The 121,896-nt window shown below is 55.6% G+C and overlaps 3 protein-coding genes across 9 annotated transcripts; all 3 read right to left on the bottom strand.

Moving 5' to 3' along the window:
* Positions 1 to 6,936: 6,936 nt before the first annotated feature.
* On the bottom strand, positions 6,937 to 39,707 carry GPAT4 (glycerol-3-phosphate acyltransferase 4). Of its 6 annotated transcripts, none has more exons than XM_070069676.2 (15): positions 39,521 to 39,707; positions 26,184 to 26,305; positions 25,101 to 25,284; positions 24,321 to 24,966; positions 13,792 to 13,861; positions 13,295 to 13,595; positions 12,321 to 12,395; positions 11,667 to 11,756; positions 11,453 to 11,546; positions 10,988 to 11,103; positions 9,925 to 9,980; positions 9,648 to 9,733; positions 8,406 to 8,534; positions 8,225 to 8,304; positions 6,937 to 7,514 (listed from the first exon to the last, which is right to left on the bottom strand). In XM_070069676.2, exons 4-15 carry the CDS (start codon positions 24,483 to 24,485, stop codon positions 7,406 to 7,408), a joined length of 1,371 nt encoding a protein of 456 aa, XP_069925777.1. In that variant the 5' UTR covers positions 24,486 to 24,966; positions 25,101 to 25,284; positions 26,184 to 26,305; positions 39,521 to 39,707; the 3' UTR covers positions 6,937 to 7,405. The 6 variants fall into 6 exon arrangements, with proteins under 6 accessions (XP_069925777.1, XP_089182049.1, XP_017205863.1 ...); XM_089325923.1 differs by having other exon boundaries at positions 26,068 to 26,305; positions 39,521 to 39,575; XM_017350374.4 differs by lacking the exon at positions 39,521 to 39,707 and adding an exon at positions 27,170 to 27,389 and having other exon boundaries at positions 26,068 to 26,305.
* An 18,945-nt stretch (positions 39,708 to 58,652) lies between these two features.
* Positions 58,653 to 69,423, bottom strand: GINS4 (GINS complex subunit 4). Its single transcript, XM_070069675.2, has 8 exons — positions 69,289 to 69,423; positions 69,016 to 69,114; positions 65,008 to 65,094; positions 63,804 to 63,917; positions 61,338 to 61,435; positions 61,151 to 61,239; positions 59,456 to 59,546; positions 58,653 to 59,364 (listed from the first exon to the last, which is right to left on the bottom strand). The coding sequence occupies exons 2-8, from the start codon at positions 69,109 to 69,111 to the stop codon at positions 59,268 to 59,270; spliced, it is 672 nt and encodes a 223-aa protein (XP_069925776.1). The 5' UTR covers positions 69,112 to 69,114; positions 69,289 to 69,423; the 3' UTR covers positions 58,653 to 59,267.
* A 5,412-nt stretch (positions 69,424 to 74,835) lies between these two features.
* On the bottom strand, positions 74,836 to 91,863 carry GOLGA7 (golgin A7). 2 transcript variants are annotated; one of them, XM_089327369.1, is made up of 6 exons: positions 91,759 to 91,863; positions 91,392 to 91,524; positions 85,746 to 85,898; positions 79,588 to 79,689; positions 78,545 to 78,608; positions 74,836 to 76,134 (listed from the first exon to the last, which is right to left on the bottom strand). In XM_089327369.1, the coding sequence occupies exons 2-5, from the start codon at positions 91,500 to 91,502 to the stop codon at positions 78,561 to 78,563; spliced, it is 414 nt and encodes a 137-aa protein (XP_089183495.1). In that variant the 5' UTR covers positions 91,503 to 91,524; positions 91,759 to 91,863; the 3' UTR covers positions 74,836 to 76,134; positions 78,545 to 78,560. The 2 variants fall into 2 exon arrangements, with proteins under 2 accessions (XP_089183495.1, XP_051688264.1); XM_051832304.3 differs by lacking the exon at positions 91,759 to 91,863 and adding an exon at positions 91,708 to 91,746.
* Positions 91,864 to 121,896: the final 30,033 nt, after the last annotated feature.

Raw genomic sequence — 121,896 nt, 5'->3', positions numbered from 1 at the left:
TGGGTGCAGGACCACACGAATCAGAGTGTGGTACAGGCCCTCCCCACCACCACCGCCACCAGTAAGGGCAGGCAGCTCTTCTCAGCTACGGGACGAGCAGGTGCACAGGGGCAGGTGCACAGGGGCAGGTGTGAGAGCCCGGCGGGTCAGCTGCTGCTCTCTGGGTTCTGGGCCCAGAAAGAGCAGATTATCTTCCTGCAAACCCCTCCCCCGCCCCGCCCCGCCCCAAGGGGATCCGGCTCCAGGGCAGAGACCTGAACCAGGTGCCTGCTGGCACCGTGGGATTTCATAGAAGTGAGCTTGCTTTTGTGCTGCGTGAGCCTGGCCCGCGGAGTGACCTGCTGCATTCCCCGGGCCCAGCACCCAGGCCCCGCATGGCCCTGGCCCCGGAGGCACCTGGGTCTGAACCTCCCGGTCCCTGTGGACATGGCCGTGCAAGGAGACCAGGGTGGGTTGGACTGTGTGGGTGGCACCCCCTGTTCTCAGAGCACTCATGAAGGGCTCAGGGCAGACCTGGAGCACGGAGGGGGCTGGGCACAGGTGAACCTCCAGCACCTGTGACTGTGTGACACAGCCGAAACCCAGCAGTGAGCAGAGCACGGCCCCCGGGCAGGTGCCAGGCTAGACTGCCACAGGCCAACAGCCAGGACACACGGCGGCCACGACCAGCAGCTCCAGACAGGGAGCCAGGGAGAAAGGAATTCAGGGGGCTGGCACTTTGGCACAGTGGGTTAAGTGTCTGCAGCGCCAGCATCCTATATGGGTGCTGGTTTGAGTCCCGGCTGCTCCACTTCCCATCCAGCTCTCTGCTATGGCCTGGGAAAGCAGTAGAAGACGGCCCAAGTCCTTGGGCCCCTGCACCCATGTGGGAGACCCAGAAGAAGCTCCTGGCCCCTGGCTTCACATCGGCCCAGCTCCAGCCATAGCGGCCATCTGGGGAGTGAACCCCAGATGGCCACAATGGCTGGAGCGAGCAGGCTCGAGACATTCCGTGGGCAGGTTCCCAGACTGGAAGGACGATGAGGCTGAGTTCTCTGCTTGGTGGCAGGGGAGGGGGCGGCACTGGAGGAGGCGGGGGTGGCCCTGGAGCACTGGCCGTGTCTGTACCCACGGAGACCCCTGGGTTTCAGGTCTCCTCCTCCCTGTCCACACACAGGGGCCGAAGCCAAGTCCGGTGCTTTCCCTGCCTTCCTGGTGACAAGGACAGGAGTGGCCCCCCCAGGGAGCGGGGTCGAGGGGGAGATGGACAGACGCCAGGGCCCTCGGGTGCCCTGCTCGCACGCATCAGCCCAGGGCCTGTGAGTCGGCTCTTGGGTTGGTTAAGGTTTGATTGTTTTTCCTCTGAGAGGCCTCGGCTGGCCGGAGTTCCTGGCGGCCGTTCTGTGTTCCAGAACAGAAGGCAGCGCTGGGCTGGCGACTCTTGGCTAAGGGCTGCGCTGCTTCCTGACGGTGGGCACGGGGTTGCAGCCGCCGGCCCTGGCAGCATCCTGCTGGCGTCCCAGCCGCTCTCAAGGCCCCCAGAGCCTCCCCCTGATCTGACCCACAAGTCCCCCTGATCGGTGGCGGCGGGGGGCGTCTCTGGCCACAGGGATCTCCCCCCCATTGCTGTAGCAGGCTCTCTCGCCCCATCTCCCCTGGCGCCGGGCTGGGAGCAGCAAGGGCGGTGGGAAGGGGCACCCCGAGGGCTTGGGGCCCCTCAAGTCCCTCATTAGGCCTCTCCGGGCCGCAAACAAACACCATCAATCGTGCAAAGTGAGTGGACGCACATTCAGCTGTCCAAGCCCCAGAATTAATGTGTGTCAATAGGAAATCAGTGTTTACCTCTGGCTCGCCCTCGCCCCACCGAGGACAAAAAGCCAGGGGCGGGGACCTGGAAGGCAGGGGCTGCGGGCTGTGGAGGGGACGGAGGCCCTGGGGGGGCACTGGGGGGTGCATGTGCATTCACACCCAGGGGCACACTCTGGGCACACCACATCCCTCAGGCTGCCCAAGCACCACCAAGCGCCGCACTGTGTGTGGACCCGCACACAATCCCTAAGCGGCTCACACGCAGGCCGTGCAACCTCCTCTCAGGTGAGGAAGACACAGCACCCAGCAGGCCGGCGTCCAGGCCACACAGGGAGGAGGAGGACCTGAACTCGGGCCTGGGCTTCCCCAGTGATCACACACACACATGCACGCACACACACACATGTACACATGCATGCATATGCATAGTAAATGCATATGTGTACACACTCATACATGCAGACATGTGCACTCATATCACACACAATGTACATGCATGCACGCACAGATACACATATGCACATATGCAATATATGCCCATACATGTATATACATACACGTATATACATACAACGCACACATAGGCATGTATGCACAAATATATGTTGTGTGCACATTCACATTCATACACATATTCACACACATGCACACATATGCATGCACACATACACACATCACATATATACATCTATACACATATATACACCCATACACACATACACACACACAACATATACACACATAGAAATAAATACACACACATGCCCCCAGAAAGGGGTCCAGTGTGGAGAAAGCCCTTCTGGGTCAGCAGTCTTGGCTCCCAGGCCCTGGGAGCGCAGGTGGAGGGAGTGGGGGGCAGGGAGCACTGGGGCGGGGCCGGCAGCCAGCGTGTTGGGGCGTGTGCATGCCCGTGTGCCCCAGGAAAAGAAACCAAACAGGCCCGATAAGACCTGCTTTCCAGAGCAAAGCGCCAATTAAACACCAGGCAGATGTGAGCAAACAGAGCTGAGGCGTCGGGAGGAAAAATCGATACCAGATTATGCATCCTGGCCCAATCATATCCCGATTAATACGCCGCGGGTGGGGCCCGAGATAAGTCGGGGCGGCCCCGCCCCTCCACGGCCCCGCCCGCTGCAGCCCGCCTTCCTGGGAGGGGCTGGGGTCCCTGGGGCCTGGGGGAGGCGGGCTGGCAGTGGGTGTGGACGGAAGCAGGGAAGGTGGCGGCATTTGGGGGGGTGGGGGGGCTGCTTGGCAGTTAATCCCCCTCAGAAAACAGTCAGGGGCTCTCTCTGCGGGAGCCACCCCCACCCCGAGCCCCTGGCCGCTCTGTCCCTGTCGGATTCCAAGCAACTCCTGGCTGCTTTTCCAGGGGGCACAGGAGACAAGGGACAGGCGGGTGAGGCGGTGGGAGGGGCCGTCCAGAATGCTCCGTGGGGGAGACTGAGCTGTAGGCTGGGGTGCAAGGATTAGGCTGGGGGCCGTCTAAGTTCAGTCCCTCCCCGGGGTGGCGGGGGGGGGCAGGGGGAACATCACACTGGCCGTGGCAGTGTCTGGCTGCGTGTGGCTCAAGGCTGGCTTGAGCCTGGGCACGGGGCTCAGATGCGAGGTGCAGAGCAAGCTGGGAATTCCCACAAAATTCCCAAGGCCCTCTGGGACAGGGAGAGGAGCAGAGACCCAAAGTGGAAGGGAAGGGTGTCCCTGGACCCCCCCCCCCGCCCCGACCCCTGGCCACAACTCCTGCTGCGAGGCACCTGCACATTCTAGAAGCAGGAGCCCCCCCTTTTCAACCCCGCGCGCGCGCGCAGCGGGCAGAGGAGGGTTCCACGAGAAACGAAATTTGCTAGCTGAATATTTTTTAGACATTTTGCAAGATGCACAGCCTCTTTGACAATTTTTAATGTACTAACTGCCTGGTCCAGTGAGCTGATTAATTGGTGCTGCGGAGATCAATAAAAAACAGAAAATTAAAACAATTTTAAAGTGATTAAGTAGTTTAACACCTGTCTCCCGTCACGTCAGCGCAGGAAGAAAAATAAAGCAGGTGTCGAAGGGGCCTCGTGCAGCGGGAGAAATCAGCGCCCGACGCGGGCCGATGACAAATCGCGGCTGCGGATCAATCGGAGCGCGGAGCGCGGGGCGGCCCTGCCGCGGGGCTGAGCACCGACCCGGTGGCCAGGGAGGAGCCAGGTCTGTCCCGGGGTAGGCGAGAGGGAGCCGGGCCCGCAGTGTAGTTGGGTAGGTGGGCAGAGGGCTGGGGTCGGGTAGGAGGGTGGGGACAGCTGCCGCCCCAGGCTGAGCGTGCAGGGTGCTGTCCCACGTGCAGGGGGGTAACAGCTGTCCTGGACCCCAGCTCCTCTGTTCTGGAAGCTTCCTGTCCCACGAATGAAGGCCCCGGCGCCCCTTCTGACTCCTACGCCACCCTCACGCCACGCCCCAGTCCCCGCTCCTGCAAGGGATTTGGGGGCAAGGGATTTGACTCAAAATTCCCCCCAGGGGAACACAAAGGGGTCCAGATGGCGCCTCTCCAGTGCCCCCACCCCCACCCAGGGCCAGCAGGTGCTGTGGGATGAACCCCCGTCCCCCGACAGTGTCCTGGGCTGGGAATTCCCGGTCTGGGTTCCGTGGCCAGGCTGCTCCACATCAGAGCACCCGTGCGGGGCCGCGTGAGTCCCAGGGGTAAGGCTGTCAAGCTCTTCAGAGCAAATCTTTCATCAGGACGCGGCCAGGCCTTCAGCCACTGGCTGCGCTGGTTACAACCAAGCATCCCTAGGGCAGAGGCTGCTTGGCCAGGAAGGCCGGCTGACAGGTCCCCGGGGTGCCGGCACGCAGAGGGCTCTGGGCTGTACACCTGCAGGTCCCCGCCACAGCGCCCCATGCCGAGGAACCCCGGGGAGGGGAGGAGGGTGCTGACAGAGACAAACTTCCCCAAGTCGGCTGTTTTTGTTTCTGTTAAAACACAATTGTTTATCCCCCCTCCACGGGCAGGCAGCGTGCGGTGCCGGCCGGCGTCAGGAAGATGTATGGAAAGCCCGGCTTCAATTCGGCATCCCTTTTCTCCCAGACAAACACGGTCGGATTTTAATAAATCAAAGAGCCACGCTGTTTAATAAAAATTTATTGACTTACAAGTGATTATTTATCAAAAGACCATTAATAGCGGCTCCCGAGATGATGTGGTGCTGGGTGGTGCTGAGAGACTAATAGGAAATCGATGCGGCTGGTGGGCGAGGATGCATATGAGTAGCCCACCCCTGGCCGGCGGCCGGCGCGAGCTCACCCAGCAAGCTCACCAGCGCCGGCCCCCGCTGCAGGGAAAAGCCCCCTCCTCTTTATTTATCGTTTACAAATGAAATGATCAATACTTTTAATCTAGAGCAAAATTTATTAACTTTCCCATCGGAGAGAGATGTTATTGACTGGGTGGGGGAGGGGGGAGGGGAGCCGGGCTGCTCGTGCAATGGAAGACGGATGGCTGCTCCGTGGTCTCTTCCCCCGGCCGGCAGTCGGTGTGCGTGCAAGCTGCCCCTCCAGCCGGGACCTCCCAGGCACACAAGCCAAGCTCCCCACGTGCCAAGGGACAGCGCAGGTGCGGACGGCCAGGCCCACCACGGTGCGCAGCAGGTGCCCCAAGGACCTGGTCACTAGGGCTACACTGTGGCATACTCCCCTCCCCCCACCCGCCGGGCACAAGGCCTTTTTAACCCGTGCAGGCAGTGGAGGCGGGCGGATGGGAACCTTCCCAAGCCCTAACAGAAGCTCCTTCTCTAACGGGCTGGTCTGTACAAGCTCCAACAGGGACCTGCACCCAAGGCGACACCTCCCGGGCTCGTTCTACCAGCCCCGACGACTCACAGAAGCCGTGGATTCAAACCGACGGTTCTGGGGATGACAGAATCGCCAGGGTGGATGTGTGGCCTAGTGGTTAACCCAGCACTCAGCCACCCCAGTCCACACCTGGGTGCCTGGATTCAACACCCGGCTGGGGCTCCGAGGCGAACCCTGGTGGGCTGATGTGCTGAAATCTGTCACCCACGTGGGAGACCCGGGTTGAGTTTCTGCGGCCCCCACCCCCACTTCAGCCCTGGCCCAGCCTCAGCTGCCAATGGCAACGAACCACCAGAGGGGAGCTCTACCTCACATAGAAAAAAATACTGAAGATTTATTTACTTATTGGAAAGGCAAGAGTTAAAGAGAGAGGGAGAGACAGAGGTCTTCCATCCGCTGGTTCACTCCCCAGATGGCCACAACGGCTGGAGCTGGGCCAGGCCAAAGCCAGGAGCCAGGAGCTTCTTCCAAGTCTACCTGAGTGACAGCGGGGCCGTCTTCCACTGCTTTCCCAGGCCATAGCAGAGAGCCAGATCGGAAGTGGAGCTGCCGGGACTTGAACCGCCACCCGTGTGGGATGCCGGGGCTGCAGGGGTGGCTTAACCTACTGCACTACAGCACCGGCCCCTCAGATAAAGTTTAAGCCAGAATGAAAATGAGGCATTTCAGAGGTGGGAGGGGCCTTCTCACTGAGCCCACGTTCTTATTTACGAATCAGGAAGCAGGCGCGGGGGTGTGGAAGTGCCACGATGCCACCTGCTGCGGCTCCAGGCCCACCAGCACCCCCTGCTGGCAGCTCAAGAGCGGGCACGTGGTGTGGCTCCAAGTGCCAGGGGTCTCTGCATAGGACCAACTCAAAGCGGTCCACCAGGGCATGGGAGCAGCTTTGCGGGAGGGCCCGGGGCCCCCGCCCCTGATTTTTAGGATCACACTGCAGTCAGCACCCGAACACCAGACCGCCACCCCCTAGGCTAGACCAGAGTCACTTTACCCCAGCTCTCCGCGGAGGGGCGGGCTCCTCTCGCAGGGCAGGCCCCGGGGGCGACCTGCAGGCGTGAGGGGACTGGTGGGGCGTGTGCGGGTCATCTAGGGCTGGGCTCAGAAGCAGGTGGCCCCCAGAAGCCGGAAGTGATGGGAGTGTCAGCGACCGCAGAGGGAGCAGAGGCCCGTGCAGCCCACGCCACCCCCGCCTTGCTCTCGCGGCCCCCTCCCCTCCACGGTGGGTGCTCGCAGCGGGCGGCTCCTGCCGTCACCCAGGGGCTCCCACAGCGCAGAGCAGCGCGCCCGACCGGAGCACGGCAGAGACCATGCAAAGGCCCTCGGTTCGTTCGCCATCCGACTTTATTGACCGATAAACAGATCTGCAGGCCCCCGCGGCACCCGGCCTCAGCGCGCCCCCACGCCCCACAGACCTGCCCCCCACACGGCCAGGCCAGCTTCCCCACAACAACCCTGTGAGGTAGGTATCACCGCCCTCCCCCTCTGGGCCTGCGCGCAGGCGGGGAAACCGAGGCACACTGACCAGAGGCAGGTCACACGGGCAGCCCAGGTGGGCCTGCAGTCTGAGCACGCGTGGCTCCGGCCCGCGGTCCTGCCATCCGCCAGCATCCTCCCATCCGCCGGCAGCGGCACAGGGCCGAGAGCCCGTGCGGCCCCCAGTGTTCTGATGGCGGCCCCAGCCCCGCCCCCGCCGGCGCGGCCGCACCACACGCGCAGGTGGAGAGCTGACTTTAATGGCATTTGTCCCGGCACTGGTGGTCAGGCGTGCGCAGGGCAGCCGGGGCGGCGGCTCTCAGGAGCGGCTCCTGTCCTCCTGGTTGCCCACGATCATCTTGCTGTACAGCTTCTGCTGCTCCTCCTTGAAGGTGTCCTTCACCTTCTCCCTCTTCAGGCCGCCGTCCCTGCACAGGGAGGGGGGCTGCCGTCAGAGCCGCCGGGGCGCCGCGGAGAACACGGACACGGCGGGCAGGTGCACCGGCGCCCTGGCAGCGCCCGCGGAGCCCCCTCGGCCTCAGCGCGGAGAACACGGACACGGCGGGAGGGGGCCCAAGCGGGAGCCAGGAGGAGCTTCCGGCTCTGGCCTGGCTCAGCCCTGGGGAGGGAACCCCCCCTGCTCTGCCCTTCAGGCAGATGAAAGCACATTTCAGAAACCCACGAGTGAGCAGGCGAGGCGCACGTGCTCATCTCCCGCGCGGGATGGACCCAGAGCCCCGGGCTTGGCACATGAACCCTCGCCGCGGGCCTGCGCCTTCGCGGCCCACCCCGGCACCGGCGGAAAACTCGAGCTGCAGGCAACGTCCGCGAGACGCAGCGGGGAGCAGCAGGCCCACTCCCGAGCCCGGAAGCCACGGGATCCGAGTCTGAGTCTCCTGCGGGCTGCACCCCGCGCCTGGCGCTTCCTGGGCCCAGCCTCCTTCCCCGCCACCTCCTGTGGCTGACGGGACAAGGCCCGGGCACCTGCGGCCCCGGCGCCATCAGAGCAGTGTTAGGGCCAACGACCAGACCAGAAGGAGCCTGTGTCCCGAGAGGCGCCCCCGCAGGGGTGCGGGCTGGGCTGGCGCCGGAGGCCTGCCCGGGGAACCCGCGGTCCCCAGGCCCATGGCGCACTCACCACAGCAGGTCCACAAGGCCTCCCTGCCGGGCAATGGCGGACTTCACCCTGTTCGCAAACTGGACGGCATCCTCGTCTGCCTGTGGGGAGGCGGGTGGGGGCGATTGAGCGCAGGCTCGGGGCGGAGTGGGGCGGGGCGGGGCGGGGTGGAGCGTGCAGGGCGGCGCAGGGCATGGCGCACCTCCCGGGTCATGGGCGGCAGGTACCACACGCTGCACACGATGGCCCAGCTGGTCATCATCCTGAGCAGGTAGGTCACCATCCCGTACTTGCTGCTGTTCCAGAAGGCATCCCCGAACTGAGGGTCGTACTGCAAGGCGCCGGAGAGTGGGCGTGAGCGCCAGCGTGGGAACGCACGGACCCACCCACTCCGGCCTCGGCCCCCACGCAGGCCCCGGGTGACCGGGGTGCCTAGGGAGGGAACCGGTGGCCCCTCGGGCAGACCCCCCGGGACAGCTCTGCGGCCAGCGGCTCTGGCTGGGCGAGCCTGTGCTGCAGCTGCCGGGGAGGCTCCCGACGGCCCTCCGCGGACAGACGCCTCTCGCCTCCTCGGCTTCGCGCTGACTCAGGTGCGGGCGGAGATTATATAACGTTTCCAAACAGCCAGAGCCAGGGAGAGCCGCACCCGGGCTCCACCACACCCACACCTGCTCCATCCCAGCCTCCTCTCACACCCACACACAGGCCTGAAGACCTCTCCAGCCCAGCCCAGATCCGGGCGGCACTCGGGGCTCCGGGCTCCAGCCTGGCCCAGCCCTGGCGCTGTGGGCATTTGGGCGAGCGAGCCAGCAGACGGAAGCTCTCTGTCTCTCAAAATAAATTAAAATTTCACAATCAGTAGATAAACAGCTGGGCCTTCCAGCGGGCAACCACATGAGAGAGAACGTGAGGAGTCCTCCCACAGGCCGGGAAGGGCCCGGCCAGCCAGGCCTGGGCGCCCCGCCCCACCACGAGGCAGGCTGGCTTTGAACCACATGGTTTTCTAGGCCCCGTCTCCGGTGTCTCAAAGTACACTGGTAGACACCTGGGAAAGGAGAAGGTCGCGGTTTGGGAGAGGAGCTGCAGACAGCTCAGTGAGTTTACCCCGGCAACCAAACAACCGGGGCAGTGAGCCTTCGGCCAGGCTCCCGGGCGGCACCGGGAAAGTGCCGGCGGACGCGGCAGGGCAGCAGGGCCGAGAGCTCGCACCCACGAGCCGGGCGCCGGGCTGAGGCCGAGGCTCTGCTCCTTCTCGACCCTCCCGACACCCTCACGGTGCGCTGGTGCTCGGACAGAGGGAACGCGCGAGCGACCTCCACTGCCCGGGGTTCCCGACGAGGGCCTCGGACACCTGGAGGAGCAGCCAGGGGACGGAGCTCGGGGCAGGCAGCGGGGCGCGGGCAGGGACCGGCCAGAAACAGGAGCCTCCCCCGCGCCCTCCTACCTTGATGGCGACAGGGTAGACGGTGGCTCCGACCTCAAAGCTGCCCTTCTTGAACATCATCACCGACGTGTTGTTGATGCAGGTCCCTGAGAGGCGGGCAGACAGGGTGGTGCCGGCTCTCTGGGTTTCAGGAGCAGCCAGGAGCCGGGGTCCTGACGACTCCCCAGGCAGGACGGGTCTGCACCCGACCCAGAACAAGGGCTGTGCGACTCGCCCTCCCCCGCAGGGGGGGCCAGGGGGGTGCCGTGCTGGGGGTGGGGGGTTCACACCGTCTCACCTTCCGGGAAAATGAGGATAGGCAGCTTGCTTTTATCCTGCACGTGTTCAGTCAGCCTGGAGAGGAGACAGGAAACAAACGCGTTTACAAATAACCTGTTTATACACGGCCCTGTCCTTGCAGCTCCACAAGCTGAAGCCCATGAGCAGTGGGCCTGTAAGGGCGGGGACCGTCAGATGACACAGGGCAGGTGTTGGCACGGCAGCTGCGGCGCTGCTCGGGACACCGGCACCCCACGTGGGACTGCCTGGGTTCAACCCCGGCTCCAGCTCCTGACTCCAGCGTCCTCGGAAGTGCACCTTGGGAGGCAGCAGGGACGGCTCGAGGCCTTGGGCCCCAGCCCCAGGCTGGGAGACTCATGGAGGTCTCAGCTCCCGGCCTCAGCCTGGTCCAGCACTGGCTGGTGCAGACATTAAACCAGCAGAATGGAAGATCTGTCTATCTCTGTCTCTCTACCCAAAGAATAAATAAAACTGTTAAAAAAAAAAAAAAAAAAAAAAAAAGAGCGAGCCAGCAAGGGTGCAGGGGAGCACAGCACGAGTGACAAGAGCGGGCTGTGGACCTGCAAGGCCCATGGTGCTGGCGCGCTCCGCGCCCACCCACCACCCACTCGCCAGGCTGTGAGGCCGCCGAGGCCCTGGGCACGTGTGGACTCCCCGCCAAAGCACCTGCTGCTCCTTGCGCATCTCCCGGGCCCTGGCACAGGCAGCACCGGCCCAGCGCTCCACCCCACAAGCAGAGAGGGCCCGCGGGACAGGCAGTCTGTCCCCGCAGCGGGGGTCTCAGCGCCTGCGGCCCCTCCGCCCACCCAGCCTCTGCCTCACACACCAGACCCCTTCACTCAGAGCCTGAAAACAGGGCGGGACTCTGCACCGTCCACTGCCTTAGGGCTATTCCCATTCTGTTGAATGGAGAAGGTTCCTAACAGGGTGCATGCCACCGAGGCTTTACGTTCCGCATCTGCTAAGGAGCCGGGACACTGCAGCTCTGCCGTGGAGGAGTAACCTTCCCGGCACCTAGATCTCCCCCACTGTAACCCGGGACCAGCCGTCCGCCCACTCACCTCTTGGCCACCAGGTGGCGGTCTTTGACTTCGGAGCGCTCAAACCAGACGTGCGGGCAGGCCTTCACCATGGCTCTCTGAATGACGCCCATGAGGCCGCCGTGTACCTGGCCCACCTGCCGCGGCCAGAGGAAGTGTCAGCAACGCGTGTCCTCAGACAGGTCCCCACCCTCCCACCTTCCTGCTACCTACAGCCTCCTCACTGTCGAGCAACCACGCCTAACACACCCCGAACCTGACTTTTCTCCTCTTATCAGTCAACACCAGGGACGTGCGGCTAAAAACAGCCAAACACTCTGAAAGCAAAACCGCGAAGCTGAAACGCCCCACCCCCACCCCCGCCCAGAACAGCCAAGGCACAGTCGCCAGCCCCTCTATCCACGTGCCTGGGAGCCCCAGCACGCGTGTGTGTGTATGAGCCCAGCTCCGCCGGGACCCCCGAGCCGCCAGGCACCAAAGCCTTACCATGGCGTAGTAGCCATCACTGGCCAAAATGATCACATCGATAGGAGACGTGTGATTGGCCACACAGATGCCGCCGTTTCTTGGTCTGTTCTTCCTGGGTTAAACATACAAGGTAACAGGACTCACGTGAAATGACTCACGTGGAGCTTGGCCACGCCTCAGCGCAGCGCCAGCCCTCACCGCGGCGCGGAGAGCTCCCACGGGCGGGCCTCACCTGTCGTGGTAGGTGATGATGGCCGTGAGGGCGCGCACGCAGATCCGGTAGCACATCAGGTGCACGTGCTTACTCAGGAACTCCTTGAGCCTGCAAGGACGGGACACGGGCTCTGGGCTTGTCACAGGGAGGCTCAGGGTAGACGCTGGCTCCAGCGCTTTCCCGCAGAGCGCCTTCCCACGGCACCAGCACACGCGGCTTCCGGGACTTCAGGCTGACACAGGAGGACACAGGGCAACCACGCGCTCCCGCACCAATGGCGGGCAACTCACACCCTGCAGGGCCCCGCTCCTCCTGCACCCTGCCACGAGGCCACGAGGCCCCGCGGCCCCGCCAGCCGCACAAGGAGCTGCCCAGGTGAAACTACCTGCGTCTCAGGTCTGCTTTTCAAGTCCGACCTATCTGCACAAGGGAACGCTCAAACCCACGCCACGCGCTCCAGCACCCACCGCCACCTGCGTTCCTGTCTTAGGGAAGCGTGGGGCTGGCGGGCAGTGGGCACCCAGCGCAACACTGTGCACAGGGCCACGAGGAGTAGCAGGTGAAGACTGGCGCCGCCAGCGGCGTTACCACTGGGTTCTGTGGCCTGGCCTTCCGCCCGAGCCGCCACGCCCAGACAGCGCCCTTGGCCGTGGCAGCGTGCACTACACTCACCGCCCGTTTGGCAGGTATCCCACGAGAGTCGTGCCAACCACCAGAAGGCCAATCCCGGTGAAAGCAAGAGCGACCCTGTAAGAAGACAAAAGTGAAATCAGGAAACAAACCCTCGCACCAAGTTTAGGACTCACTGTGTACACACCGAAGTTGGGGGCCGTTGTCATGGCTCAACATGCAAAGCCACTGCCTACAACGCCTGCATCCCATATGGGCGCCGGTTCGAGTCCAGGCTGCTTCACTTCCGATCCAGCTCCCTGCTAATATGCCTAGGGAAGCACAGAGGATGGCCCAAGGGCGTGGGCCCCTACACTCGCAAGGGAGACCCAGGAGTTTCTGGTTCCTGGCTTTGGCCTGACCCAGCACTGGTGTTGCAGCCATTTGGCCAGTGAACCATGGATGGAAGACCTCTCTGTCTCTAACACTGCCTTTCATATACATAAAATCAATCTTTAAAAAAACCCACAACAGCGAAGTCGACATCCTGAGAAGCAGTCCTGGGTCTGAACCCCTAAGCGCCAGAGCCGGCTCCATCTGGAAAGGTGAGCGGGCCTGGCGGGGGCACACACAGCCGTGACTCCACACTGACGGTGACAGTGGCCTCTGCAGCACTCAGCGGACGCTGTCTCCACAGCTGCAGGCCGCAGTGGGTAGGGGGGACGGAAAGCCCTGAGACTGGCCGTTCCGCCCTCCGGCGCCCGCGTACCCGCTCTGGGAAGCACCGGGAGGTGGAGCTCGAGGGACCCGGCGTCTGGACAGCCTACCCAGAATGGCACGAGGCACAGAGGAAGCAGAGGCTGGAGTTGGGAAGGCGTGGGCCAGGCCCGGGGAGGAGTAGCCAGAAGCGCACTGTGTTCCCACCCCGCCCTGGGGTTCACTCCAGGCAGGCGAGCAGAGGCTGAGGGCCTGCAGGGGAGCCACACGGTACCCTCTCTCCTCCCACAGGGCAGCCCCAGGAAGAGGCCCCGCCTCACCTGAGCGGGAGGAGGAAGCAGTAGCGGACGAGCACGCCGAGCCCCCAGAGCACGGTGAGCCGCAGGCTGATGTACTGGAAGTTGTAGTTGGTCCTGCTCAGCAGGTTCCAGGACTCCAGCTCCTCCGCCGAGAACCGCTTCGTCACCTCGTCGTCCATGATGGTCTCCATCCCCTTGCGGCAGAAGTAGAAAATGTCCGAGAGCTCAAACTCGGGCGTGTTGTCCAGGGCCTTGCTGCTGCCGCTCCGCCGGATCTCCTTGATCTCCTCCTCCAGCGACGTGGGGTCCTTTGCGATGATTCCTGCAAAGCAGCGTTCCGACCTGCTCTCCTGCTCCCTCCCTTGCCATGCTGTGACACAGCCGGGGGCCCTCACTGGAGCCAGCACCGTGCTGTCTGGACCTCCCAGCCACCGGCACCGTGAGCTCTCTCTAATGGACCCCGCTCAGGGCGTGTGCTCCAAAGGCGCCCTCCAGGCCAAGGGTGGGGGCCGCCTTACCGTTGGTGTAGGGCTTGTACAACTGGTGGTTCTTCTCTTTGGCTCCTCGCTCCATCCTCAAGGTGGCCCACTGGGGAGGGGCAGAACACAAGGCAAAGAGTGAGATCCCCTGCAGTGAGCAAACACCTCGTTCCACAGTTCCCTTCTGTGGAAGCCGAGCCGGGAAGACAGCCCTCCTCTGCAGCAGTGCCAGGCATGAGCTGCCGCACCAAGCCCGTCTCTGGGCTGATACTCCGTGCGCCTCCCACGCCCCTTCTTCCCCGTCACACAGCACTGCTCACGAGAGCAAACCCAACACACTTCAAACCCTGCCCGCCACCCCACTGTCCCCGGACAGCGACACCTCCGCAGTTCTCAAAGAGAAAGGACTTCAGCGACACAAACGCTTGGATGCCCACCAACAGGGGCAGTCGTCTAACAGGAGACACCCACCAACAGGGGCAATGGTCTAACAGGAGACGCCCACCAACAGGGGCAGTCCTCTAACAGGAGACGCCCACCAACAGGGGCAGTCCTCTAACAGGAGACGCCCACAAGTGAATGCAGAGAGGCCGAGAGCGTCTCAGCAGTGTTTAGGAGGGGAAGGACACGACTGGCAGACTTCAGTCTAGTTCCGTTCCCGAGGTGAACAGGCACTAGCTGTGCTCCTTGGGCATCTCATTCCAGCTCTGAATCCTGGTTTCACTGTGTTAGAACAGGACTGAGGCCAGCTCAGCGCCCCACACCACGGGGTCACGAAGGTCAAGGGGCCCAGCAGGAGACACACTGGGAACGGAGGCCCCTCAGTATGCTCGTGGATGCCCAGTGTATGGATGCCAGAAGACAGCCAGAGGCGGGGTCTCCACCTGCACAGGCGCTCCCGCCCCGCTGCCCAGGGCAGCCAGGTCCGCAGAGAAAAGCTCTCTGCAGGCTGGGAAAGACGCGGCACCACGCAGCCGGCCCACAGCCCGTGGTGACGCAGGCGGAGCCTCGGACGCCAGCAAGACGCTCTGCTGCTCCAGCCAGGCCACAAGCAGGGCGTCGGCCCTCACCTGGGGACTGTGCAGGACAAGAGGTGGCCTCCAGACCCATCCACAGGAACGAAGGGCCACGGCAAGGAAATCATTAACTCATTTTCTAGTTCACATATTTGGCCATGGAGGCTTTTTGGTTCTATTCAAGGATGATGTTTTCTAGAAGAAAATGCTGCTATAATTCCTAAAATGGAAGAAGGTGTGGCTTCCTGGGACCAGGGAATAGGTGAAACAGGGCAACAGAGCTTGCAACATCTTCAGTTTCGACCAGAACTCTGTGTCGGTATCTAAAGTATTCAGAATCAAAAAACCGCTCTCCTTGTGCAAACCTACGACAGCTGGGGGCTGACTGGAAAGGTATCTGTTCACTGAGGTTCTGCACCTCTTGGCCCTACTACCTGCTGAGGAGTAAACACCCCCTTGGCCTTCTGCTGCTGAAACCGCAGAACTTGAGAAAATGCTAGTGTTCAGAAAACAATCGTCCAGAGGCCCAAGGGTAGCGGTGCAGAGGGGCAGGCTGGGAAGCACAGCTGTCCCCGAGAGCCACCTGCTGAGGAAGGGCAGGGCCCTGGGAACACACTGGCACCAGATGTGTGTGTGGGGAGGGGACAAGAAGGGGTCTCCCCCACACCAAGCAAACCTTTTGAGGCTCCGCCTGGCAGCCCCGCAACTCAACCTACCCGACACCGCCTGCCTGCAGACAGCGTCAAGACCCCACAGGTTAGTGGGGTCTTCAGATGCCAGTCACAAGCCCCCAGCTCATGACCTGTGCTAGAAATGGGGGGTCCCCCGCCCCAGGTGCCATCAATTTTCTAGAGCAACTCACAGAACCCAAGGAGATGTTTTACTTTCACCTACAGTGTATTACAAAGGGCACAGATCAAGAAGAGATGCAGAGAGAAGGGTGGGGGCGGGGGCCCGGAACCAGGACCGGGGAAGCTCGTCAAGTCCTGTCCCGGAGTGTTCACGGCACCAGATGGTTTCCTTTCCAGCTGCCCCGCCCAGGGGCCAGCGGGGGGGGCCACAGTTCCAACCCTCTGACCACTTGGTCTCTGCATGACCAGGGCCCCTCCCAGGATACCTCGTCAGCTCAGACTCAGGCGCCAGGCTTCCATGACTCCACGACGGCCTGGAGGTTTAGGAGCTCTGTGACAGGAACCACGACGAGGACCAGTCTATCTCATCAATTTTCATTTATGCTACTTGTTTGCAAGGCGAGGGAGAGGGAGAAGGACAGAGCGCCAAGAGAGCACGCTCATCCACGGGTTCACTCTCCTCAAGCCCACCACGGCGGGGCTGGACAGGCCACACCCAGAGTCTCCCGAAAGCAGAAGGAGCCATCACCTGCTGCCTCCCAGGGTTGGAAGGGGGATGAAACCAGGACTGAGCCCCGGCTCTGGGATACGGGGATCCCACGTGGGACGTAACAGCTGCGCTAAATGTCCACCCCCATAAACCCCCTCCCCCACCGGCCAGTGCACCACAGCCACGCCTGATGCCCACACAGCGGGGCTCCCCGAGCTCTCGCTAGAAGAATCGGTGTTTTCAGGGTGGACGGGTGGGCATTTGCAGCTCAAGCAGCTCCTGGGGAGCCCACACCCCACGTCGGAGCGCCCGGCTCCAGTCCAAGCCCCTCTGCTTCCAATCCAGCTTCCTCCTGCCCATGTGTGCTCTGTGAGGCAGCACCGGTGACGGTTCAAGTGCCTGGGCCCCTGTTACCCATGTGGGACACCAGGACGGAGTTCCAGCTCCTGGCTTCAGCCTGCACCAGCAACAGGCTGCTGTGGGCATTTGGGGAGTGAACCGGCAGATGGGAGGTCTCTGTCTCTCTGTGTCTCTTTCAAATAAAAACATATATTTTCAATTTTAATTTAAAAAGAAGTATCATTTTCAGATGTCTGGAGGCAAATTAAAACCCTAAACCCAGAGCGCAGGTCCCTGTGGAAACCACGCCCTCCCCGAGGCACGACGCCAAGTACCCCTCACCAGCTCCTCCCAGACAGGAGGGGCACTTCAGAGGCACTGAAAACACTGTGCTCTTGGGCGACGTGACCCCGGAGAGACAGCGTGGCACCGGCTTCCGTGGTGCTTCTCTGCTCACTCGCTGGGCCCACCATGACAGCGCAAGTGCCCTTGCCTCACTGCAGAGGAGGCGACCGTCACAGCCGCAGGCTCACCTCTGCAGCCCCACACACGCATCCCCTGCCCTGCCCAGCTGCAACCTGCAGCGGCCTCCTGGCAAAACGACATCCTCATTCTGGCCGCGGGGAGTGGGGAGCGCCAGCCACACCTGCCAGAGGCATCAGGCGGTGCACCTCCCCGGCCCTGCCTCATTCCCAGTCCTGCGGCCAGGGTCACCAGTGGCTCTCAGGCTTCCCAGGGCTCGTCACGGCCCCGCCTGCTCTGTGGAAAAGGGCGCTCTCCTGCACAGCTGCTCCTGGCCTCACGTCCACTGCCTCGCTCTCCAGCCCGCCCCAGTACAGCAGCTATGGAACTGATTCCCTCTTTCCCTCCCAATCCACCCACACCCAGGCAGCCAGCGTCTGCATGTGGCACCTTCTTGCTCAATAACTGGCCAAGGCCTAAAGAAATGTTTGGGGGGCCGGTGCCATGGCTCACTTGGTTAATCCTCCACCTGACGCACCGGCATCCCATATGGGCACCGGGTTCTGTCCTGGTTGCTCCTCTTCCAGTTCAGCTCTCCGCTGTAGCCCGGGAGTACAATGGAGGATGGCCCAAGTGCTTGGGCCCTGCACCCACATGGGAGACCAGGAGGAAGCACCTGGCTCCTGGCTTTGGATCGGCGCAGTGCTCCGGCCGTAGCAGCCATTTGGGGGTGAACCAACGGAAGGAAGACCTTTCTCTCTGTCTCTCTCTCTCTTTCTCACTAACTCTATCTGTCAAATAAAAAATTAAATTAAATTAAATTAAAAAAAAAAAAGAAAGAAATGTTCGGGACTGGAGCCCATATCATCCCTCCTCCAAGCACAAAGGCTCTTGCTCTGCGGAGCAGTGTGCTCCCGCTAAGCAGGGTTACACTTTTTCATCTTACCTACTGTGCTTCTAGAATGCTCTATCCTTTTCCTGTTTAGGATCTGGTGCAGGAGTGGGCACTGTGGTGTAGTGGGTTAAGCTGCATTTACATACTGGAGTTGGAGTTCCGCTCGCTGTTTCTGATCCAGCTTCCTTGCAAATGCACCCTGGGGGGCAGCAGGCAATGGCTTAAGTGCTTGAGGCCCCCACACCCGTGGGAGACCTGGCTGGGAGTTCTGGGCTCCTGGCTTCAGCCTGGTCCAGGTATAACTGTTGCAGCCATTTGGGAGTGAACCAGGGAATGGAAGATTCCTCTCCCTTTTAAGTAGTTGAAAAATAGATATGTTAACATTTTAAAAAGATCCATTTCAAATGTCAAATATTTTACGAAATGTTCCCTGCCCAATTCCTGCAATCACAATTAGTTTGTGCCTGCTTATGTTACTGGCATCACATTCGGAGTTAGCTTTTACACGTTTTTAAAAGATTCACTGACTTGCTTCCTTGAAAGGCAGTGTGACAGACAGACAGCTCTGATCTGCTGGTCCGCTCCCTAAATGGCACCTATGGCCTGGAGCCTGAATTCCATCTGCGTCTCCCGCGTGGGTGGCAGCGGCCCACGTGCTTGAGCCGTCTTCCGCGGCTTTCCCAGGAGCATCGGCAGGGAGCTGGACAGCAGGTGGGGCAGCAGGGACTCAGCTGGCGCTGTGACTTGGGTTGCAGGTGTCCCACACAGAGACTTAACGTGCTATGCCACGACGCCAGCCCTGCACACACACTCGTGCTGCCAGACGGCAAGCCCCCCGGGGGCAGGACGGGCCTCCTCCGCCTGTGCGTCCCAGCACGGTCTGACAGAGCACCTTGCACTCAGTGCCCGGGCGAGACAGGCGGTGAGGCTGCATCTAATTCCTCAGCTCCGATGATTTCGCTTCCCTGAGGTCTCCACATGCAAACAGACCTGAAACAAAACCTAAAAGCACTGCCTATCATCTTTCCTGACCCAAACAATCCCCTCCTGCAGTCTGTCCTCCACAAGGCTACGTGGAGATCACACTGCCAACGGCCTGCTCCCTGCGACCACGCGACGCGGGCATCCCTGCAAGCTCAATGACGCAGCTCAGGTTTCGGCACCCGTTAGGGCTGCCTAATCCAACCCGTCACGGGCCCGCTCCCACCTCTTCGCCAGCCCTGGCATCACTGACCGGGCCACAGCAGGCCTCTCTTCTCCAACCCGACCGGCCCCGTCATCGGGCAAACGCAGGCCACTTCTGTTCACCTTTCTCCTCTCCTCTTCCCGCTCACTAGCATCCGAAGCACAGACAAGCAGGCTGCTCTCTGCACACACAGTCTCCAGCAACTCAGCAGTCACAGGGCGCCGCGGAGCCAGGCGTCCCAGACAGGGAGCACCAGAGACCCCGGCCCCCACGGTGGGTTCACAATACCCAGCCAGCTTCCTGCTCGCAGGGTGAAGCAATCCTGGGACACTGCCGGCAAGCGGGAGCTGGCCGGCTGTAACGGGCTCTCCGAAGGTCATCTGGTACCATGTGAAAACGGCCAGAGGCAGAACACACTCAAACCACCACAGCCCCGAGCGTGTCCGCCAGACGTGCTGTGGGACATGGGGAACCTTCCCTCCAGCGCTAGGTCAGCTGTTTACCTACTGCTGTTATGCTGCTATCACCCCTAACCACCGGCGACTCCACTCCGGACCTCAGACTGCCCGGCTTTGGGCGGCTTGATGCCAGGGGCCGCAATCCTTGGATTGCAAGTGAGAGAGAGAGAGATCACGTGTCCACTGGCTCTCTCCCCAAACACCTACCACGGCCATGGGGCGGGAAGTCAATCCAGGTCTCCCGTGGGGTTGACAGGAACCCAATCGGTTGAGCCATCAGCATTGCCCCCCACCCCCGCCCCAGCATGCTTCAGCGGGAAGCTAGTTAAGAGATGGAGCCTGGAATGGAACCCAGGCACTCCGGCATGAGGTGCAGAGCCACAAGCAGCATCTTAACCACGAGGCCAAATGCCCAGCCCCGTAAGTGTGTATTTGTACAATATACAGTCAAAGGGGAGAGTCATGACATTAAGATGATCTCCAAGGGCCAGCATTGTGGCACAGCGGGTTAGACACGGGCATCCCACACCAGCAGCCCTGCTTCTGATCCAGCTTCCTGGGAAGCCCAAGCGCTTGGGCCCCTGCCACCCACGTGGGAAGAGATCCTGATGGCGTCTAGGCTCCTGGCCTTGGCCTGGCCCAGCCCTGGCTACTGCTGAATCAGGGGAAGTGAACCAGGGGGTTTAAGATTGATCTTTGAGCTTTCTTCCAGCTCTAAAATTATGAATACTTCCCCAGTGTAGAAAGGAGTGAAGACGCAAAGACAGAAAGTCTCTCCACTGCAGACTGCGTGTCTGCGTCTCCCCGAGGTGGGATGCAGAGCGTCGTGGTGTTCCGAGGTGAGGTCTCGGGGAGGTGATATGGTGTGAAGGCAGCATGCTCACGTGCGGATCAGAGCCCCGACAAGCTCCTTCACCCCTCACCCCTCCCACAGCAAGAAGAGACGGCTATGAGTCACACAGGTTCCCAGCCCACTGTGCCCTAACAGTGGGCTTCCAGGCCTCCAAACTGGCGAATGTGTCTCACAGCACCCCCCCCCCCCAAGTCTACAGCTGTTATAGCAGCCCAAACTGACTGAGACCCTCCCCCACTGAAAACCAGCGCACACAGCCACAGGCACAGGTGTGGCTGAGATGCACACACGGAGACACAGATGGGTACTTTCCAAGGCCAGACACCAGCCTGGCCAAATCCAGCTTACACATACCACCACCTCGATCACACAGCACTCAGGTCTCTCTGGCCACTGCGAGCCGGGCAGAGCAGAGGATGAAGGCCTGATCCTCCTCTGGGGACATTGTGCCCCTGCTGACAGGGGTGGCCCTCTCCCCTCTGCAGCACAGGGCCCAGCTGTCATAGCCAGGAACCTCTGAGTACCTGGACACTCCTCTGGGAAGTAAGATGCACGAACCTCAGTTCTGGAATTCTAAATCTCAAGGTCCCCAATGTATTCATGCTATGCCCATCCCTACTTCTAAATCCTGGTGGCCCAAATCAGTGCTTTTCTTTTCTTTTCTTTTCTTTTTTTTTTTTTTTCAGCACCGCACTGATCCGATGGCAGGAGCCAGGTGCTTCTCCTGGTCTCCCATGGGGTGCAGGGCCCAAGCACTTGGGCCATCCTCCACTGCACTCCCAGGCCACAGCAGAGAGCTGGCCTGGAAGAGGGGCAACCGGGACAGAATCCGGCCCCCCGACCGGGACTAGAACCTGGTGTGCCAGCGCTGCAAGCAGAGGATTAGCCTATCGAGCCGCGGCGCCGGCCCCAAATCAGTGCTTTTCAAGACGTGGCTTCAAACAGTCTCTGATGGCTCAGGCTGACACATCCCACAGACGGGCCCATACTACACACTGAACCAATCTCCTGCTGTGTAACTGTCATCCACACTGACAGTCACAGAACGGACATCTTAAAAACACAGTCTGACCAGAAGGATGTACTTGGCTATAAACTCTAAAATGTTACATGTGGGGGACCATTTCAAGGTGGAGTAAGGAGTACACATGGATCCCGGGCCTCTGTCCTGCCCGAAGTCAGCCAAGTGAAGCTTTAACGACAGCAGGAGCCCTGGGCTCATCATTCTTAACAATGTCAACTGCCACAGCCCATGAGAGCAGTACTTGCTCACACAGTGACCGCAAAGGCAGGTACCACTGTCACGTCTGAAAGGCCTGCTCGCCCTCCACCTACTGCATGTCTCTCCGGCGGCACAGGGCCTAGGCAGTGATCCCGGGTTCCACTAAAGACTTTCAGAGAACTGAATTCAAAAAGCACAGTACGTGCAGGCATCCCATGTCAGACTGCTGGGTTCGAGTTCCAGCTCTGGCTCGCATTTCCAGCTTCCTGACAATGCAGACCTGGGAGGCAGTGGAGGTGACTCAAGCCATTGGGCTCCAGCCAACCTGTGGGAAGCTTGGATTGGGTTCTGGGCTTCTGGTTTGAGTTTGGCCTGGTTCTGGCCACTGTGGGCATTTGGTATGTAAATCTCTCAAACTGAAAATAAACAAACATTCCACATTAGCAAAATAGACAATCCAAAATACCGGATCACTACTTCTCAAATTTTTTTCAAATTTATTTATTTGAAAGAGTGATAGAGATGCGAAGACACAGAGATCCTCCATCCACTGGTTCACCCTCCAAAAGGCTAAAACAACCAGGAGTGGGCCAGACCAAAGCCAGAACCCCTATCCAGTTCTCCCCTGTGGGAGGCGGAGACCCAGGTATCGGGGCCATGTTCTGCTGCTTTCCCAGGTGCGTTAGCAGGGAGCTGGGTCAGAAGTAGAGCAGCTGCGACTCAAACTGGCGCCCCAATATGGGATGGGGCTTACCCTTCTGTGCCACAACGCGAGGCCACTTCTCAGGTCCCACGGGCTTGTGAATCATCTGTATCTTGTTGAACGGCAGAGCTGAAATCCCCACCCCCAACCAGCTCCCAGGAGACACTCGTGCTGCCCATCTGCAGCCCACTCGAAGCACAGGGATGAGCACAGGTCGGAATACCCGCAGCCGTATCAGAGGATCTGGTTTGCGTGCTGGCTCAGCCTGAGAGTCCAGCTTCCTGCCAAGACACAACCTGGGAGGCAGCTTAGGCACCGGACCCCTGCCGGCAACACCAGAGGCTTAGATTCAATTCCGAGTTCCTGGCTTTGGCCTGACCAGGACCATTTCGGGCATTTGGGGAGTCAATCACCAGATGGAAGCTCTGTCTTTCAAATAAATAATAATAAATACATGATACTGATAATCCTGAAAAAAGTACTCAAATATACAGAGGTGGCAGTGGTTCTACACTGTGAACAGTGGAGAACAGTGGAGCTGCTTACTTTCACCTCAAGGTTTCACAGTGTAACAGAAATCATATTCTTGGGGCCCGTGCTGTGGTGCAGCTGCTAAAGCTGCCGCCTGGAGTGCTGGCATCCCATGTGAGTGCCCGTTCAAGTCCCAGCTGCTCTACTTCCTCTTATTTGTTTATTTATTTGAAAGTGAGAGTTAAACAGAGAGAGGAGAGGCAGAGAGAGAGAGAGAGAGAGAACTTCCAGCCACTGGTTCACTCTCCAATTGTCCTCAACGGCTGGAGCTGAGCGATTCAAAGTCAGGAGCCAGGAGCTTCTTCCAGGTCTCCCATGTGGGTGCAGGGACCCAAGGACTTGGGCCACCTTCTACTGCTTTCCCAGGCCATAGCAGACAGCTGGATAAGAAGTGGGGCAGCCGGCAGCTTTACCCACTACACCACAGAGCCCGGCCCCTGCTCTACCTCTGATCCAGCTCTCTGCTATGGCGTGGGAAAACAGAAGATGATAGCCCAAGTCCTTGGGCCCCTGCACCCATATGGGAGACCCGGAAGAAGCTCCTGGCTCCGTATTGGCGCAGCTCCACTGTTGCGGCCAATTGACGAGTGAACCAGCAGATGGAAGACCTCTCTCTCTCTCTGCTTCTTCTTCTCTGTGTAATTCTGCCTTTCAAAAAAAAATAAATTAATTGTTTTTTAAAAAAGAAATCATGTTCTTGTAAGGATATTAAATGCCAAAAAGATAGAACCCACGATTCAGTGATGCTCACAGACACACTTCCCACTGAAAGTAACAGTGCCTACGGCTCCCTTAATCAGAGCCTCCTTGTTCACTGAAATGCAGGTATTTATTCTGCCTACTAGAGCTATAAGGAAGCAGAGGAAAATGAAAAAAATTAGTCCGCAAGCTGTAAGACAGCACATGAACAAACACGCTGTGCTATTTTTACTGTCGCAAGTGTGTTTCTCACAGTCTACCAGGTCTTGGTGGGTAGCTTCTGAAAACAGACGTTGGAACCGTGCCATCCACTCTCTGGACAGCTGCACAGACCCCTTCCAGGAAACTGCCTGCCTTGCAACGTGACCAGTCCTGCTCCAGGGTGCACTCCGGGAAGTCCTGACACACGTCGAGAAACTCACTCTCCTTTCCCTTCATTTTTAAGAAAACCAAACTACCTACAGGGCCCCCTGTTCATTCTTCTGGTCTGAAATGCAAGAACCTCCTTCAGACGAATGCTTGGGAGAGAAAAGGCCCTCCGGCACCAGTCAGGGAGGGGACGGGGGCAGCAGATGCGCCGCCACGCCACTTAAGAGGGGCAGAGTCTCACGAGGTTCCGTCCGTAACCCTAAGCCCCACTGTCTTTGCGGTCAGCAGGCAGGCGTGGTTAGCTCGGCATGAACCCCACACACTGGGAGCTCAGCTCCAGAAAAAGACCGGCGAAGGCTTGAGAGACACACGTCTCGTTAACTCTTTCTCCTCAAAACACCGCTGCCCGTTCCCCCACCTTTCTCCAAAGCCCACAGCGCTCACAGCCAGCCAGCTAAGAAAACGTGCCCTCGCCTGGGAAGCAGCCTACTCACCGCGAAGATTTTCAACAGCGTTTTCATGTAGAGCTTCCGGATGCCAAAGGAGACTCCAAAAACGGCCGGGACGATGATGAACACGAGCAGCAGGGTGAAGAGGACGGTCAGGGAGAGGCCCAGCAGGCTGACGATCAGGCTATCAAAAGGCAGCAGCAGGAACATGGTGGAGGCCCCGCAAGGCTGGCGCCCCCCCACGCACACAGCACAGGTTTCAGAGGGTCCTTCCCGACAGCGCCGGCCGGCGACAGCGAGCACGTCCCTGGCGGGGGGCACACTCCATTCCACAGCTCACATGGCTCGCCGGCCTGGGCAGACGGCGGGGGCGGGGAGCGACAGCAGGGAAGGGCCGCAGGAGGCAGCCTGGGAGCGCCGGGTCTCCCCCGAGCAGACGGGCCGAGGAGGTGACCGAGGCAGGGAGACGCATGCGAGGCCAGGCTGAGCGTCCGTGCGAGCGAGAGGCCCTGTGCCGCTAGCCCACTGCTGCTTCCAGAGGTGTGTTTTTCCTGTCCGAGAGCATCTAGCAGCTAAATCTGTCCTGCAGGTCTGTCGGTGCCAGAAGTACCAGGAAGAAAGATCCTGATCACTTCTGAGGAGGTGGGGTGACTGCTGGCGCTTCACACAGAAGGCTTCTGAACTGGAGTATCTGGAAATTAAATAATCGTTTTACTTCACAGTTCCTCCACAGGCTGCGAATCGTGTCCACCGCGGAGCGTTCACATCTGGCCGCGCTCCCCTTGGGAGCAGCTCCTGGCGCTGCGGCTCCCAGGACCCTCCTACCTGGAGAGCTACAGTCTGAGCCAGCAGGACGCAGAGGCTGGCACACAGTGGCGCATGCTGCCCGCGGCGAGCAGGACGCCGGACGCGTCTGGCATTGGCTCCCTCTCGAAAGTCTTCTCCCTAAGGCCCCCTGCACAGCGGTGACCTGGGCTCTTGGCAAAAAGGTGCTTACATGCTGCCAAAGCTGGGGGTGGAAAAAGAGACAGCGTCAGTCACGCCGGCCAGAGGGAGAACCGTCAGGACACTGGGGGGCAGGTGCGGGGAGCCTGCCTTGGGGCCGGCGTGTCCAGTCACCAAGGTCAGGGGACCAAGCCGGCACAGACTGCACACACACACACACACACACACAGTGTGGTTTTCAGCTCTAATGATAGGATATGCGATCACCCACACTATAAAATAGAAACAATGTGTGTGAAAGATGCATTTCAAAAGATAAAAAACGCCGGCGCCGCAGCTCACTACGCTAATCCTCTGCCTGTGGTGCCGGCACCCCGGGTTCTAGTCCCGGTCGTGGTGCCAGATTCTGTCCCGGTTGCTCCTCTCCCAGTCCTGCTCTCTGTTGTGGCCCGGGAAGGCAGTGGAGGATGGCCCAAGTGGTTGGGCCCGGCACCCACATGAGAGACCAGGAGGAAGCACCTAACTCCTGGCTTCGGATCGGTGCAGCGCACCGGCCATAATGGCCATTTGGGGAGTGAACCAACGAAAGGAAGACCTTTCTCTCTGTCTTTCTCTAACTCTCCCTGTCAAAAAAAAAAAAAAAAAAAAAAAAAGAAAGAAAGAAAGAAAGAAAGAAAGAAAAAAGATAAAAAATGTATACTCCGAACAGCAAATCTCCCTCCCACGAGCTCTCCATAGCCACAGCCACACTGCCAGGCCGGTGGCCCTCCCCAGGCGGTGCACACGCTCACATACACAGGAACCCACGCGTGCCCTCCCACCCGCCTGGCAACACCCTGTTCTTCACCTCGTTTCTAGTGTGCTACGGCTGAGTGTCTGTCTTTGGGGGTGGGGTGAGGGGCGTCGGCACACACCACCCTCACTTCTGAAAGCTGTGGTTGCAGGCGGACCACTGTAACTAACTTTGTGAGTCAGTGTCTGAGGCTGCACACTTCGCTGTTACACACAGCGTGGCATGAGGAACTGGCGCACACGGGATTCGGCACACAAAGTGCACACAGGAAACACACGTCCAGGGCAAGTTCCTGGAAACGGAATTACGAGGGAAAGGAAATACACGTTTTGACTTTTCCAAGACACAGTCGCACCTTCTATCTGGAGATTAAATCCCTCCAGCCTACCTGACTGCACCGGCTGCTGGATTTTTAAATCCCACTATTTCAAATATCTCACACAAGTACCTCAGTGTTATGTCACTAACTCCAGATCACAAGTGACCGACACAAGCGCTGAACGTGGAGTCACTGTCCAGTCTCTGGCTGCACATCCATCACTGCAAGCAGCTGTTATTGAGGTCAAGACACTGAACGGATCAACGGGTACTGACCTCACGCACAGTCTACCCAGCGCCGTGCAGAACTCAAAGCCTTTGGCACAGCACCTCATCTGGTTATCCGACACATCAGGAGGCTGAGCGAGAGGCGGACACAGACCCAGCCCTCTCCCCCGCGCCCCCCGCTCCACATCCCGCAGCCAGTAATCCAGTGCTCACCAAGGACATGACATTTCGGTGGCCCTGAGTCACACACGTTAGTTCCTATTTCTGTTCCTGTACTTCTTCCACTCTCACGCGACCATTGCTAAGTTACCGCCTGCCTGCACGACAGGCGCTAACAGGCGGTGTAACATCCCATCCACTTACTTCTCACAACTGTCCGGGGGAGGGCCTGTCATCACTGCCACTGACAGACTGAGGCTCAGAAGCGTAAGACACCCCCGGGGCCACGCAGCCACAAGTGGTGTGGCAGGAACCAGGATGAGCCCCGGCTCGTTCACACCTATGCTGTCCCGCAGCCCAAACCACCCTGAAATAAAGGACACTTCCCCCGTGCCCTGCCCGCTCCACCGCGCTTCCCTTCCCGTGACTGGAGGAAAACCACACGGCAGACCTGATTCTTGCATCAGACCCTGGTGTTCTCGGAATCCAGGGGACAGAGCCGCGCTCCGCTGTTACACACTGTCCACCCGGCTGACTGCTTCCGCCAGGCGGGAAGCCACGCTCCTGCACTCCTTCCGCCTGTCCAGTCCCAGCCAAAGCCAAGGGCCACACCAACCTACTCTCCCCTCCCCGACCCCCAGCTTCCCGAGGGAGAGAGGCAGCAGGAGCCCTCTGTCCCACTGCTCAAGGTCACCACGAGTCCCACGTGCCCAGTGACTGACACTAGGCCCCCGTGCCTCCCCCACCCCAACTCCGGCTTAGACTGCTTTTCTTTGGATCACAGTCAACTGAGAATTCCCAAGGTGATTCTGGGGTCATGTCCCCAAAACATTAACTAAACACATGTAGCAAGAAACTCATTTCTTTACCTAGCCCAGCGGTTGGCAAAGCATGGCCAGGAGCTAAATCTGGCTACAGCCTTTTTCACAAGGCTCACGAGCTAGGAGCAGCTTTCGGGTCTTTAAAGGCATGGGAAGGAGGTGCGACAAACCGACACACCACGGCCGGCGAAGCAAAGCCTGAAGGCTGAATGTTTACTCTCTGGCCCTCTACCGAGGAAGTGACTGCTCTGCTTGCTGCCCCCACCCCAGCTCTTGTCACTGAGTGCAGCCTCTGGAACGGGGAGCAAGTGAAGTAGCCAAACAAGGCATCCCGCCAGCACTCAACAACCTGCCCGTGATTCTTAGAAGTAGAGGAAACAGCAAGCGAACTGTGGACAAGAAAGTTCTCTGGGGCTGGCGCCGGGGCTCACTTGGTTAATCCTCTGCCTGCGGTGCTAGCGCCCCATATGGGCGCCGGGTTCTAGTCCCGGATGCTCCTCTTCCAGTCCAGCTCTCTGCTATGACCCGGGACGGCAGTGGAGGATGGCCCAAGTGCTTGGGCCCTGCACCCGCGTGGGAGACCAGGAGGAAGCACCTGGCTCCTGGCTTCGGATCGGCATAGTTCCGGCCACAGTTGCCATTTGGGAGGTGAACCAACACAAGGAAGACCTTTCTCTCTTGTCTGTCTCTCTCACTGTAACTCTGTCAAATAAATAAATAAAAAATCTTAAAAAAAAAAAAAAAAAGAAGAAGAAGAAGAAGAAAGTTAGTTCTCCACCATCTTGCTGGGATTGGTGAGAAATCATTAAGGCTTGGGGCAACTGGTGCCGTAAGGCCCCCTTCACAGACTTCCACATCTACGGGGTGTGTGGTGTGTGTGTGTGTGTGTGCACACCTGGCCCTGCCACACCAAATCCACCAATCTCCAACTCAATCAATAGCTGGCAGGCCGTTTTCTAAGCTGCTAACTCCACGTGGTCCAGGAATGACGCCGAGACATCCTAATGGCCCATGGCAGCAGAGAGGTGCTGAGGCCCATCGAGGCACCATTTCCAGGTAACTGCTGGCTCAGCAGAGCGCAAGGTGGGGCAGCCTTGTCCTTCGACCTTGCCCAGCCCTGCCCAGCCTGATGCCAGACCAAAGCTCCCCAAGAGCCCGGACGTTCTGAGAAAAACAGAAGCAGCAGCCAGTTCTGAGCCTTTGAGGAAGCCTTCACCCTAGGCAGCAACGGAGCCCCTGCTGGGTGAACGCAGCTCCCCAGCCCACTCGAGGGCAGACAACCACAGGCAGAGAGTACGTGCTGGACACTGCTGGGTGTCAGTTATAGCAGGGAACAAACCAAAGAAAAATGGGAGAAAAAAACGACAGAGGGAAGTCAACGCAGATGGAGCAGCAGGGCCAATTGGAGCCAATGGCAAGGCAGCTGCTCTCAGCTGGCCGTCTGCCACACATCCCTTCAGGGGACACACTGTCATAACCTGGCTAGAGGTGACACACGCCGACCCAAAGGTAAGACGTGCGGCATGACCTCACAGGACACATGCCTACGGAAAGCACACCCAGCACAGCCTCACACCCCGGGCCCCAGGAAGTGCTGCCGTCTGCCATTTCATTAGATCACAGGAAACCCAGGGGACTGCCATCAATTCTAGGTACCAAACTTTAAGGATGACGCGAGCCCTCGAGCCCCAAAGCAGTAAGCGCCCAGGATAAAGGAGGACTCAGAATTACAATTACAGTGAGACAGCCAAAAAGTTCTGGTAAACTACTGCAGTGGAGAACGAGAAAACCCTCCAACAGCGCTGCCTGTATGAAAAACAACGTACCTAAGCTTAGCTCCAGCAAGCCTGCATGCTGAAATGTACCCTCGATCGGGGGCAGGTGCTGGCTGCCGGGGGAACAGGGTGGCAGTGTCTGCAGAGGTATCTGGTTGTGACAATTCGGGCTGGGGGCGTCACTGGCACGGGTGCACAGACGATGTTCAACGTCCATAATGTACAGGATAGCTATCATGACGCAGAGACGTCCTTCCCCAAGTGTCAACAAGGCCGAGCACGAGAACTTCTGTGCAACTGTTAAACTACGTGCACAGTGACAGTATGTGCTAGGTTACTGAGTGCAGCACCGTAACACCAAAAAAATAAAAACCAATGTCCATGAACCGAGGACACAATGGAATGCTGTCACCTGTTAGTAAGACCCACTCACACACACTGATCAGAAACAGCACTGTTCCCAACAGCACCGCCTGCGGGGGGGGCGGGGGCGGGGGGGGGGGCGGGGGCGGGGACGGGGGAGGGGGAAACCCACGGGTTACAGGCATTTGTGAAGTGTCTCTGGGGAGACACAGGACAGGCTCCCACTGCTGCCTCCAGCATTTCTCCTTTCAGAATCTTTACGGAACTGCAGTTTTCCTTCTGAATGGGCACTGCAGTCTCCTGGCTCCTCCTTACTAGTAACTCAGCGTGACTTCAGGTAACTCGCTGGATCTGAGTTCTGTTAGCAACGTCTGCTGAGAGCGCCGTTGGAACCCTCACAAGAAGATGTAAAGCTCTCTTCACACAGTGCCCGGGAAAGGTAGAGCCTAAGACGCGTGGGCTGCTACCAGTGCTGTGCTAGGCCCTGGTCACGAGGAAGAGGATGCTTCCCGAGAAGGACTGACAACACCGGAAGGGGACATCTCTTCCAACTACCGCGTGACAGAGCTGACAATCCTCAACAACAGCTGGGCCGTGCCCATCCAGCCCCAAAACTGCACGTGGCCTGACCGGCAGGCAAACAGAGCCACAGCCAGAGTCTGGACAGCCCGGTGCAGGAACCCAGGGAAAATGCTTGATGCTTAAAGACGGCGCACTGCGCGAATGCCACCAGTCAGAAGGCAGTCCCTGACTCCAGGAGGCGGGGGAGGGCAGCGGCCCGCAGAAGGCACGGATTCTCTACCTGGGAAGGCCCTGAGGGCTGGGGGAGGTGGGGGGGACTGAGACCACCCCCAACCTCCTATCTGATCACAAGTAACACGCATGCTGTTCTCTAACTGCAAGCCGTGGAGGAGGGGCAAGCCTTCAGCCCAGCAGTTAAGACCCCGGTCAGGAAGTGGCGTCCCACTTCAGACCTCCCAGGTTTGTGCCCTAGCTCAGCTTCTAACCAATGCTCGGCTTCCCGCCAATGCACACCCCGGGAGGCGGTGGGGAGGGCTCAAGCGGCTGGGTTCCTATCACACACTGAGCACCTAGCTCCTGGCCTTGGCTGGCCCGTGTTCAGCCACTGTGGGCATCTGGGAGGGAGCCTGCTCTGTTAATTAAAAGGCAGGGGCGGGGTGGTGGAGGACTACAGACAGAGGCACAGGAGAGCTGAGAGGATCTCCCGCCACAGGACAATGGGAGCTGGCAGAAGCCGATCAGTCCCGGAGAGCACTCGGGCAGATCAAGCCGGCAAAAGCAGATTTGCCGGACACCTGCTACGGTTTAAAGACTTGTCCCCAAAGTCTTAGGTTCACTCAGGTGGAAGAGGCTGCAAACATAATCCAATTAGTGCCCGGAGGCGGGGCTTTGGACTGGACTGAGTCAGTGCCACTCCATGACTGGGTCCAGAGAGCGTCACATGGAACCAGACCGACCCAGACACGCCGTGAGGAACGACGCGTGCCTCAGCACAGACCACCTGCACAACACCAGCCTGAGCGAAAGCAGCCAGTCACAAAGGCTCACTCTTTCTGTAACACATTTACATGAAGCGGGCAATGCAGCGACAGAAAGTGGCCTGGTGGTTGCCCGGGGAGGGCAGGACAGGCAGAGCGCTAAGGGGCTGATAGCGACAGGGCATGGTGTCTTTTCCAGATGATAAAAGCCTTCTATGATACACCTGGTGACAGCTGCAAGTATCTAGGAATAAACACCAGTGAACTGTAGCTTTAGGTCAGATATACAGTGTGTGAACTGTACCTCAACGAAGTTACTAAAAATAGCGTAGGACTGAGTGACATTCAAACCAGGCTGCTTAGGGACAGGCCTTGTGGTGCAGCACGTTAAGCCCATGCTGGGGACACACCCATCCCACAGGACAGAATGCCACCTTGAGTGTTGGCTGCTCTCCCATCAGGCTCCCTGCTAAAGCACGTGGGGAGGCAGCAGAAGATGGCCCAAGTGCTTGAACCCCTGCCACCCTCATGGGAGACCCGGATGGAGTTCCTGGCTCTGGGCTTCAGACTGGCACAGCCCTGGCTGTTGTGGCCACCTGGGGAGTGAACCAGCCAAGAGAAGATATTCTCTGTCTTCTCTCATTCACTTGCTCACTCTCTCTCCCTTTCTGTGTTTATGACAAAAATCAATCTTTTTCCAAAAAGCAGGCTCTTTCGAGAGACACTCCCTTGAGCTGGACTCTGCAGGACGGCAGGCAGATGATGGGGACTCCCTCTCTGAAGAAGAGCGCCGTCCGTGTCTTCCCTTGCAGCTGCGGCCCCGGGCGTGCATCCGCACACTGGCTAAGACGCCCCCTGCTGCTGTGCTCGGGCCTTGCAACCTGGCTGCCAACAGATGTACACGCTGGGAGTCAGGCAGCTCGATCCCTGCCACCCGTGAGACCTGGACTGAGCCCCCAGCTCCGGGCTTCAACTTCATTCAGCCTCTGGCCTGAAGCCACCATGGGCATTTTGGGAAGTGAGTCAGTGGCTGGGAGCCGTCTCACAAGTAAATAAATAATTAAATAAATGCATCTTTACATTGTGGACTTAGTAAATCACACTAGTCAAACACACAGACACCTGAAAAGGCTACTTGCAAAGCTAGCCCTTGTCTCTTCCCAGCTTTGTCATCTCAGGTGAACAAAGTCCACCTTCCGGTCTTCTCATCTGCACAATGGGGTTATGCATCCACGGTAGTGCTGTGAAGGTGAATGTGACACTGTGGCACATGGAGCCATCAGTGTAGTAGCAGCCGGCACAAGTGTTCAATAACAGACGCTGCTATTAATCACCACTCTACAGCTGGTGGCAGGAATAATAAAATGACGACAAACCACAACTTTCTTACTGCTTGACCACTGGAAATTCTAGTCCAACCTCCTCATTTTACGGCTCAAGTAACTGAGCCTTGGAAGGGTTATATGAGTAGGACAGGTTAAGAACTGGCTAGTCACAGAGGCAGGGCTGTAATCAGCTCTGATTCCGGGCTAGGGGTCTCTGTGCTCCCCAGGCTCACCCCTTGTTTGCTTTGGGTTATACTTCAGAGAAAACCCAACCATTTCTCCTGTTTTACTCAGACCCAAATGTCCCCCCACTGTGACACACACAGACACAAAGGAAAGGTATGCTGGGCTAAACTGACAGCCAAGTGTATCAGGTGTAATGGAACCTAGGAAATCTGCTTTGGGGCTGGTGCTGTGGTAGGTTTAGCTGCCATCTAGAGTGACAGCATCCCATATGGCCACCAGTTCGAGTCTCGGCTGCTCCATTTCCGATCCAGCTCCCTACTAATGGCCTGGGAAAGCATCAAAAGATGGCCAAAGTGCTTGAGCCCCTGCATCCACGTGGGAGACCTGGAAGAAGCTCCTGGCTCTGGCTTGACCCAGCCCTGGCTGTTGCGGCCGTTTGGGGAGTGAACCAGAGGATGGGAGATCGATTGCTCGCTCTCTCACTCTCTTCTTCCCTGTCTGTTAACTCTGCCTTTCAAATAAATACATCTAAGGGGGGTGGAGTTAAAAAATTAAAAAGGAAAACAAATTAATTTGCTTCAACAGGATCCTGCTGCTGTGTGGGAAAAGCACTCAGGTTTCCAGGGCGACAGGGCAGCAAACAGAACTACTAGGTTAAGTGAACCTTAAGTGCTGAAAACCAAGAATAACACACTGCTGCCATCGGAGCTAGATGAAATAAATCATCCAACACAAAGCCAGGATACAAGAGGCCAGAGGAGGGATGACTCAACTCACTGGGGAGAGGGAGAAAATGATCAGTTTCAGGGTCTCAGTCTTATCTGAGGTCACTGTGACCTCCATGAGTTACAACTGGATAATAAGTAACCCAGTGCCAAGCTGACCCCAGGGCAGCCTAACAGTCCCTGAAGGCTGGCAAACAAGAAGACAAGGGCTATTAGGATACTCAGGGCCGTTCATCCACTTAGGAAAGCACAATTTGATTTGCTGGGGCTTTAAGATCCAAGACATTTCATTACTCAACCTGACCACTGCTGATTGTTCAATTTCAAAATTGCTGTTTTGGGACCTGCGCTGTGGCATAATGGGTAAAGCCACCACCTGCAGTGCCAGGATCCCATATGGGCACCAGTTCGAGACCCGGCTGCTCCACTTTTGATCCAGCTCTCTGCTATGGCCTGGGAAAACAGTGGAAAATGATCCAAGTCCTTGGGCCCCTGCACCCACATGGGAGACCTGGAAGAAGCTCCTGGCTCCTGATCGGCTCAGCTCTGGCCATTGCAGCCATCTGGGCAGTAAACTAGCAGATGGAAGGCCTCTCTCTCTCTCTCTCTGCCTCTCCTTCTGTTTAACTCTTTCAAATAAATAATAAATAAATCTTTTAAAAATATTGGCGCTTTTATGTTTGAGTATCTTAAATGTAACTGGTGTTGCTCCCCGTCTTCGTGGAGGAACGACACAGGACCCTGCGCTGTTCTTTCGTCTGCTCGGCCCTCCCCGGGTTTGCTGCTGGTTCTTCCCGGGTTGGCTGCCGTCCCTCCACCTCCGTGGAGGGGCGGGCCCCCTGCCACTTTCCCCACTTCCGCAGGGGAGCGGCACACCACCGGCCGGCTCTCTCGGGGGCTGCACAGGTGTTCCTTCAGATAGATGTTCCCCTTAGATGTTCCTGGTGCATGTTGTCTCTCTCCTCCTTTATAGTCCTCTTCCACCAATCCCAACTCTGCTACCCACACGCCGAGTACGCTGCTCTCCTCCAATCAGGAGCAAGTCCTACAGTTTATTGGTTGAACTGGAGGCAGCTGTGTAGAAGCTGTTTCCTCCTCTCCCAGCGCCATATTGTGGGAGAGCAGATGCATAGAATAAGTCTTAATTCCAGTAACTTAGTCTAGTCCGAGTTGCTCCCAGTTGCTCCCCACAACTGGAAGTAACTTTCTGGCTTCTTTCTTTAAAAAAAAAAAAGCCTTTTAGGGGCCAGTGCTGTGGCACACAGCAGGTTAAAGCCCTGACCTGATGCACTGGCATGCCATATGGGCGCCAGTTCAAGACCTGGCTGCTCCGCTTCTGATCCAGTTCTCTGTTATGGCTTGGAAAAGCAGTAGGAGATGGCCCAAGGGGCTGGTGCTGTAGCGTGGTGGGTTAAAGCCCTGGCCTTAGGCGCTAGCATCCCATATGGGCTCAGGTTCAAGTCCTGGCTGCTCCACTTCTGATCCAGCTCTCTGCTATGGCCTATGAGAAAGCAGTAGAAGATGGCCCAAATCCTTGGGCCCCTGCACCTGCGTGGGAGACCCGGAAGAAGATCCTGGCTCCTGGCTTTGATCAGCCCAGCTCCAGCCAGTGTGGCCAATTGAGGAGTGAACCACTGGATGGAAGACCTCTCTCTCTGTCTCTCCCTCTCTCTGTAACTCTGTCTTTTAAATGAATAAAATAAATCTTTTTAAAAAGTCTTTGTGTCCTTTCTCACGCAGACACACATAGGATCCTAAGTGCTATCTGTGCATTTTGATTTGCATTTCCCTAGTGCCTACTGATACTGGCGTTCTTTCATGTGTTTAGCTGCCATTCACAGCTCCACTTCAAGTCCAAATCTTTTGCCGATTTCTTGCGAGGTTATTTTATTACTGAGTTTGTTACTAGTTATCTTAAAAAGTCAAGCTGTTTCTACCCAACGACTGGGCAGTATTATTTAAAATGAGAAAGTAATACCACTGAATCATACACTTAAAAAAGGTTCAGATGGTTAAACAAAAGAGAGAGAGAGAGAGACTGATTCCCCCCCCCATACACAAACTGAGAAAGCATCTTCATCACAGATACAAAATTTGTGACATCAGACCTCTGAGCTCAACTCTGTAAATCACTAACACATAAAAAAACCCACTGACCACAACCACAAATTCTAACCTCAGAACTGAACATTACCAAGCAAAATAAAATGCTTCTTCATCCTGCGTTCTGCTGACAGGGATTCTGTGCTGTCCACAGGAGTAGGCACTGCCCACACGTGACCCCGGAGCGCTCGAGACGCGCCGCAAAGGTGAAACACACCCCACAGTCCCATGTCTTAGTAAGAAAAACTGCACGTGAAGAGGCCCCATCTGGGATCTTTTCATTATGCTAAGAGTTTTATTTTATTAGTCAAGAGGCAGAGAGGGGCAGACAGCTCTCTTATCCGCGGAGGTTCACTCCCAAATGCGCAGACTGACCGACGCTGGGCCAGGCCAGAGCCAGGGGTGCAGCTCAGGGCCTCCACCGAGTGGCAGGGCCCAGTCACTCCCAGAGTCTGCAGTAGCCAGGGCTGGAGTCGGGAGCCAGAGCCTGGGATCAAACCCTGATGACCTGATACGTGATGTAGCTGTCTTACCCAGGAGACCAAATGCCCACTGGAATACTTCTTATACTGATTACATCCTAAAGTGCCATTCTAGACAAAAGGATTCAATATATCACTTTCACTTGCTTTAGAAAGCAAGTAACAACTGTCTGGTACCATGTGATATTCTGACATACCCATACACTATGGAATGACTAAACCAATATAATTAACCCATCACTTTACTTTTTCCTAAAGGAGCCACTACAACATTTGAAACTACACGTGGCTTACGTTGTTTCTCTATGGGCAGCTCTGATTAAAAACTTTTTCAAGTAAAAGCTTGAAAATCATGTCTCTCCAAGTGCTAAAAACAAAGCACGTGCGTGAACACTGTCTCCCCGCTTTCTCTGAGTGGTGCGGCGAGCCGTGCAGTGAGCAGGGCTCAGAGGCACCAGGAGTCTTCAGGTCTAAGTGACCACCCACGGGCCTCCTGCACTTCAACTGTGCTCAGCGTTTAACTGGAAAAGTCAACAGCAAGGTACTCTGCTCCTACTTGTTACAAAGCGTTTTTCTAGTACCACAGGTGCTCAAAACCTGAACACAGAGAGGTTCTTCAAAGGTAGCCAATTTATTTGGGAAGGCCATTGCGACCGGGAACAGGTGCGCCACAGTCAACTGGGGGTGTACTCAAGCAGGCTGAGGCAAGGGGAAGTTCTTAAAGGCAAAAGGAGAGCATCACACGAATTATTTTTAAATAACAACCCTTGGCTGGCCAGGTCAGTCACAAGAGCAGTGTCAGGCCAAGACCACGCAGGCAACTTGGGGGCAGGCACCCTGCAAAGTTACTTGATTCTGACAGGAGGCTGAGTTCCTGGCAGAGTATCCTGTGACAGGTCTTGCCAGCATGGATAGGTGCATGGAATCCCACGCTACACGGCCGCCCCGCCTGGCTTTACTTTGCTATTGGCAGGGTTTGACAAAAGTGACTCCATTTTCATTCTGACAGCTTCCACAAGCTCCTGAGCCTCGAGTTAACAGGCGTAATCCAAACGTCCCAACTACTATACAAGGCAAAATAAAGAAGGCCCTAGGAAAGGAGCCAAGCCCATGTGACGGCATAGCAGGTGCATGTCTCAGGAGAGGGAGCGGCCCGGAGACTCCCACCACTCACAGCCCGGACACACGGGCTGGGCTGGGTGCTGCTCAGCCAGGCTGTCCCCACCAACAGGGATGGGACAAGAAGCAAACAGCAGGCCCCAAATCTGCAGCACGGCCCCCCCAAAAATCTCCAGAAAGCAAGGGACTTTTCTTTAACAGATAACTGCTTGTAAGACACACACAGAGGGGGAAAGTGGTGCGCGGTTTAGTGGAAACCACATCGCAAGCTAGGCTGGAATTCGGACAGACGCAAAATAAACACACAAAACACACTGCCCACGCCTTCCGCTGCCCCCCACATTCAGGGGAAATGATTTGCCGTGACACCCAGATGCTGCTATGTCAAGGGGTATTTCCATAAACTGGATGTGCACAATCACTCCTACGTAAGTCACAAGTTCATGAATGTCCGTTCTAAACATGCATTTGCAATGATGCTACAGCGTACGAAGAACCTGAACTTACAATGCAAACTCAAACAAGCCTGCCTACCAGGAGTCACTGGCTCACGGCACTCCTTGGAGAGAAAGGTTACCCCCAATTTAAGGGGGATGAGAAAATTGGGGGCTGGCATTGGAGCGCAGCGGGTTAAGGTGCCACTTACAAAGCCAGCATCCCAGATCAGGGTGGTTCAAGCCCTGGCTGCTCCGCTTCGGACCCAGCTCTCTGCTAATGTGCCTGGGAGGGCAGCAGGAGATGGCCCAAGAGCTTGGGCCCCTGCCACTCATGTGGGAGGCCTGGGACCGCTGGGCAGTGTGAACAGTGACCAAGTAGGTGGAAGATCTGTTTGTTTCCACCTCTCTCTCACTTTTTCAGGTAAATAAAATAAACCTTTAAAGAAAAAAAAGGGTAAGAAAATTGAGGAACAAATTCCTGAAACAACAACAAAAAAAGCACAAGCCGTGGTCCCCCAGCACCTTTTATTAATATTCCCTCAGCTTTCAAGAGGAAAAGACCAGGGCCGGTGCTGTGGCACAGCGGGTTAACGCCCTAGCCCGAAGCGCCAGCATCCCATATGAGCGCAGGTTCTAGTCCCGGCTGTTCCTCTTCCGATCCAGCTCTCTGCTATGGCCTGGGAAAGCAGAAGATGGCCCAAGTGCTTGGGCTCCTGCACCTGCGTGGGAGACCTGGAAGAAGCTCCTGGCTCCTGGTTCGGATTGGTGTAGCTCTGGCCCTTGCGGCCATCTGGGGAGTGAACCAGAGGATGGAAGATCTCTCTCTCTCTCTGCCTCTCCTCTGTGTAATTCTGACTTTCAAATAAATAAATCTTTAAAAAAAAAGAAAAAGAAAAGAAAGGACCGGGGAACCCTTTTATCAAGTAGGTCTGAATGTTACCTAGATCTCCTATAGCTTGTTCTTATTCTCAATGTGGCAGACCGTTTCTAAGGTCAGAAATTCCCCACGCCGCCTCAAAACTGCTTGGAGCTCGTCGTTTGCCCCACGTTTGGCTAAGTGACCGCGGCACACTCCCCAGTTCTACAGCTCTGCGTGCATCCAGCCCCTTCCAGAACCTGAGTGTGGGGTCCCAGCCCCCCTGCGCCTTTCTCTCCCCCGGAGGAAACCTCGCGAGGGGCAGGCGCTGTGGCAGAGAGGGCTGGACACCCACCTGTGGATCCCGACAGCCCAAGGCATCTCCGTAACCCCGGGGCCCCTGGAAGAGTTGGTGAGGACGTCCTGACAACCCTGCGGCAGATCTGAGACGACTTCCATCCTACCTGTCCCCCACCCACCCCACCCGCGGCAGGTGCACCGCCAACTCCACCGTCACCCGGAGGAGGGCTCACCCCGAACCAAGGTCCCGGAAAAAGGACCGACAGGCGAGCCTCGGCTGAGCCTCGCTCTCCCACGGAATCCTCCACAATGCCAAGTCCACTCTGGGGCAGAGCCGCCGCCCGCCCGAGCCGCATCCACCGCGGCGGCATTCCCGCGGGCACGGCCCTGCGCAGAGGTTCTCGGGTGGGAGGTCGGCTAGAATCCGGGAACACCGCGCGGGCCCCCCAGCCCCTCAGCCGCGAGTGGAGGCTGCGCCCCCGCGGGAGCCGCCCGGGGCCGGCCTCTCCCCGGCCACGCCGCCGCGGGCAGGGCGCGGGCGCGGTGGGGAGGCCGGCCCGGCCGGGCGGGCGGGCGAGCCCGCGGCGCTGGGACGCCCCCACCCAGGCCGCAGGGTCGCGCGCCGTCCGCGCCCGCGCCCGCGCGACCCCTCGCGCCCTGAGGGCCGCCGGGGCCCGGCGAGGCGGCGGCGTGTCCGGACCGCAGGCCCGCGCGCGGCGGCCGACCGCGCACCCCGCGCCTGCCCAGCTTCCCCGACCCCAGACCCCCGGGCCGCCCACCGCCGGGAAAGGCCGGGCTCCCGCCTACTCACCGACCGCCAGGCGCCTCCGCGGGACGCTGCCTCCCGCCCAAGCCGCCGCCGCCGCCGCCGCCGCCGGCAGAGAGGCGTGCGTGAGGACGTGCGCGCGCCCGCCTTTGTCTACGCCGCTTTGACGTGACCCGGCGCGTCCCGGCGCGCGCCCGGGGCCGCCTAATCTCCCGCGGCACTCGCTCGGGGCGGGGCCTGGAGCAGGGGGCGGGGCCGGGCGGGGCCGAGGGGCGGGGCCTGGGCGTGGTCGAGACGGCCGTCCCTCCCCGCCCCCGCCCGGGCCGTGCGGGCGGATGCTCTGCGGGCGGCGCCCGCCGGAGTCTGGTGGGGGGAGGTCGGCCGTGGCCGGCGAGGAGGGGCAGCGGTCACCGCCGCACGGTGTGGTGGGGCTGCCTGTGTGCGGCGAGCTTGCGCACGCAGGGCCCGGCGCCCTGCAGCTCCAGCTCCCCAGAGTGTCGTCCCAAGTCCAGCCTTGGCGTGTGTCCTGTGTGTGTCCACCCTTCTGCGTGGCCTGCTCCCGCTGCCTTCCCGCCTGCAGAGCCAGCCAAAAGCCCAGGAGCAGCTCGAGCACCCGCTGGCCTTTACACGCTGTCGCACAGTTCTCATCGTGATGTTTGAGATTAAAGAGTGGCTCGCGTGTGTGACGGGCTCCCCCAAAATGGCACTGATGCATCCTTTGTCCACCCGGAGGGTAGGCTTGGTTGTTGGATGTCAACGCACACTGTGAGGCTGTGCACACAGCACTGGCACATGCTGCTATTTTTTTGTTGTTTTTAAAGATTTATTGTATTTATTTGAAAGGCAGAGCTACAGAGAGAGAATGGGAAAAAGAGAGAGAGATGGATCCATCTTCCATCCACTGGTTCACTCCCAAATGGCCGCAATGGGGCAAGGGCTGGCCCAAACCAGGAGCCAGGAGGTTCTTCCGGGTCCCCCACGTGGGTGCAGGGACCCAAGGACTTGGACCATCTTCCACTGTTTTCCCAGGCCATAGCAGGGAGCTGGATCAGAAGTGGAGCAGCCGGGAGTTGAACCTGTGCCCATATGGGATGCGGCATTGCAGACGGTGGCTTTATCCACTGCGCCACAGCCCCAGCCTCCAACATGGGCTTCCTTAGTGCTGAAGAGGAAGCCGACTTGAACCAACACGAATGGGTGCTCAGCCTGGCGGCTGAGACCCTGCCTCCCACATCAGAGCCGCGTGACTTCCATTCTCAGCACGGTCCTGACAGCAGCTGCTTGCCATCACACACACCCCAGGGACGGCGCAGGTGAATGGGTCCCTGCCACTCACCTGGGAGAGCTGGATTGCACCCTGCCCCTTGGCCCATTGTGGGCATGTACGGGTGCACCTGTGGGTGGGCGCTCGCTCTTGTCTACCTCTAGATTTTGCTTGTGAAACTCAACGATCCAGCAGATCTTTGTCAGGTTGATTTCCAGGTGTGAGGAATGTAATGCGACAGGTGAATTGGACTGGACATGCTAGAAAAAGCTAGCCGCAGACCAACTGCTCCTACGGGACAAAGCCTCCTGCTCATGGCGTGGCCAGGCTCGTGTCCAACACCAAATTTCTTGTCACTGTGAACTAGGATGGGAAACTCACTTCTTTCCCGCAGAACGCTGTGGACAGCTGAGAAAATCCGATGACGAACAGTCCTTAAAATAAGGGAATCACAGGATTTAATGCCGAACCCCTACCCCGTTGTGCCTCTGCACTGACTTCCCAAAAGGCACCCACGATCCCTGTGCATGCCATGTGTGGACAGCATGCCGTGAAGTGGGAAAGACAGGTGCTCCCGCCGCAGGGGAGTCGTAGCACACCTGTGCTGTACCACGTGCCTCAATTGTTTGCTGCATGACCAGTGACTTCCGGGCACCTTTCTAAGCACCAAGAGAAAAAGTCAAATAAGGATGAAAGAACGTTCTTGTGGGGGGGGTAGTTAAAGTGGTAATGCACATAAAATATACCATCTCACCCATTCCTAAATGTTCACTGTATTCACATTGTTGCGACTCTTCAGAACTTTTTCATCTCAAAAATGAGAGCTATGGAGGTGGCGCTGTGGCATAGCGGGCTAAGACTCTGCCTGTGGTGCTGGCATCCCATAGGGGTGCTGGTTCGAGTCCGGCTGCTCCACTTCCCATCCAGCTCCCTGCTAACGCACCTGGGAAAGCAGTGGAAGATGGCCAAGTTCTTGGGCCCCTGCCACCCACGTGGAAGACTGGGAAGAAGCTCTTGGATCCGGGCTTCGAATTGGCTCAGCTCTGGCCGTTGGGGTCATTTGGGGAGTGAAGCAGTGGATTGAAGACCTCTCTCTGTTTCTCTCTCTCTCTCTCTGTAACTCTGCCTCTCAAATAAGTAAATAATAAATCTTTTTTTAAAGATTTATTTTATTTATTTGAGAGACAGAGTTACAGAGCAAGGTAGAGACAGAGAGACAGGTCTTCCATCTGCTGGTCCACTCCCCAGATGGCTGCAAAGACTGGAGATGCACCGATCTGAAGCCAGGAGCCAGGAGCTTCTTCTGGGTCTCCCACGTGGGTGCAGGGCCCAAGGACTTGGGGCATCCTCCACTGCTATCTCAGGCCACAGCAGAGAGCTGGATTGGAAGAGGAGCAGCCGGGACTCGAACCAGTGCCCATATGGGATGCCAGCGCTTCAGGCCAGGGCATTAATCTGCTGTGCCACAGCACCAACCCCTCTTTTTTTTTTTTTTTTTAAAGAGAATTCTGTACTCTGTAAACAGAAGCTGTCCTTCTCCCCTTTCCCAGGCCCGAGAAATCAGCGGTCCACTATGCATTAATATGAATTTGGTGGCTCTAAACACTCCTACAAGTGAAGTCAGGGTTCGTCTTGCTGAGACTAGATCACTTTGTGCAGCTTTAAGTCCTTTAAGTTTACTCATATTATTGCACGTGTCAGAACTTTCTCCTTTTTTAAAAAAATTAATTATTTTTTCCCAAAGAAAACTTTTATTTAAGGACTACAAACTTCATGCATTTCATCAGTACAACTTTAGGAATATAGTGATCCTTCCCACCATACCCGCCCTCCCACCCCTCCTCCTCCTCCTCCTCTCTCTCCCATTCCCAGTCCCTTCTCCACTAAGATCCATTTTCAATGAACTTTATACACAGAAGACCAACTTTATACTAAGGGTTCAACAATTTGCACACACACACACACACACACACACAGTTCCTCAACGGTAGAGACAAGGGCTGTTCAAAGTCATTGCATTTTGAAGTTTATTTCACTTCTTCTTCTTCTTTTTTTTTTTTTTTTTGAAATTTTAAACTAACTTTAAAGAAGCACCCAAGAATGATACATCTTTTGCTAGGACTTAGACATATTGTAATACAACTCTTTGAGGACAGGGGTCCTGCATTGGAAGTTAGTGCACAGTGACTCTTGTTAATTTAACAATTAACACTCTTATGTAGGATGTCAAAGATCACCCAAAACTCTTGACATGAACTGCCTAGGCTATGGGAGCCTTTTGAATCCCCAGACTCTATCAGTATTTAGACAAGGCCATAGTCAAAGTGGAAGTTCTCTCCTCCCCTCAGACAAGTACCTCCTTCTTTGATGGCCCCTTATTTCCAATGGGGTCTCACAGAACTTTCTCCTTTTTTCTTCTTCTTCCTCTCTTATTTGTTTTTTAATTTTTAATTTTTTAAAGATTTATTTATTTATTTGAAAGGCAGAGTTACAGAGAGGCAGAGGCAGAGAGAGACAGAGAGACAGAGACAGAGATCTTCTATCTGCTGATTCACCCCCCAAATGGCTGCAATGGCCAGAGCTGTGCTGATATGAAGCCAGGAGCCAGGAGCTTCTCCTGGTCTCCCATGCGGGTGCAGGGGCCCAAGGACTTGGCCATCCTCCACTGTTTTCCCAGGGCATAGCAGAGAGCTGGACAGGAAGTGGAGCAGCCGGGTCTTGAACCGGCGCCCATATGGGATGCCGCCACTGCAGGCAGCGGTCCTACCTGCTAAGCCACAGCACTAGCCTCCCTAATTGCTCTTGCTAATACTTCCAATACCATATTGAATTAAAGAGTAGACATCCTTGTCTGTTTCATTTGATGTCTTACTGGCCACTGGTTTATAACTAGGAGGTATGTTCCTTTTATACCTAATTTGTGGAGGTTTTTTTCTTTTTTTATCATGAAGAGGTATTGAATCTTTTTTTTTTTTATTTTTGACAGGCAGAGTGGACAGTGAGAGAGAGACAGAGAGAGAAAGGTCTTCCTTTGCCGTTGGTTCACCCTCCAATGGCCACCGCTGCAGCCGGCGCACCGTGCTGATCCGATCCAGGTGCTTTTCCTGGTCTCCCATGGGGTGCAGGGCCCAAGCACCTGGGCCATCCTCCACTGCACTCCCTGGCCATAGCAGAGAGCTGGCCTGGAAGAGGGGCAACCGGGACAGAATCCGGCGCCCCAACCGGGACTAGAACCCGGTGTGCCGGCGCCGCAAGGTGGAGGATTAGCCTATTGAGCCACGGCGCCGGCTAAGAGGTATTGAATCTTATCAAATGCTCTCTCTCTGCATCTATTGTCGATGTGATGTGTGACACTGATTTGCGAATGTCGACCTCCCTCATATCTCTGGGATAAATCCGATTTGATGGTGGTGCATGGTTTGGATGTAGTGTTGGATTTGCTCTGCTGATATTGTTGAGAATTTTTGCATCCATGTTCATCAAGAATATTGGTCTGTAGTTTTCTTTTTTTATTTTTCTTTTTTATTTTTGACAGGCAGAGAGGATAGTGAGAGACAGAGACAGAGAGAAAGGTCTTCCTTCCATCGGTCCACCCTCCAATGGCCGCCACGGCCGGCGCATCGTGCCGATCCAAAGCCAGGAGCCAGGTGCTTCTCCTGGTCTCCCATGTGGGTGCAGGGCCCAAGCACTTGGGCCATCCTCCACTGCACTCCTGGGCCACAGCAGAGAGCTGGCCTGGAAGAGGGGCAACTGGGACAGAATCCGGCGTCCCGACCAGGACTAGAACCCGGTGTGCTGGCGCTGCAAGGCGGAGGATTAGCCTAGTGAGCCACGGCGCCAGCTGGTCTGTAGTTTTCATTTTTGGGGTTGTGTCTTAGCTTGATTTTGGTATCAGAGTACTGCTGGCCTCATAAGAAGAGTTTGGCAGAATTCCACATTTTCCATATTTTCACTAGTTTGAAAAGTATTGGACCAGCCGTTGCAGCCACTGGGGGAGTGAACCAACAGACGGACGACCTCTCTCTCTGTCTCTCCCTCTTACTGTAACTCTACCTCTCAAGCAAATAAATAAAATCTTTAAAAAAAGAAAAGAAAAGTACTGGAGTTTGTTCCTTTTTAAGTGTAGAGCTCAGTTGTAAAACTACTGGGTCCTGGAATCCGCTCTGATGGGAGAATTTTCATTACGGTTTCAATCTTGGTATTTGTAATGGGTCAGTTTAGATTTTCTGTCTTCTGATTTAATCTTGACAGGTTGTACGTATCCAGGAATCTATCCATTTCTTTAAGGTGTTCCAATTTGTAACCATATAATTATTCATAGTAGTTCCTCATGATTCTTTATATTTCCATAATATCAGCTGTAATGTCCAATTTTTTATCTCTAATTTTGTTTATTTGAATTTTCTCTCTCTCTGTTAGTCTGGCTAAAAGTTTACCTATTTTGTTTATCTTTTCATAAACCAGTTTTTTGCTTTTGTTTTGTATTTTTGCTTCATTTCAACTTTGCTTATTTCTACTCTTTTTAAGATTTTATTTGAGAGGTAGAGTTACACACAGAGAGAAGGAGGGGCAGAGAGAGAGGTCTTCCATCCACTGGTTCACTCCCAATTGGCTGCAACGGCCAGAGCTAGACTGATCCGAAGCCAGGAGCTTCTTCCAGGTCTCCCACATGGGTGCAGGGGCCCAAGGACTTGGACCATCTTCTACTGCTTTCCCAGGCCACAGCAGAGAGCTGGATGGGAAGTGGAGCAGCCGGGAATTGAACTAGTGCCCATATAGGAAGCCGGTGCTGCAGACCAGGGCTTTAACCCACTACGCCACAGCGCTGGCCCCTAAGGTCTGTTTCATCTGGTGTGAGTATGCCAATTCCAGCTTATTTTTGGTTTGCATTTCATGGTTTATCTTTTTCGTCCATGTGCATCTTCATCTGTTAAGCGTGTTTCAGCAGCATGGAGTTGGGCGTTTTGTTTTGCTTTTTACATCCATCCAGCCAACATGAGTCTTTTGACTTAAAATTAATTCCCTTTATGTTTGAGGTTAATATTTGATAGATAAGAGCTAACTCTGTCAATTTGTTGATGGGTTATTGATTGTGAGCACTGTTAGTGAATTTTGTGCTGTCATTTTTTAAAAAAATTTTATTTGAAAGACAGAGACAGAGGGAGAGTGAGAGGTCTTCCATCCCCTGGTTCACTCCCCAGGTGGCTGCAATGGCCAGAGCCGCACCTGTCCGAAGCCAGGAGCCAGGAGCTTCCTCCAGGTCTCCCATGTGGCTGCAGGAGCCCAAGCACTTGGGTCATCCTCTTCTGCTTTCCCAGGGCATGGCAAAGAGCTGGATAGGAAGTGGAGCAGCCGGGACTCAAACCGGTGCCCATATGGGATGCCAGTGCTGCAGGCCAAGGCTTTACCCGCTACGCCACAGCGCCAGCCCCTGTTGTGTGTTTTCATGATGATTACGTCCAATGTAGGACTCTCTTCAGAGTTTCTTACAAGGCTGGTCGTGTTGTGATGAGTTTTAGTTACTGCTTCTCTGGGAAACACTTTTTGTCTGCTTCACTTCCAAAGGAAAGCTTTGCTGGATACAATGTTCTTGGTTGGAAGTTTTCTTTCAAAATCTTGACTCTGGCCGGCGCCGCGGCTCACTAGGCTCATCCTCCGCCTGTGGTGCCAGCACACCGGGTTCTAGTCCCGGTCGGGGTGCCGGATTCTGTCCTGGTTGCCCCTCTTCCAGGCCAGCTCTCTGCAGTGCCCAGGGATTGCAGTGGAGGATGGCCCAGTTGCTTGGGCCCTGCACCCCATGGGAGACCAGGAGAAGCACCTGGCTCCTGCCATCGGATCAGCACGGTGCGCCGGCTGCGGCGGCCATTGGAGGGTGAACCAACGGCAAAGGAAGACCTTTCTCTCTGTCTCTCACTGTCCACTCTGCCTGTCAAAAAAACAAACAAACAAACAAAAACTTGACTCTCTCATCCCACAATCTTTCGGCTTTTTGGTTTTCTGCTAAGTCTGCTGTTAGTCTGATTCAGGAATGGGAAAACATTTTTTTCTGCTGAGGGCCATTCAAATCTTCTTAACGTCATTCGCTGGCCATACAAAATTATCAACTCCCATCTGTGATTGCCTTGGCAGGGTGAGAGAGCAAATGACTTCACAGGCCTTATATGGCCCATGGGCCAGACGGTCTCCACCCCTGGTCTAATTGGTTTTCCTGGATCTGTGACTTGCCCTTAACTTTTGGCTATTTGACTATAATGTGCCTGAAGAATGTCTTTTTTTTTTTTTTTTAATTGAATCTGATAGGAGTTCTTTGAGCTTCCTGTGCCTGGTTATCTATATCCTTTTTTTTTTTTTTTTTTTATTTGAAAGTCAAAGTTACACAATGAGGAGAGGCAGAGAGAGAGGTCTTCCATCTCTGGTTCACTCCCCAATTGGCAGCAATGGCCAGGGCTGTGCCGATCCGAAGCCAGGAGCCAGGAGCCTCCTCTGGATCTCCCATGTGAGTGCAGGGGCCCAAGCACTTGGGCCATCTTCTACTACTTTCCTAGGCCATAGCAGAGAGCTGGATCGGAAGTGGTCTCAAACCGGTGCCCATATGGGATGCCGCACTTCAGGCCAGGGTGTTAACCCGCTGCACCACAGTAACGGCCCGTCCATATCCCTTTTCAAATATACTAATGGGAGTCATTACCAAGAGGGGAAGTGGAGTGGGGGGAGTATGTGGGATCTCTGTACACTTTGTCTTTTTGTTTTGTAAATTTGAAACTACTCTGAGGGGCCTGCCCTGTGGCTCAGCAGGTTAATGCCCTGGCCTGAAGCGCCAGCATCCCATATGGGCGCCAGTTCGAGACCCGGCTGCTCCACTTCCGATCCAGCTTTCTGCTATGGCCTGGGAAAGCAGTAGAAGATGGCCCAAATCCTTGGGCCCCTGCATCTGTGTGGTAGACCTGGAAGAAGTTCCTGGTTGCTGGCTTCAGTTCAGCACAGCTCCAGCTGTTGCAGCCAATTGGGGAGTGAACCAGCGGATGGAAGACCTCTCTCTCTCTCTCTACCTCTCCTCTCTCTGTGTATCTCTGACTTTCAAATAATAATAATAATAATAAAGCATTCAAGGTTCAGCACCTGTATATATTTCCAAAATGAACCTTTTATACAGAAAAAGGGGCAATAAGCACAGATTACAAACTAAAGCTTTATAAAAATATCAAAACACTAAGGAAGTGTGTAGCAGGCAATGCAGTCTGGTGATGAAAACGCGGAGTTCCCAGGTGAACATGAGCGGCCTCTGTTGCGGAGCAGGGCCGGGCCTCTGGCAGCAGTAAAGAGGCTGGCTGAGACACCTGTGTCCCCGTCGGAGTGCCTGGGTTCCACTCCCAGCGCCGGCTCCTGACTCCAGCTTCCTGCTCATGCGGACCTTGGCAGGCTGGCTGGGCAGGCCCTTGAGAGGCGGAAATGGAGGAACTAACGGGAGTGTAGTCGGCGCAGCCGCTCGGCCTGCACCCATCCTCACAGGAACCAGCCCGAGGGGCCGTGCATGCTTCCTTGACAGAGAATGTCAAGGCTTTTACTCAAAATCTGAGAAGATGCAAAAGCTCTGAAGATCCCCCTGTGTCTGGAGTTCTTAGAACATTCTAGAACATTCTGACTCACAGCTGCAGGTGCATGTGGCACACAGTCACGTGGGAAGGGGTGGCCAGCCTGCCCAGTCCCCGGGGCAGGCAGGGGAGGGCGGCAGACAGCCCAGGAGTCATACTCACTGTGGGGCGACCTGGCTGTTGTGACGGATCCTATTTTCTTAGAAAAGGATCCCTTGCTTCTGAATGTTAAATGTCACTACAGCTGTGTTTATTTCTCTATTGCCCACTTCTCCATGGTTTTGATTGTGGTTACTGGGGGGTGGGACAGAAAGTCGCCAGACTGTGCTTCTCTCAAGTTTTTCCCTCTGCTTCTCGGTACTTTCCATCAGCCCTAGGTTTGGGGATTGCATCAGAGCTGTTTTCCTTGTTCACGTTGGCTGGTGCCAAGCATCTACTCTGCAATGACCCTGGCGTTAATGTCAAGGTTAACACAGACTCAAAGAGCAGTGGCAAAAAACAATCCTTCAGGGTCCTTTTTAAAAAATTATAATTATCATGTTTTCATTTTTCAACTCCCAAATAAGAAACACTTTTACATAAAGTGTAGGGTGCAACTATCGGAATCCAAAAGAAGTCAACGTGTGATCCAATCATCTGTTGTGAACTAAAACTTTCAAAGTCTTAGCAGGGACATGCTATAAATTCTACATAAAAATACTATATTTGATTAAAATTACCTCTATTTGTCAGGTGGGAGAGATTAAGAGTTAGGTTGAGGTAGGAAGATTTCAAAATTTTTGCATGTGAGTAAGAATTATTATTATTATCATTATTATTTTAATAGTGGAATCTTTATGACCAAAAAAAAAAAAAAACCATGAAAGCACCATAAATTTCCAACGGAAATAAAAATCCAAGGCACACACAAGTAAATAAAAACCTGTTCTATTGAAATGATGTTCACAAAGTGCATACATAAGGGAGAGAACTGTTGCCATCAGGGCTGTGAGCACCCATCCTGCGCAGCCACACTGTGGCTGAGCTCTCACCCACAATGCGGGGACGCTCAGGTAGACCTTTCACCCACAAACAGCCCTGCAGCTGGAAGAACGCAGTCACCAGCCCAAGTTAGAACACAAACAGTCTACCGAGCAAGCTGACTGCTTAACACACTTGGGAGCCGGCCATCGGGCAGTGCCCTCGGGGAGGTCAAGGCCAGCGTGTTTTTGTGCTGGACACACACTGTCGGGTCAGGGGGACATAGCCAAATTTGAGTCCTGATGGCCTCAGTTGGTCACGCTGCCCGCTGGTGACTCTGGGAGAGCTGAAGCATCGATGCAGCATTCCACTTAGATAAAGACAGGAGGAAGCTGACAATTCACTCACAGGTGTATAAGACTCACATTTTAGGGGTTGGCGCTATGGCGTAGTGGGTAAAGCCACCACCTGCAGGGCCAGCATCCCATATGGGTGCCAGTTCGAGTCCCGGCTGCTCCACTTCCGATCCAGCTCTATGCTATGGCCTGGGGAAGCAGTAGAAGATGGCCCAAGTGCTTGGGCCCCTGTACCTGCGTGGGAGACCCGGAAGAAACTCCTGGCCCCTGGCTTTAGATAGGTGCAGCTCTGGCCGCTGCAGCCATTTGGAGAGTGAACCAGTGGGTGGTTCACCCCGGCCTCTCCTTCTCTCTCTGTGTAACTCTGCCTTTCAGATAAATAAATAAATCTTAAAAAAAAAAAAAAAAGGGCCGGCGTCGCGGCTCACTAGGCTAATCCTCCACCTTGTGGCGCCAGCACCCCGGGTTGTAGTCCCAGTCGGGGCGCCGGATTCTGTCCCGGTTGCCCCTCTTTCAGGCCAGCTCTCTGCTGTGGCCAGGGAGTGCAGTTGAGGATGGCCCAAGTGCTTGGGCCCTGCACCCCATGGGAGACCAGGAGAAGCACCTGACTCCTGCCATCGGATCAGTGCGGTGCGCCGGCCATAGCGCGCGGGCTGAGGCGGCCATTGGAGGGTGAACCAACAGCAAAGGTGTGGGGAGCAACTCGGACTATACTGTTACTGGAATTAAGACTTATTCTATGCATCTGCTCTCCCACAATATGGCGCTGGGAGACAAGAAAACAGCTTCTGCACAGCTGCCTCCAGTTCAGCCAATAAACTGTAGGACTTGCTCCTGATTGGAGGAGAGCAGCGTACTCGGCGTGTGGGCAGCCGAGTTAGGATTGGCGGAGGAGGACTATAAAGGAGGAGAGAGACGGCATGCACCAGGAACATCTAAGGGGAACATCTAAGGGGAACATCTAAGGGGAACACCTGTGCAGCCCCCGAGAGAGCCGGCCGGCGGTGTGCCGCTCCCCTGCGGAAGTGGGGAATGTGGCAGGGGGAACCGCCCTTCCACGGAGGTGGAAGGGACAGTAGCCAACCCGGGAAGAACCAGCAGCAAACCCGGGGAGGGCCGAGCAGACGAAAGAACAGCGCAGGGTCCAGTGTCATTCCTCCACGAAGAGGGGGAGCGACATAATGGTGCCGTGACTCGGATATGAAGCCTAGGCAGGGCTTAGTGTTGTTCCTCCACGAAGAGGGGGAGCGACATAATGGTGCCGTGACTCGGATATGAAGCCTAGGCAGGGTTTAGTGTCATTCCTCCATGAAGAGGGGGAGCGACATAATGGTGCCGTGACTCGGATAGGAAACCTAGGACGGATAGGAAACCTAGGAGGGAAGAAACGGGAAGAAATGGGAAAATATCAGAGAGAGAGACTAGCAAACAGCCTAGGGAAAAGCCGGACGAAAAAGGTGCCAGAAGAAGCTATTGAAAGCATAGGCATAGACTCAGATACGGACTACGGGGGGAAGCTGGGAGAAATCTCTAAGGTCGAAAGCGAAAGTGAAAGCTAGAACAAACAGACTCGGATGTGGACTGTGGGGAGAGGCCAGGAGAAATGAGGGAGGAGTATTGTTGGAGGAAAGCTTGGGGAAACATACCAGGTAGAGAAAAATGTTAGGGAAATTGAAGCCGCGGGGGGCAGGCCGAGGCGGAAACGAAAGCCACTTTGGGATTCTCAAGTTAGCCCGGGAATAGGGGGCGAAAAGTTAAAACCAGAAGCGGAAACGTAAGCCCGGTTGGGATCCGTCTGATTAGCCCGGGGAGCAAAGGACGGGAAGCCAAATCGTGGGGCGGAGACGTGAGCTGGGTTGAATTCGCCAGGCTAGCCCGGGGAACTTGGATTGAATGCTAGTGGCGGAGACGTAAGCTACGCTGTGTGACTCGCGGAGGCTGCCGCGCGCAGAGAGAGCGTGCGGGGCTCAAGTAGATAGGGAATGCTGGGCTAGTGCGAAGCCGCGCAGATGAGAGAGGCGCGGGCTGAAGCGGCTCAGAGCTGGAAAGCCGCCGAGAAGCAGCCTCGGGGCAGGCGCCGGGAAGCCGCGGGGATAAGAGAAACAGAAGTTTAGAAGTAAAATGAGAGAAATAGGAATGCTGGAAGATAGAAGTAAAATGGGAGAAATAGGAATGCCCGGAGATAGAGAAATAGAGAAATAGAAAGGCCTCCCCACAATACTGCAATGAGAAGGCTTGGATTCGGTCTGCCTGATTAGTGAGGCAATGAGCACCTGCGGGCGGCTAGCAGCTTATGCGCCGCAGGTCACCGAAGACAGGCACGCTATCAACACCAATAAGGCCTCCCCACAACACAGCAATGAGAGAGCTTGGATTCGGTCTGCCTGATTAGTAAGGCGGTAAGCACCAGCAGGCGGCTCACCAGAGTATGAGCTGCAGGTCACCGAAGATAGGCACGAACCAACACTAATAAGTCTCCCCCACAATATGGCAATGAGAAAGCTTGGATTCGGTCTGCCTGATTAAGGCGGTAAGCACCAGCAGGCGGCTCGACCAGAGTATGAGCCGCAGGTCACCGAAGACAGGCACGCATCAGCGCCTAAAAACCTCCTCACAACATGGCGAAGAGAGGACCCGGATTCGGTTTGCCTGATTGATAGGACTTGTAAGAACCTGTGGCAACTCTAGCAAGTAGAGCAGAGTGTGTGCCACGGGACACCGAAGACAGGCGCGTATCAACGCCAAAAAATAAAAAGAAAGGGGGATCTGTGGGGAGCAACTCGGACTATACTGTTACTGGAATTAAGACTTATTCTATGCATCTGCTCTCCCACAATATGGCGCTGGGAGACAAGAAAACAGCTTCTGCACAGCTGCCTCCAGTTCAGCCAATAAACTGTAGGACTTGCTCCTGATTGGAGGAGAGCAGCGTACTCGGCGTGTGGGCAGCCGAGTTAGGATTGGCGGAGGAGGACTATAAAGGAGGAGAGAGATGGCATGCACCAGGAACATCTAAGGGGAACATCTAAGGGGAACATCTAAGGGGAACACCTGTGCAGCCCCCGAGAGAGCCGGCCGGCGGTGTGCCGCTCCCCTGCGGAAGTGGGGAATGTGGCAGGGGGAACCGCCCTTCCACGGAGGTGGAAGGGACAGTAGCCAACCCGGGAAGAACCAGCAGCAAACCCGGGGAGGGCCGAGCAGACGAAAGAACAGCGCAGGGTCCAGTGTCGTTCCTCCACGAAGAGGGGGAGCGACATAATGGTGCCGTGACTCGGATATGAAGCCTAGGCAGGGCTTAGTGTTGTTCCTCCATGAAGAGGGGGAGCGACACAAAGGAAGACCTTCTCTCTGTCTCTCTCTCTCCCACTGTCCACTCTGTCTGTCAAAAAAAAAAAAAAAAAAAAAAAAAAAAAAAAAGGACTTGCAGCTATTTGGAGAGTGAACCAGCGGGTGGAAACTCCCCGCTCCCCCGCCTCTCCTTCTCTCTCTGTGTAACTCTGCCTTTCAAATAAATAAATAAATCTTTAAAAAAAAAAAAAGGACTCACATTTTAGAGTTCATAAAAATCTTTTAAACCTGACTCACTTTTTCCTGACTCATGCCAACATAATGTTGGTATTATTATCATTCTCATTCTCATCATCATTCTCATTATCATCGTTTTACAGATAAGGAAGGAATTTCTCCAAGGTCCCTGCACTACTAAAGATGCAGAATCTGGACTTGAGGCTAGTTTCCTGACTCTAAGCCCCTGGGTCCGGTCACCACGTCCTTCTCTTGGAGAAAACATCTTGGAAAACAAAAGGCACCAATTTTGTGGAAGAGGCAGGCCGTGCAACCGTGCATAAACCCAGGGGAAGACAGCTGGGCAGATTACAAACTGGAAGGAAACTTGAAAGATTTTTCTGGTTCCAGCATTTGCAAATTTTAAGAAAGCAACTGTTTAAACCTTTGAGATACTAAAAAAAAAAATCTATTTTTTCTTTTCACCTTTTTTTTTTTTGTGTTTCCAACACCATGGCTTTTTTTTTTTTTTTTTTAAGATTTTATTTATTTACTTGAGAGGTAGAGTTACATACAGTGAGAGGGAGAGACAGAGAGAAAGGTCTTCCATCCACTGGTTCACTCCCCAAATGGCCAAAACAGCTGGGGCTGAGCTGATCTGAAGCCAGGAGCCAAGAGCTTCTTCCAGGTCTCCCACATGGGTGCATGGGCCCAAGCACTTGGGCCATCTTCCACTGCTTTCCCAGGCCACAACAGAGAGCTGGATTGGAAGTGGAGCAGCCAGTACTGAACTAGTGCCCATATGGGATGCCAGTCCAACAGGCAGAGGATTAACCTACTGCGCCACAATGCCTCCCCAAAGACCACGCCTTTTAAAAGAAGCTTCTATCAGCTTCTTTGATAGCCCATGCTCTTCATGACGCAATACAGGTGTCTTTCTTTTTCATAAAAAATTCTAGTCATACCACCCTGAACCTGCCTGATCTCATCTGGTCTCGGAAGCCAAGCTGGGTCGGGCCTGGTTAGTACTTGGATGGGAGACTGCCTGGAAATGACAGGTGCTATAGACTTAAAAAAATTGAAAGAAAATTGTTTTTGGTTTTCTCTGTCACTTTTCTGTTTGGTCCTTGTATCCTGGGTGCGCTTACACTTAGGAAAGCAGTTTGGGAGGGGACGTTGAGCCTGGTGGCTAAGATGGCCACCTCGCATGCCGGCGTGCCCGGGGTTCAATCCCCGCCTCTGGCTCCTGACTCCGGTTTCCTGCCAGTGCAGACTGTGGGAGGCAGCGGGGACAGCTTGGCTCATCGGCTTCCTCCCACGTGAGAGACTCGGATTGTATTCCCAGCTGGCCCAGCCCTGCTGCTGTGGGACTGGAGAGTGAGCCCGTGGAGGAACACACTTTCTGTCTCTGTCTCAGCCTCTCAAATAAATTAAAAAAAAATTTATCAGGAAGTAGAGGCAGGTGTTGCAGTGCTCAGGTTAAGCCACTGCTTGGGACGCGCACGTTCCGTATCAGAATGCTGGTTTGAGTCCCAGCTTCACATTCAGCTCCGTGCCAATGCACCTGCAAGCAGTGGAAGACGGCCCCAACTGCTTGGGCCCTGCACCCACGTGGGAGACCCGGATGGAGCTCCAGGCTCCTGGCTTCAGCCTGGCCCAGCCCTGGCTGTTGCAGCTATTTGGGGAGTAAGCCAATTGGGAGATAATCTCTCTCTGCCTTTCATTTAAATAAATCTTTTTTAAAAAAGAGTAGTTTGGCAGAACTCAATGCAAGTCTCTCTCACAGGTGGCGAACACTTGGGCCGTCATTCGCTGCCTCCCACCATGCACACTAGCAGAAGCTGGATTAGAAATGGAGCAGCAGGGGGCCGCCGCCTGCAGCGCTGGCATCCCACGTGGGCGCCGGTTCAAGTCCCAGCTGCTCCACTTCCAATCCAGCTCTCTGCTGTGGCCTGGGAAAGCAGTAGAAGATGGCCCAAGTCCCTGGGCCCCTGCACCCACATGGGAGACCAGGAGGAAGCTCCTGGCTCCTGGCTTCGGATCAGCACAGCTCCGGCCGTTGCGGCCAGTTGGGGAGTGAACCAGCAGATGGAAGATCTCTCTCTCTCTGCCTCTCCTCTCTCTGTGTAACTCTTTCAAATAAATAAATAAATCTTTAAAAAAATTATGACATATATGTATATGACATAAATATATAATTATTTAGTTATGTAAAGTTAAGATTAAAATGTCCAGCAATGCAATTCGCGTGATTTTTGACCTAGCACAAACTAACAGGCTAATGAGAAAGAAACACACACATCCAGGACTGGCCAATGTTTAAGATCCAGGAGAGAGACCGGTGTTGTGGCACAGCGGGTGAAGCCGCCGCCTAGGAGGCCAGCATCCTCTATGGGTTCCTGTTTGAGTCCCGGCTGCCCCATTTCCAATACAGCTCCCTGCTAAGAGAGATGCCACAAGCGCTTGGGCTCCTGGCTCTGGCCTTTGGCCACGTGGCCACTTGGAGAGTGAGCCGGCAGATGCGAGATTCTCTCTCTCTCTCTGTTGCTCCCTCTCTGTACCTGGGATTTCAAATAAATGAATCAATCTTTGAAAAAAACAGTCAGTTGGAAATAGAGTACAGTAGTCTCCCTTTTCCCATGGTTTCACTTTCTGTTCTCAGTCGACCACAGTCTGAAGCCATGGAAAATTCCAGAAATAAAGCCATCATAAGTTAAAAAATTAAACACTTAAGATGTAGAGACAGACAAAGATTGTCCGTCTCATGGTTCATGCCCCAGATTCCTGCAATAGCTGGGGTGGGCTTGGGGCAGAGCCAAGAGCTAAGAACAACCAGGTCTCTGTTGTGTGCGGCAGGGACCATCAGCACTGCTGCCCAGGGTCTGCATTAGATGGAAGCGGGGTGTGTGTGTGTGTGTGTGGATATGGCACAGCAGGCTAAGCCTCCGCCTGCAACACTGGCATCCCATATGGGCACCAGTTCAAGACCCAGCTGTTCCACTTTTTAAAAAATTATTTATTTATTCTAAAGGCAAAGTTAGAGAGGCAAAGGTAGAGATAGAGGTAGAGGGAGGTGGAGGAGAAGAGCGAGGGAGAGTGAGAGGGGGAGGGAGGTCTTCCATTCACTGTTTCACTCCCCAGTTGGCCGCAATAGCCAGAGCTGGGCTGATCCAAAGCCAGGAGCCAAGAGCTTCTTCTGGGTCTCCCACACAGGTGCAGGGGCCCAAGGACTTGGACCATCTTCTACTGCTTTCCCAGGCCATAGCAGAGCACTGGATCAGAAGTGGAGCAGCTGGGACTCGAACCAGAGCCCATATGGGATGCCGGCACTGCAGGCGGTGGCTTTACCTGTGATGCCACAGCACCGGATCCAGAACTAGGTTTAAAAAGGAGAATGGACACCCTCTGGGGAAAGGGAAAGGCAGCCTTGGTCAGGCCTGGGCGTGATAGAGTGCCTACCTCGTGGCATTCTGGGGGAGCGAATGAAGTAAACTGACGGAGAGTAATGTGTCCACTGCCCAGAACACAGGTGCTCAATAAAACAGCAAACTTCCTTCTCGCCTTCCTCTTCGGCAGGTAGAGAGCAAACACTGAGGCTTTTTAAGAGGCAGTGACATGTCAGAAATACCACTGAGAACGACGATAGGGTCAGAGACAACAAAGCAGTAACCTGAAGTCTAAAACCTTTATATTCAAGCCGGGAACAACTCGGAGTCCCAAGGTGTACCTCCCTTAGGAGGCTTAAAACAGTCCCTCCCGGGGCCAGCCAGCGCTGTGGCGTAGTGGGTAAACCCACCACCTATAGTGCCGGCATCCCATATGGGCGCTGGTTCAAGTCCTGGCTGCTCCTCTTCCAACCCAGCTCTCTGCTGTGGCCTGGGAAAGCAGTGGAAAATGATCCAAGTCCTTGGGCCCTGCACCCATGTGGGAGACCCGGAAGAAGCTCCTGGCTCCTGGCTTTGGATCAGCACAACTCTGGCTGTTGCAGCCATGTCGGGAGTGAGCCAGCAGATGGAAGACCTCTCTCTCTCTCTCTACCTCTCCTCTCTGTGTAACTCTTTCAAGTAAATAAATAAATTAAAAAAAAGAAAAAAAGAGGCCAGATCTGTTAAACCACAATATACTGACTTGGCTATTTTTTTTTTTTTTTGACAGGCAGTTAGTGAGAGACAGAAAGGTCTTCCTTCCGTTGGTTCACCCCCCAATTGCCGCCACGGCTGGCACACTGCGCCGATCTGAAGCGAGGAGCCAGGCACTTCCTCCTGGTCTCCCATGTGGGTGCAGGGCCCAAGCACTTGGGCCATCCTCCACTGGACTTGGCTATTTTTTTTAAAAATGAAATTTTTTGACACTTTAGGGATATTTTTACAGCTAGTTGATCAGATACAGTAAAAAAAAAAATCAATCCTTGAATTCTAAATGTGCGGAATGTTTAGCTTCCCAAGACAAATCGCTTAAGGAGCATCCTGTGAAGAATCAGTGTATGATGCTGCGTAAAAATTCACTCCGCAAGCTTTTGGCCAACTCCGCGTGTCGGAGAAGGCAGCTGTCATCACGCTGGGACGAGCCCGACGTGGACCCAGTGAGCAGCACTCGGAGGGGCTGTGTGCCAGGGACGCGTGTGACCGCGGCTGCCGCAGTTCCCGTGCTGCCCACGGTGCGGTAACGGCCGAGCCACACGGCGCGAGCTGAGAAGGCTGAAAGCAGTGTCAGCCAGACACAGCATTTGCCTCCTCTCGTGGCTTTGAAACGCAGTTCCCCTTTAGGCAACAACAGCACACAGCCAGGAGTGAACAGGAAACAGAGCCACTCGCTGCGGGGTGGGCAGGGTGCCGCCTGTGTGCCCCAGCACAGGCGAGGGACGTGGGGACGGAACGCCCAGCACCCACACGGAGCTTCCCGGACCAGCAGCGACTCCCAGCCTGGGGGTTCGGGGCTTCCGGGCCCGCTCCTGAGTCACGATTACAGTGGAACATGGCCTCCAGGTGATGGCCGGGCACATGACGCAGAGGACGGCACAGGCCTCTCCTGGCTGCTTGGTGCCACACTGCAGACCTGGGTTCCAATCTCAGACTTGGCATTAAGTACCTCCTATTTCCCGGCTGTTACACAGTCCCAGCCAAGACACAGCTGCTGGGAGGACCAAGCACAATCCTTGGTCGTCCAAGTCCCACCTTGGATGGGCCCTGCTGGCCAGAGCTCGTTTCTGCCCCAGGGCCTTTGCACAGCCGTCTTCTCCGCCTGAAATGCCTTCCTTGGTGATCCTGCAGGCCCAGCCCTTGCTCAGACCCCGGACTGAACACCACTGAAGAGGTAAGACCCTCCCGGGCCACACAGCTCTAGAAGCTTCCTGGGGAGTTCTCTGCGAGTCACCGCCTGCCCACTGCCTGTGCTCTTACTCTGCGCTGTGACCGGCACGTCCAGCTCCCTCTGCCGGGCGCACGCTTGCGTTTGCTGGACACATGAACGGGGTGAAAGCACTGGCCGGCCCCAGGCACCACAGGGGTATCAATGTGTTTATTAGTGAACACCTTCGCGCTCCTCTAGGTTTGTCTTGGCAGTGAGCGCCATATCCCCCAGCACCCCCCGCCTGTCTCAGGAAATGACCACGACTCCAGCAGGCAAGAGACGGACAAGCGGGGGCTCTCCACCACGCCCCACGGAACCGTCCCTGCTTCGCTGGCCGCAGGCGCTGCGAGACCCCCCTGAGAAAGCGGAGGGCTGCCGAGGCGCGCACACGGGAGCCCGTGGACGGGGGTGGGGGGCTGGGCGAGGGCCGCAGGTCGCCCGCGGGGAGCGCACGCAGGCTGAGCGCCGCCGGCCCGGGGCCTCCTGCTGCACACCTGAAGCCCCGGGGGTCAGGCGCAGCCCCCGCCCGCTGCCCTGCGCTCAGAGCGCCGCAGAGGGAAGGGCGCATGACACCTGGAGCTAGGGCCCCCTCTGCTGGTCCCGGCCGGAATGGCAGGCAGGCAGTACTGCGGGGCCTGTCTTCATCGCCCAGGACAGACTGGGCACTTCTGCCACTGCGTCCCCGGGCACAGGGCACAGAGTGAGATGAGGGCTCCTGCTGTTCCCTCGCCCAGGCCCCACGGCTCCACGCCCGTGGACTTCCGGTTTTAAATGAGCTGCACGGCTCCAGAAGCGACCAGAGGCGCGATGGTTTTGTATCGGATCAGGTGCTGCGAGCCTTCCTCCAGGTCGATGACGTAGTCCCTGGAAGAGGCGGGACAGCGGTCACGCCCAGAGCCGGCTGCTCCCCGGGGGAGGGGGGGCCCTCCCCTCCCCGCTGCGGAGAGGCACTCACCTCTGCTCGTCGGTCTCGGGCTCTACCAGGATGTTCTCCTGTCGCTGCTTCACTCTCAGAAACACGTAGGAATCCAGGTCAGGTTTGGGAACTACCAGAGACAAGGCAGTGAGCAGAGGACGCCTGGCTGGCCCGGCCCACGCAGGCAGAGCCGCTGCGGGCAGGGGCCCTGGATAATGCCACAGCATCCGGCTCCAAAGACTTCACAGCCCAACAAACGGCCAGTGCTTGTCAGCCCTCATCAGCCCTCGACCCCCGAGGGGATGCCTGCAGCTGTGGGCGTACACCCACGTATACCACCTAGACGCTCATACCTACACCAAAGCTTAACTGATGAACAGCTACCGTGGGAGATTAACACGGTGTAACAGTTGCAACAATACAGCACAATACAAGTAGGTCTCTAAGTGTCTCACTGTAACTGCACTCACATCCTAGTCATGACGTCACGACAGCACATGCTGTCACGCGGGTCGCAGGTGGCCTGGTAGCCCTGCTGGGACACGGGACAGGCCTGGCCTCCTGAGGGCAGGCTCGTCTCAACGCGCAGCTTCCTGGGAGCCTGCACAAGGGGTGCGTGGGCTTCAGTGCTAGGGCCTTGGACCCAGGGACGCACCGGCCTGCTCTTCATCCGACTCCGTGGGCGAGACAGCAGCGCAAAGGGTCAAGCTACCTGCCCCGCTCCCAGCCCCTAAGGTATGAACTGCGCTTGGCTGGCCTTTAGGTCCCGTCTGCAGGGCTCTGGCCTGCTCCCTGGGACGGCTACCACGCGTCCCCTGAAGTGGCCTCAACGCCCAGGACCTCAGATTGGGAGGGTATCTCTGGAGACAAGGCTTAAAGGGGTAATGAAGCCAGAATGAGGCCGTCAGGATGGGGGCCAAGTGCGTGACGACCGTGTCCCGAGGGGCACGCAGCCCTGTCACAGGCGCAGGTGTGCCTCTCCGCTACTGCTGCCTGAGGACACACGGAGGCGGTCACCATCCCAGGGACACAGACACCGAGTCTGCGGGCACCTGACCGTGGACCCAAGATGCTGCTCCTGGCCACAGGGGGCCCCCGCCTCCCCCCACACCAGGATGGGCCCCGAGCAACCCCAGAGCTCAGCGGTGAACAGAGAGGATCCCGGTGTCTGAGAGTTCCGCCAGATGTGGCCTGGTGAGGCCTTGATTGGACACGAAGTTGGTAAAAGACGGGGTACGGGCTTCAGCCTGCAGGCCACATGGCCCTGTTGGCTCTCCAAGGTCAGGGATGTTCCCGCAACTCCCTTCCTCAGCTGGGGGACTCCAGGAGGGCCCGAGGCAGAGGCCTGGCCAAGCTGCCGTGCCCTGGCTACATCCCCTTTCTCCTCCCACACTCAGTCCTGCTCCCTCTTCCCTGCCGAGAGGAAAATCTCCCAAGAAGCGGGGAGTCATTGCTACTAGAGGCGACACGGTCCCCACGTGTCCTGCAGTCTGAGAAGGCAGCCAAGCCCTGGGGAGCAGAGGCCACACAGGACCCTTCGGATCTCTGTAGTGCCCAGAGCAGGTGCGGGAGGGTGGACAGCAAACACAAGGGCGGTCACAGGGGCGCACCCAAGCGCAGGGACACAGCGCCCGTGTGTTTCTGACAGAAGCGCCCCCTCCTCTTCTCTGCTGACCCCCATCCTTGCGTCCACGTGGGACACAGGAATCAGGCACCCTCCCCCGCCCCGCTCACCTGCCCTCAGGAGGTCCACCTTCTGCAGGTTGGGCGGCATATGCTTTAAGGCGACGTTTCTGAGGTAGGCCTCTGTGTTAGCCAGGTACCTGCGACACACGGCCGGCGGCAGGAGGCCCGGGGCTGTCAGGCCCAGGGCGGGGGCCCGGGGCCTCCCGGGAAGGGAGCGCCCATCCCGCTCACTCACTCTTTGGCGAAGACCAGCTCCTCCAGAGACAGGCCGGACGGCTGCCCCTCGGGCCGCGCCTGCTCCTTCTCCAGGATGTGTGGGAAGAACTTCTCTATCTGTGAGGACAAGCGGAGGGAGGGCCTGTGGGAGTGCCGGTCAGGACGCCGGGTCAGAGACGCTGGCGTTCCGAGCGAGGCCGAGCCCATCCTGGGAGTGGCCAATCCCCAGGGCCACGGCGCTCCCCCAGGAGCAGGGCCTGCGACTGAGGAGGCAGGGTTCCCCGGGCCCGGAGCAAAGACAAGACCCCAGAAGGGGCCAGGAAAGCAGAATCTGCAAGCCCAGCCGGACGTGGCGGTGGGAGGAAGATGAGGGATTTTTAGACTTGACCGGGATGCTCTTCTAGGTGCTGGACACACATAAACGCTGGCAGATGAACATGGGATACACAAGCGCAGGTGATAATGACCTTGAACGAGGAGACGACAACCAGCAAAGGTGAAGCTTAGGATGAGAGGAGGCTCAGGGGAAAAACGCTCAGCACTACCAGAAAACCCCACATTGCAACGTAAAAGCCAAGAAGAGATGGGTTTGGAGGAACCGGGAGGGCCTGGCCTGTGTGGGTTTGGAGGAACAGGAAGGCCTGGCCTGTGGCATCAGCGCTGTCTGCTGAGGGCAGTGTCCCTGGGAAGGGAGGAAATGACGGCGGCAGGCAGAACTGAGGGCCACACAGAGCGGCACCTGTCTGAAAGGAAGGAGTGTTGAGTCTCTGACGCGGACCAACCCCATCAGCATCTGTGTGAAGCGTTCAGTTTACACAGCGCTTTCTCCTGTTGCATGTACATTGCTACGGCTCACCGTCCCCAGGGAGCGTTACTAAGTTTGGCAGAGGTCTGAAAGCTCAGCCAATTCCCTGCCTTTCAAGACTGGAGGGGCCAGTACCGTGGCATAGCGGGTTAAAGCCCCGCCCTGCAGTGCCGGCATCCCACACGGGCACTGGTTCAAGTCCTGGCTGCTCCACTTCCGATCCAGCTCTCTGCTATGGCCTGGGAAAGCAGTGGAGGATGCCCCAAGTCCTTGGGCCCTGCACCTACGTGGGAGACCGGGAAGAAGCTCCTGGCTCCAGATCGGCACAGCTCTGGCTGTTGTGACCAACTGGAGAGTGAACCAGTGGATGGAAGATCTCTCTTTCTCTCTGCATCTCCTCTCTCTGTGTAACTCTGACTTTCAAATAAATAAATAAATCTTTAAAAAACAAAACACGTCTTTGTGACCGGCTTGTGGACAAACCGTACACCTGGGGCTGGGTGGTGAACGTAACCGAGAAGACTCCTAAACGGCTGAACAAGCACATCTTTCGGAGGACAGGTGTCCCTCTGCAGGGAAGCGGCTGGTGAATACCTGTGCCACGGGCGCATACGGAAACTGCTGAGGACAAAGTAGTAAGAGACGGCTGACGCTACGTGACAGGATCAGGATCCAGAAACCAGGTGGCCCGGTTCACTAAGATGAAATTTAAGAGATGAAGTTTATTTTTATTTTCTTTTTAAACAATTTATTTTATTTGAAAGGAAGAGGCAGAGAGAGAGAGGAAACTTTCCATCTGCCAGTTAACTCCCCAAATGGCTGCAACAGCCAGAGCTGCGCCGATCTGAAGCCAAGAACCAGGAGCCTCTTCCAGGTCTCCCATGCAGCTGCAGGGGCCCAAGGACCTGGGCCATCTTCCACTGCTTTCCCAGGTCACAGCAGAGAGCTGGATTGGAAGAGGAGCAGCCGCGACTCAAACCAGCGCCCATATGGGATGCCGGCACTGCAGGTGGTGGCTTTACCGCTATGCCAGAGCACCAGCCCCAGCTGCCCCACTTCTTATCTAGCTCCCTACTGTGCCTGGGAGAGCAGCAGAGGATGGCCCAAGTGCCTGGGCCTCTGCCATCCAGGCTGGAGACCTGGATGAAATTCTAGGCTCCTGGATTTGACCTGGCCCAGCCCCAACTGCTGTGGCCAGTTTGGGAGTGAGCTAATGGATGGAAGATCCCTCTAACTCTTCCTTCCAAATAAATAAATCTTAAAAAAAAAAAAAAAAAAAGCTCATGACTTCATTTTTTAAGTTACATGGCCACAGAGCTGTGGCAGAATATCAAGTTATCATGGCCCACGACACTGACGTTGTCCATCTGACGGAGGTGAGACGATGTTTGAAACTAGGTCTCCTCTGGCCAGTATTCCCTGTGTAACCAGTGCACACTCTGCCCGCACTGCGGCTCTAGAGGGCAGCACCCACCTTTCAGATGCACGGCCTGAAGATGCAGACGGAGTCCCCAGGGTTGTGTTAACACACGCATACCACCTAGGCTGCCCACATGAACCCCCGGCCCCTGCCCCCCCAGCTACCCCGACAGGGGCTCTCAGCGGCATCTCCGGCCCTGGGCCCCCAGCCAGCGGCTCCCCAGGACACACGCGGTCTGCGCAGGCGGCCCCAGGCCCCACCTTCGTGAGTCGGCACCGCAGATAGCTGCTGAGCACGTAGCGGATCCGCTCCAGCTCCATCCGGTGGATGCTAACCTTCAGGTCCCCCTTCGGGGCTCTCCTGAGATTGCTCTCCTACGCAAAGAGAAGCCGACGTTCATAAGAAACACAACGTTTAAGTCCAAGGGCTGAGTCGCCGGCAGTGTGGCAGGCTCGAGGGTTCTGTCCGAGTCAAGGGCAAGCCAGAAACTCTCGCGGGAGCTCTCGTTCCCTGCTGATGTTGTAATCGCACAAAGAACACAGGACTGAGCTGCTCTCGGGATGCCGCCTCCAGACTGGAGTGGCTGGGACCAAGTCTCCCCTCCGCCGCCGAGGCACCTGGGACGCAGGTGGTGGCCAAAGCACCTGGCTCCCTGCCTCCCATGCAGGGGACCTGGAAGAACTTCTTGGCTCCTGGGCTGGCCCTGGCTCTTGCAGGCATTCGGGGAGTGACCCAGTAGATGGAGGTCTCTCTCTCTCTCTGTCTCTCTGCCTTCCAAATAAATAGATAAGAATAAATCCCCCCCCCATGCATGACTATATAAAGTTCAAGAAATACTCATTTGCTGTTCTGAAATGACTGACTGCCATTCAATCGTAAGGATAATGCAGCACACTGCAGGGGACGTCTAAGGACCCGAAACAGCAGCCGCACACACCAGCTGAGGGGGCGGCGCTGCGGCCCAGGGTAAACCCCCTCCTGTGATGCTGGCATCCCATACGGGCCCCAGTTCAAGGCCTGGCTGCTCCACTCCAATCCAGCTTCCTGCTAACGTGCCTGGGAGAGCAACAGAAGACGGCCCAAGTCCTTGGGCCCCTGCAGCCAAGTGGGAGACCTGGACAAAGTTCTGGGATCCTGGCTTGGGTCTAGTCCAGCCCTGGCCATTTGGAGTGAATCTGCGGGTGGGAGACCTCTCCCACCCGCTCTCTCTATAACTCTGCCTTTTAAATAAATAAATCTTCAAACAAACAAACCTGCCGGAACATCACAAGGCACTCCGGCGGCTAGCGAGCGACGCCCAGGCCCAGGGTGGCCTCACCCGCTCAGGCAGGGCTGTGGGGCTGGGGTGGCGGGTGGCGGGGGTCTAGGCCTTGCACCGGAAGCTCGCTTCCCGCTGCTTCCAGGCTTTGTGCTCTACCGCAGCTTTCTGCTCGCCCGCCCCCCCCCCCCCCCCCCGGAGCTTACCATGTGGTCCAGCTGCTCCATGATGCACTCCACGATCTCACACTTGCTCTCCAGCAGCTCAGGGGCAAACTTCTCATTCATCCAGGCCTGGCAAGGACCAGCGGGGAAGGTGAGCGGCGCTCTCACCAGGCAGCGAAGTGCCCAGCGTGCAACGTCAGGAGCGCCCCGCAGGAACCAGCGCCGCTCGCACGAAGGAACCTGGCTGCCTGCATGCCTGCCTGCCGGGGGTCCTGCAGGCGCTCTGCCCGCTAACGAGACCTCGCCATGGCTTCTCCATCTCGCCCTCTCTCAGCGGGAGGCCGTGCGGGCCACTGCGGACGCAGCCCCCAGTGAAAAGGAGTCCCTGTGTACGTTAACTCCACCTGTACGCCACACCCCACCTCCCTCACCGGTGCTGCCCACCAGGGGGCGCCGCACCGCTTCTAATTCCTACTCAGAGGTAACACAGCAGGACTCCAAGGGGCCCCTATTCCTGACCATGACATGTGCCAGGCAAGGCACACGGCTGTCCTGCCTCTGCAGGACAGAGGACGTCACCCACTGTGCGGGGTTGGAGCAAGAGGCCACAGCGCTCCTTGACTGCTCAGGGCCCGAGTTCCCTCCCAGGGACAGGAAGTCTAGCTTTAGCAGAGGGGACCAGGCTCGCCCGTTTTTCCCCCACCTCCTCGACTCCCTGCTTCTCGGCTGTTACCCTCAAGATAACATTATTAGATCCTGGGGGCTGCTGCTGTCCTAAGCGTGTGAGAGGTACTGGGCCACCTGCCACGGTGTAGCAGGTACACCAAACTAACCAGGTGTAACCAACGAGAAAGGCCAGACATCCTGCAGGGCTTACAAACAGCAGGCTTTCATTTTAACAGAGCGGATTCAATGTTACCCAGGCACAAAAGTATTCATGAATTACAGATCAAACATGGGCACGGATAAAAACACACGCGTGGCTCCGGCCGGCACTGTGGCACGGCGGTTCAGCCACTGCCTGGGGCAGAAGCAGCCTAGAGAAGAGTGTCAGCTGAAGCCCCAGCTCCCTGCTGATGCGCCTGGGGAAGCAGCGAAGAATGGCTCAGGTATGTGGGCCCCCGCCACCCACATGGGAGCCCCAGATGGCGTGCCAGGCTCCTGGCTTTGGCCTCGCCCAGTCCTGGCTGTTGTGGCCATCTGGGGAATGAACCCTCGTGAGTGCAGGGGCCCAAGCATGGGAGCCGTCTTCCACTGCTTTCCCAGGCCATAGCAGAGAGCTGGATTGGAAGTGGAACAGCCGGGACCTGAACCAGTGCCCACGTGGGACGCCGGCACTGCAGGCTGTAGCCCAACCTGCTGCACCTCAGCGCCTAATGTTTAAAAAACAAAACAAAACAAAACAAAACAAAACAACCTGCGTGCACACCATCTCATTCAAGAACACTACTATTACTTTGAGAGTCCTGTGTGTGTCCTTCCCTCCTCAGAGGCCACCACGAGCCTCAATTTTGTGCTTAGCCACCCTCACAGCTTCAGGACACCTGCTGGCGTCTCAACACAGCACTTCCTAACCTTTTCCTGATAGGACATCCGGACTCTTTTGGATAGAAGCTTCTCGAAATTTTCAGTGAGAAATGTGTTCAATCCACGGTCTTGGGGCTGGCGACACAGAAAGCAGCAGATGTTGGCCCAAGTGCCTCGGGCCCTGCCACCCATGCCGGAGACCAGACTGGAGTTCCTGGCTCCCGACTTTGGCCTGGCCCAGCCCTAGCTGTTGGCAGGTGTCTGGGGAGTGGAATCAGCACCCGGAACACCCTTCTCTCACGAGCATTATGCCTTTCAAGGATGTCAATCCTTTTAAACATGTCAACAGCACACAGGCGACCCAAGACGGTGCACTCGGGAGCCGCATCGTGTCTCAGGCAAGGAGGAGCTGCGTGTTTACAGCCGGGAACTGTCACCTCACAGCCGGCCTGGGAAGGTCTGTCGCCTAGCGACGTCGCCGTGGAACACATCACTACGTGAGGACCCTGGGTAAGCAGACCTACTGCACCGCAGCTATCCTGGCCTCATCAAGAGGCTGCCCTGAGTAACTGGCCTTACCTTCTGGCTGCGCCTGTCCAATGAGGAAATCGCTAAATGACGCATGTGTGTCTTGGGACACACCCCTCACGGTATGTAACGTGTGACTGTTCACGGGAAGGAAACTGTAGACACCGGGGCACTTCAAAAAGCTTATGGGTGTGTGTGTGTGTGTGTGTGTGTGCAGCGCTGTGGTACAGAAGGTTAAGCATCTGCCTGCACTGCTGGCATCCCACATGAGCACTGGTTCAAGTCCCACCTGCTCCACTTCCAATTCAGCTCCCTGTTGATGGCCTGGGAAAGCAGTGGAAGATGGCTCAAGTCCTTGGCCCCTGGACAACCAGAAGCAGCTCCTAGCTTCAGATCAGCTCAGCTTTGGCTGTTGCAACCATTTGGGGAGTGAACTGGCAGATGGAAAACCTCTCTCTGTCTGTAACTCTGCCTCTCAAGTAAGTAAATCTCTCTTCTTAAAGATTTATTTATTTATTTGAAAGTTGGGGTTACACAGAGAGAGAAGGAGAGACAGAGAGAGGTCTTCCATCTGCTGGTTCACTTCCCAAATGGCTGCAACGGCTGGAGCTGGCCTATCCGAAGCCAGGAGCCAGGAGCTTCTTCCGGGTCTCCCATGCAGGTGCAGGGGCCCAAGGACTTGGGCCATCTTCCACTGCTTTCCCAGGCCATAGCAGAGAGCTGGATCAGATGTGGAGCAGCTGGGACTCGAACCGGCGCCCCAATGGGATGCTGGTACTGCAGGCGGCGGCTTTACCCTGCTATGCCACAGCACTGGCCCCAATAAATAAATCTTAAAAAAAAAAGTTTATGGAGAATAGAATTAAAAGATGTTTATTTTGGTGCAAAAAAGCTTTGAAATGCATGTACTGTTTTTCACCATCCCCATTTTTCATGAACTTTTTAGAGGATCTTTTGTATGCATGGATTTCAGATTTTTTTTTTTTTTTGCACCAATGAAATCTTGTAATTTCATTTCCCACGAACCTTTTGAAACTCCCTGTTGTTTCAAAGAACTAAGGTATGTGACGCTGGGGCCTGTGTTGTGGCACAGTGGGTTAAGCTACTGCCTGTGACGTCAGCATCCCACGAGCACCGGTTCGAGTCCCAGCTGCTCCACTTCTGATCCCGCTCCCTGCTAATGAGCTGGGAAGTAGAAGATGATGACCCAAGCGCTTGGAGCCCTGCCACCCACGTAGGACACCCAGATGGAGTTCTGCTCCTGCCTTCAGCCTGGTCCAGTCCCAGCCCTAGAGCCATTAGTGGAGTGAACCAGCAGATAGAAGGTCTCTCTTTGCATCTCCCATTCTCTCTGTAACTCTGCCTTTCAAATAAATCAATCTTAAAGATCCTACAAGTCGGGGCCAGCGCTGTGGCATAAGGGGTAAAGCCACTGCCTGCAAGGCCAGCATCCCATATGGACACTGGTTTGAGACCCAGCTGCTCCTCTTCCGATCCAGTTCTCTGCTATAGCCTGGGAAAGCAGTGGAAGATGGCCCAAGTGCTTGGGCCCCTGCACCTGCATGGGAGACCTGGGAGAAGCTCCTGGCTCCTGGCTTTGGATCAGCGCAGCTCTGGCCATTGTGGCCTATTGGGGAGTGAACCAGCAGATGGAAGACCTCTCTCTCTGACTTTCAGGTAAATGAATCTTAAAAAAAAAAAAAAAAAGAAAGGAGCCTACAAGTCTTGGCCACACCTCAGTCTCTCAGACACCAACTGGATCCTTGCTGAGTGAACGGCTCTACTCAAAGCTGTCCCTGTCCCACCCCACGGAAGATTGAGTCCGATCTTACGAGGCTTCTAAGGGACGTCCGCCCCCGACCCCACCCCCTCCCCGTTTAAGTCATCAGATCCAGCCTCTGCTTGAATTCCACTTTCTAACCCTGACATCTGCACACACACACACACACACACACACACACACAAGTGGGCGGCGCCAAGGCTGGAGACGCTCACCTGCTCCAGTCTCTCGATGAGCTCGGCGGGAGTCAGGATCACCTCGTCACTACCCCCGTCCGAGTCGTGTCCCAGCACATCCAGCTCCTCCGTCATGGCCTGCGCGAGTCCAAACCCGGCGCCCGCAATGGGTCCCGGCCGGCGCCCCGCGACCGCCCCCCTGGAGCCTGCACGCCGCGGCCCTGCCACAGCCGGATCCCTCGGCGGTCGGAGGCCGGGGGCACGCACGGCGGCGCCCCTCCCCCACCCGCCCCCGGGGTCCCCCTCGCAGACCTGGCAGGCGGAAGCGCGCCCGGGAACGGTCGGTGGCACGGCCCGTGAAGCAGCGGCTCGGGGAAGCGAGAAGGCGCGCGTCCCGGGGAGCCTCGGGTCCCGCGCTCCTCTCGGAAACTTCCCGCGCAGGCACGACGTCACCGCGTACGCACGGCGCCGACCAATCACTGCCCGAGGGGAGGAGCCCGGAAAGCCTTCCCCTCGACACCGCCCACCAGAGGGCGGGGCCTCGGCGGCGGCGGCGGCGGCGGCGTCCAGGCAGCCCCGCCCACCGCCACGCGCGGTCGGGAGGGGGCGCCTCGACACCGCCGGGGACGGCCTACGCTTCAAGGGTGTGGGCCGTCTTCTCCGCCCACAGCGCTTGGGGCCGTTAGTTCGAGTCCCGGCTGCTACACTTCCGAGCCAGCTCTCTGCTGTGGCCTGGGAAAGCAGTAGAAGATGGCCCAAGTGCTTGGGCCCCTGCTACCCACGTGGGAGACCCAGAAGAATCTCCTGGCTCCTGGTTTCAGATCAGCCCAGCCCCGGCCACTGCAGCCATTTGGGGAGTGAACCAGGGGATGGAAGACCCCCCACCCCCTATAATTCTGCCTTTTAAATAAGTGAATATATATATTTTTAAAGACACGATTTTTTTGGTGCCCCAAAAGCTGTGACATCCACCATTTTTCATGATGTGCATTTTCTCTCTCTGTTTTGATTTCCACAATTTCGGGACCAACATACACTTCCAGCTCCAGTTCCCATAGTTTATGAAGTATCAGTGTGTGTGTGCAGGGCTGCTTCCGCCTGCTGGCCGCGTCAGTGGCGTCCCTGGCCTGGAGCACCAGCAGACCTGTGCAAAGCCTGGCTGCCCTGCAGCTGCCCAGAGAGAGTCCTGTGCGGTGGTCAAGCGGAGACCCAGAGCCGGACGGCCGCAGTCCCTGCAGACCCACCTGCCCAGTCCTCCGTGAGTCGGAAGTGAAGGGACCTTTAGCTGATCCCAGCTGCCAGACTTCAACCTGACCCGGCTCCCACGCAAAGGGGGCAGAGAGGAGCCTTCCCTGCAGAGCCCCGTCCAAGTGGCAGGTTTGGGAGCGCGGTCTATTGTTTCAGACTCTCATTTCGGGGGCGGGGTGTTCTGCAGCCCAAGATGCCGTAGGGGCCCATGGACTTGGCAGAAGGAGACCGCCACATGGGAGGCTCGGATCTGTGCCCAGGTCTCTGTCTGTCCCACTTGCTGTCTGTCTGTCCCTACACCGATGCCTCGAGCACCCCCACGGTAGCGCATCTGACTCCCTGTGGGGGTCGTTTTCTCGTCTTCTGGAGCGGCCCGTCCAGTTCCGCACAAGCCCTCACTGGGGCTTGGATGACCAGGCGGACAGGCGCCGTGGTTCCTAAGGAGGCTTGTCTGTCCCGTGAGCGGAGCAGACTCATGTTCTCTTGCTGTAGCAGACAGGGTGCACTTCCTTCCTGTCTCTGTTGCGCCGGCATCCCATGTGGGCACCAGTTCAAGTCCCAGCCTCTCCACTTCCAATCCAGCTCTCTGCTGTGGCCTGGGAAAGCAGAAGATGGCCCAGGTCCGTGGGCCCCTGCACCCACGTGGGAGACCCGGAAGAAGCTCCCGGCTCCTGGCTCCCAACAGAAATAGTGAAAGCACACTAACACGTACACGCAGGCCGCTCTGCCAAGCACATGGCCCTCAAAACACCCCAGCTGGCCTAAATACAAAAATCACACATCGTAGGAGAGACATACACAGAGGGACCTGAAGGAGCCAGGCTCATCAGCCCTCTACCTGGGGAGAACAAGTCCTACTACCAGCTGCGCGGCCGTGCCCTTGTGTGCCACAGAATCCCGGCTTCTACCCTCTGCTGCTTGGCATCTGGCCACTCCCGGGAGAAATCAGCCATTTCCTGGCAGTGAGCGGTCTGTGACAATCCGAGATGAGACAGGATGGACATGAGCAGGGACGAGAAGATCCGGAACTGCAGACCTGGCAGCAGCAAACCGGTTTTGGGGGACTCCTGTCCCCACCTTTCTGTTTTCTAAGAATTTTTTTAAGTGAAACAGAAAGAAATGCTCCCAAGAAAGGATATTTAGGAGCGTGAGGACAAGCTGCTTCACCAAGGAACAAGCTGACAGCACGGAGTTAAGTGATGACCAGGTTAATAAATACTTGCATGTTGCTTAGATGCAATTTGTTTATTTATTTTTTGTGTGTGTGACAGGCAGAGCGGACAGTGAGAGAGACAGACAGAGAGAAAGGTCTTCCTTTGCCGTTGGTTCACCCTCCAATGGCCGCCGTGGCCGGCGCGCTGCGGCCAGTGCACCGCGCTGATCCGATGGCAGGAGCCAGGTACCTATCCTGGTCTCCCATGGGGTGCAGGGCCCAAGCACTTGGGCCATCCTCTACTGCACTCTCTGGCCACAGCAGAGAGCTGGCCTGGAAGAGGGGCAACCGGGACAGAATCCGGCACCCCGACCGGGACTACAACCCGGTGTGCCGGCGCCGCAAGGCGGAGGATTAGCCTAGTGAGCTGCGGCACCGGCCTAGATGCAATTTGAAAGGGAAACCCAGAAAAAGCTGCAGGCACAAGCTTGTTTTAACTTGACCTTGGTCCCCTATGAAAAATCATTGGTACTGTTCGACTTGTAACAGCATTTTTTAAAAGATTTATTTTTATTTATTTGAAGGCAGAGTTACAGAAAGAGAAGGAGAGACAAGTCTTCCATCCGCTGGTTCACTCCCCAAATGGCTGCAATGGCTGGAGCTGGGCTGGTCCAAAGCCAGGAGCCAGGAGCTTCTTTTGGGTCTCCCACATGGGTGCAGGATCCCAAGCACCTGGCCCATCTTCCACTGCTTTCCCAGGCCACAGCAGAGAGCTGGATCGGAAGTGCAGTAGGCAGGACTGGCGCCCATATAGGATGCAGGCACTGCAGGCAGAGGCTTAACCTACTGTACCACAGCGTCGGCTCCCTAAAAGCATTCTTTTTGCAAAAATGGGAGCTTAAAAATCTGAAAAGAGCACAAGAAGTTGCTACAGGAGTTCCCGGATGCAGGTGGAATTCCATGCAACCTCCATCTGCATCTTCGAGGAGTGTGGCCAGGACACAGCATGCAATGAAGATGTAACCCTCGCTCTGGTCATGAGATGCTGCGTCTACTCTTTTTGGAACAAAATCCACACACTGCTGGACTCCTACAGCATCCTGGAGTGTAGCAGTTGGGGCTGAGGGGGCTACTGTCGGCCCTCCCAACAATCCACGCCAGAAAATATGTCACTCAGATGTGTGCCGCCCGCCACACATTTCCAAGTGCTGAACACTGCACAAGACTTCCTATAGGCTGGTGCTGCGGCTCACTTGGCTAATCCTCCACCTGCGGCGCTGGCACACCAGGTTCTAGTCCCAGTTGGGGCGCCAGATTCTGTCCTGGTTGCCCCTCTTCCAGGCCAGCTCTCTGCTGTGGCCCGGGAAGGCAGTGGAGGATGGCCCAAGTGCTTAGGCCCTGCACCCCATGGGAGACCAGGGGAAGCACCTGGCTCCTGTCTTCGGATCAGCACAGCGCGCCGGCCGTAGTGACCATTTGGGGAGTGAACTAACAGAAGGAAGACCTTTCTCTCTCTCTTTCTCTCCCTGTCTAAAGTCTGCCTGTCAAAAACAAAAACAAAAAACAAAAAACTTCCGGTTACACAATCTCTTACTGCAGGGCTGGTGCTGTGGCATTGTGGGTTAAGCTTCCACCTGTAGCACCGGCATGCCATACGCACCACTTCCAATCCAGCTCCCTGCCAATGCACCTGGGAAACAGCAGAAGATGGCTCAAGTGCTTGGGTCCCTGCACCCACATGGGAGACCTAGAAGAAGCTCCTGACTTCAGATCAGTCCAGCTCTGGCTGTTATGACCATTTGGGGAATGAACCAGCAGGTGGAAGACCTCTCTGTCTTGTAATTCTAAATCTCAAAAACATAAAATAAATTTTAAAAACAAAACAAAAAAAGAATCACGTATTCCTGTAGGGGAAATAAAATTCCTGTAGGGGAAATAAAATCCTTCCTCCACCACACGTCTGCAGGCTGGAGTTGGCCACCGTGCAGTGGTAGCATTCATAGGTGTTTGTCCTCCTCCACCAAGAACAAACGCTTGCCCTGTTTCAGCTGGCATTTCTCCTGTCGTCTCTGGTGACAAGCTGCCTGGTTCGCCTTATCTGCTAATGAGTGATAAGCACGTTTCCATGTAGTTCCTGTAACTTCCTGTAACACTGGAGCAGGGCTCAAACGGGTACAAAGGGCTGCTCACACCTTATCAGGAAATGTCCAGCCTTGCCCTGAAGAGCAGCTGTAGGAATTCGGGAGAGATGTAGAGCACTTTCCAGTTGTGATTACAGCTCGCCTCCAGAGTGCACCTCGGGCACGCCAGCGTGTGCGTGTGTAGAGAGAGAAAGGACAAAGTCTGAGCCACAGGCTTAGTCATTGTTTTCCGACTTCCATGTAGTGTCCGACTTACACCAGCATTTCTTTTTAAAAGATTTATTTATTTATTTGAAAGGCAGAGTGACAGAGACAGAGAATAATCTTTTAATCACTGGCCAGCAGCTCCTTCCGGGTGGCCCACGTGGGTGCAGGGGCCCAAGCACTTGGGCCATCTTCCACTGCTTTCCCAGGCCATAGCAGAGAGCTGGATCAGAAGTGGAGCAGCCAGGACTCGAACTGGCGCCCATATGGGGACGCTGGCACTGTAAGCTGGGGCTTTAACCTGCTGCGCCACAGCGTCAACTCTAAATAAATCTTAAAATAGGGTCCAGCAGGGACAGACTGGCAGGGGTGCCTGTGCTGGGCCAGAGTAGGTCTGGAGGCATCCGGTGCAGCAGTTCAGTCACACTAGGCACATCCTACACCTATTTCACAGTGCCCGGTCTGTCCTGGCTTCCTGCCCACACACACCCTGGGAAGGCAGCAGAGGACGGACAGCTCAGGTTCTTGGGTCCACACCTGCTCCACAGAAGACCTGTGTTCCGGGCTCCTGGATTCGGCTTGGCCCAGCCCTGGCTGTCACAGGCACTTAGGGAGTGAGGCAGCCGATGCAAGGGCTCTCTGCTTTTCAAAACAGAATGAAAGCAAATTAGAAAGAACAGTCGTTTGACCTTGAAGACGTCCAGGTGCCCGCTGTGGGACCCACCTGGACAAGAAACGCCCCTTCATGGGTGTCGTGTCCACCCGAGGGTGATCCTGCGTGGTGTGGGACCGAGGTGAAGACATAGGGGCACCACGACTTCCCAGCTACAGACCCTCTGGGGTGAGCTGCTGGAGCACGTGCGTACCCAGCCCCGGATTCAGCCGAGTCCAGAGCCATGATGCGGTCGGTGTGGGTGAGTGCCATGCCCTGAGCAGAAGGGGCCTTGGGGTGCTCCAGGTCGCTCCAACCACCACGCCAGGAGCGCTTCTGGAAACAACATGGCTGTGTTTGTTCCCCCACTCCCCACACAAAGCCAGCCCCACAGTGTTGCCTATCCACCAGACTCGGTGCCACTCACTCACCCATCACACCAAAATACGACACAGAGACGATTTGTGTAAGAAAAGTTTTACTAACGTGTTAATATTTCAGCAAAGTTATTGCAACGGGTTGAAAAGGCAGACAGACGGACTACTACAGGCTATCAGGTAACAAAGGTGAAACAGTACAGATTACGGGATGTACGAAGTAACCAACAGACCCAGAGAAGAAACCAAATCTGCACGGTGAGATCCAGTATTAGCACCTACGACATCGCCGGAAGCAGAACCTCTCACTGCCTCATTCTCTCCTCATGCACCTCGTCCCTCCTCCCAGAGCAGCCCCCGGCCAGAGGGAAAGCTGCCCACGCCGACTCGGACCTGAGCGCTTCGCCTGGGCAAGCACTGACCTCGCTGGACGGGAAAAAATCCTGCTGCGTGCAAGGGAGGTGCGGGGATCCAAGGTTTGTCAGGGAGGTCGTTAAAAATCAGCAATACACAGTATCATTCCTATCAAATCGTCATTTCTCATAAGTTATAACAAAACTATAATTAAAATATGCATTACACGGTGTCTGACACGCTCAGGGACGCGGCGGGGTTATGCGCTTGATGGTCCAGCATCTGCTTTATTGTGCTTACTGAGTTTGGTAATGGACGAGCAACGCACACCACATCTTCCCAGCAACATTCAAGGTGACGCGACAGCGCCAGAGGACGCTCCGAGTTCCGGGGCGTGGCATGAAATACTGCTTTAATGAGGGCTCATCACTATAACGAAACACACAACATGGCACGGAGCTTTCTTGGTGAGCTTCAGTGTCAGAGACCGCACAGCAGAGACAGGGCTTATGAGATACGAGTCATGGCAAAACTGGGGGCTCTCTGCAACCTGGGAGACGGATGGCAAGACCACAGACCCCGCCCACCCCAGGCACAACCCTGGACAGACACCACCCGCTCACCGGGAGCCCTGAGCCCCGACGTGAGCCGAGACGGGCCTCGCCCAGGGCGACGGCTACCTGGGGACTGGCCCAAGGAACCAACACAGCCAGCTGTCCCGGGGGCAGGCAGGAAGCCAACTCTGCCCTGGGCTGCCCCACGTCTTGTCTTCGATGGCTTTAGACCAGCAGAAGTGGAACGCTTCATTGTGTTTTCTCAGAAACGAATCCTAAGGTCACGGAGTCCTACAGTGTGGAGCACAGAGTGGGCGCTGAGCGACTGGGGCCACTCCGGTGCGGGCGTCAGAAAGTCAGTCCTTGGAGTGAGTGGCACCGTGGCTCTGGCGGCAGAGACAAGGAATGATGCTCTGGAGAGGAGACAGGGACGCGGTCGGCCGGGACAGACAAGGGGCCCGGCTGGAGGTGGGATCTGCAACAGGGGGAAGAGGCAAGGTTTTAGAAGGGTGCCGAGGAGGACCGTCTACGCCTGTGTCTCCTCCTAACACGCGGCCTGCGCCACGCCAGCCCCGGGCTCCTCTCGCCGCTCAGACACTCGAACGTGCGCTGCTTGTTAAAACGAGCACCCAACGCGCCGGCCGAGAAACCGCGGTCCTGCCTGTTGACGTCTGTGCCCAGCTGTGTCAGAGAGCCGGGCCCCGGGCTGCCTGGAGAGCGAGCTGCTCTGGACAGGGAACTGAAGTTCTCTGTGTCTTTGTTTCCTCGTCTGCAGACGCAGAGGGAAGAGCGCCTTAGCAAAGCGAAGCCTTTAGAACTGCGAAGTGCCAGCCGCAGTGAGCCGTGTTTATGCCACTCAGGAGTTTACTGCTTCAGAATAACCACATACCCCCCCCCCCGCCCCCAAACATAGACCGCCATCCGCATCGAGAGACAAAACATCACCAGTATGTCAGATCACTAAAGCAGCAACAAGGACACACGCAAGGTACTGCAAAACTAAACTGGTAAAAAGAGCAACATAAAGCCCATTCCCACGGCTTGCGTATTCTTTTGAGAAATCATTCATTTCCACAGGGAGCTCTGGCGGGCAGAAGCTGTGGAACTGAATACATCATTCTTACGGCCCCTCCCACCCCACCTCAGCCCACACTGACTCCTGGACCCCAGGAACGCGCAGCTCTGAAAACTAAATTGTGTTGAACAAAAATATTTGCATTCATGAAACTGTCCAGAAGTCCTAATGTAAATCCTTCCCGTCAACGGCTCACGGCTGTTTGACTGTGGGGAGAGTGGCCCCTGGTGTGGAATCGCTCACAACCCCGTGCCAGCTCAGGAGAAACCGTGCACCAAGCCGTGATGGCTGCGGGATGAGTCGGGACACATGGGCCGCGCTGCGGCCACGCGGCTGCAGCGGATGAAACAAACCACACACACGGGCCATGCGAGAACCACACACGAGAGCGCCACTCCGGAGTTCCCAAACAAAGCCTTCCTAAAGAAGCGGAACACACGGCGGAGAGGGAGGCCACTGTTTACATCTCCGGCTCTCAGGAACTCGGGGACGCGCTCGGGAGCGCTGGACAGTGGCAGCCCTGGAAGGCTTGCAGCCTTGAATAAATGGAACCGGCTCAGATAAAATCTACTCTTAAGGACCAGCAAAAAAGAAAGGGCTAAATATTTAGACTGCTCCGATGAAAGCCCTCTCCAAGCCCCTGCTGAGAGGAGTATGGCACGGGAAGCAGGGGTTACGTGCCATGTTCTGCTGCGCATTACTGTGTGGCCCTGGAACACCCACCCACCTATTCCCACCCCAATCCGCTGCTCTCTGAAGGGAAAGAATGCTGTTCCGGAAGTACAATGTACGCAACGCCCGGCCCGCGTGCAGGGCAGGTGCCCTCGCGGTGGGGACTCCTGCTGCTGGACAGCAAGGCGTGCAGTACTGCCTTCTTCAGAGACTGACTGGCTTATTTGGGGGGCAGAGCGATCGATCTGCCATCTCCATCTGCTGGTTCACTCCCCAGTCGCCTGTAATGAGGGCTGGACCATTAATGAGCCAGGAACCCAATCTGGGTCTCCCATCTGGGTTGTGGGAACGCCACCTGTTTGAGCCACCGCCTGCTGGGCCTGCTGCCTCCCAGTGCAGATGTTAGCGGGAAGCCGGCATTGGACCCGGCCCTCTGACGGGCCACGCGGTCAGCCTCGGTGCACCTTGGCCACTGTGCCTGCTGGCTGCACACGCCCTCAAGCGCCACCTTCCGCTGCTCAGAGGAGGTGCGAGCCAGCTCCAGCTCCAGCAGCACTCCGCCCGCGGGTCTCCGTGTCGCTGATCTGTCTCTCACGGACCACGGGACGTTCTCCGGGGTACAGCCACCCTGGCAGAAACAGAGGAATGCCCCGTCTCTTCTAGCCGCCGGGTGAGGCTCGTGCTGTCGGGCTCCCAAGTAGCCTCGTGTAACGCATGAAATACCCACTCCCCCTCCACAACGCTCCTCCTCTTATTAAAGCCATTGTCACACAGGCAGGGGACTCGCTCAACTGACTCACATACGCAAAACCCAGCTGCTTCAATTCTTAGGGTAGTTGTGAACTAAGGAAAAACTCTCTGTGGAAGACAAGGTAACAAAAGCAGTCTGAAAACATGCGGGAGTGTCCAGATCCAGTTCTCCCAGCAGACAGAGCCTGGGTTACGATGGGGACGGATCCGGATCCAGTTCTCCCAGCAGACAGGGCCTGGGTTATGGACAGGGTTACGCGTCCTGCGGCTGTGGCGACTGTCTGGGAGTACGCCGCCACACTGGTACGACTCACGACACGCGCTCTGGAGAGGCCACACTTCTCCCAGGCGCACAGACTGCACGCAAACCACGCCACTCGGTCTCTACCTTTAGCTTCTAGGGCTTATCTTCCGCTGCTCAGGCCTCTGTCTTCATAAATGGTGATTTCAATCTGCACAGCGCGGCTGTTAAGGAAAAGGACGGCACGGAACGTGGCACGGATGGGCAGCTACAGCAGGAGGCGAGTGGGCTCCGCACGGACACCACTCCTACCTGCTCGGCTGCTGCGTCCTTATCAAACGGTCTTAACACTGGAAGCAACACACGGTGCCTCCCGCCGGCCGGCTGAACGTCAGCAAGCGCACTCCGCAAGGCTCATGCAAACGTGGAGCTGCAAGGGGTTTCGGAGGTGGGCCATTTTTTCACAATGCATGTCTTCCGTGAACTTTCTGAGGTACCTCTGGATTCCACGTGCAAAAACTCTACTGCAGATTTAGTGTGTGTGTTTTTTTTTTTTTTTTTGGTGGGGAGAAACTGCAGAATTGAGAATCCACGAAGGTGACAAACTCAGGGGTTAAAGACAAAAGGCCCTGAAATTATAGGAAAACTTTTTCCCGGGAGAGGGTTCGTGACCCCTCAGAGTTTAAGAACAGCTGCTGCACGGTGCAGTAAAACCGCTGAAATGAGTATCAGCTGGAAGGCCTGCAGTACGTGACCTCGGCTCTAAAACAAATTTATTTACCCATTACTTCAGTTATCAAACTAAATTAGTTCTTTTGCAGTTTCAGTCACCAAATTCACTTAGTGAGTTTCAAGGCTTCCTGCCTCTGGAAATATGCACCGAATGTCAGAGGCAATGAAATCATACACGGGGCAGCTGGGGCAGCTGCGGCCGCGCGGCCCGGCCGGGAGCGGGAGCTGCGCCGCGTTCGGCTGACGGGCCTCGCCACACAGAACGAGTGTACACGCTGCAGAGGGCCTGGGCGCAGAGGGCCCGCAGCTGAAACGCATCACCCACACCACCCCCTAGGCCCGCGCCCTGCCCTGGGAGCCCGGGGGAGGGCAGGCGGAATCCTAAACAACCCGGGGCAGAGACCGCTCCCGGGAAGCCAAGGCGGGGAGGGGCCCTGGGGATCCGCGTGGAAGGATACAACTCGCAGCCCCCGCTCGATGGGGTCTGTCAGCAGGAGGCCCTGCGGGGCGTAGATCTTCTCATTCTGCTCCTGAATGTACTTGGAGACTTTCTTGAGAACCTGACAGGAAAAACAAACGACAGACTCCGTCAGACTTCCCCGGGAGCGTCCGCTCACACACGCACAGCACGTTCGCGCTGCTGCGTGGAGGCGTGGGTGGCGAACACGGCTCTGCCCAGCACGCGCGGTGGGAAGCAGCGCCCGCCCCTCGCCCAGCACACGCGGCCAGCCACCCTTCTCTCGCCCACTCCTGGTCTCCTAGCACCTGCGCCATCTGACGTCAAGGACACTTTGTGGCTCCCCCTTGTAACACTCAGGCCATGTTCCTCTCCTTCACAGACGCTCATCCATTTCCAGCCTGACCTGCGCTGGCCCACGAAGGGCAGCACGGCCACTTTCAGGCCATCTCCACGCGGAGTTTACTCCCTCCGTGAAGCAGGGCGCTGCCGGGGACGGCAGGGTCTCCTCTCGGCTCCAGCGCCGCGGGCAGCACGCCCTGCAGTTTTCTGCTCGCTTCCTAGACAGGAGCCCCAGTTTATAAGTTCAGTATTAAGCTTGTAAAAGTCAAAGCACATGCAGACAAAAGCCAGATAGGATACAAAGGAACTTCCGGAAATCGCCAGATCCCCAGCTTTAACACGGGCAATCCCGGGACAGATAAGCTAGAAGAAAATAAATCTCAGCAGCTATATCCACAATCAAAGAGTTCCATGTTTTATTTCAGGCTTGAGTCACCATAACCCCTTTCTGGCTCCAACGTTCAAAGGGGCTTTGATCCAGCCCTTTAAATTACTATAATATTTCCTTAAATTCACACTACCAGCCAAAGATAGAGTCACAAATGTGAGCACAACTTAAAGGGAAAAAAAAAAAAAGAACTTCACGAAAGTCAAGTTGGAAATTAAGCAGTGAGCTCAGGGTAGGTACAGAACACCAGGCCAAACTAACAAATTCGGATGTTACAATTTAGATGCCTAGGTATCAACTCATTTAGAATTTGAACCCCTGGAGGGTTTAAAAAACTTTCTCACTGAAGGAAAATAAATAGTTTGCTCAGGTTACACTTTTGGGAATAATACAATCTTGTGTTGCATGGAAAAAAAAGAGCATGAATTGATTGAGAGAGAAAGCTGCATGGTCTTTGTTATTGTAAATTAAGAATAGTGTTTCTAAAAGAGAGGGTTTCTTTCCAGCTGATTACCCGAAGCAATGCGTATTACCATTCTCCCGTTTCCTGCTCCCAGGGAATCCGAACTGTGCTTGGTGTCTAGGAGCAGACCCCTGAGTGCTATCTGTGTATCAGGGCTTGTCAATCATCCCTGGAGAAGGAGCCGAAGGAAGCAGGCCACACCGGGCCCAGCCTGGGATTCTCAGGCCGCTCTCCCCCTGCCTCCCGCGCTCACTGCTCACTGCCAGGCGGGAAACCGGAGACCGCGTCTCCCTCCACCGCAGCTCCTCAGCACCAGGGAGGCCCTCGGAGCCGCCTGCCCGGCTGGTTCCGAAAGAAAGGACTCCTTGAGAGGCCGCGCCTCCTCCTCTCTCTGGGAAGAAAGTTGCTAGCGAGGAAACAGCATTCCTTTATTTGACCCAAGCACGACTCCGGTGGGCAGGCTTTTCACTTAGACTGAGAACATTCTCGTGTACTGGGTGAGGCTATCAGTTCATAAAGCAAACGACTTGGCTTCTTCCTGCATAAGCTCTGAATCCTCTTAGGCTATTTTGGTGCAGGCAACACTGCCCTGAACTCCTTTAGGGTTTAGCAACAGGAAAGCATCAACAAGAGGGAAATACTGCAACCGGAGGCCAAAGCACAATCTCACCCCCAGGGCACCCGAAAGTGACATGTTACTCATCCAATACCAGTTTTGGCAAATCAACCTCAAAACGAGCCACCCACCAGAAACTCGGCTCTGGATGCTATTTACAAAAATGATACCCAAAGAAACCCCAGGAAAGACGACCGTGGGCCCTGAGAAAGCCTAGGAGACATTGGAAGAGCGGAGGGACGCGCTCAGTATTCTCTGCAAGCACCCAAGTGCCCGCCCAGCTGCGTTCACAGATGACGTCTGGGGCAGTCCGGGGCAGTGGACAGCTACCGGGGAGAGCCTCCCACCAGCCCAGCTTTCTCTCGTGACGGGCAGCAACAATGGAGAAACAACACTGAGGTCTTTATCCTCATTTGCAATCAATAAACAGCACGTTATAGAGGCAAAAATGCGTGATTGTTCTAGTGAGTTTTAAAAGGCCCATTTACAGTTTCAAAAAAATTAACCCACGTGACAAAGTGCAAAAGCACTATTATATTTGGTTTGGTGCTTGTAGGCTGGAAATTTTAAGTGTTTAACACAACAGAGACCAAATGACTCAAGCCACAGAGATTTCTGGGGGACAGTCTGCGGAGGGAGAGGGTGGCTGTTCTTACATTTTTATCAAGAACACAAATGTGTATTTCAGTCGTTCTTTTAAAGGTCTAAGCATGTTGCACCTTCTTTATGACTGTTTCTGCTAACTCTGCATGATCCAGTTCATCACGCCCAGTTCCTGTTTTTAAAAGTGTGCGCGTGCCTTAAGGCTTGTTTAACTTGATTTGGTCTTTGCTTGCTTTAGGATACCTGCTCTATAAAAAGAAAGATTTGCTTACAATATTACCTATAATCAACCAATTTCCAAGATTACCAGTGAAAAGGATTCTAGACCTGCTAAGAGTTTCAGCATCCTAATTCACTAGCAGCTGGCTAAAAGAGTCCTTCAAACGAAACCCTGCATTCACGAGTTCACAGATGCCTGACTAAACTTACAGAGACGGCGACTTCATTTTAAAGTCTACCAGAAATCTGTTTACTAAGCACTTAACATATGTGAGGCAAATTTGGCAATTCTAAAGTCTATTTACAGCTGAGCAGAACCCAGGGATGAACCTGTCCAGTGTCCCACAACGAGGACACGACTTGGCACACAGCCAATCACCAATTTCGTTTTACAACTGATGTGAGCTGGAGCCAAGGGCATCTATATCATCCAACGTGAGTGGACAAGTAAGTGCTAAGTTAAACTAGCAACAAACTGAAAAGGCACAGTCTCTACTACTGCCCAAGGCAGGGCCAGCGCCCCTGGAAGATGTGACCTGGCAACACCCCAGGGGACTGTGCTGTCAGTCACCGCCCCCAGGTGACCCAGCTGTCATGCATACAGCTCCTGCCCGCTCATGGTCCCCAGGAGACCGCGTGGTCATCCCCCCTCCTCACTGGTCTTGGCTCTGCTGCCAACACACCCGTTGCCTCTGTTCACCTTCTCCCACTGCTCTGACCCCCAGCCAGACGATCCTGGTACACGGCATGGGCTTCTGTGAGAACTTCCTAACTAACTGGTTTCCCCACATCCGCTCTTAGGCTGTTTTCTCACATGTACAGGGATGGCTTTAAAACCAAGTTGGATCGCTTCATTGTCTTGCTTAAAGCCTTTTATTTTTTAAAATGTTTACTGACTTACTTGGGAGGCAGAGAGAGCGCACGCGCGAGTGCTCCCACCTACTGGCTCACTCCCCAAATGTCCACAGAGACGGAGGCTGGGCCAGGCCGGGGTCTGGAGCTGGAAACTCCACCAGGTCTCCCACGTGAGAGGCAGGAGCCTGCGGCTTCCGAAGGTGTGTGTCCGCAGAAGCTGGGACTGGGAGCTGGGGATCAAGCCCAGGCACCCCACCAGGGCTGCAGGAGCTCCAACCGCCACCTGGCTGCTGGGAAAACGGCAGCCCCTCCTGCTTAAAGCCTTTGAGGAGCTTCCCGCACGCTGACAATAGGGCCTAATCTGCTTCCACGGACTGCGCTCTGCTGCACCACACAGCTCCCGCTTGGGCTCCAAGCTGACTGCGGCCGGCCTCGGCCCTCTCCTGCCACACCACCAGGCCTCTGCCTGAACGGCCCAGGGCTTTTCCTGCTTCCTGTGGTGCCGGCACTGTCACCGCTTCCGAGGCCACCTCTGACCGCACCCTGGGAACCAGGTCTCTTCCCTGGTTCTTCCCTTCCAGGCACCCAGCACGCTTTAGTTTGCTTTGGTTCTCCTTGCTCCTGGCAGCTGTTACCACCGAATTACAAATCGCACAAGGTCAGCAACTGTGTTTGCCTTGCTTAGTCCAGGCCCTGGCAAACTGCTTAGAGTAACTTGCTTTCCAAAACGGTTAGGGGAGCAATGTTCCAAAGCAAGCAACGGTTTACAAACGGGCAACTTGCTTTTAGAAGGGATGAGACCATGCTGAAGACGAGGCCCACGGTGGCAGCACCAACCTGAGTCTGCAAGGGAAAAACCAGCGTCGCGTCAGCCCAAGTGAAGCGGACTGGTGACGACCAGCAGAATCAGCAGCCGACACCACAGGACTCCCCGGTGCTTCGTCTGACACGATTCCCATGGCACAACCAAAGGGAAGCAAACCTGCCGCCCCCTGGGCGCCCACACACAGCTGCAGGTAAGCGCTGGGCTGTCAAGAGAAACCTGAAAACTCCGCATGGACGTCCTGTAGCATTTCCGGGAAGAAGTGCAACAGGAGACAGTCCTGAAGACAGAGCACCATCAGGGCACGGCCAGCGAGAGCTGCGAGCAGAAGCGACAGGTCATGGCAGCTCTAGGGATGCTCAGGGTACTCTTTCTGGAAGGCCAAAGACCCACATCACCCTCTTAGGAGTAGTGGCGTTTTGGGAAAGTCGGCCAAGGCTTTAGCCAAACACCACCCAGGACACCTTCCCCAGCGTGGCTCACTCGGCCAGAGTTTCTCTACAAACTCCTAGGCATCCACTTTAAGTCCTGATTTGGCTCCTTTCACTTGTTTTTGCTTCCTAATCTCAAAAAAAAAAAAAAAAAATCCTAACGGGCGCCCCTTTCCCTCAGCCCACACGGCAGACGACCGCACTGCCGTGCTTCAGTTCCAGGCCCCTCTGTTCTCCCAGGGTGTCTGAGACGGGTGGCATCACGCTTACTAAAGTGTCTCAACTCGCCAGTTTGGTTTTCACGCCATTTCTCCACGAGCTTTCTGAAGTCCCCCTGTCTGTGGTGTGGAAGGTCATAACTAGCACAGACCCTGCGTGAGGCGTGAGGTGAACCACCTAACAGTAAGGACACACGTCTGGATGCTGGGGACGAATGCCCAGCAACTACATCCGCCCTCCACCACACAGAGCCCCAGACACAGGGACGGTCCCACCAGGTGGGGCAGAGACACCTTAGCTTTCTGAACAGTGTCGGACCTCGTGACAGGCGCGGGTTTGCTGGGAGTGGCCACCCACTCAGCACACACTCAGCTGGCGTCTGCGATGCCCAGGCACCAGGCATCAGAAAGGAAGGGGGAGGCAGACGAAGCCGGGAGGGGGCGGCCTGGACACGGGAAGAACGGCACTCTCCACCGAGGAGAACACGGGCCAGTGGCCACCGAGTGGTCCAGTCTGGCCAAGAGAGGAGGGGGAGGGGGAGGGGGAGAACCGGAAAGCAGGCAGCAGCCGTGAGCCCGCGCACGGCAACCACCGGAAGTCAGGGAGGCTCTCTGACTTGGCAGAAGCGGTGAGGAAGTGAGCCTGCGTTTTGGGAAGACAGCGGGAGGCGGCTTGTGAAACCAAAGGGCCGAGATAGAGGCAGGGGCTCCTTCGCTTGTCCAGGAGACAGAGGACAAGGACACAGACTGGGACGGCGGCAGAGGCCCTCACTGAGGAGACAAATGGGCAGCTGGCGAGTTGGGCTTCTGCTCACCTCCCGCTGAGAGGCCAGCAACTCTGTCTGTCAGGCCGTGGGAAAGCGGAGACAAGGGCTAAGGTGGAAGACAGGCCCGAAGACAGAGATCCGGGGAAATTCAGTGCAAGGGCTCTCAGGAAGCCGAGGGAAGGAGAACACACAGGTTCCCTGCGTCTTCAGCGCAGGCCATGTGTGGATTCCCGAGTGGCCGTGCCAACTTGAACATGTCTCTCATAGACTCAGGACTGGACAGAGGAGCGACAGCGGCACTCAAGTCATTATCATCACCGTTGTTATAAGTGACCCCACACACTTCATGCCAGCTCGCCCGTGTAACAGACACGAGTCACAGCTCCCTCCTCGCCGTCGTCCTCGGAGGCCCGCGGGCCACACGGCGGCCTTACCTTCTCATAATGAGTCTCCATGCACAGGAAAATGGTATAGGCTGTTAAACAGGCCAGACAGCCTTCAAGGTAGGACTGGCCTCCGAGCTTCTCCGCTTCGGCATACAGGTTGTTCAGAGTTCGAACGGTCTCTTCAAACTGCTGCCTATCAATCTGGAGGGAAGAAAGAATTGAAAGGTAAAGCTTGGGAAACACAATCAGCAACTCAGGAGTGCTTGCTCTCCCCAGTCCTGGGGTTAACCGCCAGCCACTTCCGAGGGGACGAAATCTGGACTCAACGGCTGAAGGCGCTCTTGCTTTGTTTAACGTGAGCCCTCCCCGGCCACGGGGGAGTCCAGGCTCAGAACAGACCACCTTTCTCCTTCACACCGAACTTCCAGGAAGCCAGCCCTACACTGCAGCCCCTCACACTCACTGCCATTCACAGCCCCCAAGCACCTGCTGTCAGACACCATGACAGGCGTCAGGGAAGAGATGAGTGACGCTGTCTCAGTGCTCCACGTTTGCAGGTTCAGGAGCGCACACAGAGAAACACGGTACTCTGGCAGGGTAGGGGAGCACATATAATGCATGGTGAGGGCAGGACTGGGGCTGTGGCGCAGCAGGCTAAGCCTCTGCCTATGGTGCCTATGGTGCCGGCATCCCCTACGGACGCCTGTTCGGGTCCAGCTGTTCCACTTCCCATCCAGCTCTCTGCTATGACCTGGGAAAGCAGTAGAAGATGGCCCAAGTCCCTGGGCCCCTGCACCTGTGTGGGAGACCTGGAAGAAGTTCCTGGCTCCTGGCTTTGGGTTGGCCCAGTTCTGGACATTGTGGCTATTTGAGGAGAGGAACAGCGGATGGATGACCTCTCTTTCTGTCTCTCCATCTCAAATAAATAAATCAATCTATTTAAAAATAAAAAAGAATGGTGGGGCAGAGAAGGAAAGAGAAGTTGGTTGCATCTGGGGAGAGCGAGGGATGCCGCACTGAGCACCCAGACTGCGACTGACTGGCGCAGAGGCAGGAGGAGGAGGTGAGGTTCTGCCTTCTGCTTACGCCATCTCTTCCACGTAAAAAGCTTGCACCACTGAGCAAGGCAAAATCGCATCTTCAAACCGAGACGCGCGTCCCTCCTACTTCCCACGCGGACGCGGCTACTGTCACTCAGCTCTTTACTCTGGTCCTTGGCTTCCACTTCCTTCCTGACAGCACCTGGTCCACGGAAGCCTCGATACCCTATCCCAGGGCTCTCAAGGAACATTAGTGGAAGGCGAGGTATGACAAATTGTTAACGGAACATGGAATTAAACGGCAAGCTTATTTATGTGCAAAAAATGTTGAAGCCCCTTTGTGCGGGATGCATGCATTCCAACATTTTTTTTTTTACACCAGAAAACACTTATCTCTTATTCCATGTTTCCTGATATTTTCTGCATACCCTTGTATGTCACTGAAACCCTTTCGTTCTTGGAAACAAATCAATCTATCTGTCCTCACCCTAGGTCTTCTCTCACAAAACACCTCCTGTATTCCTAAAACTAGTAACTACTTACTTAAGAATCCTCTCATTCCTGAAGTCTTTTAAATACTCATTGAGATAAAATATATCCAAGTACATAATCTTTAAAAAAAATATTTTATTTATTTATTTATTTATTTAAGGTAGAGTTAGAGAAAGAGAGAGGGAGAGACAGAGAGGGAGATCTTCCATGTAGTTCACTCCCCAGATGGCCACAACTGCCGGAGCTGGGCCGATCCCAAGCCAGGAGCCAGGAGCTTCTTCTGGGTCTCCCACGTGGGTGCAGGGACCCAAGGACTTGGGCCATCCTCTACTGCTTTCCCAGGCCACAGCAGAGAGCTGGCTCGGAAGAGGAGCAGCCGGGTCTCGAACTGGTGCCCACGTGGGATCCCGGGGCCACAGGCAGAGAGATGCAGCCTACTAGGCCAGGGCACCAGTCCCAAGAACGTAATTTCTTTTTAAAAGATTTATTTATTTCAAAGGCAGAGTTACAAGAGGCAGAGTACAAAGAGGTGGGGGGGGGGTTCCTTTCACTGGTTCTCTCCCCAGAAGGCCACAGCGAGCTGGGCTGATCTGAAGCCGGGGCATCGCAAGCCGGGGCGCTAGCCCATGTGCCACAGCGCCGGCCCTCTAGAGCACAGTTTAAGGGTGTGTCACAGTGTATGGTCAGCCTTAAGCTACTAAATCCCCTGGGCCAGAAGCAGTGGTGACCAGTCCTGCCCTTTGGGTAGAAAGCCAGGAAGAGTCCAGGAGCCAGCGGCATGCAAAGCTTCATGAGCTGTCAAGGGGAGGCACCGGGCCTGTTTCCAACCTCCCAGAATACATCAGAGCTGCGGGCAAAGCTGGGTGGGGGAGACGGGGGCGAGCGAGGGTGCGTCCCTCACGGTCCCCCATCCTGGGAGGCGGCCTGAGGAGGGCGCTCAGGACACAGGTGCTGCTGGCACGGTCACGTGCCCCTCGTTAGCGCGGTCAGGTTTCCTGCTGTGACTCCAAGCATATCTGCCTTGCCTGGCTCATTCCGATCTGGTAAGAACGTCCTCTGAGATACACTTTCTTACACAGGAGTCAAAACCATGGGCTCCAACCCGGAAACACCTTATTTCTTTCAGATTAGAATTACTGTTAAGACCAGAAAGAGGGGCTAGCGGTGTGGCTTGGTAGGCTAAGCCTTGCCTGCGACGCTGGCATCCTATACAGGTGCTGGTTCATGTCCTGGCTGCTCCTCTTCTGATCCAGCTCTCTGCTATGGCCTGGGAAAGCAGCAGAAGACGGCCCAAGTCCCTGGGCCCCTGCACCCATGCGGGAGACCCGGAGAAAGCTCCTGGCTCCTGGCTTTGGGTCTGCCCAGCTCCAGCCGTTGTGGCCATTTGGGGAGTGAACCAGCAGATGGAAGACCCGTCTCTCTCTCTCTCTCTCTCCATCTGTAACTCTACCTCTCAAATAAATCATAAATTTTTTTTAAAAAGAAGAGACTAGAAAAAAGGAGAGGTAAGCAGAAGCTTCTGGAAAGCTATGAGAAAAGAGAGGGAGCTGAAAGCACGGAGGCAGCAGGTGCGGCATCAGAAGCTGGAGGCGCGGGAAGCCCGGGGCCATGTGCCAACGTGGGCCAGGGAGCCCTGTGAGTCCCGAAGCCAAGAGCAATCCGGCGCGCCTTTCCACGTGCGGTGTGTCCGTGGCACCGCGGGTCTGACGGTGCCGGTCAACCAGACACAGAGGGCAGGGTCACCTGCCTCAGCCACAGCGCACGCACGGCCGTCTCCCCGGGCTACGGGTGACAGAGACCTCTGCCTGCTGCCAGAAGTGACAATTAAGCTTCCGGTAAAGAACTCTTCCGGCGGGAGAGCCCGAGCACAAAGGCCTGGGTTCTCGGGCAGAGGGGAAAGTGAACTTGAGAACAGACGCCTGGCCCTCGCTCCCTCCTGGAAGGACACACGGATGCTCTCACGCCAGACATCTGTGCATCAGCCTCTCCCACTACTGAAAGGCAGGGCTGCCATGTCCTCCCACAGGGCGATTCAGCCCCCGTGGGGGAGCAACCCGCAACATTTCCAGGGCAAGTTAGAGAGAAACAAGGCAAGCAAGCCAGGAAAAACTAAACCTGTAATTTACATGTCATCTCAACAGACACACACGCAAAAGTGGTTAAAACACAAGCTAGTGTGTTTTATCCTAAAGATGTAACAAGGAAAAAAAAGAGCACTCAAAGGCACTGCCGAGCACTGTAGTACTCAGCACGTCAGCTCTGGGCCAAGAGAAGTCCACGCAGTAGGAGGGCTCCAGGATCTAGAAACGTCCACTTCCCACACCGGTCGGGCAGCATGCTAACTGCGTCGCACAGCCGTATTTAGACCGCAAGGGCGAGGCTGCCCCCCACAGGCACGCACCCGCACAATGTGCACACACACACACTGACACACGCAACTGCAGACATGCACACACAGACACACGCACGTGCAGACATGCACACATACATGCCCACACGGACACACATGTGCAGATATCCAGACACAGGCCCGTGCAGACATGCACACATACATGCCCACACGGACACACACGTGCAGACATGCACACAGACACAGGCACGTGCAGACATGCACACATACATGCCCACGTGGACACATGCACGTGCAGACACACATACATACACGCACATGCAGACACACACGTACAGATATCCAGACAAGGCACGTGCAGACATGCACAATACATGCACACGCAAACACACATGTGGACACACACGTGCAGACATGCACACATACATGCACACGCAGACACACATGCAGATATGCACACTACACGCAGACACATGCCCACATACACGTGCAGATATCCACAGACACACGCACGTGCAGACATGCACACTACACGCAGACACACGCGCAGATATCCACACACATACGCAGACACACGCAGTGCAGATATGCACACATACACACACGCGGACACAGGCCCACGCACACACACACGTGCAGATATCCAAACACACACACATGCAGGCACACACACACGCTCACACACATGCATGTGCACCCAACCACACGCACCCACACCCACACATCTGGCTCAACTAGGAGGCGAAAGTTTGACTCCAAAACCTACAAACAAAGGAATCTTGTAACATCCAAAGGACTGTGGTGGAGAAAGCAGAGTTTACATTCTGATTTGAAAGTTCATGAATCTCAGAGTCTCCCCGAGGAGGCTTGAAGAGAAAACATTCATTTCACACTAAGAAATGCATGCCGACCGTGTGGCCTGAGCGGTCCAACAGCGGCGCTCAGCAGCCCCGGCCACGCAGCCGCTTGCTCAGCTTCTACCTCTTCACCCGGCCGTGCTGCCCACACACCTGAGTGGCATTTCACAGGTTCGCTATACCCCTACCTTGAACAGGCACGCTTGGGCTTCTAACCCGCCCACGACCCTGCCCGGTGGTATAACCAAGCTGGGGAAAAACCACAGTGGCGGATTTCCGGTCCCGGGCGAGCAGGTGCACCTACGCCCTCAGCTAGAGAGACCTCAGGCCCAGGTCTGAGCGTTACTGCCCGAATCACGCCAGTGTCACCTCTCAGCCCCTCAGCCTCCCAGCCAAAGGATCAGCAGCCGCCAAACTCGCTCCCGGCCAACCAGCCAACTAGAGTCTCCCTGGCCGCGTCACCCACCGGGGGCCACGCTGCCCCCCACCCCCAGTTAGGACCCGCTGCACCTGTCACAACCACGACACGGCGATTTGCCTTTTCTAGATCTGGCTACACAGCAGACAGCCAGCCCCGCTTCCCACTTCTGCAAAGCCAGCACTACCCAGGCCCCAGCCGGCGACTCCCAGCGACGCCCCCATTTCGGGTTGCAGCACTCGGGAAACCCCCGACGGCCCCTGCAGCGGCCGGAAGCGCCGGTCACGAGGAAGCCGGGGATTCCTCCGTGCGTGGGCAGGCAGCAGGACGCGGCCCACACCTGCCCAGCCAGGTTCAGCGCCCTGGTCAACAACAACGCGGGGTGGGGCCGTGAGGCCGTCGCCCCGGGGCTCCGCCGCACCGCTCCTCTCCCCAAACACGGGTCCCGCCCGGCCCCCGGCGTCCGCCGCCGCCCCCGCCCCCGCCCCGGGGCCGCGCCCTCGCCGCGCGGCAGGTGCAGGGAGCCCGGCTGCGTACCCGGTTCTCCAGCTCCGCGGGGAACTTGGTCTGGAACTGGCAGCGGGTGCCGCTGCTGTAGTCTCGCTGAATGAACACCTTCCCGGACACCGGCGCCTGCTGCGGCCTCATGGCGAGGGCTGGACCGGCCGCGCTGTGGGGTCACGGGGAGGGGAGGGGGCACCACGGGTCAGACGCCCGGGCGGGACCCCGGGCTCCGGCCCGCCAAGCCCTCGGGCCCACCCGCCGCCCAACGCAGCCCCAGGCCGCTCCCGCCCCGCTCCCCAGCACCCATGCTGAGCCCCCCACAGCCCGGTTCGGCCCGGGAAGCACCAACCCGCCTCCTCTGCCCTCCAGCTGCTGTCGCGCCGCCGTCACCGTCACTTACGTCCTGCCGCAAAAGGCCTCCGGCCCCGCCCCTCAGCTCGGCCTTCTCCTCAAGCCGCTGGCCCGCCCCGCCCTCCGACCGTAAAGCAGGCCGCTGGCTGCCGTGCGGGGCGTACTGGGGGGCGTGCCCCGGCAGGCCCCGCCCTCGGCCGGGCGGAAGGAAGTCCGGGCGGAAGCTGGCCTGTAGGGTGGCATTCCTGCCGGTGTCGGTGGAGGCCAGGGCGTTCCTGCTAGTTGCTCCTAAGGGCTTGTTTTCGTTCTGGGTCGCCTACGTGTGGGTCGCATCTCGCGACTCGAGTACAAAACAAAAACGCAGCGAACAAAACCCAAAGAGCTCCGCCCCCAAAATAATAATAATAACCCAGACAGAATCCCAACTGCTCGCCCATATCTGGAAATAGAAAGCGGACCGCCGGGCACCCACTGGCCCCTCGGGGAACTCCTGGAGACTTGGACCGTGGTCCGGTGTCCGGCCTTGGCCTCCGCCTCCGCCCCCGGTGTCCTGGCTGCTGCCAGTGACGACGGTCCCAGCCTGCCCTGCCCGGGCCTGTGCCTCCTGACCAACATCCTGCCTTGTGCATATTGAAATTTTTATCATTTCTAATTTTTTTTTTTAACTTGAGAGCCATCCGCTGGTTTACTGCTCAAATGGGGCCAAAGCCAGTAGCTGGGAACTGTATCAGCCTCCCACGTGGGTGGCAGGGGCCCCAGCACTTGAGTCATCACCTGCTGCCTGTAGTTAGTTGGAAGTCAAGACGGGGATTGAACCCAGGTACGTCCACGTGAGACATAGGGTTGCATCCACCAGGCTAAGTGTACGTCCCATTTACTGTGTTTTACTAGTTTTGTTTGGGCACAGTGACAGGGAGATGGGGAGGCAGAGATACTCCAAAAGCTGGTTCATTTACCAAATGGCTTCAACAGCTGGGCCGGGGCCGGGCTGAAGCCAGGAGCCTGGAACTCCATCCAAGTCTCCCACGTGGGTGCAGGGGCCTGAACACTCCGGAGTCTTCTGCTGCTTTCCCAGGCGCGTTAACAGGGAGCTGGATGGGAAGTGGAGCAGCCTGGGGCTGGGACCGGCGCTTGGTTGTTGCAAGTTGTGGCTTAACCTGCTGCAGCAACAGTGTCGGCCCCCTGTGTCTTAAAAGCAGCTTTAATAAGGTCTAAACGGCAACCGACACTCGGCTGCCGAGAAAGTGGACAGTTGGCTGGGTTCTGACGTGTGCGCACGCCCAACAACCATCAGAGCCAAGATGTGAGTTCACCTTCCTCAGAGATTCCTGTGCGCCTCTGTAGCCCACCCCCACTTCCGGCCTAGTGCGTCATTCACTCCTGCTTTTTGTTCAGTGGGAATCGCGGGCGGTGGGTAGTGTTGTGTCATTGTCCAGCCCCCTCCTTAAGTGCACTCGATGTCTATCTCCTGGGAAAATCTGGATGGGGGAGGGGCGGAGAAGTGCTTGTTCCTTGTCACAGTTCAGAACAGAAGTCCCTCTTTGGCCACAGGTGTCATCCTGGGGACATGAGGTGTTTTTTTTTTTTTTTTTTTTTTTGACAGGCAGAGTGGATAGTGAGAGAGACAGAGAGAAAGGTCTTCCTTTTGCCGTTAGTTCACCCTCCAATGGCCGCCGCACCACGCTGATCCAATGGCAGGAGCCAGGTGCTTCCTCCTGGTCTCCCATGTGGGTGCAGGGCCCAAGCACTTGGGCCATCCTCCACTGCACTCCCAGGCCACAGCAGAGAGCTGGCCTGGAAGAGGGGCAACTGGGACAGAATCCGGCACCCTGACCGGGACTAGAACCCGGTGTGCCGGCGCAGCAAGGTGGAGGATTAGCCTAGTGAGCCGCGGCGCCAGCGGGACATGAGATTTGACGTGGCCGAAGGTGGTGCATCTGTGCCTGGAGGAACCAGGTGCTCTCTTGGGAGCACCAAGAGATCTGGTGAGTTGGCAGAAGCCTGGGACTTGGGACGAGGGGCTGTGCAAGGCGAAGGCCTTTGGCTGGGCTTGCAGATTTCTGCGTGGTGGGAAGGGTAATGCAGCACCTGCTACAAGCCAGTGGTGCCCGGAGACCCGCAGGCCAAGCTCTAGAGGGCCCCAGAACAAGAGTCCACATCCCCCCCTACAGGGCAGAGTGACGTGCAGACTTCCCTGGAACTCAGAGCCCCCAGGAGAAGCTCATTGAACCAAAGACCCAACCCGGCTAAAGAAAGTACCTGGGTTAAAAAGAAAGAGAAGTTGTTTTTTTTTGAATGGATAAGTTCAAGTTCAAGTTCAAGGAGTTCTTGGCTCCCAGTAAGAATCAAGAGAATGAAGTTTCTTTCCTCAACTCACCTGTCACCTGTCATCTCTCAGAAGCCACCCCTGGATTTCACCCAAGGAGGTAAAATCTGAGCTTGGTGGATTCTCTCCTCTGTCTACCTTTTTTTTTGACTGGCAGAGTTAGACAGTGAGAGAGAGAGAGAGAGAGAAAGAGAGAGAGAGAGAAAGGTCTTCCTTCCGTTGGTTCACCCCACAAATGGCCGCTATGGCTGTCAAAGCCAGGAGCCAGGTACTTCCTCCTGGTCTCCCATGTGGGTGCAGGGCCCAAGCACTTGGGCCATCCTCCACTGCCTTCCCGGGCCACAGCAGAGAGCTGGACTGGAAGAGAAGCAACCGGCACCCCGACCGGGACTAGAACCTGGGTTGCCAGCACCACAGGTGGAGAATTAGCCTAGTGAGCTGTGGCGCCGGCCTCCTCTGTCTACCTTTATTTTGGGGCTGATGATGGGGGCTGGGATTCTGTCCAATACCAAGTGACACAGATATGTGATTGTGGAATTGCTTTCCTCCAAGCAGAGCTGGTTATGTGACTGGATTAGGAGCATGCGTGTTCCTCAGCTCCCGATGGGGCTGTGTCCTGGTAAACCCACGGAAAGTCAGAAACATCGTAAATCAAGGATGCACTGGGTCCACCCAACCCGCTGAGCACTCTGCAACAGGGCGCTCTGCAGACCCTGGGTTGTCTCTGCTTGCGATAGCTGTGCTGGCTGGGGGCTGTGCTCACCGCTGCGGCCCAGCATCGAGAGAGAGAGAGAGAGAGAGAATTGCACCCCATATGCAAAGCTCCAGAGGAAGTCAAAATTCAAAATCTGAAGCACAGTTTCTACTGAATGTGCCTCACTTTTGCAGCATCACAAAGCCGAAAAAAAAAAAAGGGGGCCGACGCTGTGACACAGCGGGCTAACGCCTGGCCTGGGGCGCCAGCATCCCATATGGGCGCCGGTTCGAGTCCCAACTGCTCCACTTCTGATCCAGCTCTCCGCTGTGGCCTGGGAAAGCAGTAGAAGATGGCCGAGTCCGTGGGAGACCCGGAGGAAGCTCCTGGCAGCCTGTGTGTTGGCACAGGGCCTGTTTTCCTGCCTTGTTGCACCTGATTAATGATGATCCCTTTGCAATGCATGTCTACAGATGTGCCTGGGTCAGAGGCGTGGCATCGGCGAAAGATTCCAGTCCCAGCAGCCTTCATTCTCTTCATTCTTCTGCTTCCTTCTCCTCCTCCCCCTGCTCCTCCTCTTTCGCATCTTTTCTTCCTGGTTTTTTTTTTTTTTTTTTTTTTTTTTTTTTTTTTTTGGTTAATGGTGGTGAGTGGTTTACGACAACTCTAGCCTCATCAATGCGTTTGAGTGCACTTTGGAATTTTGTAACATTAACCCGTGTTCAGTTTTTTCCCCCCTATTCAGTTTTAGTGATCAAAGAAACTTGTAGCTATAGCATGTTAATGCCCTTGGATGATTATGTAGACAATTTCCTTGTCTTACCCCATTTCAATGATGGATTTCTGAGGTCCCTAGGAAGTATTTCACAAACTGTTCACATAAATGGCCTCCTTTTTTTTTTTTTTAGATTTATTTTATTTATTTGAAAGTCAGAGTTACACAGAGAGAGAAGGAGAGGCAGAGAGAGAATCTTCCATCCTCTGGTTCACTCCCAGTTGGCCACAATGGCCAGAGCTACGCCAATCCAAAGCCAGGAGCCAGGAGCTTCTCCCAGGTCTCCCACCCGGGTGCAGGGGCCCAAGGACTTGGGCCATCTTCCACTGCTTTCCCAGGCCATAGCAGAGAGCTGGATCAGAAGCCGGGACTAGAACCGGCGCCCGTATGGATGCTGGCACTGCAGGCGGCAGCTTTACCTGTGATGCCACAGCGCCGGCCCCTCCCCATTGGATTTGACCCTGAAAGGATAAAAAAAAAATGATGGCTGACAACATGGGGAAGGAAGAGAGCCCAAGTCAACCACGCCTCTGGCTCTGCTGGAGAAAGAAGAGACGCTGGAGCTAACTGAGGTTGTAATGTTGATGGTTGATTTTAATCACAGAAATGGAATTGTGCGGTTGGCCGGGAGGGACCAGAAAAGCTATCGGACCTGCTAGAGATTTTAATCAAGGGATGGAAAAGAGCAAGTGCAGGAACAGGCTGGAAGGGGCAGTGGAGGAAAGTTGGCTCAAAACATTGCGCTGTGCTGTGCTGGCAGCAGGCCGGGACAGTGTGTGTTGTGTTTATTGTACGTTACGCATCTCATGCATGGAGTCTCTTGGTTGCGTCAAGAGGTCACACACTGAATGATTGACCTGTCCCATCTAGGTTCCAGTAAGTGGGGTGTTCCTACAATGGCAGAGTCACCTTCCAAGGCACATCCCAGAACATTTCCCAATGTTAAGTAATGCATGACTGTAATATGAATCAGACATGATCAATAATCCATGAGTCTAGGCCTGCTCCCAACTATCATCTCACTCAATATAGTTTTCAAAATCCCTTTAGTAGTTTAAGGAGCTGACGTTGAGATGTTAATCTATAGGCTTGAAGTTTCTTTTTTTCCTTCTTTTTCAAGTCAGAGTCCTTTGTGTGTTGTTTCTTTGACCCCTACGTGTTATCTAATATATTTTTCTACAATGGACTCTCAAGAAATGCTTTGCTGGCCGGCGCCGCGGTTCACTTGGCTAATCCTCCGCCTGTGGCTCTGACACCCCGGGTTCTAGTCCCATTGGGGCACCGGATTCTGTCCTGGTTGCTCCTCTTCCAGCCCAGCTCTCTGCTGTGGCCTGGGAAGGCAGTGGAGGATGGCCCAAGTGCTTGGGCCCTGCACCCCATGGAAGACCAGGAGAAGTACCTGGCTCCTGGCTTCAGATCGGGGCAGCGTGCCGGCCGTAGCGGCCATTTGGGGGGTGAACCAACGGAAGGAAGACCTTTCTCTCTGTCTCTCTCTCTCTCACTGTCCACTCTGCCTGTTAAAAAAAAAAAAAAAAAGAAATGCTTTGCTGATGAGTTCATCCACCAAACATTTATCGAGCACTTATTCAATGGAGTATAGAGAATGTACATCCCCCTGACGCCCACCTTCTTGGTGGGAGGAGCGAAATTGTAGCAGGTGAATGAACTTTGGAGGAGGGGAGGTAGCAGAGTATTCCAGTCCCTGTGCCCAGAGGGCGATGACTGTACCTGGAGTAGGAGTCTGGTGTCTGCTTGGGTGTGGTGAGGTGGGGTCAGGTGAGAGGTGTGTAGGAGAGAAGAGCTTAGGTTCTCCTACGAATCCCTCTGTTGTCTCCCTTATGACAGCATCTCGTCTCCAAAGCCTCCGTCTTTGTGTGGGACCCTGGAACGTTCTCATTTTCAGCGGGAGACATTCCTGTAAAAGCATCAGTTGCTGCTGGATATTGTTGGGTCTGTTTTAAACTCCCTACGGGACACACTGGCTTGTTTCTTTTTTTCTTTTCTTTTCTTTTTTTTTTTTTTGACAGGCAGAGTGGACAGTGAGAGAGACAGAGAGAAAGGTCTTCCTTTGCCGTTGGTTCACCCTCCAATGGCCGTCGCGGCTGGCACGCTGCGGCTGGTTCACGGCGCTGATCTGATGGCAGGAGCCAGGTACTTCTCCTGGTCTCCCATGGGGTGCAGGGCCCAAGCACCTGGGCCATCCTCCACTGCACTCCCGGGCCACAGCAGAGAGCTGGCCTGGAAGAGGGGCAACCGGGACAGAATCCGGCGCCCTGACCGGAACTAGAACCCCGTGTGCCAGCGCCGCAGGTGGAGGATTAATTTAGTGAGCCGCGGCACCAGCAGTACCTGATTATTTATTTGAAAGTCAGAGTTACACAGAGAGAGAAGGAGAGGCAGAGAGAAAGAGAGAGGTCTTTCATCCACTGGTTCACTCCCCAGATAGCCTCAACAGCCAGGGCTGCGCCGATCCGAAGCCAGGAGCCAGGAGCCAGGAGTCTCTTCTGGGTCTGCCACACGGGTGCAGGGGCCCAAGGATTTGGGCCATCTTCTACTGCCTTCCCAGGCCATAGCAGAGAGCTGGATCGGAAGTGGAGCAGCCGGAACTTGAACCAGCACCCATGTGGGATGCCAGCACTGTAGGCAGTGGCTTTACCCACTACGCCACAGCACCGGCCCCTGTGTCTGCCTTTCATTGTGAGGGAGAAGAGCGGCGGGAATGAATTCAGTAGGAAGGGTCCTTTGCCCAAATCATTTAGGCTCACACTGAAGACCTCTCTTATCTACAGAGGCTTGGAGCAGGCAGAACGTTTGGAGATTGCCGACTCTCTGTTCATCAGCGTGGTGCAGAATCACGGAGCTGGGACAGGGCTGGCATCGTGGGCACCTGACCTGTACACTCACAGAGGCTCTTGGAAGGCCCCTCTGCGTGGCTCACTGTTCTGCTATTGTCATTTTGGAATTCCCAATAATTTCCGAACGCGGAGGTCTGCATTTTTTCAATTTTGCAACCGGGCCTCACAAGGTATGTAGTCCATTGTGGCTGGGAGAAGGGAGAGGCATGGGTGGGAACACAGCACCTTACCCCTGAAATGGAAGACTTGGCCTCTGAATCTCTTGAGGGGCCTCATTGGATGTCAGTGTTGGCCAAAGAGAAAAAAGGGGAAGAAGAAAGCATTTCCTTTAGAACATGGCCCCTGGGGCCAGCCTTTGTCCTAGAAGTTGAGCGTCAGTTCGCATGCTCACAGCCTATATCAGGGTGCCTGGGTTCGAGTCTCCGCTCCCTCTCCGATTCCAGCTTCCTGGAAGGCAATGGTGATGGCTCAAGTGACTGGGTTTCTGCCACCCACATGGGACGTTCTGAATTGAGTTCCTGGATCCCGGCTTCAGCCCTCTAGTCAGTGTAGGCAGTTGGGGAGTAACCAAAGGATTCACTCTCTGTCTCTCTGCCTCTCACATAAACGAGTAGTTATGATTTCCCTAAAAAAAAAAAAAAAAAAGCCAAAAGTGTAGCTCCCTCCAGTTGGAAGGGCCCGGGGAGCACCCAGTTCTGAGAGCGCACAGCTTGAACTCTGTACTGCTAGGGAGGGAAACTTCCCGGCTCCCCCAGCACAGCCTTCCAGGGCCACTCCGAGCCGAGCCACAGCTGGTCTTCTCAAGGGCAAACTCCTGCCAACACAGAGGCTTCTTTCCCGAGCAGCTCTGTCCACCCTGTGCATCCCAGGGCGACGGCACAGGGGAATGAGGCTGTTTGTCCACTTCCGACTTGCAGACTTCCTCCTGAGCCTGGCTCCTGGGGCAGTGAAGTCACCAACCTCTTGTCATCCGCTGCTGGAGGCGCATTCACAGCGAGGGGAGCTGGCCGCTCAGGGCCAGACAAGAATCCAGATGAAGAATGATGGAGTGAAGGTCCCCCCCCCCACCACCAGGAACGGCACAGGGATGCTGGCGTGGCGGAGGGTGCTGGGTTTCTTTTTTTTTTTTTTTTTTGAGCAGGGGGCAGTGGAGGCTGTAGACACAGAACCCTGTATAGAGTGTGTAGAAGCTCCTCACCTTTCCAAACCATGGGCTCAGAAATGCTGTTGGGGGCCCAGCACTGTGGCGTAGTGGGCTAAGCCTCCACCTGTGGCACCAGTATCCCATATGGGTGCTGGTTCGAGTCCTGGCTGCTCCAGTTCCGATCCAGCTCTCCACTATGGCCTGGGATAGCAGTAGAAGATGGCCCAAGTGCTTGGGCCCCTACACCCACATGGGAGACCCAGAAGAAGCTCCTGGCTCCTGGCTTCGGATCAGCGCAGCTCCAGCTGTTCTGGCCAGTTGGGGAGTGAACCAGCAGATGGAAGCCCTTTCTTTTTGTCGCTCCCCCTCTTCATGGAGGAGCGACACTAAACCCTGCCTAGGCTTCATATCCGAGTCACGGCACCATTATGTCGCTCCCCCTCTTCGTGGAGGAACGACACTAAGCCCTGCCTAGGCTTCATATCCGAGTCACGGCACCATTATGTCGCTCCCCCTCTTCGTGGAGGAACGACACAGGACCCTGCACTGTTCTTTCGTCTGCTCGGCCCTTCCCGGGTTTGCTGCTGGTTCTTCCCGGGTTGGCTACTGTCCCTTCCACCTCCGTGGAAGGGCGGTTCCCCCTGGCCACTTTCCCCACTTCCGCAGGGGAGCGGCACACCGCCGGCCGGCTCTCTCGGGGGCTGCACAGGTGTTCCCCTTAGATGTTCCCCTTAGATGTTCCTGGTGCATGCCGTCTCTCTCCTCCTTTATAGTCCTCCTCCGCCAATCCCAACTCGGCTGCCCACACGCCGAGCACGCTGCTCTCCTCCAATCAGGAGCAGGTCCTACAGTTTATTGGCTGAACTGGAGGCAGCTGTGTAGAAGCTGTTTTCTCCTCTCCCAGCGCCATATTGTGGGAGAGCAGACGCACAGAATAAGTCCCAATTCCAGTAACTTAGTCTAGTCCGAGTTGCTCCCAGTTGCTCCCCACAGATCCCCCTTTCTTTTTATTTTTTGGCGTTGATACACGCCTGTCTTCGGTGTCCCGCAGCACACACTCTGCTCTGTTTGCTAGAGTTGCCACAGGTTCTTACAAGTCCTATCAATCAGGCAAACTGAATCCGGGTCCTCTCTTCGCCATGTTGTGAGGAGGTTTTTAGGCGCTGATGCGTGCCTGTGTTCGGTGCCCTGCAGCGCATGCTCTGCTCTGCCTGCAGGTGCTTACAAGCCCTATCAGGCAAACCGAACTCAAGCCTTCTCATTGCCATATTGTGGGGAGGCCTATTGGTGTTGATTTGTGCCTATCTTCGGTGACCTGCGGCTCATACTCTGGTCGAGCCGCCTGCTGGTGCTTACCACCTTACTAATCAGGCAGACCGAATCCAAGCCTTCTCATTGCGGTATTGTGGGGAGACTATTGATGTTAATAACGTGCCGTCTTCGGTGACCTGCGGTGCATAAGCTGCTAGCCGCCCGCAGGTGCTCATCGCCTCACTAATCAGGCAGACCGAATCCAAGCCTTCTCATTGCGGTATTGTGGGGAGACTATTGATGTTAATAACGTGCCTGTCTTCGGTGACCTGCGGCGCATAAGCTGCTAGCCGCCCACAGGTGCTCACCACCTCCCTAATCAGGCAGACCGAATCCAAGCTCTCTCATTGCTGTGTTGTGGGGAGGCCTTTCTATTTCTCTATTTCTCTATCTCCGGGCATTCCTATTTCTCCCATTTTACTTCTATCTTCCAGCATTCCTATTTCTCTCATTTTACTTCTAAACTTCTGTTTCTCTTATCCCTGCGGCTTCCCGGCGCCCGCCCTGAGGCTGCTTCTCGGCACCTGCCCCGCGGCGGCTTCCCGGCTCTGAGCCGCTTCAGCCTGCGCCTCTCTCATCTGCGCGGCTTCCCGGCTTCGCGCCTGCACCACGGCCTCGCACCAGCCCAGCGTTCCCTATCTACTTGTGCCCCGCACGCTCTCTCTGCGCGCGGCAGCCTCCGCGAGTCACACAGCGTAGCTTACGTCTCCGCCACTAGCATTCAATCTAAGTTCCCCGGGCTAACCTGGCGAATTCAACCCAGCTCACGTTTCCGCCCCACGATTTGGCCTCCCGTCCTTTGCTCCCCGGGCTAATCAGATGGATCCCAACCTGGCTTACGTTTCCACTTCTGGTTTTAACTTTTCGCCCCTTATTCCCGGGCTAACTTGAGAATCCCAAAGTGGCTTTCGTCTCCGCCTCGGCCTGCCCCCCGCGGCTTCAATTTCCCTAACATTTTTCTCTACCCGGTATGTTTCCCCAAGCTTTCTTCCAACAATATTCCTCCCTCATTTCTCCTGGCTTCTCCCCACAGTCCGTATCCAAGTCTGTTTGTTCTAGCTTTCACTTTCGCTTTCGACCTTAGAGATTTCTCCCAGCTTCCCCCTGTAGTCCGTATCTGAGTCTATGCCTAGGCTTTCAATAGCTTCTTCCGGCACCTTTTTCGTCCGGCTTTTCCCTAGGCTGTTTGCTAGTCTCTCTCTCTGATATTTTCCCATTTCTTCCCTCCTAAGTTTCCTATCCATCCTAGGTTTCCTATCCGAGTCACGGCACCATTATGTCGCTCCCCCTCTTCATGGAGGAGCGACACTAAACCCTGCCTAGGCTTCATATCCGAGTCACGGCACCATTATGTCGCTCCCCCTCTTCGTGGAGGAACGACACTAAGCCCTGCCTAGGCTTCATATCCGAGTCACGGCACCATTATGTCGCTCCCCCTCTTCGTGGAGGAACGACACAGGACCCTGCACTGTTCTTTCGTCTGCTCGGCCCTTCCCAGGTTTGCTGCTGGTTCTTCCCGGGTTGGCTACTGTCCCTTCCACCTCCGTGGAAGGGCGGTTCCCCCTGCCACATTCCCCACTTCCGCAGGGGAGCGGCACACCGCCGGCCAGCTCTCTCGGGGGCTGCACAGGTGTTCCCCTTAGATGTTCCCCTTAGATGTTCCTGGTGCATGCCGTCTCTCTCCTCCTTTATAGTCCTCCTCCGCCAATCCCAACTCGGCTGCCCACACGCCGAGCACGCTGCTCTCCTCCAATCAGGAGCAAGTCCTACAGTTTATTGGCTGAACTGGAGGCAGCTGTGTAGAAGCTGTTTTCTCCTCTCCCAGCGCCATATTGTGGGAGAGCAGACGCACAGAATAAGTCCCAATTCCAGTAACTTAGTCTAGTCCGAGTTGCTCCCAGTTGCTCCCTACACTTTTGTCTTTCCCTTTCTCTGTAACTCCGCTTTCTTGAATAAATAAATTAAAAAAATTTTCTAGGAAAGATCACCATGTAACTGAAGACATGGGCCAAGGCCTTCCTTCCCCAAAACGCATTTCCACTGTCAGATTTGCTGCCTTGATCTCTGGTCAGGAAGCCACCGTCCACACAGACCCAAGGTGGGTTTATATCCAGGCCTTTATACACATAGGGGGTGTCTTCCTGTGCAGAAGTGGGAAGGCAAGAGTTGGGGTGCAGAGGGGGGCCCAGGGAGTTCCCGGCAGGGGCGGGGTTTCCCCGAGGGCCAGAGCCTGCCAAAAGTCATCGGAGGCCTTGGTGGGGAGCGGGCAGTGGGAGAGGACTGTCAGACCATGTGCTCAGGATTCCCGGCGTGAGGAGGCTGTAGGAAGCAGGTGTTCCCTGGGAGGCCGTGCGTCTTGCAGGGTGAGTCCTGGCCACATGGACAACAGGCTTTCATCCCACACCTCTGAGCATGGGGAGAAGCCCAGCTCCATGCGGCCTTCTCTTTTTATTCAATCCACCTAGCACTTTTTTCTTAAAGATTTTATGTATTTATTTGAGAGGTAGAATTACAGACAGTGAGAGGGAGACACAGAGGAAAGGTCCTCCATTTGCTGGTTCACTCCCCAAATGGCCAGGCAGAGGCTCAGCCCACTGTGCCACAGTGCCAGCCCCCAAAACACAATTTTTTTTTTAAGATTTATTTATTTGTTTGAAAGGCAGAGTTGCAGAGAGCCAGAGAGAGACAGAAGTCTTCCATCCGCTGGATAGCTCCATTTGCAACAGCCAGAGCTGGGCCAGGCAAAGGCAGGAACCAGGAACTCCATCCAGGTCTCCCACATGGGTGCAAGGGCCCAAGCATTTGGGCCATCTTCCACTGCTTTTCCATAGCAGAGAGCCAGATCATAAGTGGAGCAGCCGGGACTCAAACTGGTGCCCATATGGGATGCTGGCACTGCAGGTGGTAGCTTAACTGGCTATGCCACAACACGGGCTCCTATAAGGCTTTTTAAAAGCAACTTTTGGGGGCCGGTGCTGTAGCGCAGCAGGTTAACGTCCTGGCCTGAAGCGCTGGCTTCCCATATGGGCGCCGGTTGGAGTCCTGGCTGCCCCACTTCCGATCCAGCTCTCTGCTATGGCCTGGGAAAGCAGCAGAAGATGGCCCAAGTGCTTGGGCCCTTGCATCCACATGGGAGACCCGGAAGAAGCTCCTGGCTCCTGGCTTCGGATTGGTGCAGATTTGGCTGTTGCAGCCAACTGGGGAGTGAACCAGCAGATGGAAGAGCTCTCTCTCTCTCTCTCTGCCTCTCCTCTCTCTGTGTAACTCTGACTTTCAAATAAATAAATCTTAAAAGAAGCAACTTTTGATGTGGTTTAAAACAAAATTAAAAATGCATTTGTGTTTATTTGAGCAGTAGAGAGAAGAAGAAACAGACATAGAGAGATTTCCCATCCCCTGTTTATTTCCCAAATACTGGCCAGACCACCTGCTGTCTCCCAGGGTCTGTGTGAGCAGGGAGGTGGAATCGGAAGCAGAGCTGAAACCTGAATCCAGGCACCCTGATATAGGAGGTAGATATCCCAAGCAGAGCCCTAACCATTACAGCAAACACCCAGCACTATGTGATTATTTCAGAGTTAAAGTTTATAAAGCAGCAGTCATGGCTGAGGTCCTTGGACCCCTGCTACCCATGTGGGAGACCAGGATGGAGTTCCTAGCTCCTGGCTTTGGCCAGGTCCCAACTTGGCTATTGTAGCCATTTGGGGGAGTGAACCAGTAGATGCAAGATTCTCTCTCTCTCTCCCTCTCCACATCTCTCTGTCACTCTGGCTTTCAAATCAATCAATCAATCAATCTTTGAAGGAATACAAGGGGTCTCTTTGCTGTGTAGCAATCCACACACTTTTATCTCTGGTGCTGAACGAGGGCATTGCTCCCTCTCCTGGTTTTTCATTTATAGGCTGGAGGTTCAGGGCCACAGCCCCCGGCGGTGGGGGTGGTGGTGGTGGTGGTGGTGGTGGAGGAGATCTCAGGCCCTGCCAGCCCCGATCTGACCTGATCCTCCTCTTCTTTTGCTGCTCCCCTAACGGTGCCTGGCACTGCCTCTAACTGGCCCCTGCCAGCCGCTGCACCTGTGCCGCCTCCAGGACCTGGAACTCTAACACTCACTCTCTCTCTCTCTCTCTCTCTCTCTCCATTGCCACTGCGGCTGCTGCTCAGGCGTGGGGAGCCCCTGGGCTTCCTCCCTCCACCTTGCTTGGTGTGTTTCTCTCTACCTTTCAAGGTTTCAGAAAGGATCTGTGGGCTCCTTCCTTCTAACAGACCGTGGATTTGAAAGGCCGCTCAGAGAATGACATCTTCAAAACCCAAGGTGGGTCGTGTGGCCCTCTGGTGGAAGGGCCTGTCTGCCTACAGGACAAGTTCCAAAGCCTTGTGGATGAGCGGTCTGGGTCAAAGGGGCTTCCCCATCCCGCCCCCACAAGCGATGTGGTGGAGTCCAAAGTCCCAGGGACCAGGGCTCTTCACAAAGGTGATCTCGTTAATTCGAGGCCATTGGACCCGAGCCCTAGTCCCGTAAGGTATACGGAGATGCTAGCTGTGCTGTTACGGGCCAGGGAGAGGAGCCTGGAGCACACCCTTCCCTAGAGCCTACTGAGGGAGCCTGGCCCTGCCCACGCTGAATTCCAGACCGCTAACCTCCAGAACCGGTCGATTTCCGTCCCTGGTGGCGCTTTGAGCCAACGCACGCCCCCGCATCTCCGGGAATGGTTGTCTGACCGCTGGTCCCCCGGGCCAGATCTCATGCTGGACTCTGGGGTTCAGCTGGAAACGAGGCGGAGGGGCCCGGCGGCCGGCAGAACACAGCGCAGGCTCTGCATAGCTCCCGGGGGGCAAGGGCCCACAAAGCCAAAGTGCCAGATTAGCATTCGCAGAGGGCTTCCTGGAAGAAGTGGCACTGAAGGGTGGCCGCAGGCAGGGCTCTCCCTCCGATGCAAGGGGAACTGTGGAAAGAACGGCAGGAGGACAGGCGGCTTGGGCGCTGTGCAGTCTGAGATTTCCTGGGCAGTCAGGTGCCCCGCCCTCCTCTGCTCCCCCCTCCCCTGCTGGCCTCTCATCCATCTTCAGGGGTCGTGCTTGGTGACTTTTCCCCTTTAAGGTGGACCTTGCTCATTCTAACCAGATGTGGACTATTGTGAAAACACGGTGGAGAGAACGAGAGAAGAGAAGCCCCAGCCTGGGAGGGAAAATGTTTGCAGACAAGGCACAATCTGATAAAGGACTAGTGTGCAAAGCATACAAGGAGCGCTCCAGATTCAGTGTCAGGGAAGGAGCCACCTCACTGCAAAGTGGGAAAAGAGAAATGGGTGACGAGCAAGCACCTGCCCGGTGTGCGGCGCCTCATCAGGGGGCGGCGAAATAAACCACACGGGAACAATCACAGCCCCGGATCTGAACAGCCGGAACCCCCAGCACCAGCAGCCACAGGGACTGAGCTCGCACTCCGTGCTGGTGGGAATGCGAAGACGGCACAGCCGCTTCGGAAGCCAGCCCGGCGGGCTCCTGAGCACCAAGGACACCCGACCATATGGTGCAGCCGCCACACTCCTTGGCGTGTGCCCCAATCTGTTGAAGATGTATGGTCACACAAAGCCCTGCCTTGCAGACATGCATAACAGCTTTGCTCAAAATCGCCAGCATGTGGAAACCACCCGAGGTGTCCTTCAGGGGGTAAATGGGCAAACTACTGTGGTGTGTTGAGGTCCATGGATTATTATTATTATTTTTTGACAGGCAGAGTTAGACAATGAGAGAGAGAGAGAGAGAGAGAGAGAGAGAGAGAGGTCTTCCTTCCATTGGTTCACCCCCCAAATGACCGCTATGGCTGGCGCGCTGCTTCGATCTGAAGCCAGGATCCAGGTGCTTCCTCCTGGCCTCCCATGGGGTGCAGGGCCCAAGCACTTGGGCCATCCTCCACTGCACTCCCTGGCCACAGCAGAGAGCTGGACTGGAAGAGGGGCAACCGGGACAGAATCCGGCGCTCCGACCGGGACTAGAACCCAGGGTGCCGGTGCCGCAGGTGGAGGATTAGCCTAGTGATCTGCGGTGCCGTCCTGAGGTCCATGGATTATTATTTGGTGCTGAGATAAAAAAACAAGCTCTCAGCCACGCGATGAAATGAGGGACACTGAAATGCATGTGGGTAAAAGTGGAAAAGAAACCAATCTGGAAAGATGGAAGTTCGGACACGAAAAAACACCAGTGGTTTCCAGAGACTGGGGGTGGGCTGGCGGAAACAGGGCACAGTGGATTTTTAGGGCTGTGTTGCCGTCTGACACTGTGATGCAGCCACATGGTGTACACCTGTGTCAAGCCCCAGGCCTGAGCCCGGATGTGTACACTGCAGACTTGGGGTGCTCATGCTGTGTCCGTGCAGACAGGGGATCCGTGGCAATTGTGTACTTTCTGCTTGATTTTGCTATAACTGAGCTGCTCTAAAATGCACAGTTGATTAAAAAAAAAAACCACATGGGCTGGCATTGTGGCATAGCAGGTAAAGCTGCTGCCAACAGCGCTGGGATATTATATGGGCACCAGCTGAGCCCTGGCCACTCCACATCCAATCCAGCTCCCTGCTAATGTGCCTGGGAAAGCAGCGGAATGGTCCAAGTGCTTGGGTTCCTGCACCCACGTGGGAGACCATGATGAAGCTCCTGGCTCCAGGATTTGGTTTGGCCCAGCCCTGGCCTTTGCAGCCATTTGGGGAGTGAAACAGCAGATTAAGGAATCTCTCTCTCTTTTTTTATAACTGACCTTCCAATAAATAAATCTTTTTCCCAGGCCACAGCAGAGAGCTGGACGGGAAGAGGAGCAGCCGGGACTCGAACCGGAGCCCATATGGGATGCCGGCACTGCAGGCTGTGTCTTTACCTGCTATGCCACAGCATCGGCCCTCCCAAGCTTCTTATGAACTTCAAAAAGAGGCGTGGTTACACAGTACTGCCCCCAGGTCCCAGGTTAGGGAGGTGCATCTTGGGGAAGAGTCATCTGATTGACAGCTGGGGTGATGGGATTACAAGGGCGGGGAAGGAGTGGGCTCCAGCTCCTGAACTATGTATCTCCCTGGCTTTTCCCACTTGGAATGTCAGTTTCTAGGGTGGCATTCCTGCTTCCAGCCGATTTCCACTGAAATCTCTCCCACTTTTCTGATGATGACCGAACTGGACCTCCCTCTTCAGATCTTTCCGACTCTAGGTCCCTGGTCCTCACCAGCTGCTGGGTTAATTCTATTTAATTAGGCCTGGCCTTTTCCTGGCGCCATGTGGCTTTAATATATGTGTTTCCACTATCTCCTAATGTCTTATCTCCTAGACCTGAGCATTTATAAAGACGTTGCAAACGGAATTTAATTAAAAACATATGGATCTGCTTTGAAATGCGTCCTTATCGATGCATAACATGCAGCTGCCTCACTGCAGCGATCCCAGAGTAGACAGAAGCCGTCTGACCTTGCCCCTTCCCTTCACAGATGGAGAGACGGAGGCCAGGGGCGAGAGGGAGACTCCGCGGGGTCCTGGGGCTCTGCAGCCCCCACTTCCAGTCCCAGGTCTGCTGCCCTCAGCTGAGGCTGCCCCTACTGTGATGTGGGTTTGTGGGGTCCAGCACTCTCTCTGCAAGGAGCTGTTCCCCTCTTCCTCCTCCTCCTGCCCACATGCCCCCCCTCCCCAAGATCTCCTGTCCTTGTTCTTTAATGCAAAGCTTTCACAGGTGCATTGCTGGGATTGAAGACATCCGTGAGCCCCCCGCTGCCTTCCAGAAGCACAAATGGAAATCCCGGAGGATTTGGGTCCTGTTACTGGCCACGGAGGGGCAAGTTTCGTGGATTTGCCTCAGCTTAGTATGGAAATAAGAAGCCGGGAAACACTTTGCAAAAAAAAAAAAAAAAAAAAGGCAAAAACTTTATTTCAGCTTGCAAAGTGACAGAAAAGAGTCTGGTTGGAGAGGAGACCAGGGTTTTTAAGGCATTGCTGTCTTTTCATCGGGGTCATTCTATGGGGGTGCCCCGTTGGACAGGGGTTTTACCTACGCTGTGTTGATTGGCTTGGGGCCCATGGAGACAGCTGGGGGTCTCTTGGAGGCAGCCCGGACTCCCTTAGGGGCTCAGCCCCTTCCTCTGCTGGCTCTGGGTGGAAGATTGCAACTTAGTTGAAGCTGTGGTTAAAACCACAGGCTCACACATACCGAACAGGAGGCTGTAGTGGGGGACGCCGGCCGGCCGGCCTGGATAGAAGCTTCCCAGCCACAGTTTGAAACCCGCATGTGCGGGGACATCCCAGCTCTGTCTGCGGGGCCCACAGACCCCTAACCCCACGGACCACCTCATGTCCCACAGCCGGTGCCCGTGAGTGTGCCGTGAGAAGCCACTTTTGCAGACTTGTAGTGGAAGGCTGCCTCCCGGGGACCGAGCCCCGCCTGAGCTTACACAACCCTTTTGTTTCACACAGGGCGGGGGCGGGTGGCAGGAGGGCATGGGGGAAATATCTGGAAACGCAGTTAATGAACTTTGTGTGAAGAGGATCCAAAGCCTCTCAAAGCTTGTCCCAGGGGCCGAGATAACACGGTGACCCGGGCGGCTGAGAGGACAAGAAACAGAAGTTTGTATTGGCACCGGTTCCTTTATCCCACCAAAAGGAAAAAAAAAAAAAATAGAACAAAACAAAACTCTTCCTGAGGCAGTGAGAACATACTGGGTTTACTCACGCTTTATTTCTCTGCTTATTTCGCTGATAAGCATATTATCATTTGCAGACCAATTAACCTTTGACCTCCAGTGTTCTGCCTTCACAGGACACAAGCAAGGTCAAAGGTGATTTTGTTCAATGACCCTTCCGGGCAGTTGTTACTGCAGCCGCTGAGTCCCTCTGTGTGTCTATTTTTAGTGATTTCCTTTCTAACATCAAAGCTCGTGAAATTGTTGGAAAAAGAGGCAATAGTTATTCTTTGAGAATTATGGGATTCGGTGACAATAAATTTGAACACAATGTTTTAAGCCCTGGGGCTCAGAAATAGCATTTCTGAGAAACTTGCCCGCATGAATAACTCGAAAGACATCCTGGACCATTTCTTGTTTCATTAATGCTGGAGTTGAAAGCAGCATTTCTGTTTCCTAATCACCTCGGTTTTAATCTAAACCAAGAAGTACCCATGAAAGTCGGAGTTACACAGGGAGAAAGAGAGGCAGATATGTATATATATATGTATATGTGTATATATATATATAGAGAGAGAGAGAGAGAGAGAGACAGAGAGATAGAGAGGGAGGGAGGTCTTCCATCCACTGGTTCACTCCCCAATTGGCTGCAACAGCCAAAGCTGTGCCAATATGAAGCCGGCAGCTAGGAGCTTCTTCCGGGTCTCCTACGCAGGTGCAGGGGCCCAAGGAGTTGGGCCATCTTCTTCTGCTTTCCCAGGCCATAGTAGAGAGCTGGATTGGAAGAGGAGCAGCCGGGTCTCAAACTGGTGCCCAGATGGGAGGCCAGCACTGCAGGTGGTAGCTTTACCCGCTACGCCATAGCAAAGGCTCCGAGACACAAATCTTAACTGCCATCTTGATCAGTGCTGGCATGGAAGGCCTTCTGCCCCCTTTGATTAGACACATGCTGTGGAATGACAAGAAATGCAGAATTAAACTGGCTGCCTTCATCCCATTTTCTGTACTTTTATGGTTTAGCTCACAAATGGCTCCTTGCCCAGGTCACTCCAAAGTCCCGAATATTCTAGATTTCCAGGGCCATCCTTTCCTTTCCTGTCCAAATCCAGTCATACTCCTGGAGCCGTGATTGTGGCACAGTGGGATGAGCACCCACTTGTGATGCCAACATCCCGTATCCAAGTACCGGTTCGGGCCTAGGTTGCTCCGTTTCCGATCCAGCTCTCTGCTGATGCACCTGGGAAAGCAGTGGAAGATGGTCCAAGGGCTTGGGCCCCCACCAACTAGATGGGAGACCCAGATGGAGTACCAGGCTCCTGGCTCAACCCTGGCCATTGTGACCATTGGGGAGTGAATGAGCAGATAGAATCTCTCTCCCTCCTCTCTGTCTCTCTCCATAACTCTGTTTTTCAAATAAGTAAATAAAATCTTTAAAAAAAATGTGGTCATGTTGCTACACCCAGCAAGGTGTGCTTTGGTCTGACTGCCTGGCCATCTTTTTCCTGGTACACCCAGTCCATTGCAGGATGCAGCTGTCCTCTGTCTGGTCCAGAGACACAGAGCTGGCCATGGTGGAGCCTCAGGTCTCAACTCACCTGCAGGAGAGTCTTTTTTTTTTATTTTAATATTCATTTATCTTACTTGAAAGTAAGAGTTACACACACAGAGGAGAGGCAGAGAGAGGTCTTCCATCCACTGGTTCACTCCCCAGTTGGCTGAAACGGCCGGAGCTGTCCCGATCTGAAGCCAGGATCCAGGAGCTTCTTCCAGGTCTCCTACACAGGTGCAGGGGCTCAAGCACTTGGGCCATCTTCTACTGCTTTCCCAGGCCATAGCAGAGAGCAGGGTCGGAAGTGGAGCAGCTGGGTCTTGAACCGGCACCCATATGGGATGCCAGTACTGCAGGCGGCGGCTTTACCCGCTATGCCACAGCGCCCCCCCCTTTTAAGATTTATTTATTTATTTATTTGAGAGGTAGAGTTACAGACAGTGAGAGTGAGACAGAGAGAAAGGTCTTCTGTCCATTGGTTCACTCCTCAATGGCCACAATGGCTGGAGTTACGCCAATCTGAATGAAGCCAGGGGCCAGGTGCTTCTTCTGGGTCTCCCATGTAGGTACAGGGGCCCAATGGCTTGGGCCATCTTCTACTGCTTTCCCAGGCCATAGCAGAGAGCTGGATCAGAAGTGGAGCAGCCAGGTCTCAAACTGGCACCCATATGGGATGCCGGCGCTTCAGGCCAGGGCTTTAACCCATTGCACCACAGTGCTAGCCCCAAGCCTCTGTGGTCTTACAGAGATAGAGAGGCAGAAAACAGAAGGGGAAGGAGGTGCAGAGTAGGGGTCGGCTTTGCTCCAGCCCCATTCCTTTCCCAGAAGGCTTGGAGATTCAGAGGAGACTGACCGCTGCGGGGTGGGGTCGGGGGAGATGCAAGAGGAACATGGAGGGAGAGAGCGCGGTAGGAGGAGGAAACTGGTCTCTGCCGTCCAGGGCGGCCAGGAAATGCTTCCTAAGCAGGGCTGGGCTCGGATGAGGGGGATCCTGCGGAAAGCACAGATCCCCGAGTGGACACGCTCATCCTCCACAGAGCTGTGGTTGGAAGGTGGGAGTATCAGCCTGTGCAGGGGCCCACAGTGGGTGGGGCCGAGCAGGCAGAGGGCTGGTGGGGCGGGGCAGCGTCTGGGGAGCCGTGGGCTCAGGGATGGAGGCAGGTGCAGTATTTTTGGAGTGCTCAGGTTGGTTCCTGTGGGGGTGGCAGGTTCATCGGGGTCTCGTGGGTAGGAACACCTGCCCCAGACTTGGTTTCTCTTACTGTGCTGTCATGACATCAGGGGTGTGTGTGTGTGTGTGTGTGTGCACACGTGCATGCGTGTGCACACTTCAGTTAATTTGCTGCCACGGCCCAGAGAGCCTGCTTTGTTCTAAGGGCTCTAAGGAGCGATGCGATGCAGAGCCGGGGTGAGGGCACAGAGCTTCCACGTCCTCTCTGGACGGCCAGCTTCCAGGATCCCTGCAAACCCTAGTCCTTGCGGGTTTTCTGTGGAGACTTCACTGCACAGGCACGACTGCTAACACGAGGAATGCGGAGACCCAGCAGGGCCTCCTGTTCCAATTCTTTTTGGTCTCTGCAGCATTCACTCCTCCAGGGATGTGCGGCCGGTCCCTTTGGAAATGGGTGTTACTGTCAGAGCAGGAGTCTCAGGCCAGGCAGGTCCGACAAAGACGGAGACGCTGCCTGGGGGAAGAGACATCCTAGTGTCTGTGGCCTGCCTTGGGGAGTGAAGGGGAGGAGGAGAGGGAGGAAAGGGAGAGGGAGAGGGAGAGGGAGAGGGAGAGGGAGAGGGAGAGGGAGAGGGAGAGGGAGAGGGAGAGGGAGAGGGAGAGGGAGAGGGAGAGGGAGAGGGAGAGGGAGAGGGAGAAGGGTGTCTTTAGTTCATTCCCTAGATGGCCACATCATCCGGAGCTGAGCTGATCCGAAGCCAGGAGCTTCTTCTGGATCTCCCATGTGGGTGCAGGGGCTCAAGGACTCGGGCCATCTTCCACTGCTTTCCCAGGCCACAGCAGGGAGCTGGATCAGAAGTGGAGCAGCCGGGACTCGAACCAGCACCATATGAGATGCTGGCACCACAAGTGCACCTTTATCTGCTACACCACAGCCCTGATCCCTACACTAAAATTTAAAAATCTTCTGTTCAGGCCACATCTCACCAACGAAGCCAGAATCTGTTTGGGTGGGGTGGAAACATTTGTAGCTTTGGGAAGAAAAAAAGTCTTCTGGGGGTTCCAATTTGCACTCGGAGTGTGACACCGTGCTTTTCAACGTGCGTGCAGGTGGATTGGGTCTGTGAGTGCAGATGCTGAGTCAGCAGGCCTGGGGTGGAGCCCGAGAGCCTGCATTTCCATCTTCCGGTGTTGCAGGCACGGGGAAGGACCCTGGTGACCTAGCGGTGGCCTCCTCACCCCTTCCTGTTCCCGCTGTGGCTCCTTCTCGGTCCCCGCCGGCCGGAGCTGGAAGCCTCTGTAACAGGAAGCAGCTCTCCCGGAGGCGCAGGGCTCAGCTGGAGACGGTTTACATCTTGGGACGATCCCCAGGCTGCAGATAAATGGACTCTGGTTCTAATGACACTGTTTAGAAACAGTTTAGCTGAATGAAAGGGAGCAGCCCGGCCCGGGGGAGCTGCTGCTGGGTGCGGGCGGGCTTCTGTTTAGTATAACCCGTGCTGGTGTGGCCTCCCGGAGACCTCTGAGAGGCGACAGTGCCCTGCCGGCAGACCCGAGCGGCAGAAGGAGAGCAGCGGGCTGGATGTAAACAGTGTCCGCCTTCAGCTTTTAATCTGTCAAGTGCTGGTGCTGGAGAAGCAGCCTCTCCCCAGCCTGGCCCCCGGGAGGGCCTGCGCTGTGTCAAGTTTGTCCTCCAGCACTTTCCCATGCACGGCGCTGCGGTGGGCGGGGCGGGGAGCAGAGTGGCACCCTGGGTCCAGGGCCCTGCGAGCCCCGAGCTGCTTGGCCAGCTCTGGGGTGCTGGCTGTGGATTCTCGTGGGAGTCTTCCTGGTGCCTGGCCTGTGGAATCTTCTAGTTCCCATGCCAAGTAAAAGTCAATCTTGGGGCTGGTGTTGGGGCATGGCAGGTGAAGCCGCCACCTACGATGCCAGAATCCCATATGGGTGCTGATTGGAGTCACGGGTGCTCCACTTTGGATCCAGTTTCCTGCTAATGTGCCTGGGAAAGTGGACGATGGCCCAAGTGCTGGGGACCTTGCCACCCACGTGGGGAACCTGGATGGAGCTCTGGGCTCCTGGCTTTGGCCTGATCCAGCCCTGGCCGTTGCAGCCATCTGGGATGGAAGATCTCCCTGTCTTCCTGTCTCTCCCTCTCTCTCCGTAACTCTAAAGAAATCTTCAAATTTGCTGCTTCTAGGGGAGGGGCTTAGCTGTGGGTGTGTTTTCAGTTTCTCCAGGTGAACCCAGTGTGTGTAACTTGGTGCAAAGCGTTCCAAATCCCAGGCACTTGGGCCATCCTCCACTGCCCTCCCAGGCACATCAGAAGGGGGCTGAATGGCAAGCGGAGAAGCTGGGGCTCGAACCAGTGCTCCGTCTGACTTGGGGTGCCAGCACGGCAAGCAGCGGCTTAACCCGTCGCTCCACAAGGCCGTCCCCTCATTTATACCCTCGAACATCCCTCAAGACGTCATTTGGAAATGGCTGCTCGGCGTTCCTGTATTTGGATGTAGTATATGTCTAATTAGTCTGCTCTATATCGCTGCTTATCTGTTTTGTCTCACTTTTGCAAGTGTTCGTGTTCTCTGCACTGATGAATACATCTTTGAGGATGTTTCTGATCATTTATTTAGTAAATGCATCTGTTTTTAAGATTTATTTATTTATTTCAGAGTCAGAGTTACACAGAGAGAAGAGAGGCAGAGAGAGGAGAGGTGGGGGGGTGAGAGAGAGAGAGAGAGAGAGAGAGATCTGTTGGTTCACTCCCCAATTGACCACAACAGCCAGAGCTGCACCGATCCGCAGCCAGGAGCCAGGAGCTTCCTCCAGGTCTCCCACATGGGTGCAGGGGCCCAAGACTTGGGCCATCTTCTAGTGCTTTCCCAGGCCACAGCAGAGAGCTGGATCGGAAGTGGAGCAGCTGGGATTTGAATCGGCACCCATATGGGATGCTGGTGCTGCAGGCGGTGGCTTTACCTGCTATGCCACAGTGCCGGCCCCTCAGCTTGGATTTACCTGATATTTTCTCATGAGTAGACTGGTTATGGGTTTTGGGGAAGATACTAGAATTGGAAATTCCATGTCATCATATCATATGGGGGCCATGTATCATCAACATGGTTTGTCACCCACAGTGTGAATCTTGGTTGCCTGGCTAAGGTAGTGTTTGCTAAGTTGCCACTCCCTGTGTTCCTCTATGCTTGGGAAGAAAGTTGTTATGTCTGGCATGCACTGAGGCGTAGGAGAGTGAGGTAATTAAATGAGAACTTTTTGATGTTGTGCTAAAAGAAATATATTTATTTGAAAAGCAGAGTGACAGAGAGAGAAAGGGACACACACACACACACACACACACACCATCATCCATCCATGGCTCACTCCCCAAGTGGTTGCAATGGCCAGAGCTGAGCCAATTTGAAGTCAGGAGCCAAGAGCTTCTTTCAGGTCTCCCATGGGGTGCAGGGGCCCAGGCACTTGGGCCATCCTCCACTGCTTTCCCAGGCCACAGCAGGGAGCTGGACTGGAAGTGGAACAGCCGGGATTTGAACTGGAGTTCATATGGGATGCCGGTGTCACAGGTGGTGGCTTCACCCACTGTGCACAGTGCCAGCCCCTGTGTTTTGCTATTAAAACAACCTTTGGTTTCATGGGGATATTCATTGTCACATTAGGGAAGTATCTAAAGAAATACATTTTGGGGCTGGCGCCAAAGCCCCCGCCTGCAGTGCTGGCATCCCGTATGGGCCCCAGTTCGAGTCCCGGCTGCTCCACCTCTGCTCCAATCTCTGCTGTGGCCTGGGAAAGCAGTGGAGGACGGCCCAAGTGCTTGGGCCCTGCACCCGCATGGGAGACCCGGAAGACGCTGCATAGGGGATGCTGGCACTGCGGGCGGCGACTTTCCCTACGCCACAGCGCTGGCCCCTCCTGCTGTCTTCTCTAAGGAGAAAGCTGGACTTGAAAGAGGTAAACAGAAGATACACAGTGGCCGATATGCACATGAGAAGCTGGCCAGCACCGTTCACCACCTGGGAAATGCAGAGCGAAATCACAGGGGCAAGTGCTTGGGCTGCCGGTTAAGACACCTGCATTCCACGTCAGAGGACCCGGGTTCGAGTCCCAGCTCTGCTCCTGCCACCCACTTCCTGCTAATGCAGACCCTGGGAGGCAGTCATGGTGGCTCAAGAAATTGGGTTTCTGCCACCCCCCTGGGAGACCAGGATTGAGTCCCAGTCTCCTAGCTGTGGCATGCCTGCCCAGCTCCACCTGTTGTGGGCACTGGGGAGTGAACCAGCAGAGGGGAATCCCTTCCCTTTCTGTCTCTTTTATCCCTCTCTCTCTCTGTCTTTGTCTGCCAAATAAAACAAACAGAAGACACAATGAAATACATTTCATCTGCATTAAGATAGCTGCAGTCAAGAAGATAGACTATAGCAAGTGAGGACGTGGGGGAACCGGCATCTTTTGTACTGTTGGCCGGAACATGCAATGGTGCAGCACCACGAGTCCTCAAATAGTGCAGGCTAGATTTAGCACGTGGTATAGTGATTCCACTTATAGGTGTGACCCCCCCCCCAAAAAAATGAAAACATTTGCATGAGGACGTCCTTGGTAGGTAGCATCAGCATAAGAGTTAAAAGTGCAAACATCTCAGCTGTCCACCAACTCATGAAAGATGTAGTGGGTAGAGCCTCTGCCTGCATTGCCAGCATCCCGTATGGGTACCGGTTCGAGTCCTGGCTGCTCCACTTTTTTTTAAAAAAAGATTTATTTATTTATTTGAAAGTCAGAGTTACAGAGAGAGAGAAGGAGAGGCAGAGAGCGATAGGTCCTCCATCCGCTGGTTCACTCCCCAGCTGGTCACAATGGCTGGAGTTGTGCTGATCCGAAGCCAGGAGCCAAGAGCTTCCTCTGGGTCTCCCAGGAGGGTGCAGGGGCCCAAGCACTTGGGCCATCCTCCACTGCTTTCCCAGGCCACAGCAGAGAGCTGGACTGGAAGTGGAGCTGCCAGGATCCAAACACGTGCCCACGTGAGATGCTTGCACTGCAGGTGGTGGCTCCACCTGCTACGCCACAGTGCTGGCTGCTGCTCCACTTCTGATCCCACTTCCTGCTAATGGCCTGGGAAAGCAGAGGAGGATGGCCCAAGTGCTTGGGCCCCTGCACTCACATGGAGAAGCTCCTGGATCCTGATTTCAGCTTGGCCCTGCCCTGGCTATTGTGGCCATTTGGGGAGTGAACAATTGGATGGAAGACCTAGTTCTCTTTCTCTATCTCTGACTCTCAAATAAATAAATAAATCTTTAAAAAAATGCATGTCAAAGCCATATAATAGAACAATATTAGATACTAAAAGAAGTAAAGCATAGATATAACACTGATATATCATATCTATCATCTATCCATATCTATCTATCTAATCTATCATTTATCTATATCTATCTATCTATCAGCTATATCTATCATCTCTCTCTCTCCATCTATTTAATTGTAACAGCATGGATGAACCTTGAAAACATTGTGCTGGGGCTGGCATTGTGGTGCAATGGGTTAAAGCCCTGGCCCGAAGCACCAGCATCCCATATGGGCGCTGGTTCGAGTCCCGGCTGCTCCTCTTTGATCCATCTCTCTGCTATGGCCTGGAAAAGCAGTAGAAGATGGGCCAAGTCCTTGGGCCTCTGTACCCACGTGGGAGACCCAGAAGAAGCTCCTGGCTCCTGACTTCAGATCAGCACAGCTCTGGCTGTTGCGGCCATCTGGGGAGTGAACCAGCAGATGGAAGACCTCGCTCTCTGTCTCTACTTCTCTCTGTAACTCTGTCTTTCAAATAAATTAAATAAGTCTTTTTTTTTTTTTAAAGAAAACATTGTGCTGAGTGAAAGAAGCCAGACACAAAAGGACCACATACTGCATGATTTTATTGTTTGCAATGTCCACAGTAGGCAAATTCATAGAGACAGAAAGTAGATTGGTGATTGCCTAGGACTGAGGTTGGGAGAAATGCGGAATGACTGTCAGTGGGTATGAAATTTCTTTTGGGAGTGATGAGAACGTTTGAAAATCGCTTGTGGTGTGGGTTGTGCAATTCTGTGCATATACTAAAAAAATCCATTGGATTGTAACTTTACATGGGTGGATTGTGTGGTATGTGGACTGGAGCTCAATAAGGCTATTATTAAAACAACAAAAAAAACACAACAAAACAAAGCGAGAGCGCCAGACCTTCCAATGTGGTTCCAATTTAGGCAGATACTAAGCGCAGAATCTTAGGCTACAAGCTAAGGGAGCATTGTAGGGCGTATGGGAGGCAGTGACAACTGCTCTGAGCCAAGGGTCTATCCCCACAGTGCAAACAGAAAGTGACCTCCTTCCCTGGGCTGATGTTAGGGACGCCCTCTCCCCGCCTTGTCCCAGGACGGTCTATTTCGGGGGAGGGAGGGCAATTTCAATGTCATGTCTCAAAATGAGAGATTCTTTAGAGTTGCAAGTCAACCAGTAAGTATTTCAGGGTCAACCTGTCTTTCAGCTGCTCCTGAGTGACAGCAGGGCAAGGAGGGTTTCCTTGGAGGTGGCGGGGAGAGGGGGCTGCTGTGGGGACAGCAGAGCTGGAACCCAGGCTGTGGGAAACAGACTCACTAAGGCAGCCAGTGATTGGCCTCACGGCTGGTCCTGACAGTAGTCTCTATGATCTTTTCTTTAATAAAAAAGATTTCTTTCATTTATTTGGAAGACAGAATGACAGAGAGAAGGGGGTCTTTTTTTTTTTTTTTTGACAGGCAGAGTGAACAGTGAGAGAGAGAGACAGAGAGAAAGGTCTTCTTTTGCCGTTGGTTCACCCTCCAATGACCGCTGCGGCTGGTGCGCTGTGGCCGGTGCACCGCGCTGATCTGATGGCAGGAGCCAGGTACTTCTCCTGGTCTCCCATGGGGTGCAGGGCCCAAGTACTTGGGCCATCCTCCACTGTACTCCCTGGCCACAGCAGAGAGCTGGCCTGGAAGAGGGGCAACCGGGACAGAATCTGGCGCCCCGACCGGGACTAGAACCCGGTGTGCTGGCGCCGCAAGGTGGAGGATTAGCCTAGTGAGCCACAGCACCGGCTAGAGAAGGGGGTCTTCTATCCACTGGGCTGCTCCCCTCAAATGGCTGCAACAGCCAGAGCTGTGCCAATCCAAAGCCAGGAGCTAGGAGCTTCTTCTGGGTCTCCCAGGCGGGTGCAGGGCCCAAGGACTTGGGCCATCTTCTACTGCTTTTCCAGGCCACAGCAGAGAGCTGGATGGGAAGTGGAGCAGCCGGGGCTTGAACCGGCACCCATGTGGTATGCCAATGCTGCAGGTTGGACAATGAGGACCCCCAGTGTCTCTACTTTCAGCCTCTGCTCGCACAGTTTTCGGGATGAAGTCTTGAGGTTCTGGTGCTGATCGCAATCCTAGAAGACAAAATCCTGGACATTGAAATCCAGAAAGCTGAAATCCCCCCAAACTGCAGCTCCCATGACACCAGAAGGCCCTGTACGAGGGGTAGCAGTTCTGGGGGAGGGACGGGCCACACGATACGGAGCGGCAAAGGCTCCTGTTGGGGAATGCCTTGGTCTGTGCCCACATCCCTTGCTGCTGATCAAAGTCCAGGGGATTTTAGTGACTTGGAGCTGTATCTGAAGAAGATCGTGAAGTCGCTGACTGCTTTGAAAACAATTAGGCCCACAGCAGGTAGGGTAAGACGACACACAGGGCTTGCGGTGCCTACATCCTGTATCAGAGTGCCTGGTTAGAGTCCTGGCGCCTCCACTTCCCATCCAGCTTGGTGCTCATGCGCATCGTGGGAGGCAGCAGGTGATGGCTCAAGTGCTTGGGTGCCTGCCACCCATGTGGGAGGCCTGGATTGAGTTTCAGGCTCCTGGCTGTGGCCTGGCCCAGCTCCTGGTGTCATGGGCATTTGGGGGGGAGTGAACCAGCAAGTGGATGACTTCTCTGCTTCTGTGTCTTTCTGCCTTTCCAAACAACACCCACAACAACGAAAACCAAACAAAGACGCACGTGGGGTGTTGTGTGATCACCAGTATTTCTGCCCAGGCTGTGGTCTGTATTTGAGGTGAGTGCACATGGAATGGATTTGTGCACGCTGCCAACAGCCACAGCACAGCAATGGGAAAATGGAATTGGAATGCTCATCTCAGTTGATACGGAATCATGAAAAATGTTCAGAAACGGCTGTGCCACATAGAAAATCAATGTGAATGTGTTTTCCAATGAGAATCATAATAAAAAAGAGGGGCTATTCATGGAAAGGTAAGTCTTCAGAATATGGTTAAGGATTGCCAAAGTCCTCAGCTCTTATGTATTAATTGTGTGTAGTTTTCCACAATCTATCAATATAGATTCTCTCTTTCTTTCTTTAAAGATTCATTTATTTACTTGAAAGACAGGGTTATGAGAGAGAGAGAGAAAGAAAGAGTGAGTGAGAGGGAGAGAGAGAGAGAAAGAGAGAGAGAGAGAGAGAGAGAGAGAGAGAGAGAGAGGTCTTCCATCCGCTGGCTCACTCCCCAAATGGCTGCAATGGCCAGAGCCGTTCCAATCTGAAACCAGGAGCAAGGGCTTCTTCCAGGTCTCCCACATGGGTGCAGGGGCCCAAGCATTTTGGTTATCTTCCGCTGCTTTCCCAGGCCATTAGCAGGGAGCTGAATTGGAAGTAGAGTAGCCGGGACTTGAACTGGAGCCCATATGGATGCCAGCGCCACAGGTGGAGCCTTAACTTATGCACCACAGCACCAGCCCTGAGGTGTCCTTTTTGTACACGTGCCTTGGTGAGAGTTCCTGGCATCTCAGTCCACGTGTGGTGTTGAGCCAGTGCAGTTTTTGATGGATCCTGTCCAAAGACGCAGGTGGTCTGTGTATCTCAAATGCTCTCAGGGACAAAGTTGGGGGCACTCACTCTTCCTTTTTTCGCTCATTTCTTCTTTTTCTTTTTCTTTTTTTAAAGATTTACTTATTTATTTGGAAGGCAGAGTTACAGAAGGCAGAGAGAGAGAGAGAGAGAGAGAGAGAGAGAGAGAAATATCTTCCATTCACTGGTTCACTCCCCAGATGGCCGGCAATATTGAGAACTGTGCCCATCTGAAGCCAGGAGCCAGGAGCTTCTCCAACATGTGTGTAAGGGCCCAAGCACTTGGGCCACCCTCCACTGCTCTCCCAGGCCACAGCAGAGAGCTGGATCAGAAGTGGAGCGCTTCAGGCCAGGGCGTTAACCTACTGCACCACAGCACCGGCCCCCTTTAAAAATTTTTTTTACATATTCACTTATTTGTTTATTTGAAATGTTAACTGACACAGTGGGAGAGACAGAGAGGGAGAGAAAGAAACCTTTCATCCACTGGTTCACTCCTCAAATGCCAGCAACAGCCAGGGTTGGGCCAGGCTGAAGCCTGGAACTCCATCTGGGTTTCCCGTGTGGGTGGCAGGGACCCACATACGTGGGCCACCCACGGCCTCCCCATATGCACTAGCAGCAAGCTGGCTCACGAGCAGAGAGTCTGGGTCCTGAACTGTCATCTGACACGGGATGTGCCACAATGCTTGTCCCTTGAATATTTTTTTAAAATTGGTTTTCCCGGGAATTACGTTTTTAGGATTTTGATTTTTCAGAATTTCAACATTTGAGACTGTAGCATTTGGGAATGTGCCATATGGGATTAGAGCCCAAACCTTTGTGGTTTGGTCTTTAT

This window comes from Oryctolagus cuniculus, chromosome 2 (assembly GCF_051225735.1).
Source record: "Oryctolagus cuniculus isolate XC-2025 breed Fujian yellow rabbit chromosome 2, ASM5122573v1, whole genome shotgun sequence".
Classification (NCBI taxonomy): Eukaryota; Metazoa; Chordata; class Mammalia; order Lagomorpha; family Leporidae; genus Oryctolagus; species Oryctolagus cuniculus.
The sequence above is the reverse complement of the archived record's forward strand: the minus strand, read 5'-3'. Positions and strand labels throughout refer to the sequence as shown.

Excerpts from the sequence above, each read along its gene's own strand:
- GOLGA7 (XM_089327369.1), bottom strand. The coding sequence starts at position 91,502 with ATGAGGCCGCAGCAGGCGCCGGTGTCCGGGAAGGTGTTCATTCAGCGA. Across the intron at positions 85,899-91,391 it reads CCGCGGAGCTGGAGAACCGG|ATTGATAGGCAGCAGTTTGA; the intron begins GTACGCAGCCGG and ends TCTTCCCTCCAG. Across the intron at positions 79,690-85,745 it reads TGGAGACTCATTATGAGAAG|GTTCTCAAGAAAGTCTCCAA; the intron begins GTAAGGCCGCCG and ends TTTTCCTGTCAG.
- GINS4 (XM_070069675.2), bottom strand. The coding sequence starts at position 69,111 with ATGACGGAGGAGCTGGATGTGCTGGGACACGACTCGGACGGGGGTAGT. Across the intron at positions 61,436-63,803 it reads TGCGGTGCCGACTCACGAAG|ATAGAGAAGTTCTTCCCACA; the intron begins GTGGGGCCTGGG and ends TTGTCCTCACAG. Across the intron at positions 59,547-61,150 it reads GGTGGACCTCCTGAGGGCAG|TTCCCAAACCTGACCTGGAT; the intron begins GTGAGCGGGGCG and ends TGTCTCTGGTAG.
- GPAT4 (XM_070069676.2), bottom strand. The coding sequence starts at position 24,485 with ATGTTCCTGCTGCTGCCTTTTGATAGCCTGATCGTCAGCCTGCTGGGC. Across the intron at positions 11,104-11,452 it reads GTGATGGCTACTACGCCATG|GTGGGCCAGGTACACGGCGG; the intron begins GTAAGGCTTTGG and ends TGGCCGCGGCAG. Across the intron at positions 7,515-8,224 it reads GGCCTTGTGGACCTGCTGTG|GGACGGCGGCCTGAAGAGGG; the intron begins GTGAGTGCGCCA and ends CTCCCTGTGCAG.